The following is a 144,179-nucleotide window of genomic DNA, read 5'->3' on the forward strand; positions in this document are numbered from 1 at the left end:
GACAGATGACGACGCCGGCGAACGGCGGCCAATATTGTTGATTCTTACCCTTTGTCCGCACATCGTATACAAAAAGTAAGGGCCGTCCTCCCTGCTCTTGGATGTTTGGCATTTTAGCGGTCAAGACATTTTCACCGACGGGTTGAAACAAGCGTTTAAATTGATGTTTTTTAGTCAGCCGGTGGCATGTTTTCCCGATGCAATCTTAACTGGAGCAGTACAGCGCATGCGGACGGGGGTTGACTGGCCACACGCTGACTAAAATAAGCTATTTAAACACTTGTTTCAACCCGTCGGTAAAAAATACTTGACCGCTAACATGTCAAACATCTGAGAGCGGGGCGGAATACCTTTATTCTTTGGATACGATGTGTGTAAAAAGGTAAGAATCAACAATATTGGCCAATATCCGACGGTGTCGCACTCTGCTCTGCAGGCACCAACATCGATAAAATACATCTACGATAGTCTTGATAAGGCTAATACAGGGTATAAAGCTTTTTGAAACAAATAACAGTAATGTTTTGCAGTCACTTTGGGACAAATAGCAGGTTGTTTTCCTCAAAACTGTAGTATACAAAGCCTCAGATTTAAAATGTGTTTAAATTCCCATGTTGTTTTAAGTTCTGCCAACAGAGGGCGCCAGATAACAGAAATAGACAGACAGTGGTGTAAAGCAACTAAGGACATTTACTACTGTATCAAAATAAAATATTTTGAAAATAGCAGATCTACAAGCTCACAATGTGTCGCATCGCGTTGTGACGCATTGTGAGCTTGTAGATCGGCTATTTTCAAATGGCCGAAATGTATATAGGGCTGAAGTGGTTAATGTATGTTTTGTAATAATTATCAAAATCTACAAAGTAACTAGTAACTAAAGTTTTCAAATAAATGTAATGGAGTAAAATTACAATATTTGGATCCGAGATGTAGTGGAGTAGAAGTAAAAGTATTGGAAATTGGAAATAATCAAGTAAAGTACAAATAACTCAACATTGTACTTAAGTACAGTACTTAAGTAAATGTACTTGGTTACTTTCCACCACTGCACATTGTGTCCTCAATGTGTCTTCAAAGGACCTTACCCAAAGTCACAGCCTGGTCACACATCCGTCCACACAGACACGTTTATTCCTTTCTCAATATTTCTAGAATAAACAATGTGTTGTTTATTATTTTACAACCCAGGTTATCCCAAATGAGGCCAACCTGTAGTCTGGACACACACATACAACATAGTCACACAGATAAGTACACTCACTCACTCTCACACACACACACACACACACACACACACACACACACACACACACACACACACACACACACACACACACACACACACACACACACACACACACACACACACACACACACACACACACACACAGTCACTCATTAAAGAGACAAAGGACACCGGGTAACACATGGTTTACAATTAAGTGTACATACATGCACGACACATGTACGCACGCACAGTCTCACTCCAATGCCTTATAGGGACAAATACTGCTATCTCCATCCATGCACGTTTGTCTAATACACACACACACACACACTCACTCACGCATGTATGCGCACCTCCATCACGCACAGACATCTGACCCCACACACATGTGTACAGTGAGAGCACATACATACACATACATGGACAACCAGCCTATAAGTACTTTAGACAGGACAATAGCCCCAGAGCTCTTGCTACGCCCCCTTCCACCGACCACATGTAGCAGCAAGGCCTCCTGTACCTCTGTGCTGTTTTATACAATAAACCAACTTAAGGAACTCGTACTTGTCTGGACCTTCCACCTATGTTTCACACTTGGACAATATACTACAATTTGTCTCGTAGTAAACCTTGTAATCACTCCTGGCAGGATGGACCTAACGTAGGACAAAAATAATATCATGTATCAACCCCTAGATTACATTACGTAGAGTTTGCCTACAATCTACAGTTGGGAATCTACCTTCAACAACAACAACAACAACATGCTACACTGTGACTGCGGGCCTGCATCTGTGTGTAAGCATGTGTGTGTCTCACTGTCACACATTGTCAGTGGTGGAAAAAGTACTCACATTTTTTACTTAAGTAAAAGTATCAATACTGCAATGTAGAAATGCTCTGTTACAAGCAAAAACGTATGATATTACAGGAACATATAATTCATATCATAATATGAAATAAATGTTGGTTTACATGTTGTGACAGTAATTGCATTGACATGCAAGTGCAGCTCTTATTGTAAATATAAGGTTATGAGATAACCACCTGATAACCTTTATGAGTATAAAATGTTCTCACTAGGATCAAAAAGGCAAATGGAGCTAGAATCACCCTGGCCTAATAAATAATCTTAAAATTGTCAAAGAGATGTGTCATGAATAATGTGATCGATTATGATTGAGTAACATGCGGGAGGGTTATGTGGGGAAAAGGTCATGTTCCTGAGGTATTTAAACAGGGGTAAAGGCAGAGAACAGGGCCTTTATGGGACTTGATTGATTCATTGAATATTTTATAAAGACAGAAATGTAAAACAGCACGAGCACAGTCAAACACTTTGTCTAAAAGGATATATATATACATATATATATATATATATGTATATATATATATATATATATATATATATATATATATATATATATATATTATATGAATAAAATGTATTTTGTCCAATCTGTATGGTAGACTATGTTAACTTAACTTATACTATTGGGGTGGTTGTGTTTTGTCTCCCTGCCCTTCTGTTGAGACATTTAGATCGTGTCAAAGTTCATGTCATGTAGACACGGGATCTGACATGAATTTTGACCTGATGGTCGAGATTCAAATTATCCCCTGAGCAAGCAGGCAGGCTCTATTAGCTCAATGGTAAAAAATGTCAGCACTTGCGCAGGAAACCGGGTTCAAATCCAGGGATCCAGTAGAAGAGGAAAGTTACATAGTGCAGCTTCAAGACCGGGAACGCATCTGTGTCACTTTAGATTAGGATAGCAGATCTACAAGCTCGTAGCGCAGCTACTAGCTTGTAGATCTGCTATTTTTGAAAAATTGTGAAAATTTGTACAAATCTTTGAATATACTGTATGTATATATTTTCAAAGAGCACATTTGTAACTCAAATCTTTGCTTCTGGGGGTCCCTGGAACAAAATGTTTAGAGATGGGGGTCCGTGGCCAAATACATATCATTTTGGGGGTCCTTGATATGAAAAGGTTTGATCGGTCTCAGGCCTTAATGGGTTAAACAGATAAAGGTCCTGTACTTGCTTCAGTATTTGGTATATTTGGTATATAATATCATTACACTGTATTGCAGACCAAAACCCCAAATGTTACTTTTGAAATGAAATATAATAGCCTATGTAAGAAAAATACAACTTAAAATTAATCAAATGAGTTCATCGTGCATCATCAAATTGATTGATTGAATACTTTATTAGTCAGAAATGCAAACAGCTCGTGGTACAGTCAGACATTAAGGCTAAAAGGATAACACAAAACAAGTCCTGGGGACTTATTTCCATTGTGGTCCTATACGTATTCAATTCATCAACATAAAAAATAAGAATAACACAATAATACGTGTCATCAACAAATACAAAACACTATATGTATAAATGATAATCAATCAGTGCGTATATTGACATTACTAGAAAAATAGCAAACAAATGCCCTTATCTTTCATCCATTATTCAGTTCATAAAATGTCTTAATGGTCCTTTAAATATCCCTACAAAATATATTCCAATGTAATCCAAGAGTATCCAACAAGAAACCAAAATATTCTGTATGTCCAAAGGAAAAACAAGCAGTCCTCAAAAGTTCCAAAATAATAATATTCTCTCACCCAGCCTCTGTCAGCTGGCTCCAGGAGATTCCTTTGTTGTTTTCTGTTTCAGTCCATATTCCCCATCCGAACATCCTAATGTTTCAATAATGCTTCCCTTAATTATGACACAAGTTTATCTAGCTCAATGTTAAACGATTTAAAGCTCTGATTTTGGACTAAGGAAGGCTGTGATGAGTTTATTTGACCAAACACACCAAACACTCTTTCACACCTCTTTCCTTGTACCTCACTTCCTGGAACTACCTGTTATCACCTCTTGGAACTTTTACAGAACCTGCTGACTTTTCTCGCTCCAAACCACTAAGTCACTAAGGCACTTTGTGGGTGCAATACAATTTGTACAACAAATTGGACAACAGTTTTTCGTTTCGTTCTCTGCAGTATCTCTGCATCGAACCGTATAAAAAGAAAAACAAACAATGCAAAGAGCTCTCTCCTCTCTCTGCTCCTTGAGAAGCAAGTAGGCTATAATGACTGGGATGCAATCGATTTCCGGGTCACGGCAAGGAGACAGCAAAATGGACACTGAGGCAGACATTACTGTATGCAAGGCTTTAGAGAGGTTAGGTCAAAGATTAAATGGTTAATTTATGAAGATAGACCATCCCAATTGGAGCCACTAAAGGCGAAATGGTATACAAATCCGACGAATGGTCTCCTATGTGGGCGCAAACATCTAATGGAAAATATTGCAAACGTCCTATGTTTACTGGTGCTATAGATCCCGTGAGAGTGTGTTGCTGGGACAGAGAAAGGTTGAAAATAAAGTACATTTTCTCCTGATGTGTCTCTCTGAAAAAAAGGCATTTTAGTAAGAAAATCTTGAGAATATTGTGTGGCTTGTTGTGATCGGGTCCAATATTTAGTTCAGTGACCATGGGGTTAAAGAATGGTTCAGAAGCTGTGTTCACGTTCACTCTTCCATTGGAATTAATTGATTGCACCAATGTGAGACAATTAGGAGAGTAAAGTAAACTCCAAAAGGTAACTACAGTAGGACATAAGATTAAACCGTGGCTGAAGAATAAATGCAAAGCACCAGTGGGTGTTATAAGACAGTGGTTCTCAACCTTTTCAGGCCATGACTCCCCAAAATAATAATATTTTAACTGGGGACCCCCCCCCCCCCCTTGACAAGCACTTGGAATTGTAAGAGTTGAGGCATTACATTTTGTTTGACTCGGTTCCACAGATAAATATTGTGAAAATAGCCGATCTACAAGCTCACAACGTGTTAGGATCTTGTAGATCAGCTTGTAGATCGGCTATTATTCTTTTTTTTGCCTCTTTCTTATATTAGTTGACAATTTGGCCAATGTTTTCTTTTTTAAAGATATTTGTTGGCTTTTTGCCCTTTTATTGATAGATTACAGTAGTCTGACAGGAAATGGGGGAGAGATGGGGGGATGACACGCAGCAAAGGTCCTCGGGATCGGAGTCGAACCCGTGACGCGCTGTTAGGCTGGATTACCAGCCTCGGTGCCCAGACAGTTATGCAAACCGTCCGGACCACAATTTGGCCTTTTTGGGGGGTTTTCTTTTTTCGATGTATTAAAAAGGTCATAAAAGTCCATAAATTGTCACTTCACTGTCATCTGGGGACCACTTCGTCTCGACCCACAGGTTGAGAACCACTGTTAACCTTATAAGAGACGACGTTACCCATGGGACATTATTATTGCGGCTGCCGTAGTCTTTTCACGTCGAGCCAGGCTTCTGGAGTTGGAATCGTGGTATAGGTGCCTCCAAGGCCAAACATCCCATCCTGTCCCACACCTTGCTGAGGGGGAGTAGAAGCATCACTGTAGCTTGTATACTGCTCCGGAGCTGGGTGAATAACAGCATGCTCGGTTCTGTACATAAGTCCATTTATGAAATAAAGATGGTCACGTTCGAAATAAGAGTTCTGGGTGACTTGACCGTAAGGATGAACTGGGGTGCCATTATAGTAGCCTGCAGCTGGCAGGGAGTCACAGGGGCTTACTGATGCTGAGGTGGGCTGGTTGATCCTGTAATCACAATCATTAAATTGCTGGCTAATGGGGTTTGGGCTCACCATAGTGATGGAACCCGTCGTGGTGTTGCTAGCCTGCAATACTGAGTTTGGAATAACGACTCTGAGCGGGGTGGCGCTGGGCTCAACCAAGCTCATGTCGAGATTATAGTCCAGCTGTGGGTTGGAGGTAGCAGCACTGTCTTCACCTGCAGGGCTGGCTGCTCCGTAGTGGCTCTGGAACTGCCGGGACTCGTAGTTCATGATGTCGTCATCGTCTGCAGGTTCGGTGGGCTTTGTGCGACTTTCAGAGGTTTGGGTGGACGTTGATGTCAGGACCCCAATCTCAGTGGCGTATTCAGGGCTTGCTCGGCTGGGAGATAATAGGCCCATCGCTAATCGTTTGTCTTGCAGCAAAGACTTTAAGAGTCTAAACCTCTCTTCGCTAGAGGGCAGATCGTTGTTGACTGCGGGGGACGGGGCGACAGCGGTCGCAGAGTTCACCTTAATCGGTGGCAAGGATTGTTTAGTGCCAGACAGGGTGGACTGAAGAAGGTCAGGCTGTGGCTCACGTTTAAGCCATGAAGAATTGATGAACCAAGGGGTGGTTGACGTCTCAGTAGATGCATCTGAGACTGGATTTGTTGGAGGGCATTCGAGGTTCAGCTCTAATTCTGTCGCATACTGCACATGTGAAGGCTCACGGTGTGGCAGTTGAGGAACCAGAGTTGCAGGTACTGACGTGCTTTCTACTTTCACTCTGATCTCTTGGTTTTTGGGAGAGGGACACTGACTGGGTTCTACTTTCACTCTGACCTCTTGGTTTTGTGGAGAGGGACACTGGCGGGCAGTTGATGAGACGCTTGAACAAGGACCTGAAGAGCCGTCACACGTGCCACTGACATCGGGAGACTTTGACATTTTTCTCCGTTTGATCGTCCCTGCATCTCCATTCGATGACACGTAATCCAAACCATGTTTCACTGCTTTTGTCATTTCTGGGGGGAGAAAAAAAAAAACAAGGATATGTTAGGATATATACAATACCAGCACTAGGTAGGCAACCCGGCAGAGATCTGCTCTCAGAGGAGCGCACTTTTCTAGTTTTTACATATCAGATACCTTTTATAAATCATTAATCATGTAAATAAGAAATAAAAGCGGCCCAAGGGAACTCAACATTTTATATTGTGTCGAAAGGATCAATTCCATTAAATTGGGCTAGCCAGCCTATCAGGAAATCAAAACAAGTTGTGTTCCAGTAAGCGTCAGTATTTACCAGTATGTCCAGAGAAACAGCTGTGGGTGTGGTCTTCCTGTATAACCTCCTGTTTAATGGTGACTGGAAACAGCAGAGAGACAAGACCAATTAGACATGGTTTTATATTCAACATTCTTTTTTTCCCCCATCCCACGATTATTGTAACCCATTTTTTCACCCAGTGCCAATTGCCTAAGCTGTAATCCTGGGCGCTACTCTCCCTCTGCCAGCCTGGGGAGAGCACCGAACTGAGCTCATGCTTCCTTCAATGCATGAGGAGTGAGCAAGCCACTTCTTATCACCTGACAAGGGGGAGTTTCCCCGGTAGAACGTAGTGCGTGGAAGGAACACGTTATTCCAACCCAGTTCCTTTCCCCTCCATCAGGTGCCCCGACTGACCAGGGGGAGGCAGTATAGAGGATTACTGCATGTTTTTTCTGAGAGTACCTACCCTAGGGCCCACGGGGAGAACATGCAAACTCCACACAGGCGGGACACTGATACAGGCCCTTTCGCCCACACCCCACCTAGGGTATGGGCATTGACTTCCCCGGCGGGAATTGAACCCAGGACCTTCTAGCTGAAGTGCGAGCACTGTGGATTGATAAGCTTAACTCGCTCTTAACTTTTTCAATGCAAAGCCTATGGTAGTCTTAACTCACTACGGATGTAATACCATGTTCGGCCACTGTATAATCTCTATGGTAAGTCTGTGGCACTGTTCCTCACTCTGCCAGCCAATCAAAGGCTAGCTCAGTTTTGCGAAAGCAGCCATCTTGTTTTTAGCTCTTATGCGGACAGGACCCAAGACTGGCAAATATGTTTGTATTTAACAATAGAACGCAAAAGTACTCTACTCTACTAAACACGTGCATGACATAGTACGTTTAGTCAGAATGCTGTGTTGGCCATGTTTGATTAAGAAAATGGTCACGGAACGTACATTTTCAATGGGTTCCAATTGGTTTTTCAGTTTGCATATCCGGTCTTGAGCGGATACGTAAACAGTTTTGTGTTTTCGTGTATGTGGGAGTGGAGATTACCGGATACAGTAGGCGGGGATCTAGACCGAACTGAACTGTAAATAGACGCGTCCCCGCAAATACGGCGAGAATGTTTTTAATCATGAAAGGGTATCAGTGCATTATTAAATAGGCTGTGACATAGTCTGTTTAGTCATCATGTAATGATGTTTCATTGTAATGATTTTATACATCTGAAACATGACCGCCATGGCGCTACTTGTTCCTTTTTTTTTATTTGATTATTTCTACATTTACAACCTGTACACATAAACGTTAAAGTGCTTACCCCACGGCCATGGATGTAACAACACCCGGGTCTAAGTACCTGTATCTTCTTTATTGTCCAATAAAAAGCATTTTAATCCAATCGGCGGCCATTTTTTCATAGTTATAATGTATCAGAGTGCAGTACACCTTCCAATCGATAGGGTCGCGTAGTTGAAAGCATATGAGAAAATGGCCACCGATTGGATTAAAAGGCTTTGTATTGAAAAATATGGAAGATACGGGTACTTAGACACAGGCGTTTTAACTTGTAACATCCATGGCCGTGGGGTCAGCACTTCGTATATTTGAATTGTGACCGTTTATGTAGATGTACGGGTTGTAAATGTAAATGGTTATTACTGCATTTGATTTCGTTCCTTACACACAACAAGATAAGTCGCTTGTTTTGGATGAATGAAAAGTTGACTGATGCATGTTCATGTTGTCTTGTTATTTGGGGATGGATAAAATGGCAACTTGTAATGTTTGACCCATTTAATCTCTGGTTGTTTGCAGTAATTTGTGCAGGTTAATTACTGTCGTTGGGTATTAGAACACAGATAATAATAATACACTTTATTTGTATAGCACCTTTCATGACATGAAAAGCTCAAAGTGCTTTACAGAGCAAGAATACAATTACAGAATTGTATTAAAAAGCATAATTGTATAGAATTGTAGATAAGCAAAAGCATAAAACATTAAAATAAAAGCAAAAAAGGCAGTGAATCAGGCAAAACAGTGAGGACATGATGGACAATGGTAAATGTGGTGTTTTGATTGATGTGTAAACACAGATGATCATTACATTCAAAGCTGTTGAGGCACATTGTAGTGGCATGTACACTATTTCAACTTCAGTTTAAATAGTGTTACATGAAAATACGATTGCTTTTAGTAAATGTAGGTATTGTTGGACTAATGATTTCTATGTTCTGTACACCTGTACTTGTTCTGGCCAGTGAATTTCCGTAGTTCTCCCCCTCCCCCATTCACTCACTCTCATTCAACCATACTGTCTGGTTGTACCATTTATGTTGAGCTTGCATTGTCTTGTACATGTGATAAACATTTGCTGTGGTCTCCCCCCAGTGATGGAGAGAAATAGTAAAATTAATCATCATGTTTTACTACTAATACTACTACTGTTTTACTTCTATCTTTTAAATGTTTAAATCTTGTATATCTTATTATTATCCACACTGTTGAGGAAGCTTTAAGTGCCCTGTGTGTCTGTGACAATAAACACAATTAATCATCGTAGGTTTGGCCAAAATCACACTTGATTTGCCCCACCTCTCCTTCCATGCACCCCCTCCCCCCTTTCACAGCTGGATGAAACATACAGTACTGTATTTACACATGCATGCTTTTTTGAACAGATTTCAATCTATAGCATTTTGGGGGCGAAACAATAAAAAAAATCATACATAAAAATAAATGTAAAGTTCCTTTATTAAGGATATGTATGGCCTGTGTTAACAATATTTTTAATTTTTTTATTTTCATTATTGGTTCCGTCATTGTCAATCAGGGTTTCTTTGTATATTTCAGTAATATGCTTTGCATATTTAAGTTATCTGCAGGGATCGTCAATGTGTCCGCAAGACTTGTCCTTGTCTGTGGCAAATGTTCGATTTTTAGTTTTTTGCATAACATAACATAAGACCCAATTACTGAGTGTCAGTCTCTGGGATTTCTTTAGAATATGTATGACACTGATTTACTATGACGCTATGGCACATTAGGAGTCCACTAGGACAGTGGCTCTCTAACTTTTTATCTTCAAGGACCCCATAACTCAGATAGTGCACAAATGGGTTTGGTTCCATTTGTGCACTTTCAGAGTTACAGACCTGTAAAGGTTATTTAAGGCTATAGCTCTTTATGTGTTGTCTGCTCATTTGTATGTCCATGGCAAAAAATGACAAAAATGTCCACCACAAGCCAGCAGTGAAGTTTACCATTTGTTGAGGCCCATGATATAAGCTGTGTTGTGAATAAAGCCTAAACTATAATGTGGGACACAAGCCATCTCTCATAGCCCTGGACATTTATAGAGCTATGAATCACAAGCCATGGCTTGACTCACACACTATATAATCATAATATAATTAAGAATATCAACTTGTTTCAAAAATAAATATGTCTAATGTATACATCTAATACTTTCTCTTCTTCATTTGTGATAGGCAAACATGCACAGAAGAATGTCCTATTTCCCTGGAAGAGTACATGTTACTTTCCAGTCTCAACTGGTCTCAACAAAACAGAGGCCAAAGCCCAGAGAAAGAGGAAACTCCCAGACACTCAACCTAGCGGACGACTTTGCCGTTTCTGCCACCAGGGGCTCAAGCAGGGCCCAAACAGTCCGTATATCCATACTGGGTTTCCAGGAGTGACTGGGAAGTACATTTACTGTCCATCAAAAGGGCTTTCATTGTACAAAGACAAAGGCATGGCAAAGGAGATGTCATGGATGGAATTCCAACAATCCTCCTTCTATGCCATGGAGAAGGATACTGTACACGTCTCGCCGAGGCGACAGCGTTACCGAATGTGCCACCTTGCCGGCCATTTATATTCAGCATTCTATGTATTGGGATTAATGTTGACCTCACACACCTGTTAGGATTGAGTCGTGAGTGTTCAGGGTTGAGAGAGGCTCTGGGCGTGGTCTGTCTGACATCTGCTCTGGGACCGTCTTCACAATGTTGCCCGTCGCTTTTGAATTGGGAACAACGATGAAAAAAAGATGATGAACTTCAACAGTGGTCTCTAGCTGGGACATATCTGTATTTTGTGTGTGATGTTAGTTCCTTTAGTCACTATTACCATTATCTCTGCTCTTGTCTGCCTCTGGTGGCCTGGATGACTCCTCTGTGTGAGGAGGGTCTTGTGAACTCTGCTGGTCTGTTCAACAGAAGGCAGAACAACGACATGTTGTCCATCTCATTCTAACATTGTTTTAGTGGAACATAAAGCCTACGTCTGTAGATGGGAGAGGTTCTCACCTGGTGGTTGTTGGGCGGCAGGTGGACAGGAGGAGGTCAGATTCTGTTGTCTCCAGATGTCCTCCACTATGTGGATGCCTACAGACAACAATCAATCCACTACAGTTACAAGTTACCACGCATTCAAGGACCTTAGAGCTGTGAATAGACATTGACATTTAGTTACACTGATACGATCCTTTAAACCTCAAGTAAAAAAAAAAGGAAAAGAAAATGAAGAACTACCTTCACTGAATGGAGCCGCTTGGACACGATGATATGAGTTCTTGTCAAGCGCTATAACCTTGACAAGAAAAAACAATACAAGAGGTAAAACATAAATAATATTATTGTTAAAGCCAGACTCGGGCGATACAAGTTTAAAAATCCAAACAGATATTTAAATAAGTCTGCATCACACACATAAGGAGACATTTCTCTCTAATCTCAAACAAATGAAGATGGAACACAAACTATACCATATACTGTAGCGCTCGGGTGGCGCAGTGGTAAAGTGCCTGACCACCACCGCCGATAAGGTTGTGAGTTTGAATCCACCGTGGTGCATCCGGCTTTGTCAAGCGTCTGTACCAGTGGTTCTAAAACTTTTTCATGTCAAGGACCCCCAAAATGATATGTATTTGGCTGCGGACCCCCACCCCATCTCAAAAATATTTTGTGCTAGGAATTTTTCAAAAATAGCAGATATACAAGCTCATAGCATATTTTATATATATCTCTTCATAGCGCAGCACCAAGTGCCGTGCCATGAGCTTGTATATCTGCTATTTTTGAATAACCAAAGTATAAAATATGGTTAGAGTGGTTAAAATGATTGTGACGCTATATCAACACATTTTGCTGGGGACACTTTGAGAACAAATGGTCTGGCAATGTGTGTGGGGAGGAATCAATTGGCATAAAGAGAAAAAGGGGTAAAATACTGAGAGAAACTTTTGCTCTTTCTTCTGATTTCACAGACATTTTAAATTGCAGGTGAGTTTTTTGCCCTTTGAACCTGTATAGTTCCATTACAGCTTTCAGAGGTTAACTAACCAGTTTGATGGTACAGATCAAACTGGTTACCTTAGCATCCACTTGGTCAAACTGCTCCTGTTTTGAGACTGTGTTGACAGCAACCTCAAAGTGAGCCATCTTCTGTTTCACGTCATGTTCTGTTTTCAAGTCATCCTGACTGCAGAAAGCCATTATATTGGGAAGCGTCTCCTAACACAGACATACAGAAGACATTTCATTTCATGAAGCGATCTGCAGCTCAACACAGCCACTTTTGAACTGTAATATGTGTGAATGTTTAAGGTACTAGGCACTCATTCAATCTGTAGTGTTGATGACACAAGGTCAGTTAGACACGACGCTGAAAAGCTGAATAGCGTTGTTGATGCCCTGACTGGCTATGAGGTCACAAACAATCAGTTTTGTTTTGTTTAGTTGGGTTAATGTCAACATCGTTTTTTTATGACATATCCAGGTGTAAGGCTGCCTACCGGGGAAACTCCCCCCTGTCAGGTGATAAGAAGCGGCTTTCTAGCTCTCATGCATTGAAGGAGGCATGAGCTCGGCTCTAGGCTCTCCCTAGGCTGGCAGAGGGAGTGTATCGCCCAGGATTACTTAGACAATTGGCACAGGGTGAAAAAACTGGGTTACAAAATCGTGGGATAAAAACAAAAAGAAGAAGAGTGTCATGGCAAATTACAATGCAGTCGTGGCTGTGATCAAAGCTGAGGAGATGTTTGATGATCTTAGTGTCGGTTAGAGTGAGTTTGCAGATGGTACAGAGATATAAGCGTCTGTCAGTCAGCTCCTCACAGCTGCATTCCACCAGGTGCTTCAGACCTGCAGGGAGGAGAAGGTGCAACAGAGTCAGTGGCGTAAAGTAACTAAGTAAATTTACTTAAGTACTGTACTTAACACATTGATTGCCAAGATCGCATTGATGTGTTCTTTCAAATCCATCACTTGATGGCCAAGATCGCATTGATGCGTTCTTTCATTTTTTGGGGGAAAATTCCACAAGGGGCGACCTAACACAGCTTTGGAATGATCGATCGTCTTTTGACGTCGTTCCAAAAAAACAGGAAGCCATCCGCTTCCTGTTTGGGATTTTCTGAAAAACAGCGGTAACTCAGTTTCTTTTTTTTTGCATTGAAAACCACTAGTTTTCAGTGAGCCGAAGCCCCAAAATGGCGGATCGCGGTTGGAACGTTGTCGTTCCTATGGATACACAGATCCCTCCGCTAACCCACAGGGACTATTTTGTTTGTGTTTTTGGGACACAATGTCGGTTCCACGGCATTTCAAATATCATCGGATTGAGGTAATTATACGCTGGCAAGGGGATAGAAAACTATGTTTAATATTTTGGCAATCAATGTGTTAAGAACATCACTTTCGAGGAATTTTCACTTCATTGGAGTGTTTCCAATTTTCAGTACTTGTACTTCTACTCCACTACATCTCAGAGGCAAATATTATACTTTTACTCCACTACAATTATTTGAAAACTTGAGTTACTAATTACTTTGTAGATTATGATTATTGTTACAAAACATACATTAACCACTTCAGCCCTATTTAAACTTTGGGCTATTTGAAAATAGCCGATGTACAAGCCCACAATGTGTCGCAACGCCTTGTGGGCTTGTAGATCGGCTATTTTCAAAAGAGTTTTTATACATTTTAAAACAAATGTATAAAACAAATAGCACATTCTGCCTAATCAGTACTTTTACTTTTGGTACTTAAAGGGTAAGACCACTTTGGTAGAGGTTTGGGTTGTGTAGTTACCTTGCCATGATGTAACTCCAAAGGTGGGCAAGAAATCAAAAATAATTGCTCCATTGATTAGAAATTGATAATTCAAAATATGCTCCTCATTGACTTACATTGTACGGTAAAACAGCTCTCAAAGTCACTCTTTTAGCACATAAATGAACCCAAACAAAGTTGATTCAGACAATATGGTATCACCAAACCCAGTACTGTTTGTGTTTTTAATAAAAATGTCAACTTCCTGTTGATTTTACTATTTGAAGATCTGGATCCGGATCCGCCGATCCAGTCCGGGTTTTCTACTTATTAAAAATGGCAAAATCAACAGGAAGTTGACATTTTTATTTAAAAGAAAAACAGTACTGGGTTTGGTGATGTTCTATATTGTCTGAATCAACTTTGTTTGCGTTTGTTTTTGTGCTAAAATAGTGACTTTGAGAGCTGTTGCACTGTACAATGTAAGTCAATGAGGAGCATATTTTGAATTATCAATTTCTAATCAATGGAGCAATTATTTTTTATTTCTTGTTCACCTTTGGAGTTACATCATGGCAAGGTAACTACACAACCCAAACCTCTACCAAAGTGGTCTTGCCCTTTAAGTTTAAATACCCTGTAAACAGGAAGTAGGCACATAAGCAGTATTATGTATTCACATTTTGTCAGACCACAGAATAATATGTTATAAAATATTGTAGATAGTACAGTACTTGAGTAAATGTACTTAGTTACTTTACACCACTGACACACACACACACACACACACACACACACACACACACACACACACACACACACACACACACACACACACACACACACACACACACACACACACACACACACACACACACTCGAGTCAGGTGACTGAAGTCCAGCCTTTACCCCTTTGATTTATTTCATAAAAACAATGAAAAACATAGATCATTATCTAAGTAAGTTTCACATTCTTGACTTTACATTTGTTGAGACTCAACATGGGCATCAGCCTTTATGATGACTTTGAATGAAGACTTGACCAATTTTACCCCATAAGGTATAGTAGAATTTGAGAAATAGACATTTTAAATGTGTGGGTGCGTGTGTGACTTTTAACAGGATAAAAAAAAACGTGCTTTGAAGTGAAACTTCAGGTCTATTGAATTGGGACTTACTTATGATGTAATATTTACTGAGGCTAAAATACTTGTTATTCTTGTAAATCATTGTTGACACCACTGCAACACTACAAATTATTTTTCATTAGTGAATAAGTGAACAAACACTCACCTACGACTTGATTTCTCTCCGCTTCTGACTGTGCCTTCAGGTAGCTGGACAGACGGCTGATTTTCCCTGTGACGGTGACAGACAAGTGAAACGGAAAGGGAGACCTTTGTTATTCCCATGGGTTAAATTCAGTTTCAGTCTCACCCAGGTGATGGCTGCTCAGGTGGTTATGATGAGCGCTCAGGGGGGAGAATGTATGGGGTTAAGTGTTTTTTGCTAGGGGACACATCGACACTAGCCTGGGATCAATACCATTTTCGGGTTTCTGATCCGGTCAGGAGCGCTTCATCAGGATGGCCGGAACCCACGCGGCTGGAACCAAAGGTGCTGCATCACCCAAAATAATTCCTTGCGATCAAGGGCATCATAATTTTAGGGCCTACCCAATAAAACCCTTGATGCGGCATAGTTTAGCTTATACAAATAGTTTGTTTGGTATATCCATCCCTTATTCCGACTAGTAGCGACCTGCGAGACTAAACTAGTAGTTATACTCGATTTTGTATTTAAATGCTAACAGGGGGAACCCAAACAAAGCGGCGCCAAAAAGCCGGAACCTCCACACCCGGAACCACAGGTTTTTTTTCCTTTTTTTCACAGTAGGCGTGGCCTAAACCGGATCACACAGGCCATTTGATAACGAATACCAGGCTTTCCTCTGAGGTAGAAAGTCTGATGACGCGAGGTTTCTTCAACACATAGCCGGGGACCTTCTCTTTCCCAGACACCCTCGGCCCATTCGTTCACAAGTTAACCGATAGATAGAAACCTACACAGAAAGTAAAATATAACATAAAATAAATAAATGAGGCGACTCAATCCACACATACTGTACCTGATGAATTGCTAAGGCGCAGCGTTTGCAAAAGAGGTTGCTGGTGTCCACTGTCTGGGTCCAAGAACGTCTGTCTATCTGCACACACCAACGGCTTCTGTGTTTCCTCTCGTGTTATTCTTCTTCCCTCCCTCTGTTCTTCTGGGTCCAGTGGTTGAATTCCAGGGTCCAGAGGTGCTTTTTGACTTGTACCAGAGTGCTGAGGAGCCTGCTGCCTTTCCCTGGAACCCTGAGGACCCCCTTGCTGCTTGTCAAGGTCTTCAGGAGCTAATGGCTGTGTCATGTGGCCCTGAGGATCCCTTGGCTGTATCCTGGAATGATAATGAGCCGTTGACTGTGGCCTGGAGTCAGGACGAGATGTTGACCGTGTCCTAGAGTTCTGAGACTGTGTCCTATTGTTCTGAGGAGCCCTAGGCTGAGACCTGGAGTCAGAAGGAACCTTTGGCTGAGACCTGGAGTCAGGAGGAGCCCTTCGATTTGTCCTGGAGTCATCAGGAGACGTTGACTGTGTTCTGGAGTCCTGAGATGCCCTTTGCCGTGTCTTAGGGTCCTGAGAACTCTCTAGCTGAACATCACAGCTCTCTGGCTGGGTGTCAGTGGGGGGCATTGGTGAGGATTGTGAGCCAGCAACCAGTGGGCTTTGATTTGTTTCATTACCTATGAATAGAGGGAAGAGATGGAAGTCATAGTTGGTGGATGGGTGGACATAGACAATGATGGGTCAGAAAAAGAAACTGACAACAGGATAAAATCATCTGACAACTAACAACTTGTTTAGATTTTCAATCAATTGGCCTCTTCCTTGCCTTTTTTCTCCTCTTCTGGAGTTCAAGATCATCAAAATTGGATGGTCTGTACATTTACCATCAGGGTGATGTGAAGGTGAAACAGTTAAGATGGTTGGTACATTTACCGTCAGGGTGATGTGAAGGTTCATGTAAACCAGTTGACATGTCCTGGTGTTTCAGGCTCTCTGGTTGAGGATTAGTTGCAGAAGGTGACCCTCTCTGCTGTCTCAGGATGGCTTGTATTCTGGCTAAGGCTAAAGGAGAAAGACCACAATCATGTGCAAAATAAAAAACACGGCTCTGTGACACAGTCACTGTAAGGTTATTATAGTTAACTATGTAGTCGCATCAAGAGTGCTGAGAGAGAGTACCGGTATTCACTCATCCATATAGCTGCCAATATATGGATTGTTCCATCCATCTTCAAAACCACCATAATTAGACCTCTACTTAAAAAACAAACCTAGACCTACACACTCAAACTAGAGGCCATTATCCAATCTCCCATTTATGTCCAAACTGCTGGAAAGAGTTGTTTCCAGTCAGCTTACAGCCTATCTCACAAACAATAACCTCTTTGACAGTTTTAAGTCCGGTTTCAGATCCCACCACTCCACAGAAACAGCACTGGTCAAAATCACAAATGACCTTTTAATGGAGATGGATGAAGACAGGACCTCTCTCCTGCTGCTCATTGACCTTAGTGCCGCATTTGATACGGCCGATCACTCCATTCTCTTTCATCGGCTAGAACATCTGGTTGGTATCAGGGGTATTGCACTTGACTTGTAAATAACCAAATGTCAGATTACTCTACCGTCAAATAAGGTGTCCCACAGGGCTTCAGTCCTCGGTCCAATCCTCTTCTGTCTATATATGCTACCATTGGGGGACATCTTCCGAAAGTTTGGCATAAACTTCCACTGCTATGCAGACGTCACTCAAATGTACATCCCCATCACAGCAAATGACTCATTGAAGCTTCAAAACCTCGAAACCTGTTTAACTGAGGTTAAGATTTGGATGACCAGAAGCTTCCTGCTCCTGAACTCTGGAAAATCAGAGATGGTGGTAGTCGGACCAGCTAAACGCACCCATATGCTGAATAACACAACTTTAAACCTTGATGGCTGTTCAATAACCCACAAACCAACAGTCAGAAGTTTAGGAGTAGTTTTTGACCACTCCCTATCCTTCACACACCATATTAAAAGCATCACAAAATCTGCCTTCTTCCATCTGCGCAACTTAGCCAGAATTCATCCAATACTCTCACTTCCCGATGCCGAAACCCTGGTCCATGCTTTCATTACTTCAAGAATAGAGTACTGTAATGCCCTCTTCTCTGGTTTACCATCAACAGCAACATATGGCCTTAGACTAGTCCAAAATGCAGAAGCTAGAGTACTAACTAGAAAAAGGAAATACGATCAACATCACACCAACACTCATAGCACTACACTGGCCACCGATACAGGCCAGAGCCGACTTCAAGGTACTGCTCCTATCCTATAAAGTCTTAAATGGACTTGCTCCATCTTACATGTCCAGTCTATATACCTTATATATCTGGACGACCACTACGCTCCCAGGATGCTGGTCTCCTCACAGTCACAACACATAATAAAATAACAGTTGGGGGCAGAGCATTCACACATCGTGCCACCTATCTCTGGAATGCTCTCGCTCCAGCTGTTAGAGATGCCGACTCTTTGGGCATTTTTAAATCTGGGCTAAAAACCCATATTTTTTCCTTGCATTATGGTTCCCCGGTAGTTTTATTCATTGCTATGACCACCTCTTCTTGCCCTGTGGTTTTTAACATTGTTCTAAATTTTCCTTTCTTTTTTTTGCTAATCTGTCATTTTTTCAGCTGTGCACTGCTTGAGCCATGCACTGCCGCATGGTAATTGTTTTACCATGCGTGCGGGCACATTTTACTATGTTTCTTTGCTACTGTGTTTTTGTGGTATGATGTTTTTGTTGTGAAGTGCACAGAGACCCCTTGGAGTGATGCACTATAAATAAAAATAAACTGACAGTAAAATGTAATCCATGTAAACCATCACAGTAAGAACATAAGGTAGTTATGTAAGACACCGTAATAATAATCAACTATAGTAACAATAACAAACATTTTCCCTCTTACCTATAGCTTTTCCCAAGGGGGAGGTGGACAACATGATTTATACGGTAGGTCTGAACTTTAATGGTGGAATGGAGTTGCTTATTGCGTGTTGCCTTGTGGCTTTAAGGGGGTGGTTAAAATTGGGTATTAAACAGCACGTACCGATGGCCTTGATGACAGGAAGTTGTATAACCACCAGTAAATGTGGGTAAACAGCACCAAAATCCCCTATAGACCACAATAAGCCCTAATTACCACGATAAGGCCAAAAGTCTGTGCGTCAACAATATGAGAACATTGAGGCAAACATGAAATGATTTGTTGATGTATTGGAAAATAAATGATGAGGAATATGGACCACTAATTGCTTGCATCACATCACTGTATTCTAACATCTGCATTGAAATAAATAAACAGAAGGAGTGAATGCATTTTCCCGGCAGCTGCCTATATAGCATTACATTATTATACCAAATCCTCAGTTTCCATCCAAACATCGCAAAATCGCGGTAAAATCCGCTATTTCTACCCGATCGTTTTGAAAGGTACTGTATCACTAGTCTGTTGGCGTGTGTCTAATGTAAATGTCAAATAAAGATGTATAAACAATCATATTTTGTTAAAACTGTTGTGAAAAGGTATCTTTGTTAAGTCCTCCTGCACACTGGAACCAGTCGGTTCCAGCAGGGTGCAGTGGCAAATACTTGGTCTCAGAGAGCCTACATAACAAAGAGAGCCTAACACTAACCCTTTAAACAAAGGATTATGTAAATCCCGCTAAGCATGATGGGATTGATAGCCCAGTAGTACTATGTCTGAATGAGATCCATTCAACTGGTCTTTTCTCTACTGAAGAGTTTTAACTTGACTTCAGTTCTATAAGCTGTAGTTTCAAAACTATTCACTCAATCTTATTAACCAATATATCATTATTTTGCTATGATTCCCTGCTTTCATATGACATGAAAAAACGAAAATGAAAAAAGCCTAGATGACTTATCCTTTATCGCGGTGGGTCACATATATAGCTTTATTATACAGCGCTTTGCTGAGGTTAGGGGTTAGGTTTAGACACGGTTTTACTGAGGTCAGGGTTAGGTTTAGGCATGGTTTTAGAGAGTTATCTGACTAATTGTTTATGAGAATGCCAACATATAACATGTTTTCCACATTATTTGAATTTCCAGCATTTAAAATGATCTGTAGCCCTGTCTTTAAGGGTAGTAATGTTTCTCGAACAGGTTCTCTTGGGCAGACAAGTACACTGTAAGTACACAGGGTTTTACCTTTTGGTATGTCTGCGCCTCTTCTAGTCAGATCTTCGTACTCTTCTTCACTATCGATTGTGACAGTCTATGCAAAGGAAAGAGACAACCACATTTAAAAAGAAATGGCTGATTATATAACTGATTATAAAAAGAAAAGAAAAAAGATGTCAACGATCTATTCCTTGGATGCATATTATAGACATGATAAATTACAAATTCAAACGACTTTGATTTCTTTTCAGTTGATGCATTTAGAGCTGAATTGATAGGTCCCGACCCTCGGCGTGTTTGCCGTCTTTGCAGTTGGGCTTTCATGCCAACTCCAATGACGCTTAATTTATAATATTGATTTGACCACAGCAGTTTTACCTTGATGAGGATACAGTATGGCGTAATGTGTCCATTACGCCATTTCCAATTCCGATGTAGTGGAGGGTTCGTCCAAAGGACAGAGTCCCCTCAGTAATCAATAAAGCTCTGATCAAAATGATATTCCAGAATCATCTTTTTACCTCGGCTAAGGTGATTGAAAAAATAAATAAAAATAAATTAAACAAAAATAAAAATAAAACGATTCACAGTCTATAGAGAAAAAGGATGTCTTTAAGTTAAAAGAGAATAGGTCAGTGAAGGAAAACTGAGCCATTAGCAAGTGTTTTTATATTGACGTGCTTTGGCAAAGAAATGAAGGAGTTTCCATCTTAATTATTATTAGCATTATTGTACCATTGTGTAAACTGCAGTTTAAAGACATTCTGATAAGATTTTGTTCAGTATCCTGATTGTAAACATTGATCAGAAGGACCCAGGTGATGCAATGTCTTCCCAAGATATTCTAAGTGACTGAAGAGAAGGGAAAAGATCAGTTCAGAGCAGCACTTAAATACCTTAAGGACCATACCAACCTTTTTTGAGGTGTTCATTATTTGTTACTGTTACTTTGATTAGATTTCATTCGTCAAAACGGTTTGATCTTTTTCTGTTAGCTCTATTTCAATTTTATTAAAGTGTCAAATCACAATAAGTTGTTGGTGCCTATATCTTAACACATCGGGTGCCGATCACGGTCTGAACCGTGTGTTTACATAGTAGCGCTCTGGTGCCGTTCACGGTCTGGACCGTGAGTTCTGTCTTTTTGTTTTTTTCGTTTTTCTCCGCACGGGCGGGGCTAGAGCAGCCCTGGGAGTACCCATTGTGATCCTAAGAAGGATAGGCCAAATGGATCACCGGAAACAAAAACATGGCTTCCGTCCACTTCCTGTCTATTTCCTTCTTTAAAACGCCTATATCTCCGAATCCGTTTCCTGTGGTGAAAACCGGTCATGCGCGATGCGCGATCCCCCCCCCGTTGTAACTCGCAAGTGAAATGTTATGGTTCCAGGCTGTAGCCATCATCGCTCAACATGAACGGATGCTTTTTTTTACGTGGATTTGCTCGTCGCGGAGTCTACAGATTTAAACAGTAAAGCGCAGTCAATGGGGAGAATGCTGGCACCCAACGTAAGTTGTTATGAAAAAATGCTGGCACCCGATGTGTTAAAGAGCTCAAAAACACAAATGTAACACACTTCATCAAAGTGCTATTCTGAGCTGATCTGTTCAGTAGAAAGGGCTTATATCAATCAGTCCATTCCAAGTATTATTAACATTTGGTCATGAACTTAAACTTTGTAAACAAACTTCTTATTTTCATAACACGTGAGAGTCGGCTATTTACTTTATAAATGTTTAATCGTGTGAGGGACTCGCTTGCACTGATCTACAAGTTGTAATGTGATGCGTTCCGCCGCGTTTTAGATCTGCTTGTAGATCTGTCCATTTTGCAGCGTGATGACGTTTTTCATCTGACATTAGATATTCCTGGTTGCCTTTTATGGTGTGAAATGGGGCGTGGAACAATGCAAATGAACTTCTCGGGAATGCACTTGAGATTTTACGATTAACTGGCAGCTGTCTGGATTCATCATGACCTACACCTGTGATCCGCACATTTAAGGGATTTACACACCCCTTTGTGAATTGCACGTCCGTTTTTGCTTAGAGAAAATACACCCTCCTTTAGTCACTTTATTTACACGTTATTTACGACCAGCTTAGTGAATCCATGGTCTATCCTTTTTAAATGGGGGTCCATAGTCTAAATAAAATACATTTGAGGTACATGAAAAAGTTTGAGAAAACTCCTGTTGGGAGTTACCTGTATACTGCCGCCTGTGTCTTTCTGAGCCAACTCAGTGACAATCTTCAAGAGCTCCTTGTCTGATAGATCTGAGGTCAACTCCGGGCACTTGTCCCTCTAAATGCATCATTCAGAACATACAGTTAACATAACATAACAGAAAACCAACCACTTTCCTGAAGCGTAGACGTTTTAATCACTCACCACGTAGCTTAATCGGTGTCTGCGGCTGAACCTGTGCTTGTGGAAAGAATGCGGTCTGGTCTTGCACAGTAGACAGAACAACCTCTGCTTTTTCTTGTGCTTGACCACTACCAAGAAGTTCAAACCTGGAAAGGTTGACAGGTGAGAGTACAGGGTTCTGATTAGAGGAAGGCAAATAGCGACAGTACCAGGTAACAATCAATAATAACAATAACAACTTAAAGGGATAGTTCACCCCCAAAATTATTTTTTTTCAATGGATATTTTTTCGTTTTTGTCGCATTCCTAAGCCAATAATTTGATGACCGGCAGCGATTCCGGTAGGAGACACAAAGACTCTCCTTTGTGTCTCCTACCGGAACCGCTGCCTACCGGTCCGCTGGTCATCAAATTATTGGCTTAAGAATGCGACAAAAAACAAAACAATATCCATGAATTCAAGTCTCCATGGGGTGACTAATCGATAGGAAATAAAGAAAGGTTTTGGGTGAACTATCCCTTTTAAGGCCAATGCGCCGTGATGGGACACAAAAAGCAAAGAATATAATGTCTTGCCTATAATGAAATGCCTACAGTAGGCATTTAAAAAAGTCATACTGACCCACTCTAGGTGCATTTGTTGTGGATTTGGAACGGCTGATGGATTCTGGTGTTTCTGCAGGGCTGCTCCCACTGGTAGATGTGGGAGACAGGACTGTGGCCGGTGAGGGAAGCAGCTGTGTGTCTCTCGTCTGTGTTATATCATCATGGCCGGTCTTGGAGGCACCTTTAGTAGTTTGACAGGCAGTGGAATGAGCTCTGGTGGCAGTGACAGATGTCTCTGTAACGTGTTGGCTGGTTGCTGTTTTCCTTGTGGTTTTGGACGTTTGGGAGGCGACTTCGTCGGTTGGCGTTGCACTGGACTTAGTCTGGGACTCCCCATCACTGAGTCGTCGTTGCCTTTTAACCCCCGGCTCTGGCCTGGCGTGTTCACTACTTCGCCTTTTCGCGGTCGCAGTCACGCGCCTTTCTGTTCCGACCTCTTCTCCCTCATCAGCCTGTTGGGTTTCTTTGCCTCTTTTTGCCTGTGCTTCTGTACTTTGTTTCAGAGTCTCCCTGTCCACACTGGTGCCTGTATTTGCTCTACGTTCCACAGAGGTGTTCTGAGTGGGACGCTTCTTCTCATCAGGTTTATGGACACGGGATAGTTTCTCAGACGCGGCTTCCTTTTCCACTGGAATGGCCTGTGGAGTGGGATCCTTCACATCTGGACGCAGTGATGTGCGACGCTTCACATCTGGACGTTCTTTGTCAGCATCTCTCTTAGGCTTCTTGGTCATTTCAGGACTTGCGTCACTCCCAAAGCTGTTGTCAATCTCCTTCAGAGATTCTCTAGGGACTGAAAAACAACATCAATCAATCAATCAATCAATCAATCAATCAATCAATCTATCAGATTACGACATGTTGAGTTAGATGATCAATGTATTGTAAGTTGCAGCCATGTCAATAGCAGTCGGATCCGGATCCTGGCATGATTAGCTTTCAGTTCTTCTTACAACCGATTACATCCTACCTAACAAGTGTCTGAGAGCCGAAGTTCCCAGTCTTTTATAGTGTCAGAACCAAGCTTGATCAAATTCATGTCCTTATCAGTTGATCTCCTTTTAGCCCTGACCTTTTCTTACTGTCCTGTCAGTGGTCAGTTCCTTCTGCAAGATGTAGATATCATTGCTGCAGTGGGTCTTGTGGTCAGTGGCATTATGCTTAATGAGTCTATGTTTAGCTCCAGGTACTGTCAGAACCAAGCTTGATCAAATTCATGTCCTTATCAGTTGATCTCCTTTTAGCCCTGACCCTTCCTGACTGTCCTGTTAGTGGTCAGTTCCTTCTGCAAGATGTAATCATCATTGCTGCAGTGGGTCTTGTGGTCAGTGGCATTATGTTTAATGAGTCTAGGTCAGTGGCGCCGGCGCTTGTTTAATTAAAGGACATTGTGTCCCCCCCACCATTCAGTCCAGACAAAAAAAAAAGGATTATTATTATTTTTTTAATAAATTATAAAATCAGTCCAGTCCCCCGCACCTCGCGACCACCGCGAGCACGAGGCGAACCGAATTAACCAAAATAACCTAATTATGTTTAGCTCCATGGTGTCAGCATCCGTAGCTGGTGACTGGGTGAGGGGTCACTGTCCCTTTCTCCTCTCATCACTGCCGTGTTCCTGTCAGCGTGCTATTATTAGACCAGGCACAGAGAGAGTGCATAGTGGGCCTGCTCTCTGCTAAGTAGTTAAACACTAGTTAACTTTCCCTATGTTCCTCTGATTCACATACGTTCATAAATTGACACTTACAAAGGCATGTATGAGACAAAAAAAAAAACACTATCTATCTATCTCTATTAATTCCAAAATTGGAGCCTGTGAACTAAATTGGCTTTATACTGTATGTTTGTATAACATCAAGGATATGCATTGAGAATGGACAGGTTATGAAACAAAACCACTGTTATATACAAGACAAGAGCATTTCAGTCATACTGTGTGAGCCAGTGGACCAGAACATTTGACTTGGCTTACCCAATTTATCTCCCTCTGCTAAAACAGGAATAAGAATAAGTCGTTGACCCTTCATCTCCTTGACAGCTGGACAGACAGAGAGTAGATAAAGACATTTTATGATTATAAATGAGAGACAATAGACCCCTTAACAGACGACGTCACACTGATAAGAACCAATATGCACGCAACCAGTATAAGCGCAATGAAACCCATTCTGTCAGGTCTCGCTAGGATGCGCCTCACTAGCCAACACACAAGAGGGGGTTGGGGTGTACTGAAAACAGCGCACCCCAAAACAACAGGTTGGGAATTGATTGCGTTAAACAATCACCTGTGCGTCCAGTCTCAATGTTAGCAAACAAATAATTGGTCTAAAGACCACCTCTGGAATTGCCAAGGACCCCCAAATTGATGTCTTTGACCCCCAATCTCAAAAATATTTTGTTCCAGGGACCACCCCAGAAGAAAGATTTGACTTACAAATGTTTGCTTTAAAGAGCTGGTGCCATGTTTTTGCACTTTTTCATGTGTCTATGAGGTTGATAGAACTTCATTAAGCCCCCCGGTGGTGGTTTTATGATGTTTTATGTCTTCTCTGACTATTTGGAGTTTCTTCCTGGAGGCTGAAACCTTGACGGTCAAACGTGCCAATAGAGAAACAGCGCTTTAGTGACATAGTAAAAACATACCCTCCCCCTCATTATCATAACACAACAGGTGTGGGCATGAGGAGGGGGAGGGACTTGGACAGGTGGGTGTTGCTAAGGTTGTGGAGGAGGTGCTAAGGTGAGAACCAGGTATACTTAATGGACTGGAGGCGTGTCCACATAAAAACATAATTTTAACAATTTCTGTACACGTTTTTGAAAAAAATCTTCCTCCTAGTATAACCATAATGCCTGATGATTATGTTTTAGGGGGGGAAAAAAAAATCACTGAAAATCACGGCACCCCGTCTTTAAAAAAAAATATATATATATATATATATTTAAAGATTTGCAAAAATGTTCACGATTTTTCAAAAATAGCAGATCTACAAGCTCATAGTGTGGCACTCTGTGCACTCTATGAGCTTGTAGATCTGCTATTTTTCAATAGCCAATGTATAAAAGGTTAAAGTGGTTACAATTATTGTGATGCTATACACATTTTGCTGATTGCTTTGATTTTTTTTTTACTGAATGGGTTCCCAGATTGGACACAACCAGATAACTATCTGATTAAACCGGCTGTAATTTAATGCTGTGTGAAATATTGGAATGTGTGATTCTCTTGTCACAAAAAAGTACTAATTAAGCCTACTGTACCAATTAGTTGGATTCAAACTACTAATTAGTAGCAGCGAGCCAGAAGCCGTGGCCTGTCACAGAATTATCTGAATGAATTAACAGAAATGAATTTAAAAGAAATCCTTCACTGGAGTATTTCCAATTGTCTATACTTTACTTTCAAAAGCAAATATCGTACTTTTACTCCACTACAATTATTTGAAAACTTTAGTTACTACTTGCTTTGCAGATATAAATCATTATATTATAAAACATACATGGCCTTATTTTATACATAGGCTATTTGAAAACGTGTCGCATTGATACTTTTACTTAAGTAAAACATTTGAGTACTTTTCCCACCAGGTGTTAGAAGGTCTGCAACTCCTTATAGACAAGGTGCCACCATGGTGGAGGTCTGTGCTCTACTGCGAACATTTTCTTGTAAATCTACGTTTTAATACTAAACAACAACAGGTGGACCATCTGACAACTTTCCCTCCCTATATGCCCATATCCACACTCACCGCTCGTATAGGTTAATGGGATGGTGCCGCTCGGTGTCACTTTCTGTAAGATTGCAAATAGAGAGATTTATTTATGATGACATCACAAATATATTGGACAAACCAGATGTTTTGTTTACAGTGTATATATCACGAGTGCTAATTTTCAACACCTGTCCACAGGAAGCTCCTCTAATGTACAGTAGCACCAATCTAAAACCCAATCAGGTACAATAAAATGTATACTAATATAATTAACATTATCAAAATAAAATCAAACCCAATACATTACTCGTGAAAACAAAAAAGACAATCATCCAAACAACCAATGTGAGCACAGTTGATTTGATTTCAACCATAATTTGAGTCCTCTGTTAAACACATTACCATCCGTCTCTAGTTTTAGAACCGTAGGCAAAGAGTTCCAAAGGGTTGCCCCCTTAACTGAGAAGGCAGACTGTCCGAATGTGTTCTTGCTTGTGGGAACAATACAGTCACAGGCAATGCTTGTGTAATTCTTCTACCAGAGCTCTGACGACTATCAACCAGTCCAGAAAATAGAGATCAGTGTATACCTTGAAATGGAACAGATTGCTGCATTTAATTGCGAACGCAGCGCGGCGCGCCTCCTTCCGCCTCCTTCAGTGGAGCATACTATGAAAACGTGCTGTCTTTGTGTCTCTGTCTGTCTGTGTGCAGTATAGACCCCTTAACAGACGACGTCACACTGATAAGAACCAGTATGCGTGCAACCAGTATGCGCTAAATGAAACCCATTCTATCAGGTCTCGCTAGGACGCGCCTCACTAGCCAACACACAAGGGGGGGTTGGGATGTGCTGAAACTAGCGCACCCCGAAACAACAGGTTGGAAATTGATTGCGTGAAACAATCACCTGCGCATCCAGTCTCAATGTTAGTAAACAATTAATTGGTCTATGTGTGCAGCCACACCCCCATGTGACTCACGCTCTCATTGGCTGCCCCCCTGTGACTCATGCTGTCATTGCCTGCATGCACTACAGTGTGGCTGAAATTCGCCTGTGCCCCAGGGTGACTAAATACACTCCTCTGAGAAAAATATAGCAGCGACAGTCAAAAAAACACATCTACAAGCATCTACACGAGTTCATCTATTGGGATATCTAAGAATTCCATGTCATTTCTGCATATTTCAGGCCGGATGGCAAGTTGAAAACACCGTAGTTTGAGAACAGTTTGCCCCAAAAAGAAAAACATGCCTGAAATCCGCCTGCCCCTCGGTGACTAATTACACTCCTCTGAGATAAATATAGCAGCTACAGTCAAAAATAACACATCTACAAGCATCTACACGAGTTCATCTATTGGGATATCTAATAATTCCATGTCATTTCTGCATATTTCAGCCCGGATGGCAAGTTGAAAACGCCGTAGTTTCAGAACAGTTTGCCCCAAAAAGAAAAACATGCTCTTTTCCAGATGTGTTCGCTTCCCGCGTTCGCGTGTCTTACTTGTTAAGTATATCTATAGAGTGTACCTGTATACGACCAGTGGAATGGATTTCCGCAGCCAGCTTTGCCAAGTCCAACAACTTGTCAGGGGTTGAAGCTTCAGAATTCAGGGAGCCTGGGTGGGCTTTTTGCTGCAAAACACATACACACACATACACACGCAAGCACACGCACACACCCACCCACGCACGCACACAGACAGACACACACACACACACACACACACACACACACACACACACACACACACACACACATGCGTCAACCCCAAAACCACCTCTCACATCATCCCAGTTCCCAAATCTGGAGATCTCTCAAACAACTACCATGGCATCAGCCTGACCTGTGTCAGTGCAAAAATGTACAAACGCATGATACTGGATAGGATACGTTTTATCGATTCCCAAATCCAAAATGGATTTCGAGAGGGGAGAGAGATCATTGTCTTACGGAGGATCATTGCAGAAGTGAAGGACAAACGCGGCATTTTGAAGATACATATTGTTAAAGCTCATAAATGAATACCTTTGAATTGTTTTACTACGAAACGAGACGGAGACCGAGATACTCCTTCAAACGTAATGGTTTATTCAATTCAACTGCAGTGCCTTGATTCAATGTACAGACATCAAACCAAGTGATGTGTCTAACAGGGAACAAGCTTTTATACTGTCCCCAAAGGGCAAAAGAGCATCATCACACGTCAGTGGACGTCACATTCTCCAGGTTTGGGTGTAAAGAATGACTGAGTTATTAATATATGTGCCTGGCGGCACATATTACCTAAACCAGCTGGATGGCCTTTCCCTCTTAGGGTCTGATGAGCATACTTAAGTCCCATTGGGTCCTATTAATGTGGTGTTCTCATGCCCTTCCCTGGACTCAGCATCCTTGGCACGCATGATTATTGCCTATTATAGATCTGCATCCTGCAAGCTCTGCACCCACAAGACACCTGATCAGGTTGGTTTCTATGTCTGCACCTAATATCCTCATACTAGAGCATTGGTTCTCAAAGTGGGGTCCGGGGACCTCCAGGGGTACTTCAGGGGGTTCCAGGGGGTCCCCAGCTAAATGATGGACAGGAACCAAATGGACCCTTATGGGTCTGTAACTCTGAGAGTGTACAAATGAGTGTACACTCTCAGAGTTAAATTAACATTGATTTTACAATATGAATTGGGGCCCCAGAGGTATAAATGCCATTAAATGGGGGTCCGTAGCCCAATGCATGTTAAACTGGGGGTCCTTGAAATTAAAATGGTTGAGAATCACAGCTAGAGAGCCGTAAAAACCTTCTCTTATTGGGGTCCCTGGCTTATCTTTTCAAATGGGGGTCCGTGGGGTAATACGTGTCAATTTGGGGGTCCTTCACATGAAAAAGTTTGAGAACCACTGTACTAGAGGCTCAGCATATTCTAATAAGGCCTCACGGCCACACTGGTTATATGACATGCTTACATACAGAGGGATACATTCTTGAGGGATACATTCTCTTAATACAAGTATGATGATACATTTGATGACTAATAATGATTAAATAAACATATACATTTAACTAATAATGATTAAATAAACATTTTCTATGTAAGGCACACTTGGTTATATATTTTATCCTTAATATATGAATCAATATATTAATCAAAATCACTCCGCCTCCACAATATACAGTACAGTATAAAGCTGTAGCAAAGCAACTTCCCTCTTGACCTAGCATTAGATGTTTGGTTTCCTATATGCGGTAGACCAGGGTTCAAAGTTTTTTTGTTACAACATACTCACCAGAAACGCTCTGACGTGATCAAAACTGAATACGTGGGCAGAGAAGTCAAGTTCTTTCAGCATCGTCTTACAGAGCAAACACAGGTATTCAGATGATGACCCTTTGTCAGTTTGGTAATGAACCATAAACTGCAGACCTGGTAGGGAAAGAAGACAATCAGTGAGAATCATCTAGACAAGTCCACCAGGTTACTTAAGAGTGTAGTAGTGGAGCTACTTTTAATGCTTTATAATTTGCAGAGCATCATTGTATAGGCTGGAAGATGACGACATTGCATGTACCGGGTATGTAATGAATGCCGTACATGATTAACTAATAATTATCCCCACTTAGCCTCCAACCAGATCTAATGTGTAAAGGTCAAGTGCTATGTGCATGTTTCTTACCTTAATAAACATTGTAATAAATACTATAATATGGTATTGTAGTATAGTATGCTTCCAGTCGCTAGTTTAAAGTCTTCTTTCAATCACCATGATATGCGTTTTGGTAAATTATGGTCCCATTTATTTTAAAATTGATAATAAAGTAGGGTATGCTGTAGGAGGGGCGGGATGATTTGATTGACAAGCTACACCAATAGCATTCATTCGCCGCCCCCGCTCTTGATGGACAAGCTACCCAACCAATAGCATTCATTCCCCGCCCCCGCTCTTGATTGACAAGATACCCAACCAATAGCGCTCATTTCCGGTTGCGCAGGATATGACGCGATATAGAAAGATGGCGGATTTGACATAGCTGAAAAATAGGCTTCATTTACGGTCTGTAGAAACCAATGGTGTTACTCTGTCCATTCTTTTTACTGTCTATGGAATGGACACAGCGTCCCATCTGCTCGTAATCTGAATCACACATTTAGGGGCCTCTAAACAACGCAGTCAAAAGCAATTGCATTTACACCCATACGGGCCGGCCACACATGCTACTCGGCTGGAGTGCACTTTTATATAGTTATAAATATAATTATAGTTACAGTACTGTACTGGTTGTGGACAGCCCTTTAGAGTGGTCGCAGTGGTACTCACCCAACTGAGGATATTTGTCGCTGCCCTGCAGCTTGTCAAGTGTGGCGATCTTTGGAACTGTGAATACACACACAAAACAGAAAATGACATAATAAAACACAAACATTATTTACATGATGAACGGTATACGGGAGGCAAGCGCACAACCTCTGTTATATTAAAATCACAAACCTTCACACATCCAGTCAGAGCAGAAGTAGCCTCGGGAACCCATGCATTTTTCTTTGCAGAAGCGCTCATCAAGCATCCTGCAGACTGTGAAAGAATCATTAGAAACCATTAGACAGTGTAGGACATTGGTTCTCAAAGTGGGGTCCAGGGACCCCCAGGGGTCCTTGGGGGGGGGGGGGGGGGTACCAGGGGGTCCCCAGCTAAATTAGTTAATAGAGTGTCAAAAACATTTTTTTTCTTTTTTTTTTGAATCCCTCGATTTTGTAACCCTTTTTCACCCGGTGGCAATTATCTAAGTGATCCTGGGCACTACACTCCCCCCGCCAGCCTAGGGAGCCCAGAGCCGAGCTCATGCCTCCTTCAATGCATGAGAGACAACTGACCTTCTTGTCACCTGACAGGGGGGAGTTTCCCTGGTTGGACGTAGCGCGTGGAAGGAACACGTTATTCTAACCAGTTCCCTTCCCCTCCATCAGGCGCCCCGGCTGTCATGGGGGAGGCAGTATAGCGACCAGGATTACTGCATGTTTTTGTGAGGGTATTAACTACCCTGAGAGACACGGGGAGAACATGTAAACTCCACACAGAGTGGAGTTTGCGCTCAAGTGCCGCGCTATGAGCTTGTAGATCTGCTATTTTTTTTTTCATCTAAAAAAAATGTGCATATTTTTTTATCTTTTTTTTAAAATGGCGAACATTTTGAACACAAATCTTTGCTTCTGGGGGTCCCTGGCACAACATAGTTTCAGGTGGGGGTCTGCAGCCACATACATATCTATTTGAGGGTCCTTGGCACAAAGAAGTTTGAGAACCACTGCATGGAGGTGCAGTGGTTCTCAAACTTGTGGAGGTGCATGGGCCTCAGTCAGACCCTCTCTGACTCTGACGAGCACCAGTACGTTTGATAGTAAGGCCAGTGCTCACCGGACCGATAGTCGTTGTCACTCAGCATCCTGAAAATGCTGCTTGGAAGATCAATTATCTGAAAAAATAAATACAAATAAATGTCAAAGTTTTACAGCACTGACTGCAATACATCACACTCCTTATAGCCCAGCCTTACATGGATCAATGACTTCCAATGTGCTTTGTTTGCCATTTTACCTTGAGCACCATGTGTTCAGGTCCTTGAGCATTTTCCTCCTCCCAGGCCAAGGATTTTAGGACCTTCTTTACCTCTTTTCCATTCCAGGCAAATGGTAGTCGTGCAGGACTCTGGTGCATCTACATCACACATTGAATCAAAGAGAAAAAACAGAAAGCCCATGGAATTATTTTCCCACTATAATGAGTATTAATGAGAAATTGTGGTATGTGGCTTCGTTACAGATACATTTAAGAAACACTGGTCGGTTTAATGAGATTGTCTATCATATGACCTGAATTAAGTCTTCACTTAAAAGTAGTGGAACATGTGTGCAATGTGTAACTTCTTTATCTCCAACACAACGCTCACATGAAGTGTGACACAACAGTATATATATAATATCACACACTCTCTCTCACACACGCACACGCACACACACGCATACGCACACGCACACGCACACGCACACGCACACACACACACACACACACACACACACACACACACACACACATTTACTCACCAAATCACAACCTATATCCGACCAAAAATGAACAGAAACAAATGATTCACCAGAGTGTGTTTGATGTGTGCTCCATCACACAGATGGACTCTGAACTTGGAGGCATGGAACGACTTCTGGCAAACCCGGCACACGCAGAAAGCATTGTTCGTGGCTTGGGTGGTGACAATACACGTCACAATATGAAGAAGACCTTTACAAAAGAAAACGCTCTATTCATCATTATTGAAGGACAAGAGTCATTTCGTGTTTGCAACTGTGGAACCATGGTACCTTTTCAATTCATCAGGGTTAGTAACGTAATAATGTAATAATGTATTGTAGCTCGAATAGAAACAATCACAAATGGTGTAAAGTAACTAAGTACATTTAATCAAGTAGTGTACTTAAAGGGTAAGACCACTTTGGTAGAGGTTTGGGTTGTGTACAGTAGTTACCTTGCCATGATGTAACTCCAAAGGTGGGCAAGAAATCAAAAATAATTGCTCCATTGATTAGAAATTTGTTCTTTTAATAAAAATATCAACTTCCTGTTGATTTTACTATTTGAAGATCTGGATCTGCGGATCCAGATTTTCTACTTATTAAAAATGGCAAAATCAACAGGAAGTTGACATTTTTATTTAAAAAAAAAACAGTACTGGGTTTGGTGATGTTCTATATTGTCTGAATCAACTTTGTTTGTGTTAGTTCATGTGCTAAAAGGGTGACTTTGAGAGCTGTTTTACTGTACAATGTAAGTCAATGAGGAGCATATTTTGAATTATCAATTTCTAATCAATGGAGCAATTATTTTTGATTTCTTGCCCACATTTGGAGTTACATCATGGCAAGGCAACTACACAACCCAAACCTCTACCAAAGTGGTCTTGCCCTTTAAGTACAATTTTGAGCTATTTTTACTTTACTTGAGTATGTCCAATTTTCGATACTTTTACTTCTACTCCGACATTTCAGAGGCAAATATTGTACTTTTACTCCACTACAATTATTTGACAATTTTAGTCACTAGTTACTTTGTAGATTTTGATTATTATTACAAAACATACATTGACCACTTCAACCCTATTTAAACTTTGGCTATTTGAAAATAGCAGATCTACAGGCTCACAACGCGTCGCGATGCGTCGTGTTGTGAGCTTGTAGATCTGCTATTTTCAAAATATGTTTTAAACATTTGAAACCTGTGAAATGTGACATTCTGCAAAATGTTTTCTACTTTTGGTACTTCAAGTACATTTTGATGCCAATACTTTTGTACTTTTACTCAAGTAAATTGTTTATTCCGGACTTTTACTTGTAACAGAGTATTTCTACATTGTGGCATTGATACTTTTACTCAAGTACAAAATGTGAGTACCTTTTCCACCACTGTCAATCACATCACTGATTCCACAACTCACCAATGACTGGTTCAGCCCGCTCTTCACTCTTGATGTCCTGGATTTCTTTCAAGATATTATTGTAGAACGTTACTGTAAGATGAAAACAAGCTTCAATTAAAGGGACTACAACCTGAATTTTAACCTTTCCTTCTTTTGTGTGTGTTTTTGGTCTCCCCTACCTCTCTTCCATCCCCAAAAATACCCCAGTTTGAGCACTCAGGCTTTCACAGCATATCTGGGGTTTTGTGTAAATTGGTCTCAAAACAGGCCAATACCTACTTTGTATAATCCCTCCTGTTTTTCAGTCCCAACAACAACAAAAAAATATAGCTGCAAGCAGCGATAATACGGGGCCAGGAGAGAGAAAGAGAAATGATAATTCCTTTAACAGGTCAGTTCATGAAAGTCCTTGCGGTCTTGTTTCCAATGAGGGCCTGTGAGCAATTAGGGGTTAAGAGTCTTGCTCAGGGACAAATTTCATCGACACATTTGCTGACCTGGCCTGGAATCGTACCTGGGGCAACCAGAGCCTCTGGCTCCCTAGGCGGGCTCACTAACCACTCAGCTATGGCCGCCCCTGAGAAGAGAGAGAGAGAGAGAGAGAGAGAGAGAGAGAGAGAGAGAGAGAGAGAGAGAGAGAGAGAGAGAGAGAGAGAGAGAGAGAGAGAGAGAGAGAGAGAGAGAGAGAGAGAGAGAGAGAGAGAGATGGAAACGGAATAGATTGAAGATAGAAACGGAATAGATCGAAGAGAGAGACATGGAAACGGAATAGATTGAAGAGAGAGAGAGAGAGCCATGGAAACGGAATAGATTGAGTCATGTTTTTTGCAATTCAACTTAAATGAGTGTGCATCAAACGAGGCTTGAACCAGCAACCTTGCGGTCGTGAGGCACTCTTAGGTAGCTGCAACACTACCTATAGTGCTATAGCTTTGTCCAGGCTGATGTTGTCTGTTGAGGATCACAAACTCTTGCCTTCTGTCATGACCCAAGCCCCTGTTTCACTAACACTAAGATCACTCGTTCACAAACCATTTACCAATTAAGAAATTGTACATCTCCTCAGAAGCAAAACTAGTGAAAGTAGCCGATCTACAAGCTCACAAACCATTAAAAGTTGTCAGATTGTACATCGGCTATTTTCACGATGAAGTATGTTATACATTGAAAAAACATACTCTCATTGCTATCTGAAAAGTTGTGAGATTGTAGATGTATGTAAAAAAACACTCAATTAAGTATTTCATGTTATCTTTAACAATTGCAGATGTATTCATTGATAGTCATGTTGTGTGAAATGCACCATTTCACACAACATCTGCACCAAGTGAGGCTTGAACTGGTGACCTTCAGGTTGTGGGGCACACATTTAAGCGAGAAGCCACCAACAGACAAGAACCTCTGAAAAAAGAGATCACACTGATCATACAGTTTCACGCAAATAGCTGAAAAATCCTGGGTTTAAGTGTTTTTCAAACTGCTCAAGATTGCGGACAATCTAAGGGCGGTGCTTACTGGTCAACGTGATAGATGTGTTCCTCATTAGTCAAGGCACATGTGTAAGCAGGTCTAATGGCTGTCGGCCAAACGAGGCAAGACTTTTGCCTGTTTAAAGTTTCAATTTTCAAAAAATTGCTATAGCGCCCCCGTTTGACCAATTGGAGTAAGATTGGTTTCAGTGATATTTGGAATGGCCCTTTACATTTCTGCAAAGTTTCAAAGAATGGTAAGTCTGCATGTATGTGTTAGGGGCAGATGAATAATTGTCATAAAACTGCAATATTCATTGGCTCATTAAAGCTTCATTTTTTCACTTATGGAAAATATTTTGCAAACGTTTTTTGGCATAGGTCCAAAGTTCATGTGTAAAAAGTTTTGTGCAGATTACTCAAAAATCCCAGGAGGAGATAGGTTTTAACTGTTTTTCATATAATTCAAAATGGTGGGAGATCTAAAGGTCAGAGGTCAAAAGTCAGAGTGTGAAAGTTGTTCAGCATGAGGAGACGCATGTGTGCATCGAAGTTTCATGGCTGTAGGTGAAACAGGGCATGAGTTGTACCTGTTCAAAGTTGGCATTTTTCAATTGAGTGCTATAGCGCCACCTTTTGACGAAAGATTGTGAGAATTATTTCTTGATCGTTTTTCATGACCATCTATCATATGGCCGAGTTTCATAAAAAGCGACTGCACGGTTCAGCCAGAACTGCCAAAAGTGGCAGAAGAAACGGAATAATCTGAATAACAAAACGGGTCCATGCTGGAAGCCTGGCCCCGTAAAAAAAAAAAACTTTTCCCACACAGAACCAGGAGATAACATGCATACAAACTGTCTCAATAGCGCCACGTGCCAAATAAGGACAATGTGGTATTGCAGGTGAAAGTGCTTTATAAGCCAGAGAGAAGTTAGTTGGAATGAGTATATCTGAGGCTTGATTTAGGCTCAAACCTTTTGAAAAACGTTTGAGGGACATAAACAATATGATATTAAATGTTATTATTTTTAAAATGCATGGTGTAGAATCTACACTGTAGATCCTTTAATCTTTACTGTCTACAATCAATGCAGAGGTCGCCTTCTACCACTACATCTCAGAGACAAATATTGTAACTTTTACTCCACTACAATTATTTGAAAACTAGTTACTTTGAATATTTTTAATAGCATTACAAAACATACATTAACCACTTCAACCCTATACTTTGGCTATTTTCAAATAGGTGGGTTCGGGGCGTCAGTCGAGGGGACCCCTGAGCCTGAAACAGGACTGAGCCTCAGTTCTGTTTCAATGGAAATGGGGGAAAACATAGCTACCTCTGAGTCTATGATAGAAGAATGACATGACTGTCTACTAGTTTAAGCAGCACTCCTCCAATATCACAAGAGTTCATTATGAAATCCTCTCCACAGCATCTCTGATAATCCAACATATAGAACAAGTAGAATAATAATACATCATACCTGGTTCATTCTCCAGTTCATCTGCTGTGACTGTAGAACAAGAGGGTTAAGAATAAACAAGATGCATCAATGTCACATACAGAACATGTGGTTAACAACAGACCATGAGATAACAGGGTATACTATAGTACCTGCTGTCCCAAAGATTTTCTTCATTTTCTGTGGACAGACAGACAGACAGACAGACAGACAGACAGACAGACAGACAGACAGACAGACAGACAGACCTTTTATTGGGACATGTTTCAGTTCAAGTTCTGAGCAAGTAAAATCATTAACCCTTTAAGCATGATTTGTCTCATTTTAAGATTTCTTTGGCTATTAAAAAATACCAGATATAGTGCCACGCTATGAGCTTGTAGATCTGCTATTTTTGAAAAATCTTAGAATATATATATATACTTTTAAAGCAAACATTTATAAAATATTTAGTTCCAGGGACCCCCAGAAGCTAAGATTTGAGTTACAAATGTCCACTTAAATATAATATATAAATAATAATATAATATATAAATATTTGCACATATTTTCATGATTTTTCAAAAAATAGCAGATCTATTTGCTACATCTGCTATTTTTTTAATTTGTTCCCGGATTGAATGGGTCAATATTCTAACTTGTGAACATATGAAAATATGGCTCACCTGCTTGTGTTCCTTGTCTTTCACATGAGCAACATATTGTGACATGGTCTCACATTTCATATTGCAGACCTGATTGAGAGTCAAAATACCGTAAGTTCACATTAGCAATTTCACATTTTACAATTATCCTACACTACTGTACTTTATAGAATTATAGAAAGAGGTGTGGTGGCAAATACTTATATTAAAGAGAAATATAGACAGGTTGAAATCCTATGATACTATGTCAGGAGGCCTCAAGATGTTTCAGTACTTGAGTAAATGTACTAAGCTACTTTACACCACTGTTATACAGATGTTTCTACTTAAGGCAGCAGCACTGAGAGAGCGTCTGAGAAGGCAGTGGAAAGTTCTAGAAGCTGTACAAGTCAGGGTTTGTACCGTAAGTTCCCAGAAATGAGAAGATATCAACATGTTATTGTTATTGTATTGTGTTGTGTCTATAGATATCTACTTCAGAGGCAAGCACGTACAGTTGTCCAGATTATAATTCATATTCACCTGGCAGCGCAGAGTGCAAAACATGACTGGATGATTTGCTGTGCAAACAGAATATACACACAAAAATATGAATATGCATGTTAGAGGACCAGATGATTAACATTGGGGAGTGATGTATGACACTAACTATCAGCAATTATATGTACATTTATAGATCTGCTGAATGCTGTTTATGCCCCCATCCCCATGGACCAAAATACGTGAAAATGCAATTCATTTATCTAAGGACCTGAGCTCTATGTGTGTGTTTTATGTTTTGTAAAAAAAATCACGCACACGCACGCACGCACACACACACACACACACACACACACACACACACACACACACACACACACACACACACACACACACACACACACACACACACACACACACACACACACACACACACACACACACACACACACACACCTTTTTCCAGCTTGGAGACTGCAGTTGGAGGCTGTGTATTGGTGGGATGTTGAGCTGTCATTTCACCACCAGGGAGCTCAGCAGTGGCTTTAAAATGATAATAGTGAAAACAAATCACGATTATTAATGAATTATTAAGAAACCCCTCCACAAATAATAGCTATGTATACTTGATTTCTGATGCCACCTATTTGCCCCTTGTAAAGGAGATTCATAATTAATCCATGTGTCATTATGATATTTTTTTATGTGTATGTACCAGTGGTGGAAGATGTATTCGGATACTTTACTTGCATAAAAGTAGCAATACCACAATATAAAAATACTCTGTTACAAGTAAAATGCATGTGTTCGAACCATTACTTAGGTAAAAGTACAAAGGTTTTGGCATCAAAAAATACTTAAAGTACCAAAAGTAAAAGTACTAAAATGTTTGAAAAGAGCAGATCTACAAGCTCACAACGCGTCGCATCGCAACACGTTGTGATCTTGTAGATCACCTATTTTCAAATACTGTAGCCTATGTATAAAATAGGGCTAAAGTGGTTAATGTATGTTATATAATATAATAATTTATAAAAACAAGTCCTTTTGGGGGTGAACTAGCCCTTTAATATTCATTTTCTTTCAATAAATAACACTTATCGAACTTGCGGGTGTGGTTTTCTGACTTCCTGTATTTAAATAGTATCTCTGACTGCAGTCCCGTTCACTGAACGAACATACTGAATGGGATCATCACTGAACGATTGAGTACTTTCTACTTTTGGTACTTTTGATAGCAATACTTTTGTACTCAAGTACATTTTGAATTCCATTTCTACATTGCAGTATTGATACTTGTACTTAAGTAAAAAAAATATGAATACTTTTTCCACCACTGCAGATGATTGCAGTCTCAGTCATCAGATGGATAACTATTTTCATTTTTATTTTATTTTCGAAAAATAAATGAAATACACCAGGAGACACTCAAGTCTACCCAAGCATCTCACCATCCACGAGGAGACCAGAAAGTTCACCCTTTTCTTGGCATATACTGCTGAGCACTGCAAGCTTACCACGCGTGGCCGTGCTGGACGCAGACTGATGGCGGGGTGTCTGTGACTGCGAGGGTCCCTGGGCTGCTGGGGGCTCCTGAAGAAAACAACCCATCAAAAACAATAAAGTGGTGACAATAAACAATAAACTCGGTGTGGAGTTTGCATGTTCTCCCCGTGTCTCCTAGGGTAGTTAAGGCCGATTCTACAAAATGTCTGTTTTTAGAATGTCTTCTAAAAACTGTTTTTAAAAAAAAATTATGTTACTATATCAGTGGTTCTCAAACCTTTTCATGTCAAGGACCCCAACATGTATATGTACTTGGCCAAGGACCCCACATCTCAAAATGTTTTGTTCCAGGGACCCCCAGAAGCAAAGATTTGAGTTAAAAAATGTTCGCTTTAAAACAATATATATTCAAAGATTTGCACACATTTTCACGATTTTTCAAAAATAGCCAAAGTGTAAAATAATGCTTTTTAGCCCAATCAAGAAGTGACACAGATGCGTCTCCAGGTCTTTAAGGGTTAATACCCTCACAAAAACATGCAGTAATCCTGGTCACTACACTGCCTCCCCCTGGTCAGCCGGGGCGCCTGATGGAGGAGAAGGGAACTGGTTGGAATAACGTGTTCCTTCCATAGATGCGCTACGTCCAACCGGGGAAACTCCCCCCTGTCAGGTGACAAGAAGGTCAGTTGGCTCTCATGCATTGAAGGAGGCATGAGCTCGGCCCTGGCCTCGCTAGGCTGGTGGGGGGAGTGTAGTGCCCAGGATCACTTAGCAAATTGGCACCGGGTGAAAAAAGGGTTACAAAATCGAGGGATAAAAATTATATATTAAAAAAAAAAAAAAAACAATAAAGCGGTTGCTTGTTTGACAGTGATGGCTGCCAGTAGTGTGTATTGTTGAAGAACAACTTACGAAGAACTCTGGATTCCTCTGGGCCGCAGGACCATTTCTCAGCTTAATCAGAGAATCGCTTGTGTAAGGTATTCTTCCTAAAAAACAAAAGGGTACAAAGTGCTCACATCAACCAGGCATCCTTATCAGGGTAACGTGCTGAGTCAAATTTGTTTACAAAGATATTTTACATGGCTCCTTTGGTTGTGTTTATTTCATTGTTGTGTGTGTCAGAGCTATGAAATCAAGTAGATGCAGATCGGGACAAAACAGGGATGCCAGGTTGAAAGTGGGTCTCTGCATATAGAAAAAAATACAAACAACGAACCGACTCAACGTCATCCAGTGTGACAAACCACATTATTTGCATATTCTGTGAAACCTCTTCCTCCATGATGTAATGTTTAACATGCATGACACCAGAACCACACACAGGCTTCTGTCTCAATGAAGACAGAGAAGAACCAGATGCAATCTAAATAACATACAGTACTTGTTTAGATTGCATCTGGTTTGGCAAGTTAGCAATCTGTCAATTGCTAACTTGCGCCTTGAGAAAAAAAACTGAAAAAAAGATTGTAAACAAACCAATGTTATTTTTAAAATATAGTCAAAACTTCAATGTAAAAAAAATGAAGGACAACGGATGTAATATCTGTTCGTAGAACCAAGATTTGACAGAATTTAGGTTGACCCATTCAATCTAAAGTCTGCATGCCATACAGTTTTGCCAAATGTTGGTGCATTACCGCACTCTTACTAATGTGTCCATGATATAATACGACACAGCTTATCATTTATCTTTTTTTTTTCCCAGTCCATATCCATCCAATAAATCGGCTTTAGTCCGATTCAACCTGCTTCTGGGTGTCAGATTCAAACAGTCATTTACGGTCTAAAAATATATAAAAGGTTTGTCTAAAAAATAACATCTAAAGTTGGTACTGCATGTCCAACTTTAGATTGGACATGTAGTCCAATCCAAAGGATGTGACCGCTTTTACAAAAACTGACTCCACATCACTTTCTACAAGAGGAGAGGTCAAGGACCCCTTAGCTGAGAGAGAGATGAAGCAGGGACCCCCCACTACATATTGTACAAAATTGTGTCGCAGATTAAACTTTTTCAGAGATTTCATAGATAGCTTCAAAGGTCCCCGACCGCCTATTGAAGACCCATGATCTAGTTCATAATCTCTCAAAACTAATGTATTATTCTCAATTGCGTATGCATTAAGCACACACAAGCTCACATGTATGTGAGCTTGTGCATGCAGTGTTGATTTCGTCGACTAAAACTTTAACGAAAAATGTTGGTCGACTACCTTTTTTCACTGACGAAAACGAAATAAAAACTAAGCTACGATGACTAAAACTAAGACTAAATATATTGACAATTTCGTCAACAAATGAAAACTAGACAAAAATGTTAGGGAGGGACTAGTGGAGAAGAGATCCAGTAGAACTAAGATAAGTCATTTTATGCTTGGTTGCGCTCGGGTGTTGCGCTCTGAAAACAGCAGATCTACAAGCTCACAATGCGTCGCGCAATCAAGGCACCGCCAAAATACATTTTAGTCGACTAAATCTGCAGTTGATTTAGTCGACTAAAGGGTATTTTGACTTTGCAGACAGGGTGCGATTTTTCGCACGGAAAAAACGGACAATATCATTTTTTAAATGAACACATGGTTCTCTATGACCTCATGCACACCGGCTCCCAATTTGCCGTGCGGCAATGCGTTTTCTTTTCAATCGAACCCAGTTCAAATCGTATGTCTTTTCGCATGCGATAAAAACTGGTTGACTAATCGCACCCTGTCTGCAAAGGCCTTAAAACTAGACAAAAAGTAAAACATTTCAGATGACTACAATATGACTAAAACTAAATGGAATTTTATTCAAAAGACTATGACTAAAACTAAATCAAAACTTGCTGTCAAAATCAACACTGTGTGCATGTACTGTATGTGAGAGTAATAGTATCATGTGAGTTCCTCTTACTGTTTCACTGTACAACCTCGCAAGAGCGAAAACTTCTATGTCCCTATAAGTATGCCTACACACACAAACAGAGTCAAGTCATACATATGACGATTTTTCAAAAATAGCAGATCTACAAGCTTGTAGCGTGGCACTCGGTGCTGTGCTATGAGCTTATGTTATGGATTCTGATAATATACATGATCTATAGGTATCAGTATCAATGTGGACTAGAAGGTGAACTGAATAAGAGGAGACCCACTCACCGACTCACCCAGAGTCAGCAAGCGCCTGACTCTGACACAAGGACATACCTGGAGCAATTTAAAGACTGATTACAACATAATGCCACTGACAATTGCAGCAAGGAGATCAACTGATCAGGACATAAAACATGGTCAAAGCGTTGTTCTGCCAGCACGAATATAGCTGATGATGGTCAACTGTCATGTGTTAACTTGCAACACGACATTGTTGTCCCAAAATATGATATACTGAGGTCATGACATTTAGAAGTAAAGGTCCCTGGGATGGACAACGTGTTTAGGGGAGTGTCTGATGACCTAATTGTTTGGTATATAAACCATGATATAAGAGAGGTCCCAGCTAGCTGACATGCGAGGGAGATCTCCGATGTATTGCTTTGCATGGCTCTGATAATAAACTGAACATCTTACCAACAATGTCGTCGGTCTGTCATATCTTGATAAATAATCAACACTTGTAGATCTGCTATTTTTGACACAGATGCTTTCCCGGTCTTAATGGGTTAATCATTTCCCCACGTTCTACAAAATGTAAATACAGCAGGAAAGATATGATTTAAGAAGAAAAAAAAAGACTCACTTTTTTTTGTTTGACTCGTCTCGGGGTCAGAGCGATGTGCTGCCACTTCCTTCTCTGTTGAAACAACACGTTCTCTCCTGGACTCTGGTTCTCTCCTGGACTCTGGTTCTCTCCTGGACTCTGGTTCTCTCCTGGACTCTGGTTCTCTCCTGTACTCTGGTTCTCTCCTGGACTCTGGTTCTTTCCTGGACTCTGGTTCTCTCCTGGACTCTGGTTCTCTCCTGGACTCTGGTTCTCTCCTGGACTCTGGTTCTCTCCTGGACTCTGGTTCTCTCCTGGACTCTGGTTCTCTCCTGGACTCTGGTTCTCTCCTGGACTCTGGTTCTCTCCTGGACTCTGGTTCTCTCCTGTACTCTGGTTCTCTCCTGGACTCTGGTTCTTTCCTGGACTCTGGTTCTCTCCTGAACTCACGAGAGGTGCTCCTGCCACGGACATGAACTGAAAAAGAAAACGCACAACACTGAAGAAAAAAAGACAACGACGATTCTTAGAGAGGAATAGACTCTGAGAGGACCAGGGAACAGATGCATGTGAAGGTTATCTCAGAGGTGTAAAACCAACTTATTAACCAAGGATTAATTGTGCATTCTTTTTTTTTTATATAAATATTTTTGGGGCTTTTTATGCCTTTATTTGACAGGGCTGACAGGAAAATGGGGAGAGATATGGGGGGGGTGACCCACAGCAAAGGTCATTGGGATCGGGAGTCGAACTCGCGACACGCTGTCATGCTGGGTTACCAGCGTGCGTATGTGGTATGCGCCTGGACCACTAGGCCAGCGGGCGCCCCTAATTGTGCATTGTTAACACCAGACCATAAAGTATTTTCTTTTTATTGACCTTTATTTATTCAGGGGAGACCATTGAGAGCAAGCTCTCTTTTTTAAGGACGCCCTGAGTACAACATGATCACAACATATACAAAAAAAACAATACAATATATTCAATATTTACAAAACATCGTAATGCAGATACATATGGCTACACAAGGCAGGTGCAGTCCTTATGTAATGCATCCCCAAGTACTACCCAGAGTGTCCTGGAGTTTGCTCCATTTGTCTGGGTCATAAAAGATGAAAACATACATCCAGGTTTTTGCCGGGCCAAACAAGAGAATCACGTGACGTTGATCCCCTTCCCCTATTCGCTCATACTAGGACCAGTGTCGATTTTGTCAACTAAAACTATGACGAAAAATGTTTGTCGACTACCTTTTTTCACTGACGAAAACTAAATAAAAACGAAGCTATGATGACTAAAACTAACACTAAATATACTGACAATTTCGTCAACAAATAAAACTATACTAAAATGTTAGTGAGGGACTAATGGAGAAGAGATCCAGTAGAACTAAAATAAAAGTCATTTTATGTTTGGTTGCACTTGGGTGTTGCGCTCAGAAAATAGCAGATCTACAAGCTCACAACGTGTGGCAGCGCGACGTGTTGTGAGCTTGTAGATCGGCTATTTTCAGCATGCAACCAAGTGTAAAATCAGCCATTACCTACACGATATCCAGTGGTGAAAGAAGTACTCAGATATTTTACTTCAGTAAAAGTAGCAATACCACAATATAAAAAATACTCTGTTACAAATAAAAGGCTTGTGTTCGAAATGCTACTTGAGTAAAAGTGCACATGTATTGGAATCAAAATGTAGCTAAAGTACCAAAAGTAAAAGTACTAAAATGTTTGAAAATAGCAGATCTACAAGCTCACACCGCTTCGTGATGCGACGCGTTGTGAGCTTGTACATTGGCTATTTTCAAATAGCCTAGGTATGAAATAGGGCTAAAGTGCTTAATGTATGTTTTATAATAGAATAATGTATATCTGCAAAGTAACTAGTGTAGTGGCAGGAAGTGGTATTAATAAAACAACGTAGGCGAGGCCCTGGTTTTAAAGAGGAACATCTGTAGTTGTTAGAAAGACTGCGCCCTCTCTCTCTCTAATAGTAATATTTGGAGAGGGTTCTTCTGATGATGAGAGCAAGAGAGTGAACTAGGAGGCTCCGGAGCTGCGGTGTTGTCTGCTGCTTACTAAGCTGTGTAACCTTCTACAATAAAGACATCTTTAATATAACCTACACTGCGGACTCACAGACTCACGTTCTTCCACCACTTGAGAGGGGACAATTGACTATGCTTAGAATGAATCTACCCACTAGTAACTAAAGTTTTCAAATAATTGTAGTGGAGTAAAAAGTACAATATTTGCCTCTGAGATGTAGTGGAGTAGAAGCAAAAGCATTGAAAATTGGAAATACTCCAGTAAAGTAAAAGTACTTCAAAATTGTACTTAAGTACAGTACTTGAGTAAATGTACTTAGTTACTTTGTATGTCACATGGATAACAACCTCATCTGGGGGAAAGACCAACACTAGCACAACAGCAGACTGTACTACAAAAGCTCCAAGAAGCCATTATCACACTAAACATGGAGAATCCGTTGGCCCGATCGGACGTGAAACTGTGCACACACACTCCCCGGATGCCAGAGCAGAACCTCTGCCCCAACTGTTTCACATAGGCCTGTTATAGCGCCACCAGGAGGCCAATTTTTTTTATACAAATCTTTAGATATTACTCGTCCAAACATCACGCAAATCGGCACACAGTATCTCTATAGTCATGTGATCAAGACGGATCAGTCAGATTTTTCATATTCCATCCTGATTGACTAACATTTTTCTTCCAAAGTTTACATGAGCGGTCAGTGTTGAACAAAATGGCTCAAATCATGTACGCAGCGTGCGTTTGCCGTGAAACTTTGCACGCACATTCCCACTAGGCTAAGGAAAAAATGACATCCTAAAATTTTCAAATCAGCCTCATGGTGGTGCTATAGTGGGCCGATTTGCGTTGTTACCTATAACTGGACCGATCAAAGTCAAACTTTGCACGCTCACTCCCTAGAGGCTAAGGATAAACCTCTGGCCGGCATTTTTGACATCGGCCTTTATAGCGCCACCAGGCATCAGGCACTCTATTTTTGAATAGCCAAAGTAATCTAAAATGACAGAGATGCGTTCCCGGATTTAATGGGTTAAACTACAGTCTGGTGAGAGCTGGTATTAAAAATGATAATTATTTGATTACTGACCGCATTCCCTCATTTTTCTCTCATTGTGTGTGTGTGTGTGTGTGTGTGTGTGTGTGTGTGTGTGTGCGCGCACAGTCAGTAGAAGTGTCAAGCTGGTAGGAATGGGCGTCTGAGTTGCTGTGTGTTGTTCAAGCTCTCCTCAACATCGGTCTCAGACTGTCTCTCCGTAAGTAAGTCAACTTTCATAACAATGTTTTACACGTCTGTGATAATATAACATGTTTCAATTTGAATAGCGAATACTAGAGGCAGAGCGTATAAACATTTTAGCTCAGGACCCAAAAGAGAAATTAGATGTTTGTCGGGGATCCAAACTAGTGAAATTAGCAGATCTACAAGCTCACAATTAAAAGTCATCAGTTTGTCGATTCTCCTTCTAACAGATTCTGAACGGATGACTGACCAGCTACAGTCCAATTACAACAACCTGACTGCCCAGAATGACCAGCTACAGTCCAGATACAACCGACTAATTGAACAAGATGACATCAAGAGGATCATTTGTGGTCAGTGAGACATCACTGTTTTTATTCATTGTTATGTCATGTTGTTCATCATTTTATCGTTAAATTAGAACAAATGGGGGAAATCAGTGGCTAACAGTGGATTTACATTCGATGGTGGTGTGTGTTATTACATCACTAATTCTACTGAGAGGAGATCCTGGAATGAGAGCATACAATACTGTAGAGACAACCAAGCAGCCCTTATCATCATAAAGAGCAAAGAAAAACAGGTGTGTGTGTGTGTGTGTGTGTGTGTGTGTGTGTGTGTGTGTGTGTGTGTGTGTGTGTGTGTGTGTGTGTGTGTGTGTGTGTGTGTGTGTGTGTGTGTGTGTGTGTGTGTGTGTGTGTGTGTGTGTGTGCGCGCGTGTGTGTGTGTGCGTGTATATATTGTACAGTTTGTACATCAGTAACCAGCAGCTTTTCTGTCCAGGACCTTGTTGACAGAGTTGCTCCCAGAGACCAGCGTGTGTGGATTGGTTTGACAAAAGAAGAAGGAATCTTTAAGTGGGTGGATGGAACGCCACTGGCCTCACCAACGTAAGACTTTACCTTCATTAGTAGTAATAATAATAATAATAATACTAATAGCTTGTAGATCTGCTACTTTTGTTTGATGCTGTAGTATGATCAAGTAGGGAGTTAATTTACGAAAAAAAACACAAAAAGGTTTCTGGACAGCAACAACATATATTTTTGCCTATATTGCACGTAAAGAGACAAAATAAATAAAATGTAACAATAAATCTTTGTTGTAAATGTATTGTAATGAATGAAATGTTCTTTATTTCTACAGGTTCTGGTTCCGTGATCAGCCTGATGACCTTGGAGGAGGCGAAGACTGTGTTTACCATTTTAATCGAGCCATTGATAATAGAGGATGGATTGACAGAGTATGTTCTTTCACCTTCCGTTGGATGTGTGAAAGAGTTGTGTACTGAAACCATCATTGTCACAATGTATCAGTTATGTACTGAAACATGTATTAATACCATGTTTCATAGTTAAATCAACACTGGTTATGTGTACTGAAACATGTATCAATACCATGTTTCATTGTTAAATAAACACTGGTTATGTGTACTGAAACATGTATTAAATAAGTAATTAAGTCACATTGTCTGTGACTTAGGCTAAATTAATGTCACATAAAAAGTCACAAAAAAGGGCCTCATTCACTAAGCTCGTTTACGTCCATATTTTGTACTTATAGGCATTAACGCAAATTCCCACGTTAAGAGTCTGATTCATCAATCTTTTTGTCTGTGAATTTTTACGTCTCAGGTTTGCTCGGAGGCAGAGGTGCCAATGCTTGCGTAAGTCATTAGAATGCCTTATTATTCATGCAAAATCAATTACAATAGTGCCAAACCTCAAATAAAAAATGTATGGGCCCAACATTTGTCAAACGATCTATTGCTTTGATGCATATTATAGACATGATGCAAATCATTTTATTTTCAGTCGACACGTTTAGAGCTGAATTATTAGTTCCCTCTGCATTTGCATCATAAGTCTCTGACTTAGACAACATTTAATGTCCTAAGTCATATTGTCTTTGACTTTCCTAAGTCAAAGACTATTGCCCGTGTCCACGGGCAATAGTTTTACATGAGTTTGTGTCCACCGGCAATAGTTTTACGTGAACATTTCTAGGCTATAGTGCAGTACTGCCCCGTACAGCCTAACAGAGCCCAACACAGCCCACCAGAGCCCATTATAGCCCACCAGAGCCCAGCACAGCCCAGCACATTCCAGCACACCCAAGTCCAGCCCAGTGGGAGAATAGCCTAGGGTATGGGGGTAGTTAAATGACTGTAATAGGCTATACAGGGCCGGGTCCAGCTGGAATAGGCTAGACTAGAATGTTCTATGCCATACTAGAGTCTAATAGGCTCTATTAGGCTGTCCTAGGCTCTTGTCAGCGCTGTAGCCCCTTTGCACTTGAGATTAACCACTGTGTCCACGGGCAATAGATTTACATGAGTTTGTGTCCACTGGCAATAGTTTTACATGAACATTTCTAGGCTGTTACAGTGTAGTACTGCCCCGTACAACCTAACAGAGCTCAGCACAGCACACTAGAGCCCATTAAAGCCCACAAGAGCCCAGCACAGCCCAGCACATTCCAGAACACCCAAGTCCAGCCCAGTGGGAGAATAGCCTAGGGTATGGGGGTAGTTAGATGACTGTACTAGGCTATACAGGGCTGGGTCCGGCTGGAATAGGCTAAACTAGGATGTTCTATGCCTTACTAGACTCTAATAGGCTCTATTAGGCTGTACTAGGCTCTTGTCAGCCCTGTAGCCCCTTTGCACTTGAGATTAACCACTGTGTCCACGGGCAATAGTTTTACATGAGTTTGTGTCCACCGGCAATAGTTTTACATGAACATTTCTAGGCTATAGTGCAGTACTGCCCCATATAGCCTAACAGAGCCCAGCAAAGCCCACCAGAGCCCATTATAGCCCACCAGAGCCCAGCAGTCCGGCATATTCCAGCATACAAAAGTCCAGCCCAGTGGGAGAATAGCCTAGGGTATGGGGGTAGTTAGATGACTGTAATAGGTTATACAGAGCTGGGTCCGGCTGGAATAGGCTAAACTAGGGTGTTATATGCCTTACTAGACTCTAATAGGTTATATTAGGCTACCCTAGGCTCTTGTCAGCGCTGTAGCCCCTTTGCACTTGAGATTAACCACTGTGTCCACGGGCAATAGTCTTACATGAGTTTGTGTCCACCGGCAATAGTTTTACATGAACATTTCTAGGCTATAGTGCAGTACTGCCCCGTACAACCTAACAGAGCCCAGCACAGCCCAACAGAGCCCATTACATTCCACCAGAGCCCAGCACAGCCCAGCACATTCCAGAACACCCAAGTCCAGCCCAGTGGGAGAATAGCATAGGGTATGGGGGTAGTTAAATGACTGTAATAGGCTATACAGGGCTGGGTCAAGCTGGAATAGGCTAGACTAGAATTTTCTAGGCCTTACTAGACTCTAATAGGCTCTATTAGGCTGTACTAGGCTCTTGTCAGCCCTGTAGTCCCTTTATCTTGAGATTAACCACTGTGTCCACGGGCAATAGTTTTACATGAGTTTGTGTCCACCGCCAATAGTTTTACATGAACATGTCTAGGCTATAGTGCAGTACTGCCCCGTACAGCCCAACAGAGCCCAGCACTGCCCACCAGAGCCCATTATAGCCCACCAGAGCCCAGCACAGCCCAGCACATTCCAGCACACCCAAGTCCAGCCCAGTGGGAGAATAGCCTAGGGTATGGGGGTAGTTAGATGACTGTACTAGGCCATCAAGGGCTAGGTCCAGCTGGAATAGGCTAGACTAGAATGTTCTATGCCATACTGGAGTCTAATAGGCTCTATTAGGCTGTCCTAGGCTCTTGTGAGTGCTGTAGCCCCTTTGCACTTGAGATTAACCACTGTGTCCACGGGCAATAGTTTTACATGAGTTTGTGTCCACCGGCAATAGTTTAACATGAACATTTCTAGGCTATAGTGCAGTACTGCCCCGTACAACCTAACAGAGCCCAGCACAGCCCACCAGAGCCCATTACATTCCACCAGAGCCCAGCACAGCCCAGCACATTCCAGAACACCCAAGTCCAGCCCAGTGGGAGAATAGCATAGGGTATGGGGGTAGTTAGATGACTGTAATAGGCTATACAGGGCTGGGTCCGGCTGGAATAGGCTAAACTAGGGTGGTCTATGCCATACTAGACCCTAATAGGCTCTGTTAGGCTGTAATAGGCTCTTGTCAGCCCTGTAGCCCCTTTACACTTGAGATTGACCACCGTGTCCACGGGCAATAGTTTTACATGAGTTTGTGTCCACCGCCAATAGTTTTACATCAACATTTCTAGGCTATAGTGCAGTACTGCCCCGTACAACCTAACAGAGCCCAGCACAGCCCACCAGAGCCCATTATAGCCAACAAGAGCCCAGCACATTCCAGCACACCCAAGTCCAGCCCAGTGGGAGAATAGCCTAGGGTATGGGGGTAGCTATATGACTGTACTAGGCTATAAAGGGCTGGGTCCAGCTGGAATAGGCTAGACTAGAGTGTTCTATGCCATACTAGAGTCTAATAGGCTCTATTAGGCTGTCCTAGGCTCTTGTCAGCGCTGTAGCTCCTTTGCACTTGAGATTAACCACTTAGTCCACGGGCAATAGTTTTGCATGAGTTTGTGTCCACCGGCAATAGTTTTACATGAAGATGTCTAGGCTATAGTGCAGTACTGCCCCATACAACCTAACAGAGCCCAGCACATCCCACCAGAGCCCATTATAGCCCACCAGAGCCCAGCACAGCCCAGCACATTCCAGCACACCCAAGTCCAGCCCAGTGGGAGAATAGCCTAGGGTAAGGCAGTGGCGTACCCACCATAGAGGCAGGGCAGGCGGCCGCCTGCCCAACTAAAATCTAGCCTCCCCTAGAAAATAAAGTAAAAGACTGAAAAACAGGCAGTGAAAAAAATCCAAAGAGAATAGTGGCCGTCGGACCTCGTCCATTCACGCGGGCAGGCAGCTAATCACTACCGTATCCAAACAGCAGAGCGACGTCGCCTATACTATAGTGATGCAAATGTTTGCCTTTATCTTCATGGGGTGCCAGGAGTGCCAGGTGTGGGGGTCTCTGGGCCATCACCTGTACTCACCAGGCATAAAAGGGGCTCTGAGTATGAGAGCAGCTTGAACCATTAAACTACAACATGAAGAGACCTGAATAATTGATTATACTCGCATATTGTTTTTAATAACGTTTTTCAGTTTTGTAGTCAGTGTTGCGTTGTTAACTTGTTTCCCCCGAGATTTTTTCGGAGGGGGGGGGGGGGGGGTAGGTAGAGAAAAAAATCTCGCCTGCCCTAAATGTAATTTCTGGGAACGCCACTGGGGTAAGGGGGTAGTTAAATGACTGTAATAGGCTATACAGGGCTGGGTCAAGCTGGAATAGGCTAGACTAGAATGCTCTAGGCCTTACTAGACTCTAATAGGCTCTATTAGGCTGTACTAGACTCTTGTCACCCCTCTAGCCCCTTTGCACTTGAAATTAACCAGTGTGTCCACGGGCAATAGTTTTACATGAGTTTGTGTCCACGGCTAATAGTTTTACATGAACATGTCTAGGCTAAAGTGCAGTACTGCCCCGTACAGCCTGACAGAGCCCAGCACAGCTCACCAGAGCCCATTATAGCCCACCAGAGCCCAGCAGTCCGGCACATTTCAGCACACCCAAGTCCAGCCCAGTGGGAGAATAGCCTAGGGTATGGGGGTAGTTAGATGACTGTACTCGGCTATAAAGGGCTAGGTCCAGCTGGAATAGGCTATACTAGAATGTTCTATGCCATACTAGGGTCTAATAGGTTATATTAGGCTGCCCTAGGCTCTTGTCAGCGCTGTAGCCCCTTTGCACTTGAGATTAACCACTGTGTCCACGGGCAATAGTTTTACATGAGTTTGTGTCCACCGGCAATAGTTTTACATGAACATTTCTAGGCTATAGTGCCCCGTACAACCTAACAGAGCCCAGCTTAGCCCACCAGAGCCCATTACATTCCACCAGAGCCCAGCACAGCCCAGCACATTCCAGAACACCCAAGTCCAGCCCAGTGGGAGAATAGCATAGGGTATGGGGGTAGTTAGATGAATGTACTAGGCTATACAGAGCTGGGTCCGGCTAGAATAGGCTAAACTAGGGTGGTCTATGCCTTACTAGACTCTAATAGGCTCTATTAGGCTCTACTAGGCTCTTGTCAGCCCTGTAGCCCCTTTGCACTTGAGATTAGCCACTGTGTCCACGGGCAATAGATTTACATGAGTTTGTGTCCACTGGCAATAGTTTTACATGAACATTTCTAGGCTGTTACAGTGTAGTACTGCCCCGTACAACCTAACAGAGCCAATTATAGCCCACCAGAGCCCAGCACAGCCCAGCACATTCCAGCACACCCAAGTCCAGCCCAGTGGGAGAATAGCCTAGGGTATGGGGGTAGTTAGATGACTGTACTAGGCTATAAAGGGCTAGGTCCAGCTGGAATAGGCTAGACTAGAATTTTCTATGCCATACTAGAGTCTAATAGGCTCTATTAGGCTGTCCTAGGCTCTTATCAGCGCTGTAGCCCCTTTGCACTTGAGATTAACCACTGTGTCCACGGGCAATAGTTTTACATGAGTTTGTGTCCACCGCCAATAGTTTTACATCAACATTTCTAGGCTATAGTGCAGTACTGCCCCGTACAACCTAACAGAGCCCAGCACAGCCCAGCAGAGCCCATTATAGCCCACCAGAGCCCAGCAGTCCGGCATATTCCAGCACACAAAAGTCCAGCCCAGTGGGAGAATAGCCTAGGGTATGGGGGTAGTTAGATGACTGTACTAGGCTATAAAGGGCTAGGTCCAGCTGGAATAGGCTAGAATAGAATGTTATATGCCATACTAGAGTCTAATAGGCTCTATTAGGCTGTCCTAGGCTCTTGTCAGCGCTGTAGCCCCTTTGCACTTGAGATTAACCACTGTGTCCACTGGCAATAGTTTTACATGAGTTTGTGTCCACCGGCAATAGTTTTACATCAACATTTCTAGGCTATAGTGCAGTACTGCCCCGTACAACCTAACAGAGCCCAGCACAGCCCACCAGAGTCCATTATAGCCCACCAGAGCCCAGCACAGCCCAGCACATTCCAGCACACCCAAGTCCAGCCCAGTGGGAGAATAGCCTAGGCCGGGTATGGGGGTAGTTAGATGACTGTACTAGGCTATAAAGGGCTAGGTCCAGCTGGAATAGGCTAGACTAGAATGTTATATGCCATACTAGAGTCTAATAGGCTCTATTAGGCTGTCCTAGGCTCTTGTCAGCGCTGTAGCCCCTTTGCACTTGAGATTAACCACTGTGTCCACGGGCAATAGTTTTACATGAGTTTGTGTCCACCGGCAATAGTTTTACATCAACCTATGTGAAGATATACTGCTATGCCGCCAAAATGTGGAATGACCTTCCAACAAACATCAAAAAGTGTAACTCCTTACCCTCCTTCAAAACCGCCATAAATGAGCACCTTTTTAACTGGTCCTAGACAAGTCAAGTCGTGTAACCCCATGAATGAACGTAGTTTTGTGTTAGTCTACCTAACTAGGGATGGAGCTCGAAAACCGGGTCCATTATATACCCGGGCATGAATTTATCGAGACCCGGTTTTCGATAAGCTTTAGGCTTGTCGAGCCTGTTATCGAGTGTAGCGGCCCATGATGACGTCATGTCTAAACTATCAAAACAAGAGGCGATCAAGAAATAAATCTAATCACCCACGCTGGCACAAACATGTTGGTCTAAAAGTGTATTGATAGCTGCTGAAGTTGTGCCAAACAGCGCTGCCCGGTGAAACAAGGAAGATGAATTTTATTGGCTCACTACATCACTATTTTAAGGGGGCTGTAAGCGTCCATTTGGTTCCATTTGTACACTCGGGTTGCGACGTTGTGTTTACATGTGCGGTGCAGCGGTGAAACAATGGCGTCAACGAGTGAAACGCTCAAAAGTTTCACTCGTCCACTTCTACCCAAGGTAGCAAGTCTCCGTTGACAATTTTAATAATCCAATTGATAATAATCCGTTTAGGATCTCCCTGTGAATGAATAACTAGTGTTCCTTGAGCGTGTCCGTCCCTCAGTCTATCGTTGCCGAAAATGGCAGATCTACAAGCTCACAACATGGTGCGAACAGACGCAGTGTGAGCTTGGAGATCGGCAATGTTTGGTGCGTGACACCGTCGTACGATGAAGTATACATTGCGCTTTTAAAGGGACAGTACACACATTAACCGTTTCTTCAATATTATTTTCCAAAAGTAAAAAGGTCACTTGCCTTCTGTCTGTTAGAAAAGTACTGTATTTGAAGGCCCTAGTAAAATGTAGTGCAAGTGATATATTTTGGTTAAAACAAAGAAAAAAGTATAGAAAAAATAACTATGCATTTTTTGTTTATAAAAAGTTGAAGAGACATGGAGATTTTATAGTAATTATTACAGTACTATTCATAATATAAAGCCATTTAACACTTATTGCACATTATATGAATGGTTGTTTTAATGATAGGCAAAAATATTTTTAACTTTTGTCATCTTCATTTAATTTTAGATAGTGGTCAGCCACAAACTCACTGTCACAACTGGCCAATAAAAAAAGATACCGGTTCAGTTCAGAAATTTTCGTCTCACGTCTTTTTTTTTAATAATAGAAAAAGATCGATAGTGGGCTCGATAAAAGCTCGGTTCGATAAGCAGGCTCGATAAGGTGCTCATTATCAATAAAAATTAACGAGCTCCATCCCTATACCTAACATGCCATAACTCCAGTTCCCAGTATGCTAAAAGCCCCAAAAGTGGTGGGTGCTCTTAGATGGCCAATAGGGACGGGCTGTAAACTGCTGATGCCCCGGCCCCTCTATGTTCCTATTGGCTGGCCCCAAATGTGGTAGGTGGTCTTACGGGACAGGCTGTAATTGCTGAAGCTCCACTCCCTCTGCGTTCCTAAACAAATAAAAGAATGATACCTTAATGTAGGCTACCTTATGAGTGTAGTTATTTTAACTTATGTTGGAGTGTTGGCTCACCGGAAGAAAACTACAAACAAAATGTCTACAATGCGGGGTCGACGCCCGGCACTTCTGTCCTATTGGTCGACGCCAGGTCAAAGTTCGTCAATGTTGGCGCTCGGGTGGTGCAGTAGTAAATTGCCTGCTCACCACCACGGAGGTTGTGGGTTCAAACCCACCGTGGTGCATCTGGCTTTGTCAAGTGTATATATGAACACAATTGGCACGTGTTCGGGGGAGGCAAGCCAGGCAGGGAGGTATTGTAGTGATATTTGTCACTGTACGTAATGCTACAGAATGGGGCAGGGAGTGTTGGGCGGGAGGAGTAGGACGGAGGCTCTACGTCCTCCTGGTGGGGGCTCCTCACTGGATACAACAGTAGGATACAACAGCAGTGACAACACACAAATGTGTGTGGAGGAAATAATTAGGGAGAAAAAGGGTTTAACTAGAAAAAGTGCTCCTCGGAGCACAGGTCTCCGCCAGGTCAGGTAGGTTATTGTGGCCTTCACAGAAATCGCACGCTGCGTTCATGATTTGAGGCATTTTGTTCAAAACGGACCTATCCTGCAAACTTTGGAAGCCAATGTTAGCCAATTAGGATGGAATATGAAATATCGGACACATCCGTCTTGATCACATGACTATAGAGATACTGTGTACTGATTTCCGTGATTTTGGACAGAATTTGAAGGAGTATTAAAAAATGTGTTTTACAAAAGTCAGTCTCCTGGTGGCGCTCTAAAAGGCAGATGTGAAAAATGCAGGGCAAAGGTTTTTCCTAGGCCTCTAGGGAGTGTGCCTGCAAAGTTTCACGCAGATCGATGCAGTTATAGGTAAAAAAGCGAATCAGCCTGTTATAGCACGACCATGAGGCTGAAAATGTTCAAGTGGCATTTCTTCCTCGGCCTAGTGGGAAACAGCGTGCAACATTTCACGGAAATCTCATGCTGCGTTCATGATTTGAGGCATTTTGGTCAAAACGAACCAATCCTGCAAACTTTTGAAGCCAATCTTAGCCAATCAGGATGGAATATGAAAAATCCATGTTGATCACATGACTAGAGCACCGAAGTCCTGACGTCACTGCCAGTAGAGGGCGCTTTTCCGCAGGTTCGTGGCTTTACTTTTTGTGTTGATATCCTCATTGGGGAATCTTAGATAAGAACTGTGTCCCAAAAATAAACACACCACCCTGCCGATTTTACTCATATGGATATGAAGCATCGACTGAAGGTGTAAATGTACACATTTACCCAAAGAGTAACACAATATAAACACTAGAAACGAGTCAAACAACCCAAAGACTACATTTCCCATGAACATGGCTGCTGTAGGGACAGTGATATCAGACCCGGAAGTAGTAGTTCTTAAGACTTTTAAGGCAGAATTCATTCCATTTTCGGCAGAAACAGGCTGTATCAAAAATGAATGAATATCATAAACGATGCAGAGCCACCCCCCTGACAAAAACGCCAGGGTGGTGTGATGTTTGGAACACAGTTCTTATATGACATGATCTAAAATTCCCAAATGGGGATTTCAATACAAAAAATAAAGCCACGAATCCGTGAAACAGCGCCCTCTAGTGGCAGTGACATCAGACTTCGGTGCTCTATAACAACAGTAACGGTACTAAGTTTGGGGTGCAATACGTTAGTCCGACAGCGCATTCCTCCGACAGCGCAGTGCTCCGACATTAAACATTAAACCCGAACCAAACCCGCACCCTAACCCTAACCGCACGTGGATGCCACATAGTCGGAGAAAAGGTCTGTCGGATTAACGCATGCCTCCCCTAAGTTTGGATTCCAAGACTTTTGAAATGCCCATCAACCATGATACTCGTTTACTAAACAAACTAATTAATTTTAACATGGCCAGCGGCCACATTACCTGGGCGGAGATGACAACTGTTAAATTGATACAATCGGACTGCTATTACAGTCTATCGCCACAATGATGGCATAGCAACGTAGAATGCAACAAGTACATCTAACCAGCACTGCGAGCCAACACAATATAAAGCCTACTATAACTTACATGATTGCAGTTAATTTACTTCATCATTATATTTAACAGCCTACCTCCACAACATCTTAGCGCAATTAAACTGGCTACAATTATTTGACAACATCCAAGCCATTTAGCCTACTCTGCAAGTTAGATAGCGAAGAACGTAGCTACATCAAATGAAAACAGCTGGAGCCAACATCAGCACATGAAGATAAATCAGCCCTACTCATACTGGCTGCAACATTAAAAGATTAACACAATATAATGACCAATCTGCACAACTATAGACTACTTTAATCATAAACATTTTAAGAGCACCATGAGCCATTATAGTTTCTTTACAGTATATTTAAAACATCCATTGATTGAATATTGTTTGAAATCATGAACCAGACCAACTAACTGAGGACTTACTTTTTAATTCCTAAACGGAGATACTTGCTATAATAATTGCTGCTTTACTCAAGTGAAATCTACCTACTCCTGTATCACTAGCGACAACAAGACAACTTTAGCTGAATTACTTGTAATTATCTGACTTTATCTTGGAGGTTACAGCGCCAGCTTTTAAGCAGACTACATTTCCCAGACTGCACCAGAAGTTCAACCAGTGACATAGTCAGACACGACAGCGTGCATTGCGGAATGCGGAAGTGAAGCTCGCAGCTTTATTCCATAGAATTAATCATTAAATCCATTCCACCCAGATGCCATACCAGAACATTATATAGATTGTTAAATTTATTTTCAATGAAAGCTTCTGGTAGTAAACGGTAGCAGCGCAGCAAGAAGCAACCTTACTTAAGCTTCACGATAAAACAGCTGATATTCCTTTAACCCCTCTCTCTGTGAGCTAAACAGATGGTCTCAGCCTAAAGGAATGCTAAGATGCCAGATGTTGAGAGAGAAATCAGCATGACATGTATGAAATGTAAATGATCTGCTACTTTCAAATCCTGAGATACAAGTGGAATATTTGAAAGATTTTGAAACAAATACATATTAACCTGGGGGACCATAACAGAACCGCCTTAAGAAGCAATCCTAAGCAACTACACCCCAGAAATAAGCCAAAACCACCAATAACAAGCGACTTTACAGAAAAATAAGCCCAGCGATGCTTATAATAATCAGACATACAGTAGACGAAATCCCATAGCCCGGAGGGACACACACCGTTGTTATTGACTGAATTGGAAAGAGTTAGCCAGAAACAATTCACTGCAATTTAAAGCAGCTATGCCTTTAGAAATCAAACGAATACCCCATTAGAACCAGCAGCCCACAGCTGAACATCAACAACAACATTTAACAGCAACAGCAACTTAGCTTTTGTTGAAGCCGAATAATGCACTTCAAGCAGTGTGTAGTAGTTAGCCTGGTTCCAGACGAATCTGCCTTTGCAAAATTGCATGCACTTTAGCCCTCGGCAGATTAGGTCTGGCCCCCCTCCATAGAGATTTAAATTCTCTCCCTCCGCAGTTGTGCGGAACCAACCAGGGCCCAGTATCCAAATGTGGGCGGGCTTATCACCTTATTTGGAGCAATGACGTACAAGGAAGCACTGCTCTGATTGGTTCGTTCAAGGAAGCGCTGCTCTGATTGGTTTAGGTCTAACCAATAGAGTCCGTTTGTATCTTTTTGTAACCGCCCCTTGGAAGAAAATCTACCGTTGATAGGGACCAGACTAATATCCACGCAGTGTGTCGTGTGATAATGTCTGGCTACGCGAGGCTATGTAGTAGTAGCACCAGCAACAACAGCAGCTACTGAGCTGGGGAGCATGATTTTAAGCAGTGTTTAGAAGTATCACCAGCAAACAACCGAACAACCAACCGAACAACCAACCGACCAACCAAACAACCAGCAAACAGCAAACGCTGCATGACAACAAGCTAGAACACACAAGTGGATGGAATGCCTGATTCAAGAGAACTTAAATACCCGCCCAATTGGACAGCTGATTGCCACGCCAGTGTATGACGTATGGATCTTGCATGACGCTGTAAACAGCCACATAGAATGAGCATGCATGTAACCTCTCGAGTGTATGCTGCCAGAACTAACTCGCAGGCTACGTATAATTTGTGGACCCCAAGAAGAGTAGCTGCTACTTTGGTCAATCCTTTCTATCAGTCCACGACCTGGAACAAATCCTTCATGCTCTGTTTAATCCCGGCTGGACTACTGTGCTGACTCCCTCTCCCGTTTACAGCTTTTACTTGTCCAGACTGCACCCGCTAATCTCCTGATTTGATTGATTGATTGAATACATTATTAGACAGAAGTGTAAACAGCACGAGGTACAGTCAGACATTTAGGCTAAAAGGATAATACAAAACAGTCCAGGGGACTTGTTTCCATTATGATCCTAATTGATTCACACCCGTAAAAGCAGGACCACATCACCCGTATATACTGACCTACCTTCATTGGCTCCCACTCAGATGTAGAGAAAGTCTTATTATTCATTTTTAATATCACCTCGCTACGTCTTGAGTGACCTTTCACCATTCCGCAGCAGCACAGGCACAATCTTCAAGTAGACTCGTCCTGTTGGATTGGAGTTGGTGAGGTAGACTTGGTCAGGTGCTGACGTGACGTGGAAGATAGTGGCGCTGTGTGAAGTAACACTGTGAAGGACCCTAAGATGCACCTCGTCATATTCTCTGCAGGGCTTCTGAAGCGTCTTGGTACTTACTGCTGCAATAGAGGAAGGCGTTTGAACTTCTCATTGTGTGGCCTTATTGAGATGATCCTCCTGGAATTCTATCAGGTTGCCATTATGGTAGACTGTGGTAAACTGACCCCTTGCCCTTGTAGCTTTGTGTCCTTTCTGTGTGGTATATTGTATGCCTGATTGATAAAGTCCAGCACTTCCTCATCTATGAATCTATGCCCACCACAGTGAAGCTGGCATCAGGTGCTGCAGTGAAGATGGCATCAGGTGCTGCAGTGAAGCTGGCATCAGGTGCTGCAGTGAAGATGGCATCAGGTGCTGCAGTGAAGCTGGTGTCGGGTGCTGCAGTGACGCTGGTGTCGGGTGCTGCGGTGACGCTGGTGTCGGGTGCTGCGGTGAAGCTGGCGTCGGGTGCTGCGGTGAAGCTGGTGTCGGGTGCTGCAGTGACGCTGTCGGGTGCTGCAGTGACGCTGGTGTCGGGTGCTGCAGTGACGCTGTCGGGTGCTGCAGTGACGCTGGTGTCGGGTGCTGCGGTGAAGCTGGCGTCGGGTGCTGCGGTGAAGCTGGCGTCGGGTGCTGCGGTGAAGCTGGCGTCGGGTGAAGCTGGCGTCGGGTGCTGCAGTCAAGCTGGCGTCGGGTGCTGCAGTGAAGCAGGCGTTGGGTGCTGCAGTCAAGCTGGCGTCGGGTGCTGCGGTGAAGCTGGCGTCGGGTGCTGCAGTCAAGCTGGCGTCGGGTGAAGCTGGCGTCGGGTGCTGCAGTCAAGCTGGCGTCGGGTGCTGCAGTCAAGCTGGCGTCGGGTGCTGCAGTCAAGCTGGCGTCGGGTGAAGCTGGCGTCGGGTGCTGCAGTCAAGCTGGCGTCGGGTGAAGCTGGCGTCGGGTGCTGCAGTCAAGCTGGCGTCGGGTGCTGCAGTCAAGCTGGCGTCGGGTGCTGCAGTCAAGCTGGCGTCGGGTGCTGCAGTCAAGCTGGCGTCGGGTGCTGCAGTCAAGCTGGTGTCGGGTGCTGCAGTGAAGCAGGCGTTGGGTGCTGCTGTGGAGTTGGTGTCAGGTTGTGCCGTGGCTGTCGGTTGGTGCTGCTGGTAGGTCGACCGTGCTGTGTCTGTCGGCTCGTGCTGCTGGTAGGCAGACTGTGCCGAGGCTGAAGTAGGGTGCAGCTGGTATGCTAGCTGTGCTGAACCTGGTGTCGGGTGCAGCTGGTACGCCGGCAGGGAGGCTGGCGTCGGGTGCGGCTGGTACGCTGGCTGGGAGGCTGGCGTTGGTTCCTGCTGGTACGCCGGCTGGTAGGCTGCCGTCGGGTGTGGCTGGTACACCGGCAGGGAGGCTGGCGTTGGTTCTTGCTGGTACACCGGCAGGGAGGCTGGCGTCGGTTGCGGCTGGTACACCTGCTGGGAGGCTGGTGTCGGGTGCTGCTGGTACACCTGCTGGGAGGCTGGTGTCGAGTGCTGCTGGTACACCTGCTGGGAGGCTGGTGTCGGGTGCGGTTAGTATGTCGGCACATAATGTGGCGACATACAATGACATGTATACAATGACATGTATATGCAATCCAAGCAAAATATTCACAATTTGCCTGTATCAGCCAAACACATATTCTAGTGCAGCGGTTCTCAAACTATGGGTCGCGACCCAAAGTGGGGTCGTGAGAAGGTGCAGTTGGGGTCGCACAGTGTCTACCAAAAAATATGACTTTTTTTTTTTTATCAAGAAACGGTAAAAAAAAACAAAATCCCTCATAATATGGGGTCGTGGTATAAAAAAGTTTGAGAACCCCTGATCTAGTGTAATATAGAGTCTATGTTATGACACCCCTGCAAAGGGGTGCAACCCTGATAAACAATGAACAACAAAGCTGTTAAGAAAAGCACTTTTCGACCAAAAAACTAAACAAAACAAAAGAAAACAAATCATGATGAAAAATCGAGATGAACAATCATGATTGTTAGTGTTAAAGCTGCAATCCTTAACCTTTACAGTATTTACTTATGTTTTATGTCAAAGCTTTGTTAATGCTTAACCCTTCCGTTAAGTGTCTTTTTCAGGGACACTTGGACACATAGCCGGTGCTGGGACGCAAACCTTCTGTTTCCCAGGCCGCCTCTCTACCCATTCAGCTATGGCTGGCCTCAGATATTGCACATAGGGGTGTCAGGGAGTCCTACCGAGACACCAGGATTTAATTTCTCATTGGAAGAGTATAGGAGACCACCTCTAACCACTGTAGATGTGCTAGTTATATCGTATTAACATACTCTTCCATACAGATTGATTAAAATAAGTTCTAGATTGCAGCTTTAAGCAAAAAATAATAGAATTTCAGCCATAACAGTTCAGTCCTGTCTGGTGCAAACAATCCCATGTCTGGCAGGTAAGAAGAAAGCACTGGAGCGGCTCGGACAAATGTAATTATTGTTTTAATAATATGTGTAATTTGTATAATCAGGTGCAGTGTATTTCATTCTTCCCTGTAAAATCCAATAATTATTGTTCTCTTTACCCAGACCAAAATTGGCCCTTATACTGTTGGCACTCTTTCGTAATTTACAGTTGATTCATCCTGTAATCAGAAATGTCATGCTACTAATAGTGACTTATTAACTGGTGAATCTTCCACGTGCAGAAGGATGTACCTCCCATTATTATTGGCCTTTGGACATTGGCTAATTGAATGGCCTGTCCCTGCCTCTAACCTGTCCATGAAATCACTGTTATTTATTATCTTATTTGCTTATGACCTTACGAAAATGTAATGACATCGAAACGTTGTCTTTCCTACTGCTGCTATTAAAGAAAAGGCTGTCTGACTGTCTGAGCTGCTCCAGTGCTTTCTTCTTACATGCTATACCACATACAGTATAGTGTTAGTATTTGTTAATGACATGTATTATTGTGTTAATGTTTTATGCTATGTTGATGAATTGAATACATAGGACCACAATGGAAACAAGTCCCCAGGACTGTGTTGTTGTGTTATCAATTTAGCCTTAATGCCTGTACCTCGTGCTGTTTACATTTCTGACTAATAAAGTATTCAATCAATCAATCAAAATATGCATGTGTCTTGCTCCAGAGATGCACCGGACGGACCAGCCTGACATCCCATGTCTTCTTTGATTGGTGAGGTCTTGGGTTCTGGTTGGCTGCCGGCCGCTCTTCATTTTAGATGATGCCGTCACATCTGCGTCCCTCAAATGCCCGGGTTGAATCAGTGAGCTGTATGGAAGGACTGCCTGACCAAATCACTGACCATCAATAACTCCTGGACTTTTCAGTCAAAAACACAAAAATAATTACTGACATGTAACAAGACAACAGATGTTATGCTTGCAGTCATTGTACACTTAGTTGGCTTTATAACCCATATTGATTTTTTCAACTTGTTTTCTCTGCCCCCTTTAGTCTGAAATGGGTAGAAAGCTTCTTCACCAAGGAGTCTGTCCAGCCCCTTATCCAAGCCTCTTTCATACTACGCTTTCATACTCCTTCTGCAGGCATGCTGCCTCAAACCCCTTCAACTGATCCAGGATTCCAGCACACACTGCTCTTCAACCGCACCTAAATGTTCACGTTTCTCCCCATCTGCATTCCCTTCACTGCCAGCACCGCGCAGCAACTAGTCAGTTAGACGCGCTGTGATTGGCCAGTAGTTAACGCGATGTGATTGATCAGTAGTCAAACAGCCCTGCGGAAGAGCCTTGTATTGAGATACCAGTGGCTACAATGAACTGCAGAGGCCAATGAGGTATCTAGGTTTCTATATCTATGCTTGACAGCATACGCTCAAAGCTGCTTATAGGATACCAAGGATAGTGATGTCACTGTCATGCGACAATTGTTATTAAATTATTTTTAAGAAATCCCACGACTTTATAACCCTATTTTTCACCCAGTGCCAATGCCTAAGCTTGTAATCCTAGGCGCTACTCTCCCTCTGCCAGCCAAGGGAGAGCTCCGAACTGAGCTCATGCTTCCACCTGACAGGGGGGGAGGTTAGAGACCAGGATTACTGCATGTTTTTTTCTGAGGGTACCTACCCTAGGGGACACGGGGAGAACATGCAAACTCCACACAATTGTTGACGTTACATTGCGTTGTTTGAAATCATGCCTCTACGTTGGCTGCGCAGCGATGTTTCAAAGACCGTAAGCGTGTGCCGTTTTGGTTTTGTATCGTTTCTCTGTTATTATTATAACTAAAGAAAACGTTAGGAACACATTCAAACATTATTATTCGCTCTAAACGTGACTCTTCTTCTGTCACATGACATTCTCTATCTCCCAAAACCCCATAGTCCACAGCGCTCCCTTGAGGCACCTACGTACCAATACAGTTTAATTGAAGTGTACTCTGGTATGAAACAACATTTCTAATATGAATGCTGGCCGGCGGGGGGAGGGCAATCGTATTTCGAAAGTGGTTCGAAGCAAATTATGCGAGGCACCGACCTACTCATAAGAAGCTTGGGTCAGAGTCCTGCACGGGTCCAATTTTGACAACCCGCCCCCGCCCGTCAATAATCAGATCCATAGACCGACCCGTCACCCGTGATTCTATCAACATAAAAAACAGACCCGCCCGTCAAATAATGGACTCGTTGTCCACCCCGTTACTGATTACGTGCAGTAAATAGCCTACAGACAGTCACTCAATTTAAAAGTGTGTTAAAATGCTTTTAAAAGATTTAACAAGATAGCAGCCTTCAACAATAGCGGTACATTCAGTGGTCAGGTTCATTCAGAAATCTACATGTCAAGTGAAGAACGGAGGAGTCAGATATCAAACCGGGAACCTTCTGATTCCCTACTGTACCTCCTGAGCCACTGCCATCCCACCACATCTCTGTCTGACCACTGCCTATGGTTGTCGTGTCACTGAGCGCTCAGATTTGCGTTTGTCTTTGTAACTGACAGTCTGTTCTTGTTGGCACAGCACAGCCCTGCATCCTGCAAACCCTTACAGATGCATCATGTCATATTATTCCTTCAGTCTAATACTTACCCAGCTTGTCTCCTGGTGTGATGCTAGTTATCAAGCTGCTCTCCTTGCGTATCTTCCTCCAGTCTTCCAGCATCTTCAAGGCTAACCATTCACAGTGAATCAAAAAGAGTAAGATTATGATTATTCATACATTTAATAATAACAGCTTTTTAAAATGATTTATTCAGCACTGTAATTCTATTCTATTATCCTTGTTTTATTTTAACTCTAGTTTGTAATTGTATTTAAATGCTAATGTTTCTATTGTGATTTAATGCTCTGTGTCCTAACCACTAAAACCCTAGACAAGCTTTTCAATTCTGGGTAGGTCATAATAGGCAAACATTCAGTGAAAGTAGCCAATCTACAAGCTAAAGTGTTTTTTTTCCCCCGTTACAGACATTAGGTTATATGCCATGGAAGAAGATCACAGACCCTAAACTGGACATAAACCATTCATTAATAATTATTATATGATCACACCACAATACTTACTACAATAACCCTGTATTCAATCTGTTGGGTTGTCAGAAATTGTTTCTGTCACCAAATCTCAAAAAATAGCCGATCTACAAGCTCACAACCCGCCACAACGTGATGCAGTTCTGAGCTTGTAGATCTGCTGTTTTTGGCAAATTTTCCTCCCCAGAATCTGGATGCTAGGGTGCAAGTGGTCAGAAAGCATCACCCACTAGTTTCGGGGTCCAGACACAAGTCACATTTTTGTGCAGCTCCTACTTAAATCTATGATCAAAATATGTATTTTAGTGCATGTATTCATGAGTGGATTTGAGGTGCATTATATTTACATCATCATTAATGTGTCTAATATCTGGGTGCATTTAGGTTTTATGCCTTTAAGCTCCCTTACAAAAACATTCAATTCAATTTCATAATGTGCCCAATAGTAGGAGTAGTAATGGAATAGTGTTTCTGACTCTAAAAGTAAAAATAAAATAGATAAAAACGTACCCTCTACGTAGTTAGAACCTTCCACTGTTGAGAACAGATCAGGCCCCAGGACCACTTGCTATAACAGAAGAACAGACAATGATTTACCCTAACGGTAGCATCTGTGGGAGAATTAAGGGTTAAACAGCACAAATGCCCGGGCCTTATAGAAAGTGCACAGGAAGAAGCACAGAAAGAGGAGCTAGAAACCAGTGAGAAAGGGGTACATTGAAACAGTGTGATTGGAACACCAGGTGTTCCAATCACCAAAACATTCCATGATAGCGTAGGCCCAAGAGTGAGGAGACAGAACAATGCTGATGGTACAGAGATAAGAGTATTGACATAACAATAAGGAGAGGTAAGGGTCACCTCGACATGATTACGGGAAGGAGTTTGCAATCTCTTTCCGTGGGGACAACAGAGGAGAACAATCGTTGGCAATAATAACTCAGTCATAATTAGTGACCAGGAAGGAGGAGATGGCCAAGCAAGGGGCACTGAAACGATATATAAGGGCCACGCAGAGGAGAGAGGAGAGAGAGATTTGGGACCACATGAGAGCTGCTTATGCTGCCTGCTAACCTTCTGAGAATGTAACTTCTCTTCTGAATAAACCTTTGTATGATGTAATCTTCACGACTGGACGTACGTTCTTATGCCTACCCACCCGAAGTGATGATCAAGGACCTCTAGCCACAACACATCTTATAGCAATTATAGTTGTAAGAACTCATAAATAATTGCTGGACACACAGACATTTTATTATAATTCTCATAGCTGTAAGACGTTGTAATCACTGTTATAATGCATTATAGTGTGATTATAAGTCTTTATTATTTACCTTAGCGCTAGGTATACTCTTGGTTGCTTGTTTTTACAGGAAATGCACTTAAGACCTCTGGTGATTAGTAGTTTCGTTCCCTACCTTGAATGCACTTATTGTAAGTCGCTTTGGATAAAAGCGTCTGCTAAATGACTGTAATGTAATGTAATGTAATGTATAAGTCACAATAAGTGGTCATTGGTTGCTGTAAGTAAAGTAATCACATTCCTGAAGGTTGTTCTTACTGTTCTTACTATGCCACCAAAATGTGGAATGCCCTACCACCACCAGCCATCAAAAAGCCATAAATACAATTTCAGTAATATGATGCTTTGTCCTTCGATGGTCCACCAGAAGGGCTGGCATAGAACATTGGCTGGCACCCAAAAGTGCTTTACTCATGTTTCTGCTGGCTTTAGGCCATGGAGAAAAGTCACGTACGAGGCATACCCCATTATGCAACTTGCAGAGCTGCCCATAACCAGTGGTGGAAAAAGAATGCAAATGTTTTACTAAGTATCGATCCTGTTACAAGTAAACGTCCGGAATGTCCCATTTCAAGTTTTCAAATGTATAAAAATCTTTTGAAAATAGCAGATCTACAAGCTTACTTAAAACGAAGATATTAGGTTTCTGCCCGACAGCAACAATATCAGGCTATTAACGTTATAGTCAAATGGTAGAAGAGTACATCAGATTGGACATAGACCATGTAGTTGTTTCAAGAGGATGTGCATGATCGTGACCCTGATAGCCTGTACATGCACTAACATAGTGCACATCTCACACAGTTTCACACATAGGCCAGTGGTTCTCAACCTGTGGGTCGGGCCCAACATGATTTTTGGGGGTCCCCAAATGACAGTAAAGTGACAATTTATGGACTTTTTAAAGACCTTTTTAATACCTTTAAAAAAAAGTGAAATGAAAAAGACCATTACTGCATTAAAAGTAATCAACAAACAATACTATAAAAACTGGTCAAACATTGGCCAAATTGTCAAATAATACTGTACAAGAAAGATGATTTTTTTCTTTTTAAATAGCCAAGCTTGTAGATCGGCTATTTTCAAAAATGTTATCTGTGGAACCGAGTCAAACTAAATGCAATACCTCAACTCCTAGTGCTTGTCAGGGTGGGGGGCATACAGTTTCTCACATAGTTTCAGGCTAAGAGACACACACAAGCTAAAGACACACCCTAAGAAACCTCCAGCATATAGACCACTGATTCTTTCAGCACATACACAGACACAGGATACAGACACAGGATACAGGATACAGCATACAGGATACAGGATACAGGCGCCCAGGGTTATCCCTAAGGCCTAATAAATGTCAACGGTGATAAATTGACATAAGTAAAAACATATGTTTGGAGGAAAGGTTATGGGGAGGAGAAGCAGGGGCATTTAACAGGGATGACCAGAGAACAAGGCTTTTTTTGGGGACTGGGGCTTTTGGTACTGATAAGAGGGTCTGCATGCTCACTCACATTCCATCTACTGTATGCTGTACTTTCACACAACTGTATAAAGATACAACTTTTCTGCAATCTATTTACCGTGTGATTGAGACTACTACTGAGTATCTGTGTGTTTTTATGTGATCCACTGCAATACCAGAGCCCTCCATGAGAGAAAGTGCAACTCCAACCACTACATTGCCACATGGCTGTGCTGAAACACCACGGTAAGAGTCAGTTGAAGCTGCAGTTTCTCTCTCCTCTTCCCAACACATTTTCCATCACAAGGAGAAGTGCGATATCATGTGTTAACCCATTCAATCCGAGAACGCATCTGTGTCATTTTCAAAAATAGCAGATCTACAAGTTCATACACTGCAATTTTGTAATAGCCAAAGTGTAAAATATGGATAAAGTGGTTACACGGCTCTATCTGAGCTACAAGCTCTATCTGAGCTTGTAGATCTGATAGATTTTGTATACATTTGTGTGACACTGTAGCATGATCAAGTAGGGCATTCATTTACAAAAAAACATAAAAATATGGAGATGTGAGGCGGCCCCCCCTGCAGTATCTCTGAGGACCCCCTAGGGGTCCCAGAACCCCTGTTGAAGACCCCTGTCTTAGAGTGTGCATGCCATTTTTGATTACCTTCATGTCAGTGATGGTTGTTCTATGGAGCTCTCTCATCTGTTTTGCTAAATCCTGCATCTTGTTTTGAAACGTGCGGTCGTAGTCTGTAGAGGAACTGGAGGACTGCAGAGTAGAAGGATGCCATGCGTTCTGGAAACACAAACAACACAGAGGTGAAAAAGGCCAGAATATCGTCTCTATCGGGCAGAAATATATATATAATAGCCTATATATTATGTCCAAAACCGTCGCTTTATTTATTATACAATTATTTTGTAAAAAAATATCCAATCTACACGCATCCTGATGCTTGTAGATCGGCTATTTTCACTAGATTTGTGGGACACTCTTGTATCAATCTGGGAACCCATTCTGTAAAAAAGACAACAATTTTGAATCTGAGCTTCTGACTAAATTATTGATTGATTGATTGATTGATTGAATTAATTGAATCCAACAGATACAACTACTGTACATTGGATCTGTTGGAGAATAACGGATGTATGGTGCATCATAAACTCAAATCTTAATATCATACAGTGTACATTGTGTTGACGTTAATATACTAAAGTGATGTCTCAGTACTCTGACCTTTTAGGATGTTATATTAAGAATCATGAAACATGATGACACAGATGACATTAACACCAGTAGGTCACGTCGCTGATTCGCTGACCTATCACCACTCGACATGTGGACAAGAAGACGTGGTTATGTTGTGAAACACACTGTGAGAGGCGGGTTAGAACAGATTATAACACATCTGTCTTGTAACAGGAGGAGGTACCCTGAGCATTTAAAATACCTACAAGTGGAGATAGGTATTAAATCCCATTGAAATTGGGCTCATAAGACTGGAACTGGTCGTAAAAAGTTGAAATATGTCCGTCTGTCACGGTCTGCCTCTCCACAGACCGTTTCTCCACTTCGGCCACTCCCACATTCCATTCCATCTCTCCTCTTCCATATAGTCAACACTACACCTACTCTGCTCAAATAACTACACTTCCCAGAGTGCAGCAGCAAAATGGCTGCTCGTTACCTGATTAGGTGCATCTGAAAAGGAATGGAGGTTCCCAGTCTTTCCGACAAACAAACTTTAGAGAGAAGAAGCTCCAAGTTCCACTCATGGGCTCAGTCCAAAGATTCCAATGGTCGGTGAAATGTTTTATTTATTTCATATGTTTGAAATGCTGCTTAATGTGTTTGAAATGTGAGTTAATGTGTTCATGTTTAACTGCTAGTTTAAATTGGTTAAGGAACACATTGCAGCATTGACTTCATATTGTGTTTGAAAAGTTAAAAGTATAAAATACAAAAGAATAATACAAAGTTAAAAAGGTAGAAATTATGTTTAGAAGTGGAATATTCATGAAATTACCATGTCTAAAATGGCTTAAAATACCAAGTGAAAAAGGGCCGATCTACAAGCTTGTGGATCAGCTACTTATCTTTTGATTTTTCTGTATTCCATTTAAAATGTTTAATTAAAGATGTTGACTTTAGTAATTTAATGTTGTCTAAGGACATTAACTCATTCACTGCCAAGGACCACTTTGACAACTTTTTGTGTTTTTTGGTGTTTCCACTAGATGGCGCTCTTCGCTAACAAGAGTGACCATTTCGTCCCCAGATGCACACAGAACCAGGAGATCACGTGATCCCAAGATGCGTGCTGGCAGAGGAGCAGGAGGAGGCCCGCTTGGGCTGGGAACCGCGGACGGAGCTCTCATCGTCCTTCTCTGGTGATGGAGACCGGTCGACTAGGAAACGTCCTTCCTCGACCTTCTGGCCGCTCCAGGCAGACTCCAGCATCCAATAAAGGGTGACAGCTGGCAGACCCCATTTCTTTGCTACGTTGTACTTTGTACCCTCCGGCGTCTGCACTACCAAATGGGTGCATGCCTTTCTTCTGGTTGGCCTTGCTTGCAAAGTAGTCCTGGACACTGGCTCTGAGGTACTTGGCCAGCTCCACCAGGGACTCTCTCTCTCAGCTCCAGTGAGCTGACTTACGGAGAGGACACAGTCTGTGAGAGGAGAGCGGCCCTCCATCACAGCCACAGGGGTGAACAGCTGGAGGACAGCTGGAGAACACACTCCCTCTCCACACACATGGCCAGCCACGTCTCGGTGGCAACCTCATCGACGTCTCAGTGACAACCTCATCCACGGTGGTGTCCACGTCGCAGTCCAGCAGCGGGACGACGGTGTAGTCTGCCACCAACCACGTGCGTCCCACCAGCAGCTTGCCGGCGTTCTCCGTCACCACCAGAGCCAGCTCGGCCTCACTGCCTAAGCCGACGAGGAGGAAACGTTTCACGGCAAACAGAGTCTACAGCGCCATCTTGGGTCCCTTCTCCAGAGTCTGCAGCATCCTCGCCAGCCCGTCTCCAGAGTCTGCACCGACGCTGTTCCTTAGATCTTCATCCAGGGTGGTCCTGCCGACATCGCCAGGTCTCCTGTGTGGCTCCGTCTGGTCGTCCTCCAGATCCTTCTCCTAAGCGGCCATGGGGTTCTGAGTGGCCTCCAGGCCGTCCACACGATGTCGCCTGTTCTGCGGCATCCCAGCCTCCAGGCCGTCCACCAGACGACACCTCTTCTGCCTCGTCCCAGCATCCAGGCCGTCCACCTGATGTCACCACCGCCTCTTCACAGCATCCAGGCCGTCAACCTGATGTCACCACCGCCTCTTCACAGCTTCCAGGCCGTCCACCTGATGTCACCACCGCCTCTTCACAGCATCCAGGCCGTCAACCTGATGTCACCACTGCCTCTTCACATCATCCAGGCCGTCAACCTGATGTCACCACTGCCTCTTCACAGCATCCAGGCCGTCAACCTGATGTCACCACTGCCTCTTCACAGCTTCCAGGCCGTCCACCTGATGTCACCACCGCCTCTTCACAGCATCCAGGCCGTCAACCTGATGTCACCACTGCCTCTTCACATCATCCAGGCCGTCAACCTGATGTCACCACTGCCTCTTCACAGCATCCAGGCCGTCAACCTGATGTCACCACCGCCTCTTCACAGCATCCAGGCCGTCAACCTGATGTCACCACCGCCTCTTCACAGCATCCAAGCCGCGCATCTAAAGTCGCCAGCAAAGCCCCGGTCCAGTCTCCAGGCCGTCCGCCTGGGGTTCAGGTTCCCAGACCCCTTTTGCTCTGGTCCATTGCCCCAGACCACCTGCACCAATCCTGCTTGGTGTTCCAGGCCAGCGTGGTGGGACGCCTAGAAGCCGTCCCTTGAGAGGGGGGTACTGTCACAGTCTGTCTCTCCAGACTTCGGCCACTCCCACATTCCTGCTTGTTTTCACCAGTTGTAAGCTTGCTGTTTTTCTGCTTTATTTAATAAATCTTTTGATTGAACTCAAGTCTGCTGGTTGTGGATCTGCATTTGGGTTAGTTAAATTCTGCAACCGAAAACGAATGGCCTAATAGATTTTTGTTGAAAGGGGATATTTCTTTGTGACCCAGGGGCCACGGCTTTGACATCATTGAGCATATTGACTGGAGTATTAACATTATATGCAACAGTGTGTCATAGCAAATTACAATATAGTCGTGGATGTGATCAAAGCTGAGGAGATGTCTGATGATCTTAGCGTCAGTTAGAGTGCGTTCGCAGACGGTGCAGAGATATAAGCGTCTATAAGTCTGCTCCTCACTGCTGCATTCCACCAGGTGCTCCAGGCCTGCAGGGATGAAAAGGTGCAACAGAGTGCAATAATATGTGGTTCAACTCTGGTTCTTGGGACACCATTTTTTCTACCAGTTAGTTACAGTAGCTGCATTCACCTGATGAGCTAGGTCTTTAAGAGCCTTAGATGGCTTGAATCAAAACGGTAACTATTCTACTACAGCGGATCAGCTTACAATAGCCCCTGTCATTTGAGATCAATGGAGAAATCATTCAGTCTCAATCGAATATATATATTTTTCAAAGTGCATTAAAAATATATATATATATATAATAAAGAAAAGCCAACCAATTATTTTGCCCCCTGACTTTTTATTCTGAGATGCAAGCACTGACCTAGAAGAGGATGCTTGCTGTTGATGGTCATCTTTTTTGGTATTGCAGCTGTGGATAGATCACACACACATATATACATATATGTGGCTAGATGGATGACAACAAATATTGTATCACAAGGCCATTGTTTTGATGACACAATGAGGAAGGGTTACTGTAAATCAAACTGCATAAATTAAAATGGCAATTTAGCCGATGCTCTTATCCAGAGAGACTTGCAAGTGTGAAATCAGTGTAAATGGCACGAACCCTAGTCACCAAACGACAGGGTAAATGGTCACATACTGTACGTAGTGTGCAAAGAGAATAGTGCTTCAGAGAAACAAACTAGTGTAGGGTATTTATATACTTAAAATATACTTATATACCAGATATGTGATGTGTTTGCGTGTTCGCATAGTATGCGTGGTTATTCTAGTTGGGAACACAGCACGCAGTATATTGGTAGCACATTGGGCTGGAGGAGTTGGTAATTTATGCTAGAAGGGGGATCTCTTTAGCTCTCCTCTTATCATTTGTTCGTTAAATTCTGGCAGGCCACGTTGACCTGTTTTGACCTTCTAAAAGATTTAATGTTGAATGACCCGCAGCTGCGTTCCCATGGCGTGTGTCTGCTAAAAATGTATACATGTATAACTGAGTAGCTTCTTTTGTTCTGGAGTCCTGTCCATTTCACATTTGTGTACGTTAATGTACTACACTAGGATATCAGGTGCACATCAAACCTAGCATCTGTCTAAATAACATGTCTAAGTAATATTATCAAAATTATTATGATCAAGTAAGCAACACAATGTTAGTTACTTGTTCGTATGAAGGATATAAGGAGAGAGGAGTGCTAGGGCAGTCCTTGAGGGTGTTCGAGGGTGTCCCCAGCTAAATGATGGATAGTTACACTCTCAGAGTTAAATTAACATTGATTTTACGATATAAATTGGGGTCCCAGAGATAGAAATGCCATAAAATGGAGGTCCGTAGCCTAATGCATGTCAAAATGGGGGTCCTTGAATTAAAATGGTTCAGAATCACTGCTAGAGCCGTAAAAATCTTCTTTATGGGGGTCCCTGCGGCATATCTTTTCAAATGGGGGTCCGTGGGCTAATACATGTCACTTCGGGGGTCCTTGACAAGTTTGAGAACCACTGTGCTAGGGGGCGAGGTGGAGGAGTCTGAAGAGGTGAGTTTTCAGACTGCGGCAGTAAACGGGGAGCGAGTCTGCAGTTCTGACTGCAAGAGGGAGGATGTGTGCAGGATGGGGTACAGAGTTGGACCTGAAGGTTAGGGGGTGCCATGCCCTTGATTATAGGGATTTGCAGGCAGCAAACTAAATGCCAGTGAAGGGAACACAAAATATAGAGCAATATACAATATATAAATGATATCATATAATGAGGTAAGCCCTGGGCAGCCAGAGGGAGCTCATCAACTGACCTGTGGTCTGCTTCAGAAGCTTGTCATTCAGACTCAGAGTGTCCATTGCTGTCAAAGAGAGAAGAGAATCATGAGAAACATTTACTTAAGTAAAAGTACTTTTTTGTGGAATTTGGCTTTGTGGAACATTGAAAATAGCAGATCTGCAAGCTCGCAACGTGGCGCGAAGCAACGCGTTGTGAGCTTGTAGATCTGCTATTTTCACTAGTTTGGGTCACGGGCAAATGTAAAATTTCTCTTTTGGGTTTTGAGCTAAAAAGTTTGGGAACCAGTGGTGTAGTGTATTTAGGTTCCTATCTTGAGCCTTATGCCTCAAGTCTAATATAATTAGCTATTTTTCATTTTGAAATGTTTTAAATGTTTTTTAATGATAAAACATGCCTAATAATATTAGGCATAAGGAAAGATAGAGCCCTTAGTGTATTTTGCATTCTATGAACACACATCTATGTAAGACGCAATCGCAATGTTTTGCAACACTGACGTACGATAAAGTATTAAATGCGGCTTAATTGATTAATCGGACTAAACCAATCACTTAGTCAATAATAAAAAATCAATTAGAATTATTTTGTGGATGTAAATTATATATGAATAAAAAACAAAAAATAGTATTACATGCAGCCCTAGTACATGATAATGATAATCATTGATAATTTGATATTAACACTGTGTATTAATGCATAAAGTATGTAGGGGAGAATCCCACTACATTATAAGACAGAGGGGTAGCACTGTACCTTTGGCATAACTGGTACGTTTCACCGTGTCAAACACATCTGGAGGCAAGTCCAGAACCTGCACACAGAAAATATGGAATAAAACAGCTCATGTTGAAGGCATCAACCATCCAGTTCCTTCTGGTCACACCATCAAAAACATTTTATGAAATCAGACGGATTGAGGTCCAGCTATCAAATATTCTAACATCACAAGTCCTTGCAGGTTACTCTGGAATTTGGCAGCTGAGGATTGTAGTTAATTTTGCGACAAAAAAAGGTGGGGAAAAAAAGTGGTCATTAACAATCATGCACTCACCGCTTTGAACAAATTAATCCATTAAGACTGGGAACGTATCTGTGTAATTTTAAGATGCCTTGGCTATTCAAAAATAGCAGATATACAAGCTCATAGCGCGGCTATTTTTTTTTAAATCTTGAAAATGTGTGCAAATCTCTGAATATATATTTTTTAAAGCAAACATTTTAAGTCAAATATTTGCTTCTGGGGATTCTACAAATGTTTTTTTGTTTTTTTTTAAACTTATGTTGCTATAATATCAGTGGTCCTCAAATTTCTTCATGTCAAGGACCCCCAAAATGATATGTATTTGGACGCGGACCCCCATCTCAAAATGTGTCGTACCAGGGACCCCCCAGAAGCAAAGATTTGAGTAAAAAAAAAATATATATATATATATATTCAAAGATTTGCACACTTTTTCACGATTTTTCAAAGATAGCAGATCGACAAGCTCGTAGCACGGCACTCGTGCCGCGCTATGAGCTTGTAGATCTGCAGCCAAAAAAATCTAAAATGGCGCAGATGCGTTCCCGGTCTTAATGGGTTAATTCCACGACAAAAAAAAGGTGAAAAAAGTGGTTATTATCCCAATCATGCATGCAGCGCTTTGAACGAATTCAAGCGTTGTGGTTCTGCGCGTGCCAACCGACCTGCAGCGTCCCAGTGTGTCGTTCCCAGTTCTTCTCTGTTTCACCGCCGTCCACAATATCCTGGTTGGGCATCGAGGAGAATCTCAGCGTGTTGGGGTTGGTGTAGTTCTGGGCAGTGGTGGGAAAAGTACTCAAATGTTTTACTTAAGTAAAAGTATCAATACTGCAATGCAGAAGTACTCCGTTACAAGTAAAAGTCCGGAATTCAAAATTTATAAAAGTACAAAAGTATTGGCATCAAAATTTACTTAAAGTACCAAAAGTAAAAGTACTAAGATATTTGAAAATAGCCGATCTACAAGCTCACAACGGAGCGACGCGTTGTGAGCTTGTAGATCGTCTATTTTCAAATAGCCTAGGTATAAAATGGGGCTAAATTGGTAAATGTATGTTTTATAATGTAATAATTTATATCTGAAAAGTAACTAGTGACTATAAAGTTTTCAAATAATTGTAGTGGAGTAAAAGTACAATATTTGCCTCTGAGATGTAGTGGAGTAGAAGTAAAAGTATTGAAAATGGGAAATATTCCAGTAAAGTAAAAAATCCTCAAAAGTGTACTTAAGTACAATACTTGAGTAAATGTACTTAGTTACTTTACACCACTGGTTCTGGGTAATAGGAAAAGTAAATTTCAATTACAAAGAGCATTTATCCGAGCTGATGTGTAGAAGACAGGCTTAAAGCACATATCAATGGGATTGGTATTTAACCCATTAGGACCGGGAACGCATCTGTGTCATTTTAAGATGTCTTTGGCTATTCAAAAATAGCAGATCTACAAGCTCATGAGCTTGTAGATCTGCTATTTTTGGAAAAATCCTGAAAATTTGTGCAAATCTTTGAATATATATATTTTTAAAGCGAACATTTTTAACTCAAATCTTTGCTTCTCGGGGGTCTGCGGCCAAATACATTTCATTTTGGGGGTCCTTGACATGAAAAGGTTTTGAACACACCACTGTACCAACATACGTTTTTTCTGAAAACTGTTTTTCTTTTTCAGCCTACGTCTTAATGGGTTAATGTCTTACCGTATCTCGTGCTGTTTACATTTCTGACTAATAAAGCAGGGGTCTTCAACAGGAGGTCCGGGACCCCTAGGGGGTCCTCAGAGTTACTACAGGGGGTCCGCCAAATCGTTGTGTGATTTTTACATTAACCACTTCAACCAAGCATCCCTATTCTGAGGAGAACTTTAGCCAAAAATAGCAGATCTACAAGCACACAAGTGTGCGCTTGTAGATCTGCTATTTTCGGCAAAGTTGTTTGATGTAGTGTGGAAAAAGAGCAGACTAAGAACAGAGTGAAAGGTCAAGTTTACTAAGTATTGTTTAAGTGCATGGTTACATGTCTGGAAATACAAATTAACATGAATCCAACATGATAGTGCTGTGAAACAAGTCTATGAAGCTGCCTATGAAATCTATGAAGAAAAAAAAATAATATAATGGGGGTCCCTGCTTTATCTCGCTCTCAGCCAAGGGGTCCTTGGCCTGAAAACGTTGAATACCCCTGTAATAAAGCATTCAATCAATCAATCAATCAATTGAAAGGGCCTACTCTGTGTGGAGTTTGCATGTTCTCCCCGTGTCTCCTAGGGTAGTTAATACCCTCACAAAAACATGTAGTAATCCTGGTCACTATACTGCCTCCCCCTGGTCAGCCAGGGCGCCTGATGGAGGAGAAGGGAACTGGTTGGAATAACGTGTTCCTTCCACGCGCTATGTCCAACCAGGGAAACTCCCCCCTGTCGGGTGATAAGAAGCGGCCTGCTTGCTCCTCATGCATTGAAGGAGGCATGAGCTTCAGCTTGGGCTCTCCCTAGGCTGGCAGAGGGTAGGTAGTGCCCAGGATTACATAGGCAATTGGCACTGGGTGAAAAAATGTGGGTTACAAAATCGTGGGATAAAAATAAAAAAAAAAATAAAAAAAAAATCAATCAATCAATGTGTATCTCTGTATAGGGAGGTGGTCAACACTTACATAGTAATTGAGGCGGTGTGTGGTAAGGTTGAGATGGGCCCTCACACGGGACTCGCGTGAGGGACTCGGTCCCTCACACGGGACCGAGTCCTCACACGCGTGACACAGGTAGACCAGGGAGCCATTATCCTTACCCTCATTCCATTCTGAACTCAAGCACAGTGTCACCAGAGACAAGCCTATAGGAGGGAAGAAAATGCAGAAAACAAACATACCTGTGTGTTAAATGAGGAACAGGAGGATCTTGCAAACTCTATTTAACACATTAAGCGTTTTAGATTTTAACCACTTGAACCGTTATCTTACACTTTGGCTATTCAAAAATAGCAGATCCACAAGCTCATAGCGTGGCACCGAGTGCCGCGCTATGAGCTTGTGGATCTGCTATTATTGAAAAAATCTTGAAGATTTGGGCAAATCTTGGTATATATATATTTTTAAAGCGAACATTTGTAACTCAAATCTTTGCTTCTGGGGTTTCTACAAATGTCTTCTAAATCCTACGAGTTCTTTGAAACGTTTTCATGTCAAGGGCCCCCAAAATGATATGTATATGGCCGCTGACCCCCATCTCAAAATATGTTGTTCCAGGGACCCCCAGAAGCAAAGATTTGAGTTAAAAAAGTTCGCTTTGGGAACAAAAAAAAGTATATATATCTTATCTTACTACTATATAATTGACAAAAGCTCTGAAGTTCGTCAGGGATTCTCAAGCACAGGATCACTCCACATGCCCCCAAGACCCGTCACAGACTGTTGATCAGAGCTATGGCTATGTCTTAGGCATCTTACCCCACCTCGATCTGTGATCGGACTCTCGGTTTGATTGATTCTCCGATTCGCATATCAGACCCACAGCCTGATCTGGCAGGTTGCCATAGCAACCAGATACAGGAAGTCTGACCTCTTTATCACATGACCGAGGTTGGGAGGATGGGACTAGAGGTTAGGGCCGCAAAGCAAAGCAGGGAGGGAGGAGAGAGGAACTCCAGCCATTCATGGACCCCCCCTCCTAGACTACAATCTCTGTTTGACAGGGACTATCTCCAATCCAGGCAATTCATGGACAACATCAGGCAGTATAATGTTTTAGTATCAATGGCTTCCAGGAACGTCACTGGTAAGATAGTGATAGAGTTCAAAGGACAAGGACCAAAGACATTCAACATGAGTGGCCAGATGTACCACATTACTCCATCTGCAATCTTTCCTGACAGCACAGAGATGCCCACATTCTCACAAATCTTTGTCTTTGATCAAGATAATGAAATTAACACAATGGCTGCCAATGACGTATATATACGTCTTTTAATTATGAACTGAAAAAACTCTGGCAGGGAACCGCCTTCATCAAGCAAAAGGATATGAACTTATTATGTATTGTTAAACTAGATTTTTTTCTTTCTTTTTTTTTTTCAAAGATTTGCACACGTTTTCATGATTTTTCAAAAATAGCAGATATACAAGCTCATCATATCTGCTATTTTTGAATAGCCAAAGTATAAAATAACGGTTAAAGTGGTTACAAAGACGCGGTCCCGGTCTTAATGGGTTAAATCAAAAGAACTGAAAAACCACAACACAACGTTTCTGTTTTGCATCATTTCCCTTTTTATGTAGTACACTCAATCACTCAACTTATTTTTCGCCAACTCCTATCCACTACTGCACTAACTACATAGAAATCTCTGCCAGGCTGGGTGGCCTACCCAGGGCTGTGTAAGTCATGGGTTGCAGCTGTCAGGACCCAAGGAAGTTGCTAAGGGAATTACAGCTTTTAGGACAAACGGTTAAACTTAATTTGTGTCTTCCTTGGCCTAATGGCAGTGTGCATGAAAAGATGAAGATTTTACTATGTAAAATGTAGGCCTACTATAGTCAAAAACAACCCTAAAATGATGCAATACTAAGACCAACTTAACGTATGCTACTTAATCTTATATACTTGCACGTTGTTATAGTTGCCAGATATTTATTTAGTATTGAGTACACAGTGTCTAAAACCCATAGAGATTAGAGATAACCCAAACAATCCTAGCTGCACAATACCTAACCTTTTCAAATTAAACGAGGAAAGCCCCATTCATGAAAAAAAAAACACTCTTAAGACTTTACAGTACATCAAATGCGATGTATTATCTAGCTCTTTGACCTTCTTCTGGGAAACGATGCCTTTCTTTCCCCATCCGTAACCTTTAGCAATAATGATACTTTCCACCCCCACATAAAGTTATTTTGATCTATACGACTGCTTTGCATCATGACCACATTTCCTGTGTTCCCTGTGTCGGCAGGTGTTTCAAAACTTGCTCTAGATTTTTACTGTCAACTCAGATAGATGCAATGACTGCTCAACTCTACTTTCCACCATCCAGTGGTGGAAAGTAACTAAGTACATCTACTCAAAGTAAAACATTTGGAAAAATAAAATTTTACTTTACTAGAGTATTTCCAATGTTCTAACGTTCTTCAACGTTTTCAGGCCAGGGACCCCCTCTATATTGTATAAAATTGAGTTTCAGATTAAACTTTTTTTGTTTACTTGGTCTGCTTTTTCCCCCCCTCTACACACATACCTCTTTGCCAAAAATAGCAGATCTACAAGCTCACAACGCCTCGCGCTGCGAGGCGTTGTGAACTTGTAGATCTGCTATTTTTGTCTAAAGTTCTCCTCAGAAAAAGGGATGCTAGTGTTCAAGTGGTTAAGGTAAAAACATAAATAAATCCTATCACACAAAGGTTTGGTGGACCCCCTGTAGTGACTCTGAGGACCCCCTAGGGGTCCCGGACCCCCTGTTGTAGACTCCTGTTCTATACTTTTACTTCTACTCCAGACAAATATTGTACTTTTACTCCAATTCAATTATTTGAAAACTTTAGTTACTAGTTACTTTGTAGATTTTGATTACTATTACAATACATACATTAACCACTTCAGCCCTATTTAAACTTTGGCTATTTGAAAATCTACAAGCTCACAACGCGTTGCAATGTTGTGAGCTTGTAGATCTGCAATTTAGAAAATACTTTTTTATACATTTTATACATACTGATAACTTGTAAACCGGGACATTCTGCATAATGAGTACTTCAAGTATCCTTTGATGCCAATACTTTTGTTCTTTTACTCAAGCAAATTTTTATTTAATACCAGACTTTTTACTTGTGAACAGAGTGTTTCTACATTGCGGTAGTGATACTTTTACTTTGAGTACTTTTCCCCATAACTGCCTGTATCTGCAAATGCACCCGCACTTGGCCTGGGTCAATCCCTGCCAAACTTCTTGTTGTTCCCGTCGGCAACTTCCGTATTTCTGTGTAGCTTCCCCAGTTTGGCGTGTAACCTCAGTTGACACTCACTCTTACTAACCAACCGCTTACTTATAAGGTCAATACAGAATAGACCAGGGGTCTTCAACAGGGGGTCCTCAGTGTTGCTACAGGGGGTCCGCCAAATCTCTGTGTGATAGGATAATTGTTTTTTACATTAATAACCACTTGAACCCTAGCATCCCTATTCTAAGGACTTCTTTAGCCGAAAATAGCCGATCTACAAGCTCACAACGCCTCGCGCTGCGAGGCGTTGTGAGCTTGTAGATCGGCTATTTTCGGCAAAGAGGGGGGGAAAAGAGCAGACCAAGTACGGAGTGAAAGTTTACTAAGTATTGCCGGTTTAAGTCGTTAAATGTCTGAAAATACACATTAACATGAATCCAACATCTGTGAAAAGCTTTAATCTGCAACACAATTTGATGTAATATGTAGTGGGGGTCCCTGCTTCATCTCTCTCTCAGTTAGGGGGTCCTTGAAGACCCCTGGAATAGACAGTACATCACGCTTAACCCATTAAAACCGTCAAAAGCATCTGTGTCATTTTTAGATTTATTTGGGCTATTCAAAAATAGCACATATACATTGTATATATATATTGTATATCTTCTATTTTAGAAAAATCGTGAACATTTGCGCAAATCTTTGAATATATATACTTTTAAAGCGAACATTTGAAACTCAAATCTTTGCTTCTGGGGGGGATTTTACAAATGTCTTCTAAATCCTAACAGTTTTCTGAAAAAAACGTATGTTGCTATAATATCAGTGGCGCTTAAAACCTTTTTCATGTCAAGGACACCCAAAATTATATGTATTTGGCCGTGGACCCCCATCTCAAAATATTTTGTTCTAGGGACCCCCAGAAGCAAAGATTTGAGTAAAACATTTTCCCTTTGAAATTTGCACAAAATGTTCAAGATTAAAACAATTAAAAAAAAACACTCTGTGCCGTGCAATGAGCTTGTATATCTGCTATTTTGGAAAAGCCAAAGTATAAAATAATACAGCAAAACAGTATAATCACAAGATAATAAAAACAAATCCTCACCATCTTCTATAGAGCAGGGCTTCTAAAAGTGGGACCACCAGGCGGTGCTGTGCCCCCCAGCAAAATTGGTCAATAATATCATCAAAATCAGTTTAACCATAACCCTATATCGCGCTATATATACACATCGGCTATTGGACTATTGGAGCCTCATTGCCATCTATTGAGGACCTGGCCCCAAAACGCAGCCTGTTAACTCATTTATGTAATGTACAGATGTGAACCTAGTTAACATACTGCATTACTATAGAATTCTAATATACCTGTGGTCAACAGATGGCAGTGCAGTGCAGCATATAGTGCAGCTACATACAGACCTGAGCATGCACACTACACCATGACCAGCATGCAACACGCCATTCCACACATTCCTAGAGAAGCATCTGCCTGTGTACAAGTACTTGAATAAACGTGACCAAACTGTGATATCTCGTCCTGCCTGGTGTTTACTAAACTTTACAATTTAGACCGGGAACGCATCTGTGTAACCACTTTAACCATTATCTTATACTTTGGCTATCCAAAAATAGCAGATCTACAAGCTCATAGTGCGGCTATGAGCTTGTAGATCTGCTATTTTTGGAAAATTCGTGCAAATCTTTGAATATATATATTTTTAAAGCGAACATTTTTAACTCAAATCTTTGCTTCTGGGGGATTCTACAAATGTCTTCTAAATCCTAACAGTTTCCTTTTTTTTTGTTTACGTATGTTGCTCTATATCAGTGGTTCTTGTCATGGACCCCCAAAATTATATGTATTTCGCCGTGGACCCCCATCTGAAAATATTTTGTTCCAGAGACCCCCATAAGCCAAGATTTGAAATAAAAATGTACATATATATTCAAATATTTGCACATATTTTCTTTTTTAGATCTGCTATTCAAAAATAGCAGATCTATAAGCTCGTAGTGCGGCACTTGGTGCCGCGCTATGAGCTTGTATATCTGCTATTTTTGAATAGCATAGGAAATCTAAAGTGACACAGATGCGTTCCCGGTCTTAATGGGTTAAAAGCCACCAACATTATCAGTGACCCCACCCATTTCTCTTGCGTTGTTAATAACAGCAGTTATTACTGTTGGCTGTCTGGTAAGACAAGAATCTATCAGACTGGCTGCCGGCTGCTACAGGAACTCACAGACACTTATCTCTCAGAGACCAGAGCGAAAGTATGGGCCGTGGCCAAGAACTCACTCTATTCCATCGTATCCTCTCCACTATTGGTTCTCAAAGTGGGGTCTGGGGACCCCCAGGGGTCCTTCAGGGAGTTCCAGGAGGTCCCCAAGTAAACGATGGATAGTTAAGAACTGAGTGTACAAATGGTGTACAAATGTGTACAAATGGAGTGTACAAATGGAACCAAATGGAACCTAACGGGTCCATTTGGTTCCATTTATACACTCTCAGAGTTAAATAAACATTGATTTTACAATATCAATTGGGGTCCCAGAGATAGAAATGCCATTAAATGGGGGTCCGTAGCCTAATGCATGTCAAACTGGGGGTCGTTGAAATTAAAATGGTTGAGAATCACTGCTAGAGCCGTAAAAATCTTCTCTTATGGGGGTCCCTAGCATATCTTTTCAAATGGGGGTCCGCAGGCTAATAAGTGTCATTTTGGGGGTCCTTGACATGAAAAAGTTTGAGAACAGCTGCTCTCCGGTATCTGCTGGTCTGCAGTGGTGGAAAAAGTACTCACATTGTTAACTTAAAGGGTCAGGTCTATAGTAACCCTCTTTCTAATTATTACTGCGACCCTTTATTATTCCTTAGTTATTGTTTATCATTACTTTTATCTATTTTTCAATGTTATTGGTTTAACTTGCTACCTCAAGGTCGAGGAACCAAAACCAAAGCATTTTAGCCCATGCTCCAGCTTAAACAGAATAAATGAGTATCCCAGATAGTAAGGGTATGTTGTAGGTAGGTGTGGTATATAAACTGGATGCTATAGCACACGCACACGCACGCGCACACACACACACTGTTGAGAAATAATGTATAATACAGAATAGTACAACATAGTTTTGCTTTTACAACATAGTTTTACTTTTACATAAAATAAGAATTACTAAAACACTCTAAATAGAAATACATACAAGTATTAAGTTCATTGGGTTCATGGAGTAATTAAGTTCAGTGGGTTCATACAGATATTAAGTTCATTTAATCTCTTGGTCACAAAGCCACTCAAAAGGTTCATTACATTAATCATAGATTGGAAAATACCCCTGGTGTACACAGTAGCCTTAAGTACATAGTGTCAGGCACAGAAATCATGAATGATAAATTTCCCTGGTGTACACAGTAGCCTTAAGTACATAGTGTCAGGCACAGAAATCATGAATGATAAATTTCCCTGGTGTACACAGTAGCCTTAAGTACATAGTGGGTGACCCGGTCAGAAACATAATTAAATGTGCGTTCAAAGCACCTGCCAGTAGCCTCCCTTAAAGTAGGAACGAAAAAAAATGAAAACCCCAGAGGAAAAACACAGAAACAATTAAAAGGTCATGAATCGGATAACGACAGGATATCATATTACTGAAAAACCCCAGACCTAGGCATAAAGTTGTTTTTCAGCAAAAAGAACCAAGAAGTCCCCCTCCCTCTGTCTACACTCGTGCTGAAAGGGGGCGTCCTGCACGCGTCAAGTCAAAGGCATCATGGAACATCTACCACTCATCAACAGACCTGATTGTCACCTCCCATTATCATCAATGTTTACTCTGTGTTCATGAATTGTATATATACGCTCTGCAGTTTAGAAATCAGTATGTAAGACTTCTCGCCCTTCCTTACTGATATACTTGTGAAGAGGGACAATTAGTTTTCCATCAGAGCTCTTGCTGTTGTATGCTGATTCGCTGTATTTGCTGTACTTCAGGTTGTACCATTTAATCTCTTACATTCATTCTGTATTAGCATAAGTTCATCTTATACTGGACATTACTTAATTGAATATTAATAAATAATTGGCTTTTATAATTCTAAACCGAACTGCCTGGACATTGCATTCCTTTGGTTTCCTCCTATAACAATATCTGAACTCGTTGGGTTTTTCACTTGAACACATAACTTAATGAACTATTTTTCATTGGTGTAAAGGCACAGGAGAAAAACCCTAACAACTCACACACACACACACACACACATTTTACTAACCTAATAATGGGTTTTCCAAGGGTTGTCGCCGCCGAATGTCAATGAATTTCACAAACGCTGGAAGAGAGAGTCAGTCAGACATGGAGAAACATCAGCAATGCACAATATTAAAACAATATTATTTAACTAGGTTTGTCATTAACCACTTAAAGCATAGGTCTAATAGTCCAATACAGTCTCACAACACATTGAGTAGGGACGCGCTGCGAGCTTGTAGATCTGCTATTTACACTATTTTGGAATTATTTATGTCGACAGGGGGAAATCCTATGTACAGTTAGGAGGCCTCCAGATGTTTTTATTCTCAACTCAGCAAGCACAGCAGAGCGTCTGGGAAGGTAGCCATGATATTCAGACTAATGAGTTCTAGTTTCTGGGAACTGTGGAAACCCCCGTTTGTGTGCGTGTGCGTGTGCATGTATGTACGTGCGTGCACGTGCATGCGTGTGCGTGCACGCAGGTGTCTGACTGGCTGTGTTTCTGTCCCTACCACTGCCTCGGGGTCCATTTGGTTCCATGCATTTTTACGCACTTGGACAACACACCCAAAACAGCTAGGAAATAATTATAAGAATAATTGAGAACACATCCGTCACTACAGGTTTTCATACAACCCCCGGTAAGTGAAATGTGACACCGCTGTGCTCTCTGCTGTGTGTGTCCGCTGCAACTGGTTAGATCCCATAATCTGAGAGGATGGCGAACCCTACCCAAGCTGGTAAGAACTGGTCAAACATTGGCCAATTGTCAAATTATATAAGTAAGAGGCAAAAATTGCAAAAATAGCCTATCTACAAGCTCACAACGCCTTGCAACGCAAGGTGTTATGAGTGATGGAAAATCTTCCTTGAGGGGTCCTTTGGTCTTCTATTAAGATGGATTGGTAGAATGAGACACTATCAAACCTGAAGTTAGTTATATCAACAAAGTGTTTATTATAGCAAGGTTCAGCAAGCATAAGCGTTACAACGATCGATGTGGACGAGCTGCTCTCCCTAATATCTCTGACCCCCCTCTTTCTCTCAAACCATATATATCTTCTTATCCCACTCCTCCCATCTCTTGACCAGACCAACAAGGATTATTAGGCATTATCTCATTGTTTCCTTGTCTCCTAATCTCAGTATGACATCAGGAGGGACTTGCCAGTTCTTCTCTGTGTCCCTCCTGAGACCATAGAGGAGCAAACATCATGATATCATCTCATGATATCATCAGGTGAAGCAGGTGCTTTCCTTCACTGTTTCTATGGTCCGGGGTTACTAGGGCACTGCTGTTCTCTGGCTGCACTTAACTTATCTGATATTATTTATGCTCTCCTGTCAAATTCTGCCTCCTTTACTTCCCTTAATTTGTCAGGCTCTATCCGTCACTTATAAGGCTCTATCCGTCAACTAGACATCTTCTGGGCATACGCAAACATTCTTCCTAATTCTGGGCATACGCAAACATTGTGATTGTCATGTTTTATTGCTTGTTATGTTTTACCCTTTAAGACCGGGACAGCTCACTAGCCTGTAGATCTGCTGATATGTTTCAGTATCTCCTGTAGGGCCCAGGGTTCACTGTGCTAATCTGCCCCCACATGAGCTTGTAGATCTGCTATTTTCACAATATTTATCCGTGGAACCGAGTCAAACAATGCCTCAACTCCTACAATGCCATGTGCCTGTCAGGGTGGGGGGTCCCCAGTTCAAATATGATTATTTTGGGGGGTCACGGCCTGAAAAGATTGAGAACCACTGAGCTACAATATTTATCAGAAGAGAAGTTACAGCTAAACCGATCGAGGTGAAAAAATGCAGTATAATGCAGTCTCCAAGAAGCTCTCTCTGTATGTTGGTACAGTGCTCTTTTATAGTGGCTATGTGTTTTCAAAGGAAATATTCGCACATGTATGACATTACCGTTTGACTATTCAGCAAAAAGGGAAACCGCACAGACAGTGCTCTTGCTCAGCAGCCTCAAGTTTATTCATCACTGTGGTTTCAGTTCCTCTGGAGTCGACCTCATCAAGATTGTCTTGTCAAGTGTTTATATAAACTTGAGGAGCAAGAGCAGTGTGCAGGTTCTTTTTTTCCCCTCAATGGCCCTTCTCAAATAATATAACAGTATTTCATGGTTCCTATACACTGTTAATGTGTATGACAAGGGTAAGGTTACAACATAAGTTCCTCACTGTAGATTATTATGAAATAATATACCGGTACAAGGTGAGTGCAATACATACATGATCTTATACTTGGTGCATGTAGATTTATCATAATTGATAACTGATGGACCGTTTATGGATGCAGTGAGAGAGGACATGCAGGTGGCTGGAGTGACAGAGGAAGACTCGGAGAACAGAAGCTGATGGAAACTTCTATACTCATTGTCACTGTCAAAATAAGGCAGTGAATATTAAAAACAGATTAAATAGCTGGACGCTCGCTGCTTACCTTGGCCCTGGTACACCTCTGAAAACCAGGAGGAAAAGAACATCAAGAAAGAAAACAGAACAGAGGTGAATTCAAACACATCGTGTGGTCAGTAGAGCTTAATGAAAACAGGAACTGTTTTGTGTTGAAATCTCATGCAACACATTGACATGGATAGCTGTAGAGCAGTGGTTCTCAACCAGTGGTCCTTGAGGGGGTTCCAGGGGGTCCCCCAGCTAAATGATAGATATTCAGGAACCAAATGGACCCTTATCATAAGGGTCTTATGTGTCTGTAACTCTGAGAGTGTACAAATGGAACCAAATGGACCAAATGGATCCATTTGGTTCCATTTGTACACTCTCAGAGTTAAATTAACATTGCTTTTAGAATATGAATTAAGGTCCCAGTGATAGAAATGCCATTAAATGGGGGTCCGTAGCCTAATGCATGTCAAACTGGGGGGGTCCTTGAAATTAAAATGTTTGAGAATCACTGCTAGAGCCGTAAAAGGCGTCTCTTCTGGGGGTCCCTCCCTGGTATATCTTTTCAAATGGGGGTCCGCAGGCTAATAAAGTGTAAATTTGGGGGTCCTTGACATGAAAAGGGTTGAAAAACACTGCTGTAGATGAAGTGATACAATTTTGTGTGATCGTGTCAATTTGTTGGCACCGATCTAACTCATCTCATCACAAGGAATACAAATATTAAAATAAACACAGCTAAATTGGATCATCACTTTTCACTTGAATCTGATTAACGTTTATCACGTATCCAGAATGTATTTTCCCTGGGTGAGGGGAGTGATACAAGCACAGAGAGGGTAGTCTCGCGTAGCCAGACCCAACTGAAAATGAAAAACAGCGACCTCTGCTGTTTGTTATACGCAGAGCAGAATCTGTTCTTGAGAGATTACAGAGGGTGATCAGCCCTAGGGCTGATATGGCAGTATAGCTGACCAATCAGCACATTGAACTGTCACCATGAGTGACCCCTGACATTTCTTTAAATTAATAATTATCTTGGAGGCACAGTGTTTTTTTTTTTTACCAAACAAGAGATGGCCTACCTTTCTGAAACAGTTCTGCCTTTTCCTGTGGGTAGAGAACAAGAGACACGTTTAGAAATGGTTAATTTATACACTGCGAGGTATACATCAGGCTTATGCTGTTTCACCAGTGGTGTAAAGTAACTAAGTACTACACTTAAGTACACTTTTGAGGATTTCTTACTTTACTGGAGTGCTTCCAATTTTCAATACTTTTACTTCTATTCCACTACATCTCAGAGGCAAATATTATATTATTATTGCATATTGTATATTGCCGATCTACACACAATGCGTTGCGATGCGACGCATTGTGAGCTTGTAGATCGGCTATTTTCAAATGTCCAAAATGTATATAGGGCTGAAGTGGGTAATGTATGTTTTGCAAAATCTACAAAGTAACTAAAGTTTTCAAATAATTGTAGTGGAGAAAAGGTATATTTCCCTCTGAGATGTAGTGGAGTAGAAAGTACTGAAAATTGGAAATACTCCAGTAAAGTAACAATACCTCAACATTGAACTTGAGTTAATGTACTAAGTTACTTTTACACCACTGGAAATGAGCTGTAGGTGAAATGAGCTGTAGGTTCGCAAGTTCAGGCAGACGCGGGACCATGGGGCCTTTTCCTGTCTCTCGAGATAGCAGTTCGACGGAAACTGGTAGATATAATGGCATGTGCTAGACATATGGAAAGGAAACAAGAACAAACACCTCAGCCTTTCTGTCAACCACAGAATGGCAGGGACGGATTATGGCTTGGGCAAAGTGTGCACGTGCACAGGGCCCTGAGCCAATGGGGGGCCTTGGATTTAATAGGCTTTAAAAAAAAAATATATAATATATATGATATATATATATACCCTAACCCTAACCCTAAAACCGAAATAAAGTAACAAAAAAACGCCCAAAAACGCCCAATATAACCGCAATAACCGCAAAAAAATCCGCGCGCGGGGGGGGGGGGGGGGGGGTCCGTTGCGATTTTGTGCACAGGGCCCATTTTCACTTTAATCCGTCTATGCAGAATGGCCCCCTGCAATAAAGTTTACAACATTAACTGAAACTAGTGAAATAATGAAAACTGAAAAACATTTCAATTAAAAGGTAGGGTGAGTGATATCTTTTTGGTCAAAACAAAACGTTTTTTCTTAAAAGGTTTGAGTACTATATTCTGATAGTAATCATTGCTACAGAGTGTTCAGTAACAGGGGTCTCCCTGCCTCTCCAGCTCTTTAATAAACAGAAAATTAATTTTCAGGTACTGTAGGTGACAACATTTCAGCCAATCAGGAGAGAGTACCCATTTATCAGCTTAATTGTTATAGTGTGCCAGTTCCAATTGTGTCTGCTCATTTCTTTGTGTCATCACTTCCAATTCCACTTGTTTAATCTGTATCCTGACTGAGTTCTCTATCCTGATTTGATCAAATTGGCATACCGAACTGGAAATGCATTTTCTGTTTAATAAAGAATGGGAGAGTCATGGAGACTCCTGTTACTGAACAAACACTCTAGCAATGAGTACTATGAGAATATAGAGCTATTTAACACGTGTTTTAACCAAAGAAAACCACTACCCTACCTTTAACTGAAAGAAAAAAGAAAAAACAAGGCGTTACAAAACAAAATCAAACAGAAACTGCATTGTGTATTTTCAAAGGTACTGTAACTAAAACAAACTAAAATTATTTCCCAAAGTTCTTCAAAAATAGCAGATCTACAAGTTCACAACATGGCACAATGTGACACGTTGTGAGCTTGTGGGTTGCCTATTTTTGATATATTTCATGACCTTCTCTGACTAATTCATATTACAATAAAAAACTAAACTAGTAACGACCCCCATGCAGCCCACTTCAGTCTGAGTTTGAAGTGAGGCATTTGAATACCTAGCTGCCATCGATTTGCAGCAGCACTCAATTGATTGATTGAATACTTTATTAGACAGAAATGCTAACAGCACGAGTACAGTCATACATCTTGCGCTCCGCCTGCCCGTATGCCTAAACTTCTTTGGCCTTTTTTACAATTATAACACTTGGGGTGCTACATAAAGAACGAGGCGTCTCTTTAGAATGTCAACTTTTTACTCTTTTCATTCAACGTGTACAACCGGCAAACTCAGCACAACAACAACATTTCTTCTTCTCTCCTTCCTTTCTCTCCATTTTCCTCCCTCTCTCTCTCTCGCTCCCCCTACTGCTAGGCATAGGAACTTTTCAGTCTCACATTCACTCCCCCTCCCATCAAGAAATGTCCACATTTCTCACTGACCAATGACCATGAGAACCATGAAAAGACAATTAATACAAAACATGAACCACCCATTAACATTAGCGACTACCGTTCAGCCTGTGCGAAAATTGGCAAAATAGAAAACAATATTGCATCAACAACATTTCCTCTCTTTCCTTTCTCTCCATTTTCCTCCCTCTCTCTCTCGCTCCCCCTACTGCTAGGCATAGGAACTTTTCAGTCTTACACTATTTTGAAAAACCTTTTTAAATAGCTCATATAGCCGATCTACAAGCTCACAACGTGTCGACGGCTATTTGAACTATTTGAAAAAGTAAATGTGCTTAGTTACTTTACACCACTGCTTAAAGTTCCTTATAGCAGGAGGCCTCGCTGTGGCTGACAGTAGCTGAAGGGTTGTGTCTTAACACCTTACTGTCTGCAGATCTAGCACATTTTGTACCTTTTGCCCTATCGGTATATTTCATCTGAATTGTGTACTGTACGTGCTGAATATTGAGACTGATACTCAACTGTGAAAACCACTATGTGGTTCTTTCCTGTGTTAGTACAATCTATCTTGCAGTTTTCCATCTCTTTAACTAAACCACACACATATGATATCCACACACACATTGTTATTTCCTGTGTAGCATCTATCGTGTTCCATCTCTCATCACCTCAAGTGACAGGAAGAGGCGCCGTGCAGGTCGCATTCAGATCTCATTTAGCCTAGATTCTCCCTTTTTAAGAAATTCAACTTCTCTTCTGATACCATACAGTATATGGTCCAGAAATGGGCACGGGAACTCCTGAGCATACAGCGTGAAGTCTCCAACCCAAAAGGTACAGAGCCCCCAAAGGCAGGAGAACAACATCCCCAAAGCCAATAATTTAATAGGAGGTAGGAGACTCAAAGTTGACACTTTGAGTCTCCTACCGGAGACCCGGCAGGTCATCAAATTATTGGTTTAGGAATGCGACAAAAACAAAAGATTCTCCATGAATTCAAGTCTCCATGGGGAGATCTACAAGCTCAGTGCGAGGCGTTGTGAGCTTGTAGATCTGCTATTTTTTGGGGAAAAGAGGTATAGGTGTAGAAGGGAAAAATCACACCCTGTGTGAAGGAAGCGGTGCCTTTGGGGCGGGGCGTAACTAATTTCAGTTTGTCCCTATTGGTGGTCTGAGTCCACTTACCAAATTTGTACTTGGTAGCATGCTGCAAAGTGGAATAATGGCTGTTTAAAGCCCAGCCAATGGGCAGACAGAGGGGGCGGGGCTTAAGTAATTACAGTTCGTCCCTATTGGTGGTCTAAGTCCACATACCAAATTTGGACTTGGTGGCATGCTGCAAACTGGACTTACGGCTGTTTAAAGCCCAGCCAATAGGAAGACAGAGGGGGCGGGGCTTAATTAATGTCAGTTTGTGCCTATTGGTGGTTTTAGTCCATGTACAAAATGTGTACTCCGTAGCATGCTGCGAACTGAAGTTATAGCTGTTTACATGCCGTGCTCATACGCCGTGCTCATACGGACGTCAAGTGTGTGTGTGTGTGTGTGTGTGTGTGTGTGTGTGTGTGTGTGTGTGTGTGTGTGTGTGTGTGTGTGTGTGTGTTGAACTGGAGTTATAGCTGTTTAAATGCCGTGCTCATACGCCGTGCTCATACACCAGGCTCATACATACGGACAAAGTCAGATATAGAGCGGTTGGCACCACTAAAAAGAGCAGACTAAGTAAAAAAAAAAAAAGGGCTAATCTGAAACACACAGCTAGGGGGTCCTTGGCCTAAAAAAACGTTGAAGACCCCTGCTCTAGATCAAACAGATAATTTTCCCCGACTCAGCACAAAATACACAATACAAGTTATAACTTCATGGAACAGAGCGTTGACCCCAATGACTCTACCATGAATACTGTGTACTTATATACCAACCCTCTATATAAGTAAGCTCTGTCCTGATTGTCATGAACTATTGTCTGAACATCCAGTGCAAAACAGTCTACCCTTGTTCATAGGTTCTATGTGACTTTTGTGGAGGCCGAGTGATTTTGATGAATATATGAATACGTATATTTAGGATAAAATATAACCAAGAGTGCCTTACATAAAAAGGATTATTTAAACATAATTCATAACCAAGTGTGCCTTATATAAGAGGGTTGTTTGAACCATTATTAGTCAAATATACAGTATAATCCTACACGTAGGCTAATAAAGGAATATATCTCTCTGTTAGACTGCATCTCCCTGTATGTACGTAGGACATGTAACCAGTGTGACTGTGAGTTTTTATTAGAACAATGCTGTGTGTACACCTGGAAATCTGACCTTATCCAATGTCTCGGGGCTGCATAGGCTGAAGGACGAACAGTCAAGAAACAAGCAAATAAATAATCACGTAGGCATGTACCAAGGATGCTCAGTCACAGGGAGCGGCCCGAGAACGCCACCCTAATAGCACGCAAGGGAATGCCTGTCTTACTCAGACCCTGAGAGGACAAGGCAGCACAGCTGCAAGGCAGCTCCATTAGGGTCCACTTGGTTCCATTTGTACACTCTCAGAGTTAGACTCTCAGAGTGGATATGAAAAATCTGCGAACCACTGTGCTACACGAAATGGAACAGAGCCTTCATTAGTATCATTGGTAACACCTGTGAAGGAAGTGATAATATGACTGCTGTGCATAGGGCCTATAGGGCATCGCAGTTCCCGCCCACTTCCTGGTTCCACTGCAAAATACTCAATGCATTTTTCCCATTGACTTTTCCAAAAATATGTATATCAATTAATTTAAGCCTAGAATCAAGCCATCCAGGATCCTGGTGAATCATGACCATAAAACGTTTGATTCTGTGAAAAAGAAAATTGAAAACGGCAAAAAAAAAAATGAAAACGGCAGCTCACAACGCGACGCGTTGTGAGCTTGTAGATCTGCTATTTTCAAAGCATTTTTATAGACTTTATAGACTTTTAGTAGTCCAGAGTATTTCTACATTGTGGTATTGGTACTTTTACTTAAGTAAAACATTTGATTACTGATTCCACCACTGCTGTGAACCCACCATGGCTACACACCAGTTTACCAATAATAATGAAATGCATAGGGATAATAATAGGCTCTATGCACAGCAGCCATATTGGGAATGAATTGGGCCCCTTCCTTACTTCCTTCACAGGTGTTACCATATAATACTAATTAAGGCTCTGTTCCATTTAGTGTGGCATAGTGGTTGTCTTATTTTCAAGGACCCCCATAACTCTGAGAGTGTACAAATGGAACCAAATGGACCCGTAAGGGTCATTTGTACACTCTCAGAGTTATACACCCACCATAAGGGGCCATTTGGGAACCAAAATGTAGTGTTTCTAGAGAGAGCCAACATGCAGATATCATATCAGCACCCTGACCAGAATGGAACAGAGCCTTCATTAGTATCATTGGTAACACCTGTGAAGGAAGTAAGAAGAGGCCCAATTTCTTTCCAATATGGCTGCTGTGCATAGAGCCTATTGCATAATTATTTTAACTTTTCGTGTTTTTATGTACTGTATGCCCTGCTTGATCATACTACAGCGTCACACAAAGGCATCAAAAGTAGCAGATCTACAAGCTCGTGGATCTGCTACTTTTGATGTTTTTGAATTTGAATCCTGAAAAGTAACAGTTTCGGACATAATATGAGGTTTCCACCCGACAGAGACGTTATCCGAGTGCATATGCACAGCACATGTGTGGGAATGGCATGTAACACACAGCTGTGTCTCTCTTCTTGGAATCAAAATGTGACCGACAGATGTACAGTAAACCCCCCACCCCCCTCTTATCTCTGTGAACTCTTTAAACAAAAAGAAGCTGTGCTGTTGCCTTGAATACGTTTGAGTAAATAGGCTCTATGCACAGCAGCCATAGTGTGAAGACATTCACAGGTGTTACCAATGATACTAATGAAGGCTCTGTTCCATTCTGGTCAAACAGAGTCAGGGTGCTGATATTGTGCATGTTGGCTCACTGGAAACACTCTGCTAGACCAAGTGGGTTTAAAATTTGGGTCCAGGTACCCTCATGGTTCCTTAAGGGGTTTCCAAATGGCCCCTGACGAGTGTGCCATTTGTACACTCTCAGAGTTAGACTCTCAGAGTGGAAATGAAAAATCTGCGAACCACTGTGCTACACGAAATGGAACAGAGCCTTCATTAGTATCATTGGTAACACCTGTGAAGGAAGTGATAATATGACTGCTGTGCATAGGGCCTATAGGGCATCGCAGTTCCCTCCCACTTCCTGGTTCCACTGCAAAATACTCAATACATTTTTCCCATTGACTTTTCCAAAAATATTTATATCAATTAATTTAAGCCTAGAATCAAGCCATCCAGGATCCTGGTGAATCATGACCATAAAACGTTTGATTCTGTGAAAACAAAAATGGAAAACGGCAAAACAAAGGGTATTTATTAAATATAGTATATCATATAATTAAATATAAAATAAAATAAATCACAGAATCAAACGTTTTATGGTCATGATTCACCAGGATCCTGGATGGCTTGATTCTAGACTTAAATTAATTGATATAAATATTTTTGGAAAAGTCAATGGGAAAAATGCATTGAGTATTTTGCAGTGGAACCCGGAAGTGGCCGCAACTGCGATGCCGTATAGAGACCTGCACGTGTCTGTTTGTTCCCCAGTGTGCTGGCTTTGCTGCTTGGATGTCAAAACCTAGAAGCATCAAGCATCAACTAACACACACACACACAAATAAGCCAGCCTGCTCTCATCAGAGAAGCACTTGCCTTTTAGTGGATACTTGTGTAAATGTTCTCAGTCCAAAACAGTGTTAATTTTGTCGACTAAGACTAAACCATTGCAGATGACTAAAATGGGACTAAAACTAAATGTTGTGTTATTCAAAAGACTACAACTAAATAAGAATTTGCTGTTTAACACTGTGGTCCAAAACAGACCTTATAGCAATAAGGATTCACCCCAGTACACAACCTTTTTAACTTGATCATCTATTTAATCTCTCCCTCTGCAATAGGTTATCTGATCAGCTTGTTGGGGTCTCTCCCTTCTGGAAGACATTCCAACTACCTAAAGATGCAGGGTAAAACTCCTACACTTCAGAGGTTTTCAACTGATTGTGAAACAGGCACCACCACCACCATCCTAAGAATGATCAACCAGGGGACCACTGTTGTGTTGGGTGGGAATATGGGCTAAAATTAGTGTTTTTTGTAAAACTTGCTATGCATCCCATGTCTATAATGCATTATAATCAGCTTATGACACTGTATGATTATAGTTATAAGAACTAAAATACGCATAACCCTTTATAAAAATGTTTCTCAACCAATTGTCCATGGCCACATGTTCTTAAATAATAACTGAAATATTATGCTAGTGAGCAGAGCTTTTTTGAGAATTTCTCTTACTTTATCCAGCCTTCTATATCAGTGGTTTTCAACCTTTTTCATGCCAAGGACCCCTAAATTGATATAAATTTGGCCGCGGACCCCCATTTGAAAATGTTTTGTGCCAGGGACCCCCAGAAGCAAAGATATCAGTTAATTTTCGCTTTAAAAAATATTAATATTCAAAGGTATGCACACTTTTTCAAGGCTTTTCAAAAATAGCAGATCTACAAGCTCATAGCGCGGCACAGAGTGCGAGATTGACCTCAACAAAAAGTACCCAGCAATAACTTGTGCTCTTCTATGCGTTCCCAGGAGAGACACAAAAGAGAACTGGCAATAACAACTAATAATAATTAGGCACAGTGACAATGAGATAATGGAAAATAACCAATGATATTGGTGGGTGGGGAGACAATAACATATGGTTTGGGAAAGAGAGACAAGGTCTGAGAAATTAGGGAGAGATAGAGCATCGACATTGATTGCTGTAACGCTTAAGCCTTGCTGAACTTGCTGTAATAAACTCTTTACTGATATAACTAAGGATCCATCAGGTATAAATCACCATCAGTAGTTATTAAAGGACAACTTTGTTTTTTTACAACCAAGGTTTATGTTTTAGATTGCAATTAAAGTAAATAAAAGATGAATGTTAAAAATTTAAAATGTACTGCTTTCTATAGTTTAAGCAATTTTCGCGATCTTTTTGACAGTGGGCGGGGGCATTCTGTCCGGTGGCTAAATATGTCTTTTTTTTTACACAATAACCCGGCGTTTTCTTTATTATTATTTACAGTAGCTCTTCTAGCCCCCAATAACTCACATCTGGCCATCAAAGACCACAGGACATTTTTTATTGTGTAAAAAATACATATTTAGCCACCGGACAGAATGCCCCCGCCCACTGTAAAAAAAGATCACGAAAATTGCTAAAACTATAGAAAGCAGTAAATGAAAAAAAAAAATGACACTCATCTTTTATTTACTTTAATTACAAGCTAAAATGTAAACCTTGGTTGTAAAAAAACAAAGTTGTCCTTTAAGCTTGAAGTACTTTTGAAATTGAAGCATAAGCCTCCTCAAAAGGACCACTGATAATGATGACAATGTCTTTAATTCCTCTGTTCTTCAAATACCAAAATACTTAAGTTTCTCCAAAATAAAAAGATATGGAAAATAATGGAAAATAAATTAATAAAATCTTCACTTTCCTACATAACTGAATGCATGATCAGGGACCACACCACATGCAATTCCACGGACCACCAGTTCCACCAAGCCCCCCCCCCCCCCCCCCGCCTCTCTCTCTCTCTCTCTCTCTCTCTCCCCCCCCGTCTCCCTACCCCCTCTCTCTTCGTATGTCTCTCTGTCTGTCTCTCTCTGTCTCCCCCCCCCCCCTCTCTCTCTCTCTCCACCTCTCTGTCTCACTCCCCAGCTCGCTCTCTCTTTATCTCTTATCATCATCATCATCATCATCATCATTATTTTTATTATTATTATTACATACCACTCGATGACGATCCGATTCCAGATGTGGCCTCAAGTCATGGATAAAAGGACAGCCCACACGGCAGATCTAAACACAAAACAAACACACGCTCTCGTCAGCTGTAGCTCTGGTCCACAGCGTTAGAAGTTCTCCTTCAAGCTATGAAGGAGAACTTCTGTAGTCTGTAGTCAAAATAAAGAATACACTTTCGCTACTCATCAAAACAAAGACGGTTTTAAGATGTTGAAAGCCTAGTTTCCTTAGTGGGAACACTCTGAGTCCCCCCACCCCACCTAACCTCACGCCTAAAATACACTTTTTAAACCAAAATGTAAAATAATCCACCGGATGGAAAAATGTTTTAGTTACTCCCCTGCGCCCCCTACAGATCTTGTCAATACAAAAATCGCATTGACCGGATCTGTAGGGGACGCAGAGGAGTAATTAAAACGTTTTTCCATCTGGTGGATTATTTTACATTTTGGTAAAAAGGTGTATTTTAGACGTGAGACGGGGGGCTCCGGGTGTTCCCACTGGGGAAACTAGGCTTTCAGCTCAAGGCTAGGCTTTCTCAAAGTGGGGTCCGGTGACCCCCAGGGGTCCGTGAGGGGGTTCCAGGGGGTCCCCAGCAAAATGTGTGAAAATAGCATCACAATAGTTTAAACCTTTTATACTTTGGCTATTCAAAAATAGCAGATACAAGCTCAAAAATCTTGAAGATTTGTGCAAATCTTTGAATATATTTCTTTTAAAGCGAAAATGTCAACACAAATCTTTGCTTCATGGGGGGTCCCTGGCACAACATATTTGCAGATGGGGGTCCCCGGCCAAATATATATCAATTTGGGGGTCCCTGGCATGAAAAGGTTTTAGAAGCACTGCACTATGGAACACTAGAAAGCTATGGTCAGCTATGAGGCGAGCACGCGGTGACATTCAAAACAAAAACAAAAAGCGGCGAGCAGTGGAAAAAGTAAAATTAGAAAGTACTCATTATGCAGAAGGTCCGATTTCACAAGTTTTCAAATGTATAAAAAACCTTTGAAAATAGCAGATCTACAATGTAGCCTAGTGGAGTAGAAGTAAATGTAGCCGGGGTGTTCCCACTGGGGAAACTATGCTTTCAACTCCATAAAATCGTCTTTGTTTTGGTGAGTAGCGAAAGCGTATTTTTTATTTTTCCTAAAGACAAGAGGCTGCGCAGACTGGGCTGTGCGGGGGAAAGGCTCGGAGTTACCATAGCGTTAAGGAGAACTCCTTCCACTATGGCATTGGTTCTCAAAGTGGGGTCCTTGAGGGGGTTCCAGGGGGTCCCCAGCAAAATGTGTGAAAATAGCATCACAATAGTTTAAACCTTTTATACTTTGGCTATTCAAAAATAGCACATACAAGCTCATATGCCGCGCTATGAGCTTGTAGATCTGCTATTTTTGAAAAATCTTGAAGATTTGTGCAAATCTTTGAATATATTTCTTTTAAAGCGAACATTTCAACACAAATCTTTGCTTCATGGGGGGTCCCTGGCACAACATATTTTCAGATGGGGGTCCCCGGTCAAATATATATCAATTTGGGGGTCCCTGGCAATGAAAAGGTTTTACAAGCACTGCACTATGGAACAGAGAGCTATGGTCAGCTATGAGGCGAGCACGCGGTGACATTCAAAACAAAAACAAAAAGCGGCGAGCAGTGGAAAAAGTAAAATTAGAAAGTACTCATTATGCAGAAAGTTCCGATTTCACAAGTTTTCAAATGTATAAAAAACCTTTGAAAATAGCAGATGTACAATGTAGCCTAGTGGAGTAGAAGTAAAGGTAGCCTACTGAAAATGGGAAATACTCCAGTAAGGTAAAAAAAAAAAAAAAAAAAATCTAACCTCAAAGTTGTACTTAAGAAGTATATGTTAGGCTACTTTACACCACTGAGTATTTGTGTACGTACCTGACAGAACACCATAGGAGCCATGCCGCTGAGTGAAAGCCCCAAACAAACTGAAATCTGGATAAATCACTTCATAAAAGGACCCATCAGAGGAAATCTCTTATTTCCTGGAGGATATTATATTAGGCTACAACCTATACTCTCTTTGCTTTGTCCCTCAAACTGACCTGTCCATGCATCTATGTAATAATCAGAATGATAAACATACAAGTGTGTAGTGTGTAACGGACCGGTTCATCAGTATTTATCACTTGGAAATGAGTAGGAGGGATGGAGGCGGTGCCTACAGTATGTGTGGCTGCCAGTGGCTCATGCTACAATGTTTGGTTCTACGTTTGGCGCGCGCGCGCACACGCACGCACACACAGACACAGACACACACACACGCACGCACGCACGCACGCACGCACGCACGCACGCACGCACGCACGCACGCACGCACACACACACACACACACACACACACACACACACACACACACACACACACACACACACACACACACACACACACAGGGAAAGAATGCCTGTGGTTGCCAGTGGCTCACTCAGCTGAGATTTTGATTAGTATTTTAAGTATAAAATATATAACCAAGTGTGCCTTAACTGTAGAGAATGTTTATTTAATCACGATTACTAAATATATAAAATATATATATAAAAATATATAAAAATATTAAAGAATATGCATTGCTCCTCATTTAAGCATGTCCTATAGTCAGTGTGGCCCTAAGGCCTTTATATAGAATCTGTGCTGGGCCTTAACAGATGAATCAGTTAGAATGGATAGTGTATCCCTAGCATAGGATGTATGAGGTGTGCATACACATGTGTCACGCATGATCAAATGTCTGGGTGTCTGCAGGACCTTGCAGAAACTGATCTATAACTAGACTACTACTAAAAAGTGCTCCTCGGAGCACAGGTCTCCGCCAGGTCAGGTACGTTATTGTGGCCTCCTGGTGGCGCTATAATAGGCCAATGTGAAAAGGGTGCCATTTATTCTTAGGCCTTTCACGGCAACCGGACACTGCATTCATGATTTGAGGCATTTTGTTCCAAAAATGTGTTTAGCTAAATTAGACCTGCTGGTGGCGCTATAACAGGCCAATGTGAAAAAGGGTGGCATTTGTTCCTTGGCCTAGTGGGAATGTGCGTGTGAAATTTCACGGAAATGGCAAATGGCTGCGTTCATGATTTGAGCCAACCATAGCCAATGAGGATGGAATATGGAAAATCGGACAGATCCGTGTTGATCACATGACTATAGAGATACTGTGTACCGATTTGCATGACGTTTGGATAAAATCTGTAAGTGTAATATCTAAAAATGGGTTTTGCACAAATCTCCTGGTGGCACTATAACAGGCCCATGTGAAAACTTTGGGGCAGAGGTTCTGAATTGGCATCCAGGGAGTGTGTGTGCACAGTTTGGCTGCGAGTAAGCCAACGGTGCCAGAGATTAGGGCCCTCATTTATCAACGCGGTGCAGCCCAAATAATGGGCGTACGGCGTTTTCACCGCAATTTTCGGCATTTATCAATATATCCTGACGTGGGCTTTATCCTACGGTACGCTGAGATCTCACGTCTGGTCGAGACCAGTTGTTGACGTTGGCTGCACCCGTTTATTTCATCCTAGACCTGCGGAGCAGCATTGTCTGACGGTCTGACAGGCATCTGGACACATATATCCACTCCAAAATGTATATCTACACTAATAAATAATCCCTGTGAAAATATAACATTATAAATGAATTTAAACAAACTGCTTTAGCAGTCATTCAGATAAGATTGTAGATCTGGCTGCATTGAAAATAGCAAATCTACAAGCTCACAAGCCAGCATCGCATCGTGACTCGTTGTGAGCTTGTAGATCTGCTATTTTCAAAACAACGAGCGCTTTTGCGTCGGGAGTCGCGCGGTCGGGACAGTGAGGTCTACTAACTTACAGTAGCTTGTCCTATGGTATGGAGTTATGTCATAGGGAGTTATAGGCTACAACCTGGCTGGGTTAAGGATATAAACCTGACGCTCCAATCTCTTATAACGTGGGCGGCGCGGGATCACTGCAGTCTGCAGACCGCCCGAGTCTCATGGGGAATATAGCCTACTACATGACTGCTTTAGTGTAACTTGGAACGCGCACTGCTCGGTATGGGGTAAATAAATAAATATACAAACGTATTCCATTCATGGCGATGTAATTGGTTTCATAATATGTCATTCATGTAGGCTACAAGCCTACGTGACAATTAGATTGTACCGCTACGGTACGGAGTGTGTGTGTGTGTGTGTGTGTGTGTGTGTGTGTGTGTGTGTGTGTGTGTGTGTGTGTGTGTGTGAGAGAGAGAGAGAGGGGCGTGTGCGTGTGCGGCGAGATGAAGCGAAGCGATCGGGGGAAAGTATTTCTTATTGGCTTTTCATGTCTTTGGTCGTATTCTGGTTCGTCTTCATGTCGTAAAATCGGGGCATTTTGAGAATATTTAAGGGCGTGTTATTTAAATGACGCTCGGTTTCAGCCGTGACATTTATCAACGCTGGGACCAAATGTACGCTCGGATCAGCTGTGTAGGATCCTTTGATAAATGTGACTTCGACGTTGGTGTACGGCCGAATATATGGAAAAATATATGGCGGTTTATACGCTGCGTTGATAAATGAGGGCCTAGCTGTCCACAGACGGACGGACGGACGGACGGACGGACGGACACACACACACACACACACACACACACACACACACGGACGGACGGACAGGGGGTAAAACACACTCTTTCGCCATGCCTTTCGGCCTGGCGGAGACAATAAGGTAATAATTATAGGCCGCCCAAGGATGACCACTGGCTGTATCTGGGGAGGGCGAGGGAACACAACCTTAGTGAAGCCTTTGGGAATTAAGCATCCTCATCAGACCGATAGGAGAAGCCACCATATGTGCAGTGGTGTAAAGCAGCTAAGTACATTTACTCAAAAACTGTACTTAAGTACACTTTTGAGGATTCTTTACTTTAGTGGAGTATTTCCCATTTTCAACACTTTTACTTCTACTCCACTACATCTCAGAGGCAAATATTGTACTTCTAATCCACTACAATTATTTGAAAACTTTAGTTACAAGTTACTTTGCAGATTTAAATCATTACATTATAAAACACACATTAACCCCTTTAGCCCTATTTTATACATACTGTAGGCTATTTGAAAATAGCAGATCTACAAGCTCACAACGCCCGACGCGTTGTGAGCTTGTAGATCTGCTATTTTCAAACATTTTAGTACTTTTACCTTCGGTACTTTGAGTACATTTTGATATCAATACTTCTACATTGCAGTATTGATACTTTTACTTAAGTAAAACATTTGAGTACTTTTTCCACCACACTGCATATGTGGAGAGGGCACCAGCCGGTTAAGGGCAGAGATGCAGACAGATTGATGACCCCCCAAACATTAACATACACACACACACGCACGTATCACGCACCCACATACACACACACACACAGTATCTAAATATAAGTTAGGACACACACACACATTTACCCATAAAGCAGACAAATGACACCTGGCACCACATGGTTTACATTAAGAGTACATACATGCACGACACATGTATGCACGCACAGGCTCACTCCAAGGCCTTATAGGGACAAATACTGCTATCTCCATCCATGCACGTTTGTCTAATACACACACACTCACTCACACACACATGTATGCGCCTCTTCCTCATGCACGGACATCTTACCCCCCACACATGTGAACAGTGAGAGCACATACATACACATACATGAACAACATATAAGTACCTCAGACAGGACAATAGCCCCAGGGCCTTACCACGAGAACCTTGCTACGATGTACTAGAGAGAGACAGCCCGTTAGACTGACCATGTAACCTTTTTCTTCAATAAACCCTATTTTTATTGTAACCTCATTTTTGCCTGACTGACTCGCTCATTTTCATAGCCACCATCCTCTCCAAGGCCAGACTCAAGATACCACACAGGTACAATTAATGACTGACTCAGGCTCACTTACAAACATATGGACACGCACGCACACGCATACACACACACACACACACACACACACACACACACACACACACACACACACACACACACACACACACACACACACACACACACACACACACACAAGATATACTGTAGCACACACCTAGTTCTGTGCACACCCAACACACACACATGTGAAGTCTAGATATAAATACTGTGAAGACAAAGAAACCTGGCCTCTGTTACGCGGCCCTGTAGCAGCAAGGCTGACTCCTGTACTCTGTTTTTATCCAATAAACCAACTTAAGGAACTTGTACTTTCACACTTGTACAACATACTACAGTACCACCATGTTGTTGTTGTTGTTGTTGAAGGGGGTTTGGAAGGAAGGGTGATTCCCAGGTGTAACATTAGACTCAGGAAAGACAAACTGCTGACCCTTAACTGGAAGAAATCCAGGCTCTTGGGTGGGGGCGGCCATCTGCGTCCCCCCCATCTGGAGAGGAGATGGAGGGAAAGAAAGAGAGAGAGAGAGGAGGGGAGATGGAGGGGGAGAGAGAGAGAGGGAGAGAGAAATGAGAGGAAGGGAGACGAAGGGAGACAGAGAGAGGAGAGGAGGGGAGACGGAGGGAAAGAGAGAGATGAGAGGAAGGGGAGTGTCAAGGCCATTTCTTGCGCGCGCGCACACACACACACACACACACACACACACACACACACACACACACACACACACATCCATAACTGCAGCTGGCATCAACAGTACCTCGTTAATCAGTCTGGGGAGGAGAGGAGAGGAGAAGAGAAGAGAAGAGACGGCAGGGGAGCAGAGGGAATGGGAGGAGAGGGGCGGGGAAGGGACAGGAGAAGATAGGAGAACTTGAAGTACACAAGTGGTCGAGGAGAGGAGAGGAGAGGAGAGGAGAGGACTTGAACCACACAAGTGGTCGTGGAGAAGACAGGATAGAGAGGAGAGGAGACGGGAGGGGAGGGGAGGGGAGGGGAGGAGAACTTGAAGCACACAAGTGGTCGTGGAGAAGACAGGATAGAGAGGAGAGGAGACGGGAGGGGAGGGGAGGGGAGGAGAACTTGAAGCACACAAGTGGTCATGGTGTTGAGAAAAATGTAGAATAGTGTAGTTTTAAGGGTTGTTAAAACAACCCCAATGACTATACAAGAGAATTGTACCATGACCTAAAAATAATCTCATATAATGAATAACAAGTGACAGACAGGATGCCTACGTCTGCAAAATTGAGTTGTTTTTCAGAAAAGAACAAAGAAAGGTAAAAAACATGATTGATGGGCTGAACGGGAGAGGAGAGAACTTGAAGCACACAAAGGGTCATGGAAACTGTGAACATTCCTTCCTGTCATTGTTTATGATCCAGAACACAAACGGGAGGCTAAGCCAAAGTCTAATTTATGTCTATTTAGAGATGGTATCACATGCCGAGAATAGCAGATCTACAAGCTCACAACACGTTGCGAGCTTGCAGGTCGGCTATTCTCAGCGCAAGACACCGTCGCACGATGGAGTATGAATCTGGCTTACTCTTTCTGTAAAGGGAAACTCTTGAAAAAAGCATTATAATGCTGGATCATGAACCTTAAGTGGGAGAGAGAGCATTTAACTTCCTGTGCACTGAAACAGTTAATGAATCTTCTGCATAACATGAACATGTTTCAATGCGTCGCATTGCTATGTCTAACTGCCAAAACAATATCAATATGTACTGCCAAAATAATGGAAACAATTACAAAGAGACCCAAGGGAGGTTTATATGATAGTGGTCTTATGCTAAGAGGTTTTAATATCTAACTGGTGTTGGGAAACGTACTCATGGAGTGTGAAGTTATTCTTTATTATTATTTATTTCTATTTATTTAAAAATATATATATTTTCCATAACAAAGGGAAAGAAATAATAACAATAATAATACTACATGAAAACAGCTACAACATATATTTCTGTAAAGGGAATAATCCATTGTATTAAAAAAAATGCACTATGTATGCATGAAAATGTTTGAGAACCACTGAGTTGCATAAAAGTGGTCTTATGCCATAGGAGGGTGTTATTAGCTCTGACACCATACAGCCTAATGTATGCTCTGTTTCCCGATGGTGTTGCGACATAAGGCCTAATATTTCTACAATTGCAACTAAATTGCTGCAAAGACTGTGTATAGCCAGTCATTTTGGGCATGGACAAGAAGTTGAAGGGTAAATTTAGGCCTGATAATGATGTAGCCTACCGTGCAATGTGCATGTTGAAATCATGTATATAGTATTTTCAAAAGCATGCATTTGTTCTTTCTTTTTTACATTTTGGAAAAAATAACCAATTTAAAATTGAGGTGCCCACTTACTTGACCTGTATGGTTGCATCACACTAAAGGTTCAGATCTCTGTTGGTTTATGAGGAGATGCTGCCGCCCTGTGGACAACATGAGTAACAGCAGGCACATATTGCCTTTGATGTGATCAGTTTCAATGATCCTAAAAAACATTTTTATGTGGAGACACAAAGAGTTATGACCTAACGCTTCATCAGTGAGCAAGACAGACGACATATGTCTTTTCAACTGTAAAACGTATGCAGTGCCAATAGCCAAATAGATCCATAGATGAGGGCAGAATCAGAAGAACCAGAGTCAAGCTCAGCAGCCTGGAGGCCCACAGGAAAAGACAGGCACAGACAGCTGAGAGGTTAAGTCAGGCAGTTGAGAGGGTCACAGGGAAATCAATTTAATACAGGGAGTAAAGTTTAGAGCACAGAGCTTTTTCCCCACAGCTTTCCTGACCCTGGGAAGATATGAATGAAGCAATACCGAGTAAATGATTTGGCATGGAGATTAGAATTTAGGATCTGATCATGCCAAATGTCACGATGATAGCTGGGAGTGACATGTTTTCGAGTTGTTTTCGTGTTATTTGTACTATTGAGCTTGGGAAAAGAACATGATTGCTATTATTACAGAATTAGAACTTTAACCAAATTTTATAGTTTGGCTTTTCAAAAATATCTCATAGTGCGTCACTTCAGCCGCGCTATGAACTTGTAGATCTGCTATTTTTGAAAAATCGTGAAAATTAGTGCAAATCTTAGGCCTCATATTTATTAATTTGTTTACATTTGAACTCAAATCTTTTCTTCTGGAGGTGCCTGGCACAAAATATTTTTGAGATGGGGGTCCGCAGCTAAATACACAAATCATTGTGGGGGTCCGCCGCAGGCTGAAAACCCACCTCTTCAGGGTACACTACCCTTCCTCTTTGCCTCGCCTACTTGTCGTTAACTAGTTGTAACTAGTTGGATCTTGTTTATTCGTTACACTTATTTACACAGTTTTAGCTCTTGCTCATTTGATTTTCCTACTTTGTCTCATCTGTTTATGAAAGTAGGTAGCTGATATATTGCACTTTTACTTTAGCGCAGGTACAGTAACTCTTGGTTGCTTGTTTTAGGAGAGAATGGACTTAATGCTTCTGGTGATTAGTAGTTTCGTTCCCTACCTATGTTGAATGCACTTATTGTAAGTCGCTTTGGATAAAAGCGTCTGCTAAATGACTGTAATGTAATGTAATGAAACAGTTTGAGAACCACCAGGTATCCTGGCACCGGCATGACAGATTCCTCTCTGTCTTTGCCGCCTCTGTAAGGTCAATTATCACTTTTACTGTCACACTGTAAGGTCACCTCTGTAAGGTCCATTATCACTTTTACCGTCACTCGGTTGACAAATGAAATGACGGATGCGAGGTGACCTTACATGCATGGTGTCCAGTGGGGCCAGGAGAGGAAACCAGTTCTAATTGGTCCTTAGCTGCGGCCTGTAGTTACACAGGCAACAGGTCTCTTGAAGATAGTGTAATGGCCATTAGAATACTGAGTGCCAATAATGATGTAACATTGTTGTTTATGTATGCCAGAATACAAACGCGAGGCTAAGCTAAAGTCTAATTTACGTCTATTTAGAGATGGTATTGCATGCCGAGAACGGCCGAGAATAGCAGATCTACAAGCTCACAACACGTTGCGGATGTTGCGCGTCGTGAGCTTGCAGCTCGGCTATTCTCAGTGCATTCATGGAGTATGAATCTATGAGTATGAATCTGGCTTACTATTTCTGTAAAGGGTGTAGTGGTAAAACCATATAGACATTGTATAATAACCAAAGATGTAGGCAGGAAAGAGTTATTCAGGAACAGTTAGTCATGAGAGATCTGAAAGAGATCTGAAAACTTTATTTACTTGTTACTTTGTCGATTTTGATTATTATTACAGAACCCTTCAGCCCTATATACATTTCGGCCATTTGAAAATAGCCGATCTACAATGCCTCGCGATGCGACACATTGTGAGCTTGTAGATCTGCTATTTTCAAAAGATTTTAATGCATTTTATACATTTGAAAACTTTGCATAATGAGTACAGCACGAGTGTGCTCTCTCACTCTCTCTCACACACACACACACACACACACACACACACACACAAACACACACACACACACACACACACACAGACACAGACACAGACACACACACACAGACACACACACACACACACACACACACACACACACACACACACCTTGAGTGGAAGAAGGTTCCATGGAGCAGTGAGCCGTTATAGTGGTAACACAACACAAAGTCTCCTTCAACAGTCTTCCTGGCACAGGGCTCTGGTACAGGGCTCTGGTACAGGGCTCTGGTACAGGGCTCTGCTGGTTGGTGACCGTGGTGCCGTCTCTGGGGTTGTGGACGTCCAGCAGAAGCACGTCAAACATCAGAGAGGCCTGTCCTGGGATGTCACTTCCTGTCCCGGGATGTCACTTCCTGTCCCTTGATGTCACTTCCTGGGGACACATGAAGGATGAGAGATATGACAAGGAGACACATCAGAGAATGATAGGAAAGAAGGAAAGTTCTTGTAGGTATGCGGTGGGTTTTTGTAAGCTCCTGTGACCACCAGAAAAATGTAATAAAAATATATCCAGACAAATTGCGTCTATGATGTATCAGGTGAATCATTGAACATTATTAACTAGCCGTAACTCTCAATGGCTCTGGGCGTATCAATGGCATACACCTCCAAATGTGGGCGTTGTTTCAGCTCCATCCGATCCCCAGTGACTCGCTGTGCACAAGGTCGCTTCTGATTGGTCCAGAGATGTTGTCCGTCATGGCCGCCAGTTCCCACATGATGTCATGTGGTAGTTCAGACTGCTCCAGACCGTACTGAATAACTGCTAGCTTACATAACGTCTTAAGACAAGGACTCAGGTCTAAGATAAGCAGGTCCTCACATGCCCTGTCGTCATCTATTCCTCCAAAGAGGATGATACGATCTCCCACCATGCAGCTGACCATCCCACTTCTCCCAGACGGCTGTTTCCCCTTGCCCTCGACCTTCTTCCAACAGAGGGTCTCTGGATTGAATTTCCACAGATCATTTAAGTACCGGTTTGGATTTTTTACTTCGCCAGCAAATCTGGGTGAGGCTGTGCAGAGGGTCCTTCTGGGCGAGGCTGTGCAGAGGGTCCTTCTGGGCGAGGCTGTGCAGAGGGTCCTTCTGGGCGAGGCTGTGCAGAGGGTCCTTCTGGGCGAGGCTGTGCAGAAGGTCCTTCTGGGTGAGGCTGTGCAGAAGGTCCTTCTGGGTGAGGCTGTGCAGATGGCCTGCTGCTCAGCCAGCAGTTGGTCTCTGTGTCAAACTCTGATGTTGTGGAATTGGTAGTCAAATCCACGTCGACAATGCTGGCTCGGTCCTCCCCCAAACAGAAACATCCTTGTCCTGATGACGGTGGCAGAGTGACGTACTGAAACGGGCGGAGCAGTGCCTCCAGTGTTGATTAAAGACCAGACCATGGTGCTGGTGTCCAGCTTGTACATGTCAGCGTGTGACACAACGTCTCCATATGCCTCATTCCATGTATACCAGGCTCCATAGACATACATGGCCTTCCCCACCACACAGGCTGAATGGCCTCCCATCCATGGTGGTACAGTCCCACAGACCTCAGGCCTGAGCCATCTGTGGGCGTCCACGTCGAATCCATAAAGCTCATTGCGTGACTCCTGCTTGGAGTCATGCAACGTGAACCCCCCAAAGACGTAGACAGTATTTTCTATGAGCACGGCAGTGTGACGGATGCATGCCGGGGGAACCTCGGCTGGCCGCTGTCCTGTTTCGGTTGTCACCGCGGGCAAATTGATCCAGCGCATAGCCATCGTGTTGAAGACGTGAACGTCCGACCTTTCTTCATCTTTGTCTGCCATTTCTTCAGTGTAGACCTCCATCCCTCCGAAGGAGTAGACCTTGTCCGTCCCCCCACCGCCACGGCTGCCGGGTACGATCTGTCCAGTGCTGCTCTTCCCAGAGGCTCCGCCCACCGCAACATCTTCACGCACCCGACTGTTCGAGAGAGGAAGAAACATCAGTGTGCTACAAGGTCGTTGTTGTAACCCGCTATAGGGAACGAGATCAGTATGAGCGGTTACACCGCCCCAAAAAATGTACATATCTTTTTTTATTTACAAAAAAGAATTCTACCAACAATAAATAATTCTCCTCTCCACCACCAGGGGGGGGGGGGCGCAGCCCCTAAAGCCCTATAGTTCCTGCGCCAATGCACACACACTGCACACAGTGTGTTTTAAGGGCCTCGGATGGAATGGAAAACTGCCTGTTCATTACAAAAAAATTAAATCCCCCAAATAATCAGGAATTCTCATGAGGCCCCCTGACTGTTTGCCCCATGTTGGATTTTTTAAGGGCCTAGAATAGATTGGAAAGCTGTTTTTTTATATTTATATATAAACAAAATCTCATGGTGCCCCCTGACTGTGTGGGGCCCCAGGCAGCCACCGAACCTTGCCTACAGCTAAACACGGCCCTGCACACACACAAAGAGAGCGAGTGGAGTCTGGAGGGTGGGTGGAGACTGGTTATGTACCAGGCGCTGTTGTTTTGGATCTACAAAGTTTTAACCAACTGGAAGCCTGAGGAAAAGCATCTCCAGATAATGATCTGTCATCTGTTAGTAATTAATTACCACCCTGAACACAGAGGATACTCAGGATAGACCATGTCAGCCAGTAAATTCACATCCCAGCTGGTGAAACCCTGCCTGAAGTATGGACTGTCCAAATGGAGCGAGGAGGAACTATTCAAGGTCTTTAAAAGAGAGATGTCGTCCAGAAGCTTTCCAACGGAACAGAGAGAGATCTACCAGGAACGCAGACTGCTGGAGGCCATGTTGAATCCTGTCATAAAGTTACACAGAATAGGTATCGTGCTGTTTTGTGTTGTCACTTTACAGTTTTTCTTTCACCTTCAATACAACCACTGTCATGTCATTACAGTCATGGATTAACTTCAACCTAGTGTTTGCACTTTCTCCATTTACGGTCTCTACATCTACATAAACATTCAGATTTCAAATATAAAGTGCTTATCTCATGGCCACGGATGTTGCAATTATGTTCGGGCCCTCAGAACTACCCGTATCTTTGGTATTGTTCAATAAAAATCATTTTAATCCGATTGGTGGCCATTTCTTCCGTATTTCCTCCATATGCTTTCAACTATGTGGCCCTATCGGTTGGGAGGTGTACTGCACTTACATATATTTTAACTCTTTGAGAAAATGGCCACCAATCGGATTAAAATGCTTTTTATTCAACAATAGGGAAGATACGGGTACTTCTGAGGGCCCGTACATCATTATAACATCCGTAGCCATGAGGTAAGAACTTTTATATTTTAAATATGAACGTTTATGTAGATGTACGGACTAAAAAGGGAGAAAACGCAAACACTATGTTGAAGTTCATCCATGACGGTCGTGACAGACGACCGTTGTGTATCCATGGCTATTACAACCACCACCGTTTTGAGAGAACCAGGGACCCCCAAAACATCATATTTGAACCAGGGACCCCCCAAAACAGGCGCGCGGGAAGTACTTAATAGCCAGGGGGGCTGAGCGTCGGTGGAATCCGCTTGACGGGAATTGACCGAGTGCTGCACGACGACCTTGTAGATCTGCTATTTTTTAATATATATATAATATTTGAATATACATATGCTTTTTTTAAAGCAAAAATATGTAACTCAAATCTTTGCTTCTGTGGATACTACAAACAGTTTTCGTATGTTGCTATATCAGTGGTGCTCCAACTTTCCATGTTTATATGTACCACCCAAAATTATATGTATTTGGCCACGGACTCAAAATATGTTGTTCCAGGGACCCCCAGATGCACAGATTGGAGTTAAACAGATCTGCTATTTTTGAATAGCCAAACAAATCTTAAAATGACACAGATGCATTCCTGGTCTTAATGGGTTAAGACCTGAGGTAGATTCTACAAATGTCTTCTAAATCCAGTTTTTTGAAAATAAATAAATAAATGTTGCTATATCAGTGGTTCTCAAACTTTATCATGTCAAGGTCCAAGTAGCCATGGAGCAAGTAAAAGAAAAGAACAGAACAGAACATCTTCCACTAGACTCCACCACCACCTGTTTGTTTTCACTCAAAGTTTCCTCCCCCCTGACAGTGTTTTCATACCAGCAGCTCTGCTCCCATCCCCCAGTCTTTGACCCGTCCTCTCAATGTACTCTGAAAAACCTTGAGAGAGAGAGAGAGAGAGAGAGAGAGAGAGAGATTTAATTGTAGCCTATACGTATGCTTTGTTTTGATCGTTTTGTTCCACTATTGCTTTGGCAATGTAAACGCATGTTTTCTCATGCAAATAAAGCCCCTTTGAATTGGAGAGAGAGAGACAGACAAACATGTTTGTGTGTGTAGAACTGTGTCGATTGACTGATGCCTTTATAGACCCCTTATCAGACAACGTCACACTGATAAGAACCAGTATGCGTACGCAGGCCGGCACCAAATTAACCCCACATGTTAAAAATGCATCCCATCAAACTTTCAGATGCTGCTTTTCTCCCAGTGTGGAGGAAGAATGCTTAGGATTTTTACTACAGAGATGCTCGTAGGCCTGCGTCCTGCGTCGCTGACGCACCATATTGCGAAAGGACGCATTCATGACACCGTCGTTGCGTCCATGGGACGCACTAGAGTTGTCACCAACAACAGAGAAAAATATAACAATAATTCGCGGTAAAATTAGTAGTGCACGATAAGTATCAGCCCGATAATTATCGGTCTGATATCAGGAATTATGACGTCATCCCGATAAAACCGATAACATTAATAATAGCTCCGATAATATATAATATTTGTCAGCTGTGATCTGCATGGACTCTCTCGGTTAGACACCGTTGGTGGAGAAGTATAACTCGGTTAGACACCGTTGTACTGGAGAAGTATAACTCGGTTAAACAGCGTTGTGTGGAGACCATAGACTGTATAAATGAAGGTGGAGACTCGCATACGTTTTAGCAGCAGCAGCAGCACAGCCCCTCGCTGTTAGACTACGCTACACACAGAGAGAGAGAGAGACGGCATGAGGAGCTGGTTGAGACCTGGTCTTAAACGTGTTAAAACGTCTTGGATAGACCACTGTCTGGAATAATAACTGACTGGAGTGTTCTCCAACTTGCTTGGAGATCAGAGTGATGTGGTGGATTAACGCATGTTGCCAATCAGCTGTGTAACATTAGCAGGTTAACGATGGCTCGTTGAGCCTATGCATTTGACCCTGATTTGACCACAAAGGCAATCAAAAGCACTAATTAATGGCAACTGTAAGTAACCGGTTGTCTATCGTCTGTGTCTTGTGTATGTTTAATAGGCAACTTGATGTTTTCTGTAGTCTAGATATATCATATCAATTAATTCCCTGAAGAGGGCAGACCCTCTCCCTCATGCTAAACTTACAGTGACTTATAAGGTTCCACTTCTCCTCAAAGACAACTTTATCTCAATGACAAGCCTAATATTATTATTGCATGTTGGCTATGTGCAATAACTGCAAGCCAATGTTCATAGGCATTGTCAGTATTTGTCTTAATTATTTCTTGAATTCCTATTTCTTTATTTGCCAATAATTCCACTGTAAGCCAGTGTTTTCAGTCTTTTATTGCTACACAATAAATAGTAAAAATAAATTCTACATTCATAAATAATACAAAATAAAATAATAATAATGATTAAAAGGTTCTATGATTGAATGTATTCTATTGGTCAAAGGTATGTTAAATCCACCTGTTGCCCACTACTAGTATTTCTTACCATAAGGTGTGCTAATACTAAAGATTCATATAGATTTGAAAAAATATATTTATGATTTTTTAATATATGTATATATATCGGTATCGGTCTTGAAAAGCAGGAACGGGTCGCACTGATCTAGATCTGCTATTTTCACAATATGTATCTGTGGAACTGAATCAAACTAAATTAAGTGCCTCAACTCCTAATTCCTCAGGGTGGGGGGTCCCCAGTTAAAATATGATTCTTTTGGGGGGTCGCTGCCTGAAAAGGTTGAGATCCACTGCATCAGGATATGATGTACACAGTCACACACGCATAGAAGATATGGAGATTGGAGATCAAAGAAAACGATAGGGGGGGGGTGCAGGGAACACGCCGAGAATAGCAGACCTCCAAGCAGGGGCGAACTGGACATTTGGCATACCGGCATGTGCCCGGTGGGCCGCTGGGCCACCCAAAAAACAACAACAAAAAAAACTTTATTTTTATTTTTTTATATTTTTGGGTTGCGCGGCACAATTATTATTTACGGTAATGTTTGGGCTGGGATGCTTTTCAGTAAAAGTGGTGGTATTAAGGACGTGCGTTTGTATGTGCCTCGACGGAGTGGAGCGGTAGAGTATCTGCTATCTACGAATTTGGTCCCAGTCCGGCCCTGCCTCCAAGCTCACAACGGTCGCATCCGCGACGCGGTTGTGAGCTTGTATGTCAGCTATTCTCAGCTCGCAATACCGTTGCACGATGAAGTATATAAAGATTTCCAAGGCTTATGTAGAACAGAAAAACAGTGTGTAGGCAGGAGATGACAAAACTGTGTGGCTGAAGCAGTGTGACTCATTTACTTGTGGCTGTGGAAAGTATCACACCTGCTACTTACTACTGTGATTGCACTGTCACACCTGTTACTACTTCAATGATGATCAAAGCATTGGACTGGGTTGCATATTTAACCAAATTACCAAAAACAGCCACAAGAGGGATTTATCCTTACAGACTCGGTACTCGTAGGCAAATAGAAAACATAAGGATATAATAAATGTATGCAAAATAACACAGATATTAAACAAATCTGTAGCCAGTGGCAGCACAACATCTGTAGCAAACATCTGACCCACCATAATCAACGAGGATAACGCAATAAAGCTTAAAGCTTGTATCCATTGTGGTCCTTTAGTATGAGCTGTGTATGATGACATGTAGTGTAGTGTGTGCTGTTGGGTGCATGAGATGAGTAGTGATTGAGTCGTTCATAATCGATTCGTTCATAAGAACTAGTTCTTTGCCGTGAACGAACCCGAAGCTGTTACGTTCACGATTTCGTTCATGGGGGCTGTTCCTCCCGTGACAGACAGACCATCAGACAGACAGCTGTGCGGAAGAGTTTTTCACTATACAATAGACATGCATGAGTATTGTTATTTGAATTGAAATAAAGGTAGCCTACTGTTGTTCCTGGACAAAAGACAGATAGAGTTAGCACCACATTTAAAGGGCAAGACCACTTTGGTAGAGGTTTGGGCTGTGTAGTTACCTTGCCATGACGTAACTCCAAAGTGAACTAGAATATAATTGCTCCATTGTTTAGAAATTGATAATTCAAAATGTGCTCCTCATTGACTTAGATTGTACGGTAAAACAGCTCTTAAAATCACTCTTTTAGCATGTAAACAAACACAAACAAAGCTGATTCAGACAATATAGAACATCACCAAACCCAGTACGGTTTGTTTTTTAAATAAAAATGTCAACTTCCTGTTGATTTTACTATTTGAAGATGCGGATCCACGGATCCAGTCCGGGTTTTCTTCTTAATAAAAATAGCAAAATCAACAGGAAGTTAACATTTTTATGAAAAAAAAAAAACAGTACCGGGTTTGGTGATGTTCTATATTGTCTGAATCAACTTTGTTTGTGTTCGTTTATGTGCTAAAAGAGTGAGAGCTGTTTGACCGTACAATGCAAGTCAATGAGGAGCATATTCTGAATTATCAATTTCTAAACAATGGAACAATTATTTTTGATTTCTTGTCCACCTTTAGAGTAACATCATGGCAAGGTAACTACACAACCCAAACCTCTACCAAAGTGGTCTTGCCCTCTAAGTATCAAAATAAATAAATATGCATGTCCTAGACAAAGGACAGATAGGTACTGGTCAATTAACACCTTTTATTTTGAATAGAAGATGAAAATAAACATGTTTAGCCTTGGCAGAATTGGACGGGAATTCCCGTCCATGGCAATGAAAGAGTTAAGCCCGGCCCCTCTGTGTTCCTATTGGCTGGTCTTTAAACAGCCATAACTTCAGTTCCCAGCATCGAAAACCTACGAAACTCCCTCGGCGCACTTAGGCGGCCAATAGGGACAGGCTGTAATTGCTTAAGCCCCTCCCTCTCTGTGTTCCTATTGGCTGGGCTTTAAACAGCCATAACTCCAGTTCCCAGCATCAAAAACCTACGAAACCTCCTAGGCGCACTTAGATGACCAACAGGGACAGGCTGAAATTGCTGAATCCCCGCCCCCTCTGTGTTCCTATTGGCTGGGCTTTAAAAAGCCATAACTCCAGTTCCCAGAATCCTAAACCTACAAAACTTGCTAGGTGCACTTAGACGACCGATAGGGACAGGCTGTAATTGCTTAAGTTATGTAGCCTAACTTTTCAGCTGATTGCCATACAGACTTGTCGTGGACAGAGCTGCGAGGGCCTGTTCATCGCTGCCTGCAGCTTTAATTATTATTATTCTTTATCTTCCCTCATTCTCCATCCCAGATGTCTTTCCTGCCCATCTACCAGTGAAGAAACATGGATTCAAAATACACCAGAGAGTTCACAGTGGAGAAAAGCCCTACCGCTGTGACCAGTGTGGGACAATGTTCAGCAAGAGCTGCAGTCTCAAAATACACCAGAGAATTCACACAGGAGAAAAGCCCTACCGCTGTGACCATTGTGGGACAACGTTCAGCCAGAGCTCTAGTCTCAAAATACACCAGAGAATTCACACAGGAGAGAAGCCCTACCACTGTGACCAGTGTGGAAAAAGGTTCAACCAGAGTGGTCAACTCAAACTTCACCAGATAATCCATACAGGAGAGAAGCCCTTTCACTGTGACCAGTGTGGGAAAACATTCAGCAAAAACTATCATCTCACACTTCACCAGAGAATTCATACAGGAGATAAGCCCTACCACTGTGACCAGTGTGGGAAAGGATTCAAAGGGAGAACTGAGCTGAAACAGCACCAGAGAATCCATACAAGAGAGAAGCCCTACCACTGTGACCAGTGTGGGAAAAGATTCAAAGGGAGAACTGAGCTAAAACGGCACCAGAAAATCCATACAGGAGAGAAGCCCTACAACTGTGACCAGTGTGGGGCAAGATTCACCCAGAGCGGCAATCTCAAACTGCATCAGAAAATCCATACAGGAGAGAAGCCCTACCCCTGTGACCAGTGTGGGGCAAGATTCAAAGGGACAGGTGAACTGAAAGAGCACCAGAAAGTTCACACAGGAGAGAAGCCCTACTACTGTGGCCAGTGTTGGAAAAGGTTTAGGGCAAAGCAACATCTCCAACGTCATGAGAGAATTCATACAGGAGAGAAGCCCTACCACTGTGACCAGTGTGGGAAATTGTTCAGCGACAGAGGGGATCTCGAAAAGCATCGGAGAATCCATACAGGAGAGAAGCCCTACCACTGTGACAAGTGTGGGAAAGGGTTCAGCGTAACCAGTTCTCTCAAATATCATCTGAGAATTCATACAGGAGAGAAACCTTACCACTGTGACCAGTGTGGGAAAGGGTTCAGCATGAACTGCAATCTCAAACTTCACCAAAGAATTCATACAGGAGAGAAGCCCTACCACTGTGACCAGTGTGGAAAAGAGTTCACCTCAAGCGGCGATCTCAAACGTCATCTGAGAATTCATACAGGAGAGAAACCCTACCACTGTGACCAGTGTGGGAAAAGATTCAGTGAACGCCGAAATCTCAGTATTCACAAGAGAACACATACAGGAGAGAAGCCCTACCACTGTGACCAGTGTGGGAAAACGTTCAGTCAGAGAAGTAACCTCAAAACTCACCAGAGAATGCACACAGGAATGAAGCCCTACCACTGTGACCAGTGTGGGAAAGGGTTCACCTCAAACTGGGCTCTCAAACGTCATCTGAGAATTCATATAGGCGAGAAACCCTAACACTGTGACCAGTGTGGGAAAACGTTCAGTCAGAGAAGTAACCTCAAAACTCAGCAGAGAATGCACACAGGAGAGAAGCCCTAAAATGTGAGCAGTGTGGGAAAGGGTTCAGCCAGGGCAGTAGTCTAAAAAGTCACCAGAGAAATCACACAGGAGAGAAGCCCTAAAATGTGAGCAGTGTGGTAAAGGGTTCAGCATGAGCAGTAATCTCAAACTTCACCAGAGAATCTTTACAGTGGTTGTAAATTAGTCTTGGCTAGAAACCCTACGTGAAATGCAGCGGTCTCATGTTGTATTACTTGATACATTGGTGGTTTTTAATATTATTATTGCCCCTGTTAAATAAACATATACATAAATAAAATACAGGGGAGAAGCCCTACCACTGTGACCAGTGTGGGACAAGATACAGAAACTGTAATCTCAAACAACATCAGAGAATTCATACAGGAAAGAAGCCCTACCACTGAGGTTATTATAAGGTTATTATATCTTTTTTTGCATTAGTTTTTATTTTGTTTCACTTCAATTTCAGTTTTTTGTTTGTATTAGTTTTTAAAGTGGGTTTGCTATTTGTATTAATTAGGGGTGAGATTGTGAGAAGTTCCAAAAGAATAGTTAAAATAGCAGTTAGCAGATCATGTCACACCACCCCATGACACATTGTGAGCTTGTAAGCTACTGTAGATCTGCTATTTTCACTGTTTCCCATTTTTTTTTAATGTTAGAAAACAGGACTTAATATTTCATACATAAGCCTTATATTTTGGATGTAGTCTCATCTAAATTTTGACAGACTAAAACTAAGGACATGTTCTCTATATTTTAATGAGTTTAGTTATGTAAACCTACAATGCCGTTTCTGTTACTTATTGTTATTTTGTGATGCCTTGTTTTTATTTTTGTTTCAGTTAACTAAATTGTTGTTTTCAATTCTAGTTTTAGTTGAATATAATATAGCCTCATTTATCAGTTATTTGGTTCACAGACAATTGTATACTTTAAGACTTCATTTGACAGACAGACAGACAGACAGACACACACACGCTATATATCTATCTATATATATATATATATAGGGTCCTATCTTGGGCGCTGCCTTATCCCTAAACGTCTTTTTTTACTATTTTGAAAAACATTTTCAAATAGCCGATCTAAAAGCTCACAACGTGTCGATGTAGATCGGCTAGTTGAACTATTTTAAAATGTTTTTTAAAAATAATTTAAAAAATGGCTAATAAGTTTAGGGTTAAAGGGGAATACCACTCATTTTCAACATTGAACTATGTACGCAAGGTGCACTTTTGGCTCCGCCCCCCTCAGCCAAAAGTACACCTTGCGTATGTCACTGATCACATGACATCGAGATCAATTATCCAGTTCTAGGCAACATAGAAGGGGGGGGGGGACTTTTTTCTTATTTCCACACAACAGCTCTAAGGTGTATTAAAGACATAGTTCAATGCCGAAAATGAGTGGTATTCCCCTTTAAGGGGTAAGGTGGCGCCCAAGATAGGGCCCCATACTGTATAATCAGTTTTGACCCGTTTTCTTGCCCTTTCCTGAAAACTAATGATGGGAGCTTGTACCAGTGATGTGACAATACATGTAAAGTTAGTAGTTACAAATGACTATTGTGCAATAAATATTGTCTGGCTGTCCACTTATGATATGTTGTCACCAGTGGTGGAAAAAGTACTCAAATGTTTCACTTAAGTAAAAGTATCAATACTGCAATGTAGAAGTACTCTGTCACAAGTAAAAGTCCGGAATTCTAAATGTATTTGAGTAAAAGTACAAAAGGATTGGTATCAAAATGTACTTGAAGTACAAAAAGTAAGAGTACTTTAATGTTTGAAAATAGCAGATAAGCTCACACGTCGCATAGCGACGCGTGAGCTTGTAGATCGGCTATTTTCAAATAGCCTAGGTATAAAATAGGGCTAAAGTGGTTAATGTATGTTTTATAATGTAATCATTTATATCTGCAAAGTAACTATCAACTAAAGTTTTCAAGTAAATGTAGTGATTTTACTTGTTTTTATTACATTCCTAAGCCAATAATCTCAATGTAATTGATAGAAAATAAGATTGTTTTGGGGGTGAACTACTCCTTTAACCCATTATGACCTGGATCTACATCTGTGTAATGTTTTTTAAAGATTTATTTGGCTATTCAAAAAATAACAGATCTACAAGCTCATCGCACGGTACAAGCTTGTAGATCTGCTATTTTTTTTATCGTGAAAATGTGTGCAAATCTTTGAATAGTTTTTCAAAGCATTTTTTAAAAATCAAATCTTTGCTTCTGGGGGATTCAAATTATGTTGCTATAATATCAGTGATGCTCAAACTTTTTGATGTCAAAGACCCCCAAAATGATGTATGTTGTTCCACCCCCCCCCCCCCCAGAAGCAAAGATTTGAGTTACAAATGTTCGCTTTAAAAATATATATATATTCCAAGATTTGCACACGTTCTCAGGATTTTTCGAAAAATAGCAGATCTACAAGCTCAATGCCGCGCTATGAGCTTGTATAAATCTGCTATTTTTGAATAGCCAAAGTATAAAGTATGGATAAAGTGGTTACACAGATGCGTTCCCGGTTTAAATGGATTAAATGAGCACGTCAGCCATTTTCAACCTCTCTTCATATAGCTGGTCCTCACTCATTTTCATTATAAAATGGCACCATTTCTGTCTACTGTCAATACTTAGTAAACTTGACCTTTCGCTCTGTACTTGCTCTGCTATTTTCTCCCCCTCTACACCAAACCTCTTGGCCGAAAATAGCCGATCTACAAGCTCACAACGCCTCGCAGCGCGAGGCGTTGTGAGCTTGTAGATCTGCTATCTGCTAACGTTCCCCTCAGAATAGGGATTCTAGGGTTCAAGTGGTTAATGTGAAAAAAAAGCATCCTATCGCACAAAGATTTGGCGGACCCCCTATAGTAGCTCTGGGAGTGAGGACCCCCTAGGGGTCCCCGGACCCCCTGTTGAAGACCCCTGTGAGCTTGCAGGTCGGCTATTCTCAGCGCACTAACACTGTTTTGCACGATGGAGTATGAATCTGGCTTACTATTTCTGTAAAGGGAAAATGCATTATAATGCTGGATGAACTTGAGTGGGAGAGAGAGTATTTAACTGCCACTGTGCACTGAAACAGTTAATTAATCTTCTACATAGTATCCTGTTATTGAGATATTAAGGAACATGTTGCCGCCAGGAGCATAGCACCAAACAAGTAAAAGTATCAATAGAAGCACTCTGTTACAAGTAAAAGTCCAGAATTAAAAATTTACTTGAGTAAAAGTACAAAGGTATTGGTATCAAAATGTACTTGAAAAAAATACCAAAAGTAGAAAGTACTCATTATGCAGAATGTCCCATTTCACAGGTTTTCAAATGTATAAAATCTTTTGAAAATAGCAGATCTACAAGCTCACAATGCGTCGCATCGCAAGCTTGTAGATCGGCTATTTTCAAATGGCCGAAATGTATATAGGGCTGAAGTGGTTAATGTATGTATTGTAATAATAATCAAAATCTACAAAGTAACTAGAAAGTTTTCAAATAATTGTAGTGGAGTAAAAGTACAATATTTGCCTCTGAGATGTAGTGGAGTAGAAGTAAAAGGACTGAAAACTGGAAATACTCCTCAAAATTGTACTTAAGTACAGTACTTGAGTAAATGTACTTAGTTACTTTACACCACTGCTGTTCAGTGTTCATATTCCAGGCTTTTCATTCCCATGTAATTTTTACTCCCAGTTCAACACCCCTGCATGTTGCCATAGAAACACAGGCTACTGCAAAATAATATCTACTGCTAAAAGAATGCAAAATATTACAAAGAGACCCAAGGGAGGTATTAGTGGTCTAATAGCTGTGACTGGTGTTGGGAAAACTATTCAGGGAGTGTAAAGTTATTCTTCATTCATTACTCCTTTAAGAATGAATAACATGAACTTTGTTGAAGACAGCATTGGCATTTCTGTAAAGGGAATAATCTATTATATTTAAAAAATGCACTATGCTTGATAAATACACAAAGTTGTATTTATCAAGTCGAGTTGGATAAAAGTGGTCTTATGCCATAGGAGGGTGTTGTTAGCTCTGACACCATAGAGCAGGGGTCTTCAACCTTTTCAGGCCAAGGACCCCCTAGCTGAGAGAGAGATGAAGCAGGGACCCCCACTAAAATTGTGTTGCAGAGTAAAGCTTTTCATATATGTTGGATTCATGTTAATGTGTATTTTCAGACATTTAACGACTTAAACCGTCGATACTTAGTAAACTTTCACTCGGTACTTGGTGTGCTCTTTTTTCCCCTCTTCTGCGAGGCGTTGTGAGCTTGTAGATCTGCTATTTTCGGCTAATGTTCCCCTCAGAAAAGGAATTCTAGAGTTCAAGTGGTTAATGTAAACAAAACTAAATCAAGTAGCTCTGAGGACCCCCTAGGGGTCCCGGACCCCCTGTTGAAGACCCCTGCCATAGAGCCTAATTTATGCTCTGTTTCCCGATGGTGTTGCGACATAAGGCCTAATATTTCTACAATTGCTGCAAAACCTGTGGATAGCCAGTCATTTTGGGCATAAACACGAAGTTGAAGGGTACATTCAGGCCTGCTAATGATGTACCGTGCCTTTTTTTTTGTTTGTTTTGTTACATTTTGCAAACTATAACTAAAATTGAGGTGCCCACCAGTGGTGGAAAAAGTACTCAAATGTTTTACTTAAGTAAAAGTATCAAAACTGCGATGTAGAAGTACGGTTACAAGTAAAAGTCCGGAATTCAAAATTTACTTGAGTAAAAGTACACAAGTATTGGTATAAAAATGTACTCAAAGTACCAAAAGTAAAAGTACTCAAATGTTTGAAAATAGCCTAGGTATAAAATAGGGCTAAAGTGGTTAATGTATGTTTTATAATGTAATAATGTATATCTGCAAAGTAATTAGTAACTGAAGTTTTCAAATAATTGTAGTGGATTAAAAGTACAATATTTGCTGCTGAGATGTAGTGGAGTAGAAGTAAAAGTATAGACAATAGTTAATACTCCAGAAGAGTAACAGTACCTCAAAAATGTACTTATTTTTACTTGAGTAAATGTACTTAGTTACTTTACAGCACTGGTGCGCACAATGTTTAGTTGTCACTCACTTGACCTGTATGGCTGTATCCATCATTGCGTTGCAGCATCACACTAATGGTTCATATCTCTGTTAGTTTATGATGAGATGCTGCCCTCCTGTGGACAAAATGAGTAACAGCAGGCACACATTGCCTATAACTGCTCCTAAACCGTGTGTTTCTGAGGCCGAATAGACCACGCTCCACTGATGTTCACAACACAAGGGCTTTTGATTTCTCCCAAGAGAGACAGACACCGTGAAAAAATGTGAATGAAATGACATTAAACAAATCATATTTTTTAACAGTAAACACAATGAATTATAACGTCCTTGTTGGCAGCAACATTGCTGTCATCTTTTTAAATGTCCATGAAATTATCTACAATTATCAATGAAATGTCCATATTGAATTGTCCACGTTGCGCACGCGCGCGCGCGCACACACACACACACACACACACACACACACACACACACACACACACACACACTAACAACTACAATGAAGATAACTTGTAGCCTACAGACAAACAAATAACAGGTGACGTACCGTGTGCGCCTTCTGCCCAAAATATTCAGGAGTGTTACGTTCTTTTTATCTTATTTATATATTTGTAGATTCTTCTTGGCATAGAGAGAGCTCCTTTCAGCTCTGAAACTCTGTGTTAGTACTGATTACCTGCACCTAAGCTCACACAGGTGAACCCAATGTTCTAGTGATTGGTGTTGACATCTACTACAGCAGGCCACAATGCAGAGAACAGTTAGACGGCACTATATCACACTATATCACTATCAGAGATAATAATACAATTAAATACCACAAATCTGAACCCAACTCCCAACACACACACACACACACACACACACACACACACACACACACACACACACACACACACACACACACACACACACACACACACTAGGAAGAAAACCCAGACTGGATCCACGGATCTGGATCCGGATCTTAAACTAGTAAAATCCACAGGGAGTTGACATTTTCTATTAAAGAAAATTATTGGTGGTGTTCTATATAGAACATCACAAAAAAAAAAAACAGTTCTGTTTTTTTTTTAGGGTTAGGGTTAGGGTATACTGTCGAGTCAGAATCAGCTTTGTTTGCGTTCATTTACAGGCTAAAAGAGCTCCTCCTCAGCCTCTTCACTGTATAATGTAGGTCAATGAGGAGCATATTTTGACAGTGGTGTAAAGTAACTAAGTACATGTACTCAAGTACTGTACTTAAGTACAATTTTGAGGCATTTGTACTTTACTTGAGTATCTCCAAGTATTTTTACTTCTACTCCACTACATCACAGAAGCAAATATTGTACATTTTACTCCTGTACAATTATTTGAAAACTTTAGTCACTATAGTTACTTTGTAGATTTTGACTATTATTACAAAACCAATTCAGACCTACATACCTCGGCCATTTAAAAATAGCCGATCTACAAGCTCACAACTATATACAAATATCTGAGTACTTTTTCCACCACTGTATTTTGAATTATCAATTTCTAATCAATGCCATAATGGAGCAATTATTATTGATTTCTTGCCCAACTTTGGAGTTACATCATGGCAAGGTAACTACACAACTCAAACTTCTACCAAAGTTGTCTAGCCCTTTAAGGCCTATTTCAAATATAGCTAAAACTGCATTTGCAAGATTAAAAATGTAAGTTATTGTAGAATCACTTCTCTATAGCAGCGAGGATATAGCGAGGAAGTGGGCCCCAATTAGCAAAACACTACGATTTTAATATCATGTGTAATGTAAAGTAATATTATATAACATTAATATATTTTAAAAAACAATGTATGGTCATGGTATTTTTAAAACATTGAAAAATTCTCATTGTGATGACAATAAATAGGATATTCATTTTGTCCACGGCTGCTAATAGGGTTCATTATATGAATGTCTATGCACGTTCTTTATAATGGAGACACACTGAAATGCATTGAACCAGTAAACACATGAATATATTTAATGTACTTTTATTAGACCATAGTACAAGTCAGCAGGTTGAATCAGACAATCCACTCATTAGGGACAGGTACGAAGTGCACAGACAGAAGGAAACCTGTTAGAACAACCTGCATCAGCCCATTTAGCATTATAGTTAGTATGCACACAGTTTCCATGTCTACCATTATTTGGCTCCCCGTTATGCCACATGGTGTAGGTCACTTTGGAGCCATCAGACCACATCCACCAATCCTCCAACTGAGTGTCACTCAGTCCAATCCAGATCCCTCTGTTCTGTTGTGGTTCAAAGTTCTTGATGAGGTTTTGGACAAAGTCGTGCTGCTCAGCGCAGTGGATGGACACCAGGTTGGCGTCCTGAGACACGCAGTTCCGCTCCGCTTCGGCCCAGCTCACAGGTGTAGAGACGAACTTGTAGCAGCGACCGTCGAAGCTGAACCAGGACATTGGACAGGAGCCACGCTTTAGCGTCACCTCAGCCGAGGGAGCAGCGGGCACGGTGCCTATACACACAAGAAAAGAAAGGTGATCGTGTTGGCATACAAGAACAATTTTTAGTTCAAATGTTACATTTGTACACTCATAGAGTTACATTTACGGATGTTACAGTGTAGATATGGTTTTCCAGAGATAAAAAAGTTTGTGTAAAATGGGGGTCTGTGGGCTAATGTATATGTATATCTATCCTTGAAAGACGGGAAAAAAAAGGTTTGACAACCACTGCTATATGAAACCATATGGCCTTTTAAAGAACTATTTAAGAACCATTATTTTAATTTACCTAGTGCCATGAGGCCCAGCAATAGGAGTTGAGGAACCAGCAGCATGTCAGCCAGGGGTGGTCTCTGTCTGTGGATTGGGTCTTGGGTTGGGATCTTCTTGAAGGATGTGTGTCCGTGGTGGATCTTGGGTTGGGGTCTTCTTCAAGGGTGTGTGTCCATGGTGGATCTTGGGTTGGGATCTTCTTCAAGGGTGTGTGTCCGTGGTGGATCTCGGGTGTGTCTTTTATCTGCTCCACATGAGGGCGTCTTCACAGCTGGCATCATGTGATTGGTTGCAATGCATTAACAGCTGTGGCGTTCACATATTCATTTGAGACACCTTTTCACAGGCACGTGCGTGTGTGAAAAGGTGCACACACACGCACGCACGCACACACAAGCGCGCGCGCACACACACACACACACACACACACACACACACACACACACACACACACACACACACACACACACACACACACACACACACACACACACACACACACACACACACACACACACACACACACACACACACACACACACAGAGAGAGAGGGGAGGGGGGTAATTCTACTGGGGTTTGTATGAATTCATGTGTTTCACATCGGAGAGACACATTTAATGTTTAGGTAAACATATTTTATTTTATTGTTTAATGAAGAGCCAGAACAAGTCAAAGGGTTGAATGGGACAATGTAGTCATTAGGGACAGACTGTAGGAGAAGCACTAAGGGACCAGTCGAAATTTACAGAAGGGGGTCCCTGGAGGAAAATAAGGGAGGGTCATGCCTTTCTAATTTTAGTACAAGGGAGGGTCAGCTAATTTTACTTTGAATCCAAGAGAGGGTCATGCAATTTTGAATTAATAAAATAGTCCGTTTTTTATATACATTTTTAGTACTATTCCATAGAGTAGCCAGGTAGCGCACCCAGTAGAGCTGACAAATATCGGCGCCCCTGGCCTAGCTCCACAAGTAAAAATCACACCCTGTGTGAAGGTAGCGGCGCCTTTGATACATTTTGTCATCGATATGTGTTTATAATGTGTTTATAGCCATGTGTCACGTGAAGCTTGACCAATCACTTTGTTGACGGGTCTGACCAATCAGAACGTTGATGGGTCTGACCAATCAGAGCGTTGACGGGTCTGACCAATCAGAGCGTTGACGGGTCTGACCAATCAGAGCGTTGACGGGTCTGACCAATCAGAGCGTTGACGGGTCTGACCAATCAGAGCGTTGGCGGTGAACACGGACAAAGTCAGGTATAGAGCAGAGATCCTGCTGATCCCGATGATTCTGTTTTTAGCGGCGCTAGCCGCTCTATACCTTTAGGTATAGAGCGGCTAGCGCCGCTAAAAACAGAATCATCGGGCCATCATTGATAGCCTAATTGTTAAGACTTAGACAGGGGCCATTTTCGAATTGCACAAGTACAAGCAAGCACATTGACATGGGCACATTGCCTACCGGTACAGTTTCCCTTGAAATTCTCCCATTTCTGTGGAAGTATTTAAGGGAGGTTTTAGTACATAAGGTAAATACAGGCTTTTATTTGATGTATGATGAAGCATCAATGTTGTCAGTTACATGGAAGGCGGAGTACATCAAGGTAAATACAGGCTTTTATTTGATGTATGATGACGCATCAATGTTGTCAGTTACTTTGAAGTCGGATGTCTGACTCGGAGTCGGATGTCCAAATAAAAGCCTGTATTTACCTTGATGTACTAAAACCTCCCTTAAATACACACTATGCTGTGTGCGTGTGTAAAACTGTCATCCTTGAGTTGAATTTCCTTTCTGTTGTCACACACATTAACAGTATCCACCATCGATAAAATAAAATATAATACAAATCTTCACTTTCTTACATTACTAAATGCATGGTCAGGGACCACATGCAATACCTCCACGGACCACCAGTTGAAAACCCATGATGTAGGCAACAGTGTAGTCACCGTAGTTAATAATTATTCATCATCTGACCAGACTTTGAATGACCTGGAGAATAAAATCATTACACACACTTAACGCATAGGTAAACATTTTTTATTGTATTATGAAGAGCCAGAACAAGTCAAAGGGTTGAATGGGACAATGTAGTCATTAGGGACAGACTGTAGGAGAAGCACTAACAGAACAGTATAGTCACACAACATGGCTGCTCAGTGGTTCTCGATGTGGGGCCCGGGGACCCCCAGGGGTCCTTGTGGGGTTTACCACGGGTTACCCAGCAAGATGATTGATAGATAGGAACCAAATGGACCGTTACAGGTCTGTAACTCTGAGAGTGTACAAATGTAACCAAATGGACCCGTACGGGTCTGTAACTCTGAGAGTGTAACAAATGGAACCAAATGGACACTTACGGGTCTGTAACTCTGAGAGTGTACAAATGTAACCAAATGGACCAAATGGGGGGTCTGTCTGTGGACTAACATGCTGGGTGTCCCGAGTCAAGACAGATCTCTGTAAAACACTCAAATGTCCTGGTTTTCAACATTCACTACTAGCAAATAAGGAATACACCACAGGAATAATAGCACTTGTTTCCAGTGTTTACATACAGTAGATGCTTATCCTCCTGCTGTGTTCTGTTGAAATATGCAGTCAGGTGTGTTAAAGGACAACTTTGGTTTTTTACAACCAATGTTTATGTTTTAGATTGTAATTAAAGTAAATAAAAGATGAGTGTTAAAAAATGTAAATTTACTGCTTTCTATAGTTTTAGCAATTTTCACAATCTTTTTTACAGTGTTTTCACAGTGGGCGGGGGCATTCTGTCCGGTGGCTAAATATGTATTTTTTTAACACATTAACCCGGCGTTTTCTTTATTATTATTTACAGTAGCTCTTCTAGCCCCCAATAACTCACATCTGGCCATCTCAGACAGCCGGACCTTTTTTATTGTGTAAAAAAGGCATATTTAGCCACCGGACAGAATGCCCCCGCCCACTGTAAAAAATATCGCAAAAAATGCTAAAACTATAGAAAGCAGTAAATGAAAAAAAAATTACACTCATCATTTATTTACTTTAATTACAAGCTAGAATATAAACCTTGGTTGTAAAAAACCAAAGTTGTCCTTTAAGTGCTAAAATAATTGTCCCCAATCCTGATGAAAATGGCAGGCAATTTACAGGCTCACTGTGAGCTTGTAGATCTGCTATATTTGCTCCATTTGAAATAGGACATAAATGGTTGAGGGTCCCGGTTTGGTTGGTTTTATTATTATTTTAAATTTGGTCACCCTACACACCAGTGGTACATTTAATATTATGTTTAATATTGAATATGTTATGTGTGGGTTGTGTGGGTTGTGTGTGTGTGTGTGTGTGTGTGTGTGTGTGTGTGTGTGTGTGTGTGTGTGTGTGTGTGTGTGTGTGTGTGTGTGTGTGTGTGTGTGTGTGTGTGTGTGTGTGTGTGTGTGTGAGTGAATGAATGTTCAATTGAATAAATAAGCGTCCTCTTGAGCTGAGCTGTCAGTCAACCATTGTATTCTCCAGCAAGAGGACTTCATCCAGCTTCATTCATACTGTGTAGAACTTAAAGGGGTATTTCACTTTCAAACATGTTTGGGGTCATTTTAACATCTACGCTGGCTTTTGTGTTTCACCCCAGACAGTTTTCAATTGAATGATGAATTGAATAGCCTACATATAGGACCACAATGGAAACAAGCCCTCAGGGCTTTTTGTGTTTTCCTTTTTGTCATTATTGTTAATTGTTACTGTTAATTTAACAGTTTATGTCCTTGGTTCTGATGACAGATTGTGTCCTTCTAATGCGTGAGGGGGCCGTGTTTTGTCAATTACTTTTATATATATTTGGGGGGGGGGGAATTAAAAAATACACAAATAAAATAAAATAAATTGTTCCCAAACGTTTTACCTGATCCAAACATGAGCATTGTTAGGTCTATATTTGCTTATCAGATATTTGATTCATTGTACAGCCATTAGAAGATACAGCAAAGGATTCTAGTAAAGTCAACTTAAGTACTTTTAATCTCCTGTTAGTAGCAGCACAGTCCCTAGCAGGCCTCTTAGATTTTATCCTGTTGTTATTCATAGTATAACACTTGGGCTGCTATATATAAAGAACGAGGAGTCTCTTTACAATATCAACTTTTTACTGTGTTCATTCAAGGTGTAAAGCAACAACAAACTCAGTACAACAACAAACTTTTCTCCTTCTCTCCTCTCTATCCCTCACTCTTCTTCCCTTTCTCTCTCGCTCCCCCGAATAATAGAACTTTTCAGTCTTACATACATTCACTCCCCCTCCCATCAAGAAATGTCCACATTTCTCACTGACCATGAAAAGACAATCAATACAAAACATTAACCACACATTAACCTTAGCAACTACTGGTCAGCCTGTGCAAAAACATGGCAAAATAGAAAAAAATACATTGCAGTAACAAGATACAGTAACGTGTTTTTTTGTTTGTTTTTTATTCATAAGGTTGTTTTGTATACTACTTATAACCACTCAAAACAACACAAAGTTTTGACGGATCCGTCCGATTTTTCACATTCCAGCTTGATCGGCGAATTCAGAACATTGCTGGCCCACACTAACCTACCTGTCCTGTCCTAGCGGAGACCTGTGCTCTGAGGAGCACTTTTTCTAGTTTTAAGTGTTTTAATCCTCTGCTAGTTTTAAGCAACTTTGGGTACTTAGAAAAGCACTATATACATTCCAGATATTATTATTATTATTATTATTATTATTATTATTATTATTACCCTTATTATTAGGAACCTATCATCAGTCTAAAGAGTAATATTAAAAAAAAACACTCTCAGAGTTACAGACCTGTAAGGGTCCATTTGGTTCTATTTGTACACTCTCAGAGTTACAGACCTGTAAGGGTCCATTTGGTTCTATTTGTACACTCTCAGAGTTACAGACCTGTATGGGTCCATTTAGTTCCATTTGTATACTTTTGGGTCTTACATGCCCAAAAGGGTCCAAAATAAGTATACAATTGTTTTGCAAATTAAACAATTTCATAAATTTCATAGACAGCTTCATAGACTATCATCATCACTATATTGTTGTTATATTTTCTATTAATATGTTAGATTCATGTTGATGTGTGTTTTCAAACATCTAACCACTTAAACCAATACTTGGTCTTTGGCTCTGTACTTTTTCCCTTCTACACCAGAGGGTGTAGAGTAGGGCAAATAGCCAAAAATAGCCGATCTACAAGCTCACAATGCGTTGCGACGCGTTGTGAGCTTGGAGATCTGCTATATTCGGTGAATGTTCCTCCCAGAAAGGGGATGCTAGGGTTCAAATCTTTGCTTCTGGGGGTCCCTGAAACAAAATATTTTGAGATGGGGAGTCCGCGGCCAAACACATATCATTTTGGGGGTCCTTGACATGAAAAAGTTTGAGAACCACTGATATAGAAACATACGTTTTCCAGAAAACTGTTAGGATTTAGAAGACATTAGTAGAATCGGCCTCAGGTCTTAATGGGTTTCATACTGGCACCAGAATGTTGCAACATTCTGACATCAGGCAGAACCCAGTGAATCCAATAACACAACATTCCTTTATTAACACATTCGGTGCCAGAATTCTATAATAACAGATAACGTTCGGTGCCAGAAATCTCACTGTTGAGCTGCGCGGCGCTGTTTAAGCTGTAAACTCCACAACGTGCATTCCATGTGAAAAAAGCATGCGTTCATTTCCCACGATGGTCCTGGCTAACGCCTGGAACGTTAACATCTTTCAAGTGGGTCACAATGGGGGAGGGATCGCGCATTGAAAATTACTCGTTTTCCCCAGCGTAAAAAGTTATAGGGGTTTTAGAGAAGGAGACGGAAGCGGATGGGGAGCCATGTTTTTTGGCACGGTGATCTATGAGGCCCTTCCTTCTCAGAAACACCGTGGGTGATTCCAGAGCTGCCAGCCCCTCCCGTGTGGAAAAAAACAAAAACGACTCAAAACACGGTTCAGACCATGTTCGGCACCAAAGCGCTACTCTGTGTAAACACGGTTCAGACCGTGTTCGCCACCCAATGTGTTAAAGTCATTCTCCGTCCCGTACCCTGTATGAATGCGTGCCTAGGGCACGCGCAGCCGCTTTGCGCATGAAGCCTGACAGCAGGAAGTACATGACGGGATCCAGGCAGCTGTTGAAGGCGGAGAACAACACCATCACCTGATGAGTCTGTTGTATCAGGCACAGGTCGTAGGACGATGGGTCGCGCTGGGACAAGATGTAGACGGGACGGAAGGCGTGGTACGGCACAAAGCACAAGGCGAACAGCAAGAGGACAATGAAAGACTTCCTGGCCGTGCGTCCGTAGCGGCTGGCGGCGATCTTCCCGTAGCAGACCACCTGCACGATGAAAACCACCCAGAACATCACCTCCAGAGCCACATTAATGGATGCTATGCACCCGCCATCATCCCACCGCATGTACTGGAAGCACTTTTCAGGCAAGTTGGCCTCTTCTGGGGCCTCCTGAGGCATGTTGGCCCTTGTGTAGGCCATCAGGCCCAGCGCCAGCCCCCACACCAGGCCACATACCACCCAAGTCCACCGCACGCTGCACGGACTCCCCACCGTACACCGCGCTCCGCCGCCGCGGCGCCTCAGCCAGGCATAGCGGTCCAGGCTTATGAGGCCCAACATGGAGATGTTCACGTACATGTTCATGTAGAACGCGACGGTCACCAATCCGCACGCCTCGGCGCCCAGCTCCCATTGGTTCCCGTTGGCGAGGTAGTGCACCCTGAAGGGCAGGCAGGCCAGCAGCAGCAGGTCGGCCACGGCGCAGTTCATGAGGAGGACGTGCATGGAGTCCCGCCGACGTTGGAGGAAGAGGAACACCCACAGGGCCAGGAGGTTCCCCGCCAGGCCCAAGAGGAAGAACAGGGAGTAGAAGACCGCCAGCGGCACGCGCAGCGCATCATCGTGGGATGGACAAGTTAGCTGGTTGGAGGAAAGGGTGAGGGTGCTCTGTGAGGACAGGAGGGTGGAGGAGGATGACCAGAGGATGGTCGACATGGTGGAGGGTGGAGATAGGATGGTTGACATGGTGGAGAGAGGAGATAGGATGGTTGACAGGGTAGAGAGAGGAGATAGGATGGTTGACATGGTAGAGGGAGACCACAGGATGGATGGCATGGTGGGTGGAGGGATGGACAGAGGGGTGGAGTTAGGGTGTGTGACAAAGGAAGGTTGGGTGGACAGATTGCTCATGGTGTCTTCAGAGAGATGAGATCTTCTCTTCTGAGGGAGAAAGACAATTCAGATGTTAGTGTTGTCATGTTGCTGGGTGTTGGTGAGGTTTGGAGTAAGGATGTTCACAACAGGGATTCTTCATTTAGCAGACTTTACTAATCAGGATGTTCCACTCGTGTATTATGACATGTATCATGTCCAGCTTATTCAAAAAAGTAGCCAGCCAGGTGATTTTATTTATATATATATTTTGTTATAATTGCATACTTCATCCTGTATTATACTTCATTGTACAATGTTGGCACTGGTATAAAAAATAAAAAACGAAAATAGCAGATATCACGTTGTGAGCTTGTAGATCTGCTATTTTCACTCATTTATATTTTATAATAATTGTTAATTATTTGTAATCGAGGCAGACATTTCAAATAATGGTGATACTGAGTTGAAGTAATATCGTCCAGCCTACAGTGAGCTGTGAGTAAAGCAAGCAGCATACTCTAACCAAACAGGAAGCTTTTTTGAACAGACGCTGCAACTAGTCATCACTTTGCAACTAGTCCTCACTTTCTCATCACTTTCTCCTCATTGTATGGCATCTAACAACTACGCAGCATATGGGATCTATGGTAGTCACGGATAGATCGGACGCGATACTGTGTTCGGCCACTGTATGTCACTGTACTCTATGGTCAATATGTAGCGCTGTTCCTCACTCGGCCAGAGAGTGAGCTTGTAGAACGGCAATTTTCACTAGTTTGGGTCCTGGTGAGAGAGACTCACATTTCTGTTTTGGGTCTCAAGCTAAAACGTTTGTGGGAACAACTGGTCTAAATAGCTGAACACCTCCCTGGACACCTCCCTGGCTGAACACACCCCTAACTGAACACATCCTTAACTGAACACCTCCCTAACTGAACACCTCCATGCCTGAACACCTCCATCACTGAACACCTCCCTAACTGAACAACTCCCTGACTGAACACCTCCCTGGCTGAACACCTCCATCACTGAACACCTCCCTAACTGAACAACTCCCTGACTGAACACCTCCCTGACTGAACACCTCCCTGACTGAACACCTCCCTGGCTGAACAGTGAACACCTCCCTGGCTGAACACCTCCCTGACGGAACACCTCCCTGACTGAACACCTCCCTGGCTGAACAGTTAACACCTCCCTGGCTGAACACCTCCCTGACGGAACACCTCCCTGACGGAACACCTCCCTGACTGAACACCTCCCTGGCTGAACAGTGAACACCTCCCTGACTGACCAGTGACGGGACCAGTATTAATTTTGACAGCACATTTTTATTTAGTTTTAGCCATATTTTTAGGGAGAGCGAGTGCATTCTCCGGCAGCGGCTGATAAGTTTTGGTTTTAGTCCAGGTTTAGTCCACTAAATTTCAAATGATTCTAGTCGACTAAATCTACAGTTGATTTAGTTGTCAAAAATGTATTTTGGTGGTGCCTTGATGGCGTTGCAATGTCTGATTTTACACTTGGTTGCATGCTGAAAATAGCCGATCTGCTATTTTCAGAGCACAACACCCGAACGCAACCAAACATAAAATGACTTGTCTTATATCTGGATCTCTTCTCCACTGGAGTCATGAAACAATGTACATGATCTGTAGATTGGCTATTTATAATCTTTTTTGAAAATGTGAAAGTTTTGGAATAGTTGAACAATCTTTAACATCTTGTATGGTGGTCCCTGGCACAAAACCTTTTCAAATGGGTGTCTGCGGCCAAATATACAGTATGTATACTATAGAAATTGTCAATATATTTCATCTTAGTTTTAGTCATCATAGCCTAGTTTTTATGTAGTTTTTATTTCGTTTTCGTCAGTGAAAAAAGGTAGTCAGCGAACATTTTTCGTCATAGTTTTAAGTCGACAAAATGAACACTGGTTGGGACCAGATTATCCATCCGTCTTCAACCATGGGACCAAGTTATTATTATTTATCATTATTAACAGGAAGCGTTCTTATAGTATTTCAGTTATGTGTCCTAAATTCAGCCTTTGAAAGGTCAAGTGTTATTTACCAGCCAGATGTTATAGCAATTATTTAATTAGATTAATACATCAGTTTAAAAAACAAAAAACAAAGAAATAAATGTAAAAAAAAAAACTTACAAAATGTTCTGCTCTCTCTCTCCCTCTTCTCTCTTCCTTCTTTACTTTGTGCGGTGTACCTCCAGTGTTGTGTTGCAAGACTGTGTGAGAGAAACCAGCAAAATTACTTAATATAGCATCAGATTTAGCATCTATCTGCACGTATGCCAAATATTGTCTCTATCGGGCAGAAACCTTGTATCTCCACATTTCTACTTTTTATGTTTTCTTCATCAATTAATGCCCTACTTCATCACACAAGAGTGTCGCACAAAAGTCGTGAAAATAGCCGATCTACAAGCTCACAGCCGAGCGTTGTAGATCGTCTATTTTCACTATACTTTTAAAATGTTTTTACAAAAGGAAGGGTTTTGGATATACCAGGTTTCAACCTGACAGCTACGATGTGTATAAGCACATCCTGCTTTCACCTCAGGAAGTCATACAGTATCTATCTAACTGATCTAGTGCTGATGTAGTGTGTTCACACCACTGCGTGTGTGCGTGTGTGGGTGTGGGTGTGTGCATGGGGCCCCCCCATGCACACACCCACACACACACACACTGTCTAGACACGGTTTACACATTTGACCAAAAAATAATGTCAATACTTCTTGTTCCTAGAAAGAGGCAGAAGCACAATATTTCAAATGTAGTGGAGTGAATGTAATGACTTTATTCTCTAGGTCATTCAAAGTCTGGTCAGATGATGTGGATCAGAGAAGTTCATAGGAAAACACAAGGTGATGTCTCAGTTAAAGCAGCATAGAAGAGGAGCGATCGATCGGGAACACATTGAGTCTCAAACAAGCGTCCAAGTTCTAATTTATTGAAAGACAAGCAGTGACATATATACATTGACATAATTAGTGTTGGACAGCCCACCGAGGCGGTCTTGTATGGGCGTAGCTATTACACAGATAAATGATGCCTATATGTTTAAGTGAGTGAAGTGCAAAAGTTCATCAGATGAGATAAGCAAAGACATCGGCAGGGCCCCTTTGCCACATCCTGGATTGTCAGACAGATGTGCTGATGGGAGGATGTGCTGTGGCTAACAGGGACCCGATGTTGAGCAACATCAGCAGGCTTTCACCACAGGTGAAATATGACCTCCCGCACAGGGCGCTATAGCCTCCCCGATTTACAGGAAGTCTTGTAGATGTATTCTGTAGATAACTGTAATTTCTGCAAACATGTAAACAGTTCTAGGCTAGCGTTTTACCAAGAAACGTGAGGGTGACAAGGGGACAGGAAATAAGGTTAAGATGCACTGCACCTCAGCACTTCCATCCAGGACAGGTTGGACCCCTAACATAAAGAAAGCCAATTACTTTTTCATTATGTCAGTGATGTGAAACTGCATACGAGGACGAGTTAGGTAAAGAAAAGTTAGGTAGAGGAAAGACCATTGTATAATATTCACAACAGTGAAGTAACTCACAAAATGTACTTCATTGTGCTGTGCTGTCCTGTACTGTGCAGTTAGCGGGAATAAATAGTGCCATTTCAGCACCCTTCTATTAATAATATAATTAAACCTATTTGATCCTAGGGGGTAAATTCACTTTTCAGCTTCATCCAGCTGACTGCTGCTCACAGTAAGGGTTCAGTAGTCTCGCATGGCCAGACTGTTGTCCTGGTAAATCATGACCATAAAACATTTTTTTTCTGTGATTTTTCTTTATTTTATATTTAATTATATGATATACTATGTTTAATAAATACCCTTTGTTTTGCCGTTTTCAAAAAAGTTTTCATAGAATCAAACGTTTTATGGTCATGATTCACCCTAACCAGCAGCAACAAAGAATTTAAAAATGTTCCTACCTTCCAGCCATCTTCACTGCACACGCTGCAGCAACAGCATCATAGTTCCTACCTTCCAGCCATCTTCACTGCACACGCTGCAGCAACAGCATCATAGTTCCTACCTTTCTGCCATCTTCACTGCACACGCTGCAGCAACAGCCATAGATATAGAAACCTAGATCGTCACAGCGGATCATCCGTTTCCATCTGCATCTTCCTCTGTCACTCCAGCCACCTGCATGTCCTCAAGATGTCTTCTTCTGGTCAACTTCAGATTCTGGAACGAAAGACAAAACAGTTCAGTTGTGTAGGCCATTGGTTCTCAAAGTGAGGTCCCGGGACCCCCAGGGGGTTCCAGGTGTTCCCCAGTAAAATGGGTTAATATAGCATCACAAAACTTTTAACCACTTTAACCTTTCATACTTTGGCTATTATTTTTTTAAATCGTGAAAGTGTGCAAACCCAAAACATTTGTAACTCTTGCATGCTCTTCTGTGAGTACAAAGCACTGACTTACCTCCTGCACCACAGAAGCATGCATGGTGTCTGTTATCTGAAACTAATGACTTACAGATACCAGATTTAATCCAAGACAATCCTCACAAATCGGTACAGATAATCTCTGGAGTCATGTGATCAAGATTTTTCATATTCCATTCCAATTGGCTGTGGATGATTGACCTCCAAAATGTGTGGGCCCTGGGTAGCAAACCCGGCCTGCATGGCGGAGATCTGCGCTCTGAGGAGCACACTTGTCTAGCCCATTAAAACTGGGAAAGCGTGTCATTTTACATGAATTTTACATTACTTGGATATTCAAAAATAGTAGATCTTCAAGCTCGCAGCGCGTAACTTTGTGCCACGCTGCAGGCTTGTACATCTGCTATTTTTGAACACCACCATGCCAGCTTGTGGTGGACATTTTCCTCAAAATTAGATGTTTGCGAAGGACATACATGATAAGTGGTCAGTAATATTACCAGAAACCATAGGCAGAGAAAGGAGAAGGCTAATAGGCTAATTTGGCCAACTACTATAGGCTATTTGTTTTAAGAGCCACATGGTCAACGTTATGATAAATAACAGCAATTATGTGCACTGGGCTTGGCACTGACCACACCCCACGCGGGGGTCTAGGGGTTGAACAGAGTAGATGTCATTTCCAGTATTCTGGTGGAGTTTGATACTTTATATCAGGCTTTACTAACATAGGATCCATTAAAAAGCTAAAAGTAGGCCTACAGAAATTGATGTGATGACTGAAGCAATAAAATAGATCTCTTTATGATTGCATTCAATTACAATTTATAAATTCAAGTAAAACGTGGTATTTACAAATTACAAATATTTGAAGAAACTAAACAAAAGTGTGTGCATGCTCAGCCCTGGAATAATCACTGGACTCCATGTACTCCATGTGGTCCTGACAGACATCATAGATCAGTGGTTCTCAAACCTTTTCATGCCAAGGACCCCCAAATTGATATGTATGTGGCCGCGGACCCCCACCTGAAAATATGTTGTGCCAGGGACCCCCAGAAGCAAAGATTTGTGTTAAAAATGTTCGCCTTTTAAAAAAAGATTTAAAGATTTGCACACATTTTCAAGATTTTTCAAAAATAGCAGATCTACAAGCTCATAGCGCGGCACTCGGTGCCGCGCTATATGAGCTTGTAGATCTGCTATTTTTGAATAGCCAAAGTATAAAATCTGGCTAAATGGGTTCAAATGATTGTGACACTATATTAACAAATATTGCTGGGGACCCCCTGGTACCCCCCCAAGGACCCCTAGGGGACCCCACTTTGAGAACCAATGTCATAGATGACTGACGTCATATAGACAGTAGCCTCGCGTTACCAGACTGTTGCCTCCCACAATTTTCAAATGTTTCCGTCATACAGTCTGGGACTCGGAAGCTCTGATCATGATTAGAATATAAACCGGATGTGGAGCCTCCTTTCCATTTCCGTTTCGTCTTTACAGTTGCGCAAATTTATCCTAATATAAATAGAAATCATCTAAGTATATTTAGCTTGCTGCTTAGCAGAAATGGAAATTAAAGTAAAGCGTAAAGATATTTTAAAAGATATTTTCGTGAACCGGAAGTGCCAGTTTCCTCTCTCGGATTTTGGGAGTTGAAGTTCCAGACTCTATATAGCATTCAGAGATTGTGGAATAGTTGTCTGGCTACGCAAGACTGTATAGACAGTGACAATATGTACTCTGACACATGTCCTGACATCATAGATGCCCTCTATGTACTCTGACACAGGTCCTGACATCATAGACTGCCCTCTATGTACTCTGACACAGGTCCTGACATCATAGACTGCCCTCTATGTACTCTGACACAGGTCCTGACATCATAGACTGCCCTCTATGTACTCTGACACAGGTCCTGACATCATAGATGCCCTCTATGTACTCTGACACAGGTCCTGACATCATAGACTGCCCTCTATGTACTCTAATACATGTCCTGATATCATAGATGACTGGCAATTGACAACCTGCCCTTAGTTTTGTGAATCCATAATCCACCAAGATCCACCATCCTGCTGGCCTCCATATTTGGGCAAGAATGACATCATCAGCATGATGTCACAGAGATTCACAGGGAAACCACAATGTGTTGTTTTCTTTTTTCCTTGTGGAAAATACACAGTTGACCATGTTTCAATAAACTGTAAAGAAAAAAAGTAAAAAGTTGTTTCAGTTAGACACTTCAGCTCAGGATTAACCATTTATTTCCAACCAAACATTTATGAATATTAGGGGGAACATTTTTTAAAAGGATTGAAAATGTGTGAGTGCACGCGCACGTGTGCGTGTGCGTGTGCGTGTGTGTGTGTGTGTGTGTGTGTGAGTGAGTGAGTGAGTGAGTGAGTGAGTGAGTGAGTGAGTGAGTGAGTGAGTGAGTGAGTGAGTGAGTGAGTGAGTGAGTGAGTGAGTGAGTGTGTGTGTGTGTGTGTGTGTGTGTGTGTGTCATGTTGCTGGGCAACCAGGAGGGAGGTAAAGATGGGTAGGAGTGGAGAGAAAATGTAAGCATGTGTAACGTGCCTTGAGTGCGCGTACGTACGCGTGGAGGGTTTCCTCTTTGTCAGATGTAAGGGGGGCACCAAGCAAAAACACACTGTTTTAGTCCACCTTGATCACGCTGTAGATGCTGGTAACAAACCAGAAACAGGCGAAGAAGCCGATGGTACCAGTGATTAGAAAGAAGGTGAGAGCCATGATCACGGCTTGTCCAAAGTAGATGATTGTGCTGGCCAGCCCCGTGATCTGCAGCTTGGTGAAGAAGAAAACAACGACATAACCCAGGAAATAAACGGCAGAGAAACCGCTGGTCAGGAAGGAACGCCACTGCCAACGGTAGTCCTCCGCACAGAGGTGGTAGTAGCAGAGGATGATGGTGACCTGGGAGCAGGTGATGGACAGGATGACGAAGACGAGGAAGAGGAAGCCAAACATGTAGAACATCCGGTGGGACCAGATTGAGTTGAGGATGAAGAAGAGCTGAATGAATATACACGTGAAAGGCAGAAGTCCTCCTATCACAATGCCGGTTAGGGGCCTGGTGTAGGACGACTGCTCCGGAACCTGGCGAGGAATCAGGTTGGTCCGTACCGGGTGTTCGATACGGGCCTTCTTCAGGCCAACGTAGGCCCCGACGAAAGTGAGCGGCACCGAGATGCAGAGCCACAGGGCCAAGACGGCCACCAGGGTACCGAAGGGTATGGCTGCCGAAGAGCCCTCTGCCCATAGAATCAGGTTCATCGCGAATAAGTCGGCAAACACCAGCCCTGGGCAGAGGAGGGCCGTCAGTAGAACGTTTGTCTTCCACTTATCCCCTCCGAAGGATCTGTAGAAGCGCGCCGCCACGTAGCCGGCTAGCGTTCCCAGCAGCACCCACAGCACCACGGCGCAGGTCATCAAAGAGCCGCGGTTGGCCGGCGACAGGAAACCCAGGCAGGCGAAGAAGAGCGTCACGAAGGCCATGATGAAGGTTTGCGCTCCCGAGCCGAGGAAGACCGACAACAGCATGCCCTTCCTGGGAGAGCGGAACACGTCTCCGTGGAGCAGCTTCCAGCCAGAGTGTTCCTGGAAATCTTCACAGTCCGTCTCATTGTATCTGGCGATGTCCACATGCAGGGACCTGCGCACGGCCATGGCCACCATTCCAAACAGAAACAACACAAAGGCCAACGAGTTCACTATGCTGAACCAATGGATATTGGTGTGAGGCCTGGACTCTAAGATGTAATCCCATCGAGATGCCCAGCTGCTGCTTTTGTCCTCCACAAAGCTGACAGAGTTGGTGTATGGGATCTTCACATCTCCCGTGTACTTGCTGCTGAGGGCCATGGGTCCTCCGGAACAGTCCGGGGTTAGGATAAGGATAATTCCTTTTAACAGGTCGTTCATGAAAGTCCTTGCGGTCTTGTTTCCAATGAGAACCTGTGAGCAACTAGGGGTTAAGAGTCTTTCTCAGGGACAAATTTCATTTCATCGACACATATGCTGACCTGGCCTGGAATCGAACCTGGGACAACCAGGGCCTCTGGCTCCCTAGGCGGGCTCACTAACCATTCAGCTATGGCCGCCCCTAGGGCATCTTGATCGCTATGTTTATAACTCTTGGGTTCCATCTTGGCGGCGACCAGTCGCGCCGCTCCTAGCCGGTCGTTCTCGACCCAGTGATAGTGGATGGTGATGTCGACGTGGTTGAAGATGTAGAAGGTGTCCTCTTCGTTGAAGTCAGGATTGGCCACGCAGGCACCTTTGGGTTGTCCTTCCGCCGTGACATAACAGCCAATAGGGAAGCCAGGGGTACAGATCTTCTGTCCATCGCCTTGCGCATAGCACCAGGTCACAGGCATGTTGTCCACGATCCAGTGGTGGTGGTAGTTGTGCAGCATGCCTGTCTTGAGGAAGTCCAGCAAAGCCGTGTCTCCGACATTGCCGTTGCGGTAGGCCTTGGTACACACCGGTTTACACACCTCCGCTCTGTGGAACACAAACTTGTACGGCGAAGGTTCGATTCTCTCCCCAAACAGCACCTGTCCAAGATTCTCCGACGGCCGTTTCTGATGCGTTTCCGAACAGAAATCAAACGCACTGTATTCATATGGCAAGAACGACTCCGTTGAGTCCAGTCTGTTCACAAAGAATCAGAATCAGAATCAGAATCAGAAGACTTTATTGCCATGACATGTGAACATGTTAGGAATTAGATTTGGTACAGCAGAGCACAGTTTACAACAGAAACAACACTCCCCAACACCACAGCAGCCATTTGCGGCGCTATCGACGCTATCACAAACAGGTCAATGGTCGACTGGCAGTGTGGGTCTTCCTGTTCGGGCGCACAAAAGCTGACGGGCGTCAGACCCGGAAGATAGAAACTTGTAGCGCTGTTCAGTAGCAGTAAAGCTACGTATATCAGAGTGAGAAAGGCCACCCCCCGGCCGGCCATTTTTCCGCTGACAGAATAAACAGTCCGCTATCTCTTCTGTTTTGTTATTTGTCTACGATTAAATAGAAGTCAACTGTATTAGGTTTAACAGTTAATTAATGGTTTAAGAACCAAATTAATCAACGTTGCAATGTCACCATCATGTCACCGTTACATCACCAAGGTTTCCATGAATACTGTTCAACATTCAACTAAATTAGACAGCTGCATACATACACACACTCAGTGGCACTGGGACGTGTGGCAGGTATGTGACGTCAATCATCTGTGACGTATCCAAGACTCTATGTTTGGGCAAGG

General features: G+C 42.1%; 3 protein-coding genes across 3 annotated transcripts; all 3 read right to left on the reverse strand.

The window, feature by feature from the left end:
* Positions 1–3,445: 3,445 nt before the first annotated feature.
* Positions 3,446–100,995, reverse strand: LOC311062165 (uncharacterized protein). The gene is made up of 48 exons (XM_084081007.1): positions 100,938–100,995; positions 99,015–99,083; positions 89,869–89,893; positions 88,821–88,838; positions 86,380–86,436; positions 78,831–79,009; positions 76,845–76,952; positions 75,912–75,969; positions 75,172–75,219; positions 73,741–73,788; positions 73,260–73,399; positions 69,721–69,852; positions 66,798–66,855; positions 65,847–65,927; positions 41,137–41,213; positions 40,233–40,308; positions 39,172–39,258; positions 38,758–38,795; positions 38,257–38,325; positions 37,744–37,771; positions 37,613–37,642; positions 35,168–35,230; positions 34,672–34,743; positions 33,319–33,461; positions 32,763–32,882; positions 32,583–32,640; positions 31,659–31,742; positions 31,488–31,544; positions 30,459–30,595; positions 28,703–28,807; positions 27,206–27,248; positions 25,429–25,494; positions 23,470–24,246; positions 22,869–22,993; positions 22,683–22,781; positions 20,504–20,570; positions 17,215–17,343; positions 16,724–16,958; positions 16,302–16,642; positions 15,467–15,532; positions 13,122–13,261; positions 12,491–12,631; positions 11,651–11,708; positions 11,426–11,503; positions 11,247–11,324; positions 11,037–11,138; positions 7,138–7,200; positions 3,446–6,856 (listed from the first exon to the last, which is right to left on the reverse strand). The coding sequence occupies exons 1-48, from the start codon at positions 100,959–100,961 to the stop codon at positions 5,541–5,543; spliced, it is 6,213 nt and encodes a 2,070-aa protein (XP_083937133.1). The 5' UTR covers positions 100,962–100,995; the 3' UTR covers positions 3,446–5,540.
* Positions 100,996–133,247: 32,252 nt separating this feature from the next.
* Positions 133,248–136,632, reverse strand: LOC311061871 (putative G-protein coupled receptor 34). The gene is made up of 2 exons (XM_084080572.1): positions 136,610–136,632; positions 133,248–134,511 (listed from the first exon to the last, which is right to left on the reverse strand). Exon 2 carries the CDS (start codon positions 134,479–134,481, stop codon positions 133,303–133,305), a length of 1,179 nt encoding a protein of 392 aa, XP_083936698.1. The 5' UTR covers positions 134,482–134,511; positions 136,610–136,632; the 3' UTR covers positions 133,248–133,302.
* Positions 136,633–141,541: 4,909 nt separating this feature from the next.
* LOC311061219 (transmembrane 9 superfamily member 2-like) lies at positions 141,542–143,879 on the reverse strand (the record flags this gene model as incomplete). The annotated part of the gene is made up of 3 exons (XM_084079773.1): positions 141,542–142,790; positions 142,991–143,560; positions 143,716–143,879. The coding sequence occupies 3 exons, from the start codon at positions 143,877–143,879 to the stop codon at positions 141,542–141,544; spliced, it is 1,983 nt and encodes a 660-aa protein (XP_083935899.1).
* Positions 143,880–144,179: the final 300 nt, after the last annotated feature.

This window comes from Gymnoscopelus microlampas (genome assembly GCF_963454915.1).
Source record: "Gymnoscopelus microlampas genome assembly, chromosome: 15".
NCBI classification, from domain to species: Eukaryota; Metazoa; Chordata; class Actinopteri; order Myctophiformes; family Myctophidae; genus Gymnoscopelus; species Gymnoscopelus microlampas.

Excerpts from the sequence above, each read along its gene's own strand:
- LOC311062165 (XM_084081007.1), bottom strand. The coding sequence starts at position 100,961 with ATGGCTCCTATGGTGTTCTGTCAG. Across the intron at positions 73,789-75,171 it reads GCTTCTGAAGCAGACCACAG|CTGCAATACCAAAAAAGATG; the intron begins GTCAGTTGATGA and ends ATCTATCCACAG. Across the intron at positions 37,772-38,256 it reads AAGACAAGGAACACAAGCAG|AAAATGAAGAAAATCTTTGG; the intron begins GTGAGCCATATT and ends GTCTGTCCACAG.
- LOC311061871 (XM_084080572.1), bottom strand. The coding sequence starts at position 134,481 with ATGAGCAATCTGTCCACCCAACCTTCCTTTGTCACACACCCTAACTCC.